General features: G+C 48.1%; 2 protein-coding genes and 1 pseudogene across 2 annotated transcripts in view; all 3 read left to right on the top strand.

Moving 5' to 3' along the window:
* The window catches only part of LOC139237998 (zinc finger protein 79-like), a 48,420-nt gene extending 42,310 nt beyond the window's left edge, over window positions 1–6,110 (top strand). The window contains exon 3 of the mRNA XM_070867392.1: window positions 3,336–6,110. Within this exon, the coding sequence (XP_070723493.1) occupies window positions 3,336–3,408 (73 nt within the window). The 3' untranslated portion in view covers window positions 3,409–6,110. The remainder of the gene's footprint in view (window positions 1–3,335) is intronic.
* Window positions 6,111–77,312: 71,202 nt separating this feature from the next.
* Window positions 77,313–131,388, top strand: LOC139237844 (hepatic lectin-like). The gene is made up of 3 exons (XM_070867069.1): window positions 77,313–77,430; window positions 98,939–99,060; window positions 130,778–131,388. Exons 1-3 carry the CDS (start codon window positions 77,389–77,391, stop codon window positions 130,908–130,910), a joined length of 297 nt encoding a protein of 98 aa, XP_070723170.1. The 5' UTR covers window positions 77,313–77,388; the 3' UTR covers window positions 130,911–131,388.
* Window positions 129,129–129,368, top strand: LOC139238037 (U2 spliceosomal RNA; annotated as a pseudogene).
* Window positions 131,389–144,179: the final 12,791 nt, after the last annotated feature.

The following is a 144,179-nucleotide window of genomic DNA, read 5'->3' as shown; positions in this document are numbered from 1 at the left end:
TTGGTGCTGGTGATCATAACTCAGTTAGATTTAGGGTAGTTATGGAAAAGGACAAAGATAGACCAGGAATAAAAGTTTTTATTTGGGGAAATGCCAATTTTACTAAACTGATTTACCCAAAGTGGACTGGAAACAGCGACTTGAAGGTAAATCAATGTCAGAGGCATTCAAGGAGGAGATCCTGAGGGTTTAGAGCAAGTATGTTCCCTTTAGGAAAAGGATTGGGACTAACAAATCTAGAACCTATGGATGTCAAGGGGCATATAGGGTAGGATATAGAAAAAAAGGGAGGCTTATGATAGATACTGAGGGCTCAATACTGCAGAAACCCTAGGAGTATATAAACGACAGGGGTGAAATCAAAAAGGAAATTAAGAAAAAGAGTGCATGAAAAAAAATATTGGCAAGTAAAATCAGTGAAAACCCAAAGATGTTTTAGTCAGGCCTATTAGAGACCACAAAGGTAATCTGCGTTTGGAGTCGGAAGATGTGAGTGCTGGATCCCTTGCTTTTTGTGGTATATATCAATGATTTAGACTTGAATGTAGGGGGTATGAAGAAGACGTTTGCAGATGATACTGAAATTGGCCATGTGGTTGATAGTGTAGAAGAAAGCTGTAGACTGCCGGTCAGGTGGGCAGAACAGTGGCAAATGGCATTCAATCCGGAGAAGTGTGAAGTAATACATTTTGGTAGGGCTAACAAGGCAAGAGAATACACATTAAAGGTAGGACACTGCGAAGTGGAGAGGAACAGAAGGACCTTGGAGTGCTTGGATAAGAAAGCATACGGGATACTTTATTAGCCGAGGCATAGAATATAAGAGCAGGGAAGTCATGCTTGAACTGTATAAACACGAGTTAGGCCACAGCTAGAGTACTGCGTGCAGTTCTGGTCACCACATTACAAGAAAGATGTGATTGTGTCAGAGACAGTACAGAGGAGATTGATGAGGATGTTGCCTGGACTGGAGAATTTTAGTTATGAGGAAAGAATGGATAGGCTGGGGATGTTTTCTTTGGAGCAGTGGAGTATAAAAATATATACCTTATTGAGGTGTATAAAATTATGAGGGATGTAAATAGAGTGGATACGAAGGACCTATTTCCCTTAGCAGAGGGGTCAACAACCAGGGGGCAGATTTAAAGTAATAGGTTGAAGGCTTTGAGGGGATTTAATGGGACATTTTTTCACCAAGAAGGTGGTGGGGGTCTGGAACTCACTGCCTGAAAGTGTGGTAGAGGCAGAAACCCTGACCATATTTTAAAAGTATTTGGATATGCACTTCAAGTGCTGTAATCTACAAGGCTACAGACCAAGAGCTCGAAAGTAGGATTATGCTGGAAAACTCTTCAGCTGGCACGAACACGATGGGCCGAATGGCCTCCTTCTGTGCTGTAAACTTCTATGATTTCTATCATTCTGCTCCTACACATCCATACTCACACCAACTTGCCTTACACCTCCACCCATCCTTCACTATCTATGTTATCACTTCCCCATCTCACTATCCACACTTCACACGCACCCTCATCCTTGTCCAATCATTCAAACTAACAATACACAAGGACACTTGGGTGCTTTAGTGAATATATGTGTAAAGTTTCTGTTAATTGCTATCAAGTATTGAAATCTTTATTTTCACCACTTTGCCTTCTTGAACAGATTTGTGTGCATTTTTGAATGTGTCTTAGTGAGTTCCAGTGAATGGTAAGGTATAAAGCCCCCAATCCCTCCTCACCTAAAAGGATAGTATGCAGGTACAGCAAGTGATCAGGAAGGCCAATGGTATATTGGCCGTTATTGCAAAGAAGATTGTATAAAAGCAGGGAAGTTTTGCTACAGTTATACAGGGTATTGGTAAGGCCATGCCTGGAATACTGCGTACAGTTTTGGTTTCCATATTTACGAAAGGATATCCTTGCTTTGGAGGCAGTTCAGAGAAGGCTCACGAGGTTGATTCCGGGGATGAGGAAGTTGACTTATGAGGAAAGGTTGAGTAGGTTGGGTCGCTACTCATTGGAATTCAGAAGAATGAGAGGTAATCTTATCGAAACGTATAAGATTATGAGGGGGCTTGACAGGGTGGATGCAGAGAGGATGTTTCCACTGATGGGGGAGACTAGAACGAGAGGGCATGATCTTAAAATAAGGGGCCGCCCATTTAAAACAGAGATAAGGAGAAATTCCTTCTCACTGAGGGTTGTAAATCTGTGGAATTCGCTGCCTCAGAGAGCTGTGGAAACTGGGACATTGAATAAATTTAAGACAGAAATAGACAGTTTTTTAAACGATAAGGGGATAAGGGGTTATGGGGAGCGGGCAGGGAAATGGAGCTGAGTCCATGATCAGATCAGCCATGATCTTATTGAATGGCGGAGCAGTCTCGAGGGGCCGTATAGCCTGCTCCTGTTCCTATTTCTTATGTTCTTATGTACCCCAATCTTGATGAGTGTGAAAGGAATGTCTTGGACATTGTAGGGATTGCTTTATGGTGCCGGTATGGGGTGGTGCCAACCTGGCATGTTATGTGGCAGCCAGGGTGTACAGTGTTAAGTGAAGCAAATCTGAATATACTGCAACCATCGCTGGAGCCCCGGGCAGCAATGTGCATGGGTGATGATGCCCTGTGTCCAGTGCAACATCAGTTGATTGTGGAGAAGGTTGGTGTGGATGTTTGTTCTGCTAGTGTGCCTGGTGATGCTGGTGTTGGGATTCTGAGGACCAAGGTGAGATTTTTACAAGAGCACTGATGCTGATGGAATAAATGGCAGGTGAGGTTGAGATGACAGAAGCGATCTGTCAATGGTGAGAGAGGTTGTATCAATGAGGTGACACTGGATAGAGTTTGCTCCAAACACTTTCTAGCTGCATAAAGGTCAATCTATCTTCTAAATGCAGTAAGCAACTGCTTCTAACTTTTGAAAGTGAAGGCCTATGAAATGGGAGCTTTCATAAACCATTTGCAGCTGTCAGGTTAGTGAATTATTCAATGCTTACACAATACCCGACGTGATAATCTGGGAAATTCGTTAAAAAGCTGGTAAAATGCTAAGTTCATGGTTAAATCCTGCTTAACTATCGTTTAACTATCTTTTAACTATCTAAATTGGCTAACCAGCCACTTGGTGTTGGGTCTGTTCAGGAATGACAGACCCAACACTTGGGAAACTGACAAGGAGGTGGGTTTACAGCGGGACACCGACCTGCTGTCAATCTTTTTGATTTTGACAGCGGACCCGCCTCCAAACCCGCACTCTGAGCGTCGGCAAAATTCCAGCCTTTGTGTCCAACCGTCCATTCATTCTGTTCTATTCATCTCTTTTCTCATTCAGGTTTTGGGCGAGTGGACAGACCAATCAAAACGGAGATGAAGACTGTGCCGTGGCCAAAGAAACTGGAGAATAGCTCGATTGGCCGTGCAGTTCCAGGCATTCCTCCATCTGTGAAAAATCATCATAATGCTATTTTCCTTAACGTTACAGTCAGTGCTAAGTGGAAAGTGAATCTATTTTTAAATGTTCAGTACGTGTACATTGGGCACGCAGCCCTGAGCTAGTATCGGGTGTGTGTGTGACCAGGGCTCTCCTTCCCTCCTCTCCTAACTGCCAAGATCCTAAAGCCCACTGGACACACTCAGTTTTACCACTTTATTTTAATCCAGCAATGCGAAGACCCATATGGTAGAATGTCCCTATTGTCCTGTACTGTGGTGAACCAAATCCAGTTTTCCGGAATGCAGCAAATTGCCAGTGCAGTGTTTGTACACTTATGTCCTGATTCCTCACATGCACAGTGTCAGCTGTGCCTCAGTGGGTAGCATAACTCGCCTGTGAGTCAGACGGTTGTGGGTTACCATCCCTCTACAGGAATTGGAGCACATGAATCTAGGCTGACATTCCAGTGCAGTACTGAGGGAGCACTACAGTGAGACGTTAAACCGAGGCTCCGTCTGCTCTCTCAGAGGGACGTATAACATCCCATGGCACTATTTTGAAGAAGAGCTGGGGAGTTATCCACAGTGTCCTGGCCAATATCTATTCCTCAAACAAAACAAAAACAGATTGTCTGGTCATTATCACGTTGCTGTTAGTGACTACACATTGGCTGTAAATCGCTTTGAGACGTCCGGTGGTCATGAAAAGATGCGATATAAATGCAAATCTTTTATATCTCCAGTTCAGGCCCATTGAAACAAAGCTGCTCTGGGAATCTCAAACTTTGTTTGGAATTGTTGATATGTGTCCTCCTCCTTTGAGAATGTAATGGGTTTTCAACAGTTCCTGCTCTCTTCAGCCCTCAGAGTGTGGACAGAAAAGTCTATGGCCTTGACTTCATTCAAATCAAATCACCCAATCACTCCACCCCACATCCCTGGCAAAAGAACCAGAGGTGACATGTGAAGATATTTTTGTTACACAATGAGTTGTTGTGATCTTGAATGCACTGCCTGAAAGGGTCGTGGAATCAGATTCAGTAGTAACATTGTAAAACGAATTGGATCAATACTTCAAGGGAAAACATTTATAGGGCTATGGGGAAAGAGCAGGGGAGTGGCATTAATTGCATAGCGCTACCAAAGAGTCGGCACAGGCACGATGGGCCGAACAACCTCCTTACGTGCTGTATCATTCTATGATTGTATGATTGCATGAAATCTGATCCTAGACAGGCAAGCTGCCAGCCCAGGTCCATCCCCCTCCGCGTTTGCTGCCGTACTTCCTCTCGCCCCTTCCTGCTCCCCCTCTGCCTCCCACCTTCCTCTCCTCCTCCAACCAACTTTCGACTCACCTCCACCTCTTAGCTCTCCCTCCGCAACTGCCCCTCTGCCCCACCTCCCAATCCTCCTCCCCTGCCGAGGAGCCGTGAGCCGGCCGAGTGTCGGAGGCTGACGGGATTGTTCAGGCCGCGACTGGCGAGCTGACTGACTCCCAGCTCACCGTGTTAGAGCGAGTGAGGCCAGAGTTCCAATTCTGATTGAGCCACAGGACGCCGAGACCAGCTCACAAACCAACCACTTCACCATTTTTTGCCAGTTTCTCAGCCGTGTCTCTCCTTGCAGCTAATGGACACTGCCCATATTAAACCACACGGCTGGTACAATTTGATCCCTTGACCCTCTGACACACAGCAATGCAGTAAATATAAGAACATAAGAAATAGGAGCAAGTGTAGGGCGTACAGCACATCGAGCTGCTCCGTGATTCAAAAAGATCACGGCTGAACTTCTACATTAAATCCACTTTTCCACACTATCCCTATACAGGTATCTCTTGATTCCATTTGTGCCCAAACATCTATCGATCTAAGGCAAGTATATCGTTCCTTAGGTAACGAGACAAAAACTATACACAGTATTCCAGGTGTGGTCTCACCTATATAAGCAGGACCTCCTTACTCTTATAGTGCAAACCCCTTGCACTAAGCGCTAACATACCATTTACTTTCCCAATTGCTGCAGTACCTGCAAATTAACTCGTGATTCGTGTACACGGATCCCTAAATCCCTCTGAATACCAGTATTTACTAGTCTCCCACCTCATAAAAATATTCTGCTTTTCCATTCTTCCCACCAAAGTGAATAATGTCACAGTTCCCCACATGTGACAGGTTAAAGATCTGTCCATTTCCAGATCTTGTGAATCTTCAATGATTCTCTGCCGTGGCTGGTGAGAAGCACCTCCCAGTGAGGGAGTGAGGCAGAGATTTGAGCAGATCCATGTCCCTGGTCAGTACGTTCATGCTGCACTCAAGGGAACTGTCAGACCTCTGTTTATGTGGGTCGATTAACAAATGATAAAGACACAAAGTCCAACCTCATTAAAGAAATGTTCAATATTGAGTGCTGGGCAATACATCACCCATCCTTCTGCTTGTGGCATTTGCAATCGTCTCATCAGGAATCCTGCAGTGAGACTCTCGCAATTTGTGCCTTGAAGGTGTGTGAGCTGCTCCCCTGGTTTCTGGGAGGCCACCTGGTACCTGGGCCACCTAATTAGATTGATGGGCCTGTAACTGCAAGATCATGTTCCAGTACTTTAGGGTATTATAATCTTTGTGATATCTGCTGCTTGCTTTATCTTGTTTCTGATAACCTTAATTCTTAATAAACGTGATTTGCATTTCTGAATTAGTGTGTTACTTATCAGCAGTCAGAGGGATCACGGAGGTATGGTGAGATTCTTGCTTTTGCTAATGTCCATCTTAATCGTACAAGGGATTCATTGTTCACCCTGAGGCCTGCAACCCCAGAATAATTCGTACACCAGGTCATGTTTCAGTCCAGAGGGAGTAAATAATATATTCTGAATTGAGTATGAGAAAAATTGTCTGAAGCGAGATTGAATCTGTTATATATGTAAACTGTACCAATGTGTAAGACTTGCCATCAGGGGGTGCACTTGTGTCACCGGCACACACTGGGCAAGCAGGTATAAAAGGCAGTCTACCATGCTGCTTCCCCACTCTGGAGTTACATTAAAGAGACCAAGTTCACAACAGCTTGAGCTTACAGCATACAGTCTTGTGGAGTTATCCTGAACATAACAATTGGAGACGAGTAACAGATCACGAACTTTCACGCGGTTATGGCTGCTGTTGATATTCTTGAGAGATTTGTTGAGGGTGATGATTGTGAAGCCTTCGTTGAGCGTCTTGAGCAGTACTTCATGGCCAAGGAGCTGGATACGGAAGAGACCGCAGTCAAGAGCAGGGGGATTCTCCTCACTGGTTGCGGGTCCATGATATATGGCCTCATCAAAAATCTGCTAGCACCAACGAAACCAACAGAGAAGACAATTGAAGAGTTGTGCACACTGGTTCGGGAACACCTCAAGCCGAAGGAGAGCATCTTAATGGCCAGGTAACGCTTTTATACACACCATCGTCATCAACCTAAGACGCCTTGCGGGACCGTGCGTATTTGCTGGATTTTTGGGGGAAATGTTGCGGGATTTTATTCTTGCTTGGAAGCGGCAACAAGATCATTCTTCACAAACTGCTGTCTGCTGAATCCCTAGATCTGAGCAAGGCCATCACAATAGCCCAGGCTTTCATGTCCATGAACGATAACTCTAAACAGATATCTTTGCAGCATCGAAGCTCACCGGCAAGTACTGTGCATAAAATAATGCCTTCAGCTGACAGAACTGGACGTGGCAGGGCCCACACGCCTGCAGAGGCCAGACCTAGGATGAATCAGAGTCCGCCGTGGGGCGTGAATGCAAATCCATTGACACCATGTTGGCGCTGCGGGGGTAATCATCGAGCCCATCAATGTCGATTCAAGTACTATGTGTGCAAGGGCTGTGGAACAATGGGGCACCTCCAGCGAATGTGCAGATGCGCTGCGACTCACCACGTGGCAGAATCGGCAGAAGATGACCGATCCGGCGCGGATCACGCTGAACAAGTAAGAGAGGCAACTCAACCCGAGACTGAAGAGGAAGTGTATGGGGTACACACCTTCACCACCAAAAGCTTTCCGATAATGTTAAAAGTCAAATTAAACGGCATTCCAGTTTCCATGGAATTGGACATGGGGGCGAGTCAGTCAATTATGAGCCAGAATTTTGAGAAACTGTGGGCAACAAGGCACAAAGGCCAAAACTAAGCCTGATCCACACCAAGCTGCGCACTTTCACCAAAGAGCTCATACCAGTCATTGGCGGTGTGGCAGTGAAGGTATCGTGCGATGGAGCTGAGCATGATTTACCACAATAGATTGTACCAGGTGATGGCCCAATGCTGTACAGCAGAAGCTGGCTAGGAAAGATCCGATGGAACTGGAACTACATCAAAGCACTGTCTTCTGTGGATGATGCCTCGTACACCCAAGTGCTAAACAAATTCCCGTCGTTATTCGAGCCAGACATCGGCAACATCACAGGTGCCAAAGTGCAGATCCATCTAGTCCCTGATGCACTACACGTTCATCATAAGGCCCGAGCGGTTCCATACATGATGCGAGAGAAAGTCGAGATCGAGCTGGACAGACTTCAACGAGATGTGATCATATCGCCAGTCGAGTTCAACGAGTGGGCCAGTCCAATTGTTCCGGTGTTGAAAAGCGATGAGACGGTCAGAATCTGCGGGGACTACAACGTAATGATCAACCGAGTCTCATTACAGGACCAGTACCCACTACCCAAAGCAGATGACCTGTTCGCAATGATAGCAGGAGGGAAGTCGTTCACCAAGCTGGATCTAACCTCTGCTTACATGACACAGGAGCTGACTGAACCGTCAAAAAAATTGACATGAATCAACACGCACAAAGGACTGTTCATATATCACAGATGCCTCTTTGGGATTCGCTCCGCTGCGGCCATCTTCCAGAGGAACGTGGAGACTCTGCTGAAATCAGTTCCGCGCACTGTGGTGTTACAAGACGACATCCTGATCACTGGTCGCAACACCACCGAACACTTGCACAACCTGGAAGAGGTTCTAAAGCGACTGGACAGAGTGGGACTCAGGTTGTAATACTCCAAGTGCGTTTCCTGGTGCCAGAAGTCAAATTTCTGAGGAGAAAGATTGCGTCAGACGGCATCAGACCCACGGACTCCAAGACGGAGGCCACCAAGAATGCACCCAGGCCACAGAATATGACGGAGCTGCATTCGTTCCTGGGACTCCTCAACTATTTTGGTAACTTTCTACCGGGGTTGAGCACTTTGCTGGAACCTTTGCATTTATTGCTATGCAAGGGTGACAACTGGGTTTGGGGTAAATCAGCTTTTAATAAGGCCAGAAACTTGCTATGTTCTAACAAGTTACTTTTATTATATGACCCGTGTAAACATTTAGTACTAGCTTGTGATGCGTACGGGGTTGGTTGTGTGTTACAGCAAGCCAATGTGTCAGGCAAACTGCAACCGGTTGCATATGCGTTCAGAAGTTTATCTAAGGCTGAAAGAGCCTACTGTATCATTGGGAAAGAAGCATTAGCATGCGTATACGGGGTTAAGAAAATGCACCAATACCTATTTGGACTCCGGTTCGAGCTCGAAACTGACCACAAGCCGCTCATTTTGCTGTTCTCAGAAAGCAAAGGTATTAACACCAATGCTTTGTCCCCATCCAAAGATGGGCACTAATGTTATTTGCGTATGACTATGTATTCCACCACAGACCAGGCACTGAGAACTGTGCCGATGCCCTCAGTTGGCTACCATTGCCCACCACCGGGGTGGAAATAGCGCAAACCGCAGACTTGCTTCTTGTAATGGATGATTTTGAAAGCAAGGGGTCACCCGACACGGCTCGCCAGATCAGGACCTGGAGTAGCCAGGACCCTGTGCTATCACTAGTAAAAAGCTGTTTCTCAATGGGAGCTGGTCGGCGGTTCCCGGGGAAATGCAAGACGAAATTAAGCCGTTCCACCGACGCAAGGATGAAATGTCCATCCTTTTGGATTGTCTCCTATGGGGGAATCGTGTAGTTTTGCCAAAAAAAGGCAGGGAAACGTTTATACGCGACTTTCACAGTACCCACCCAGGCACAGTCATGATGAAGGCCGCAGATTTGGTGGCCCAGCATTGACTCGGAATTGGAGTCATGCGTACACCAATTTAACACTTGCTCACAGTTGAACAATGCACTAAGGGAGGCCCAACTGAGTCTGTGGTCATGGCCCTCCAAACCGTGGTCCAGGATCCACGTAGATTTCGCTGGCCCCTTTCTAGGAAAGATATTCCTAGTAGCAGTGGATGCTTACTCTAAATGGATTGAATGTATAATAATGTCGTCATGTACGTCCACTGTCACCATTGAAAGCCTCCGGGCCATGTTCGCCACCCATGGTTTGCCCAAAGTCCTTGTTAATGACAATGGACCATGTTTCACCAGCTTGGAATTCATTAAGTTCATGACCTCCAATAGCATCAAGCATGTCAGGTCTGCCCTGTTTAAGCCCGCATCCAATGGTCAAGCGGAATGGGCAGTTCAAACTATCAAGTAGAGCTTGAAACGTGTGACGGACGGTTCCCTGCAGACCCAGTTATCTCGGATTCTGCTCAGCTACTGTACGCGACCCCACTCGCTTACTGGGGTTCCCCCTGCAGAATTGCTAATGAAGATAGCACTCAAAACCAGGCTCTCCTTAGTCCACCCGGATCTCAATGATCATGTAGAAACCCGGCGTCACTGGCATAACGTGTACCACGATCGCGTGGCTGTATCGTGTGACATTAAGGTGAATAACCCTGTGTTTGTTCTTAATTACGGTCATGGTCCCAAATGGGTTTCTGGCATTGATTTAGCCAAGGGGGGGTTTGTTGTCAAACTTTTGAATGGACAAACGTGCAGAAAGCACTTGGATCAGACCAAATTGCGATTCACTGACAACCAAGAACAGTTTGAAGAGGACATTACCATCATTGATCCACCAAATCACACCCAACCAGCAATCGACCTCATGGTCAACCACGAGGATGAACCCACCAAGCCCGACAGTCCGTTCAGACCAGCCGCGCCGCAATGCGGCAATGATCCAACCGACTCAACCATGCCAGGACTTCAACTCAGGTGATCAACCCGGGAACGCAGAGCCCCGGATCGCCTCAACTTGTAAATAACTTGTATCTAAGATTTTGGAGGCAGTGGGGGGAGTGATGTTATATACCAATGTGTAAGACTTGCCACCAGGGGGCGCACTTGTGGGAGACCTAAGGGTCACCTGCACACCCCAGGCAAGCAGGTATAAAATGCAGTCTACCATGCTGCTTCCTCACTCTGGAGTTACATTAAAGAGACCACGGTCACAACAGTTTGAGCTTACAGTATACAGTCTTGTGGAATTATTCTGAACATAACAGAATCAGAACAGAAATCACTTCCTGTCCGCTTTTGTGATTATATTTCTTTTAAGGTGCATCATGGGAATTTCAATTAACAGTGCAGTGCATCATGGGAATTGTTATTAGGTGTCTAGTGCATCATGGGAGTTCTTTAGTAAGTCTGGTATCACTGTAGTGTCATCTGTGGCTCAATGGGTAGCATTCTCACCTCCGAGTCAGAAGGTGATGGGTTCCAGCCCCACACCAGGGACTTGGAGCATAAAAATCTAGGCTGACACTCCAGTGCAGTACTGAGGGAGCACCGCACTGTCGGAGGTGCTGTCTTTCGGATGAGACATTAAACCGAGGCCCCGTCTGCTCTCTTGGGTGGATCCCATGGCACTATTTTGAAGAAGAGCAGGGGAGTTATTCCCAGTGTCTGGCCAATATTTATCCCTCAACATAACAAAGACAGATTATCTGGTCATATCACATTGCTGTTTGTGGGAGCTTGCTGTGTGAAAATTGGCTGCTGCGTTTCCCACATTGCAACAGTGACTACACTGTACGTCATTGGCTGTAAAGCACCTTGGGATGTCCGGTGGTTGTGAAAGGTGCTATATAGACAGGCAGAATGATAAAGGAGGCGGGCGGGTGGTGGGGGTAGCCCTGACAATAAAAGATAACATAAGGACAGTAGAGAGAAAGGATCTCGGCTCGGAAGATCAGGAAGCAGAATCAGTGTGGGTGGCGATAAGGAATAACAAGGGGCAGAAAACACTGGTGGGAGTAGTATATAGGCCCCCGAACAGTAGCTATGCCGTTGAACAGAATATTAATCAAGCAATAGTAGGAGCTTGTAACAAAGGTAATGCAATAATCTTGGGGGCTTTAATCTTCAGATGGACTGGACAAAACAAATTGGCAAAGGTAGTCTGGAGGCTGAGTTCATGGAATGCATTCAGGACAGTTTCCTAGAACAATCCTCCTGGAACCAACCAGGGAACAGGCTATTTTAGATCTTGTATTGTGTAATGAGACACGGTTAATTGGCAATCTCATAGTAAAGGATCCTGTCGGGCAGAGTGATCATAATACGTTTAATTTCACAGTACGTTTGAGAGTAACTTGCCTAAGTCCGAAACTAGAGTCTTAAACTTCATTAAGGCCAGTTACAGAGGTATGTAGGGCGAGTTGGCTCAGGTAATTGGAAAAATAGATAACAAGGTATGGCAGTCGATAAGCAGTGGCTAGCGTTTAAAGAAATATTTCATAATTCTCAACAAAAATACATTCCATTGAGAAACAAAAACTAATAAGAAAAAGTGACCATCCATGGCTAAGCTTATCATGTTGCGAAGAATAGCAGTAAGCCCGAGGATTGAGAGGGTTTCAGAAACCAGCAAAGGATGACCAAAAAATTGATAAAAAGGGAAAAAATAGACCATGAGACAAAACTAGCAAGAAATATAAGAATATGTAAAGAGGAAGAGAGCTGAGGCAGGAGAAATTATTCTGGGGAATGAGGAAATGGCAGAAACGTTAAACAAATATTTTGTATTTGTTTTCACAGTACAAGATGCAAAAACCATACCGAAAATGGTGGGGAACCAAAAGTCTAATGAGGGTGAGGGCTTTAATGTAATTCATATAAGTAGAAAAAAAGTACTAGAACAACTAATGGGACTAAAAGCCGACAAATCCCCTGGACCTGACTGCCTACATCCTAGGGTTCTAAAAGAGGTGGCTGCAGAGATAGTGGATGCATTGGTTTTGATCTTTAATAATTCCCTCGATTCTACAATGGTCCCAGCAGATTGGAAGGCAGCAAATGTACACTGCTATTCAAGAAAGGAGGGAGAGAGAAAACAGGCCACTTAGCCTGACATCAGTCATTGGGAAAATGCTGGAATCCATTGTAAATGAAGTGATATCAGGGCTCTTAGAAAATCATAACATGATTAGGCAGAGTCAACATGATTTTATGAAAGCGAAATCGTGCTTGACAAATTGATGAAAGTATTTTGAGGATGTAACTGGCAGGGTAGATAAAGGGGAACCAGTAGTTGTTGTATATTTGGATTTACAAAAGGCATTTGATAAGATGCCATATAAAAGATCATGGGATTGGAGGTTATGTATTAGCATGGATAGAGGATTGGTTAACGGACAGAAAATAGAAAGTAGGGATAAACCAGTCTTTTTCAGGTTAGCAGGCTGCAACTAGTGGGATGCCGCAAAGATCAGTGCTGGGGCCTCAACAATTTACAATCTATATTAATGACCTGGATGAAGGGACCGAGTGTAATGTATCCAAGTTTGCTGACCATACAAAGCCAGGTGAGACAGTAAGTTGTGAGGAGAACACAAAGCGTCTCCAAAGGATGTAGATAGATTTAAGTGAATGGGCAGTAAGGTGGAAGATGAAGTGTAATGTAGAGAAATGTGAGGTTATTTACTTTGGTAGAATAGAAAAAGAGAATATTTTTTAAATCGCGAGAACTTTTAAATGTTAATGTTCAGACAGATTTGGGTGTCCTTGTGCAAGAAACACAGAAAGCTAGCGTGCAGGTACAGCAAGCAGTAAGGAAGGCAAATGGCATGTTGTGCTTTATTGCAAGGGAGTTGGAGTATAAGAATAAGGAAGTCGTCCTTCAATTGTACAGGGCCTTGGTGAGACCATACCTGGAGTACTGTGCACAGTTTTGGTCTCCTTATCTAAGGAAGGATATACTTGCCTTGCAACAAAGGTTCACTAGATTGATTCCTGGGGTGAGAGGGCTGCCTTATGATGAGAAATTGTGTAGAATGGGCCTATACTATCTGGAGTTTAGAAGAATGAGAGGTGATCTCATTGAAACATACAAGATTCTGAAGGGGATTGACAAGATAGATGCTGAGAGGTTGTTTCCCCTGGCTGGAGTGTCGAGAACTAGAGGCCACAGTCTCAGGATAAGGGGTAGGTCATTGAAGACAGAGGTGAGGAGGCATTTCTTCACTCAGAGGGTTGTGAATCTTTGGAATTCTTTGCCCCAGAGGGCTGTGGATGCTGAGTCTCTGAATATATTCAACTCTGAGATAGATAGTGTTGTGTATGCATGCCTGTTCACTGTGTGATGTCTGTAACACTGTTATGCCACATTGAATGTACCCTTGTACTGTACACACCTTACCTGAGGGTGCTGTTGCTGGAGGCCCAGGAGTTGCCTGCACACGGCAGGTAACCCAGTATAAAAGGGAACTCAGCTTGTTGTCGTCACTCAGGAGCTGCTAATAAAGTCTACAGGTCTGCACAGTTTAAGTATCATACCCTGTCTCTTGGTGTCATTACTAAAGATGCCTACATATACTACAACTGGCGACGGGAATACGAGATCACGAACTATACGCTCAACATGTCTAACCTCAGCAACTTTCAGCAATTTACAGAGGGGGAAGATTGGGATGCTTTTGTGGAAAGATTGGAACACTTTTTTTTAGCCAACAACCTGGACGGGGACACACTGGCTACACTACCGAACAAACGCAGGGCCATCCTGCTTAGCAGTTGTGGGCCCACCATCTACAGTCTCATCAGGGACTTACTAGCCCCGGAGAAGACAACCACCAAGAGCTATGAGGAACTTGTAACAATCATTAAGGAACAACTAAAACTGAAAGAAAGCATCCTCACAGCCAGGCACCGGTTCTACACTTACCGGCGACCTGAGGGCCAAGAAATTGACAAGTATGCTGCACACTTCAGAAGACTAGCTGCGCCGTGTGAGTTTGGCGACCACCTTAATGAAGCACTAAGGGACGTATTTGTCATCGGAATCAGCCATGAAGGCCTCCTACACAAATTGCTCAGCTGACATCACGGTCACCCTGCAGAAAGCAATTGAAGTGAGCCAGGCCTACATGGTTTCGGCCAGCGACTCCAGGCGAATACTGACCCAGGACTCTAAACCGGCGAGCGCAGTGATGCTGCCCCGAGTCCCGCAACCCTGAGTCCGCCACATGGGGCAAACAAGATGGCCCCATGCTAGCGCTGTGGAGGAAACCACAGGGCCCACCAGTGCCGCTACAAAGACTATGCATACAAAGGCTGCAAAGAGAAAGGGCACCTTCAGGGAATGTGCAGAAAAGGCTGTACTCGCTGTGTCTCTGCCGAGTTGGCTGATCACCGGAGCTCCGACACAGATGAAGATGAACCTGCTCAAATCCTGGAAGAAGAGTATGGAATCTTTACCTGCTCCACCGGAAGTTCTCCATAGATGATGGAAGTGGACATCGATGGGGTCCCAGTCTCCATGAAGATTGACACAGGGACGAGCCAGTCTGTGATGAGCCAAATAATCTTTGAAAAAACTTGGATGAATCCTGCCACTCGATCAAAACTGTCTCCTGTCCAGGCAAAGCTGCTCACCTATACCAAAGGTAAAATCCAAATCGTTGGCAGTGTAGACGTCCAGGTCTCCCTGGGCGGCGTGTTGCACAAACTCCCCCTGTGGATTGTAGCCGGCGACGGTCCCACGTTGCTGGGCAGGAATTGGATGAACCGGGTCCACATCAGGCGAAGTGGTGCTGTGGAAGAAAAGAGCACCACAGTCTACCTGCAGCAAGACCACAAAATGGCTGCAACACCACAAGCAGCAGAACCTGTAATCAAAATGGCCTCCGCCATGCCACAAGTCAACATGGAGGAGCATCATGTGACATCGAGCGGCCAATCGGATTTGAAAGCTCCCTTAAAGGAGACCGGTGACCAAAAAAATTTAATGGGGAAGTTCCAACTATTTGAGTACACGGACTTTAAAGCTAAAGATGCAATTAAAGGGTGCAAGTATGAAAATGTATGCAATGTAACAATGAATTGTGATGCTGGTTTAACTAATGTGACTAATGAGATGAATGCAGGTGTCAGTAAGGTCAAGAACAAGTTTATTATACTTAACAGTAATGATAGAGATTGTGAAATGCCGAATGTAACCATGTCTGTTGAAACCAGGACACCCAAAAGTGATGCAAATGCTAGAATGTCTAATGCAGGCTCGACTATGTGTGATCAGAGCCAAGGTGCCATGTATACCGGTAGGACACTCCCAAAGGACATTGGGTCCTACAGGGACCATGCTGATGCCAATGGAATCCCCTTGTGGGAGACCCCCCAGGTCCAGCAGGCTACCTGACCATGTAGCTTGGACCTTTGGAACGAATGTGATGTCCATTGCAGGACACACACACAGGCAGTGGGAGCAGACCTACTATAGGGACAGTGGTCAATGGGCAGCCCAGCCACCACCAATGGCAACCTGCACCAGACCAGCCCTACAGCCCCTGGCCACCAGGGCCAACACCAGGAGCATGAAGGCCAATACCCTCCAGCTTCCCTGGCAAACCCTGGGATGACTTGACCCTCATCCCCATTGGTGGACAAGGAGCCCACCCAGTCTTGTGGCTCTGTCCACCAACCCACAATTACCCACATCACAGTGTATACACACCACCCACTGCTGCCGTGGCTACCTCCCCGAGGGATCCCACAACAGTGACACCTACTTGGTTTGTGTGTGAGGGAGGGGAAATGTACGAGGCTAGCCTCAAGCACAGGGCTCACACCTGGCAACCACACAACCCTCACCACAATCTCCCATAGCCTACCACTGATCACCTCCCCCGGTCATGACAACAAGGATATGAAAAATGCTCAGGAGGGAGTGTTGTTGTGCATGCATGCCTGTTCACTGTGTGATGTCTGTAACACTGTTATGCCACATTGAATGTACCCTTGTACTGTACACACCTTACCGATACACCAGAGGGTGCTGTTGCTGGAGGCTCAGGGGTTGCCTGCACACGGCAGGTAACCCAGTATAAAAGGGAACTCACAGCTTGTTGTTGTCACTCAGGAGCTGCTAATAAAGGACTACAGATCTGCACAGTTTAAGTATCATATCCTGCCTCGTGGAGTCATTACTAAAGGTGCCTACATATACTACAGATAGATTTTGGAATCTAGGGGAATCAAGGGATATGGAGATCGGGGAGGAAAGTGGAGTTGAGGTCGATGATCAACCCTGATCTTATTGAATGGCGGAGCAGGCTCAAGGGGCCGAATGGCATAAGAACATAAGAAATAGGGGCAGGAGTTGGCCATTTGGCCCCTTGAGCCTGCTCCGCCATTCAATAACATTATGACTGATCTGATCCTGGCCTCATCTGCGCTTCCTCGCCTGCTCCCTTATCATTCAAAAATCTGTCTATCTCCACCATAAGTATATTCAAAGACCTAGATTTCACAGCTCTCTGGGGTAGAGAATTCCAAAGATTCACAACCCTAAGAGAAGAAATTCATCCTCATTTCTGTTTTAAATGGGCAATCCCTTATTCCGAAATAATGCCCCGAGTTCTAGATTTCCCCCATGAGGGGAAACATCCTCTCTGCATCTACCACTTCATAATCTTACATGTTTCAATAAGATCACCTCATTCTTCGAAACTTGAAGAAGTATAGGCCTAACCTGCTCAACCTTTTTTCATATGACACCCCCTTCATCTCAGGTATCAACCTCATGAACCTACTCTGAACTGCCTCCAGTGCAAGTATATCCTTCCTTAAATAAAGAGATCAAAATTGTACGCGGTACTCCAGGTGTGGTCTTACCAACGCCTTGTACAGTTGGAGCAGGACTTCCTTACTTTTATAATCCATCCCTTTGCAATAAAAGCCAACATTCCATTTGCCTTCCAGATTAGTTGCTGTATCTGCATGCTAACTTTTTGCGTTTCATGCACAAGAACCCACAGATCCCTCTGTACTACAACATTTTGTAATCGCTCCCCATTTAAATAATAATTTGTTTTTTATTTTTCCTACCAAAGTGGATAACCTCACATTTTATCACATTATAGTCCAGATGCCAAATCTATATCACTTTGTAGATTCTTTGAGTCATCCTCACAACTTGCTTTCCCACCTATCTTTGTATCATCAGAAAATTTGGCTATGTTCCACTCAGTCCCTTCATCCAGGTCATTAATATAATTGTAAATAGTTGAGGCCCCAGCACTGATCCCTGTGGCACCCCACTGGTTACAATTGGCTAACCTAAAAATGATCCCTTTATCCCGACTCTGTTTTCTGTTAGTTAGCCAATCCTCTATCTACACTAATATATTACCCCCTATTTCTACTCCGACTCCTATTTCTTATGTTCTTATAAATGCAAGTCTTTCTTTACAAGGACACGAGAATACTTCACAGTTGTGAAAATCCCCACAGCTCACTGACTTTCTGATTTGGTGGTAATTTTAAAAGTTTATTTGTTGATTGAGTTAGGAGTGGACAATTTGGGATATTACAGTGCAGATTAGGTCATGTGCAACAAAGGAATTTGATAACATACTTTTTGCAGAATAATTAATTGAAACAAAAAGTAAAGGACATAATAAGGTGAATACTAGCACAGTATAGATATAATGATAAATTCAGAGATCCTGCAATCTCAGTGAAGGAAGGCGAATGGGGTACAACAGAGTAGCACTGTCTCCTCACTGGCAGAGTAGAATCCTTGAATTTACTATACACGAAACACCGTCTGGTTCAGGCGTTCTCTACAGTTCCAAGTCTCTTGATCACAGTATCACTGAGTGCAAGCTCTTTATTAGCAAAATTGGACTTTTTGAAAGGTGTTGCTTTAGGGTGTGCTGACCAACTCAGCCCGACACCAGAATGAGAGTGCCTTTGGGAATCTCTTCAAATTTGGTTTAGAAGGCAGCAATTATTCTCAGGGAGTTCCCCTTGTTTGCAGACACCCAAAGAATTAAGAACTGCTTCCCAGGAACTGGAGATACTCATTACAGCCCAGGCTCATGACACCTCTGTCCCTCTCTCAAATTGTGACACAGACTAAGCAGTGATGACCAGGCTTCACCACAGCTCGCGTGGAGAATGTCTGAGGAAGCTTTTCCAGGGCCATCTGGCTCTAGATTCAGTTAGTGCCCAGGATCGCTCAATCATAGGCAGTCCCTCGGAATCAAGGAAGACTTGCTTCCACTCTTAAAATGAGTCCTTAGGTGGCTGACAGTCCAATTCGAGAACCACAGTCCCTGTCATAAGTGGGACAGATAGTTGTTGAGGGAAGGGGTGGGTGGGACAGGTTTGCTGCATGTTCTTTATGCTGCTTGCGCTTGATTTCTGCATGCTCTCCGCGATGAGACGCGAGATGCTCAGCACCCTCCCAAATGCACTTCCTCCACTTATGGCAGTCTTTGGCCAGAGACTCCCAGGTATCAGTGGGGATGTTGCACTTTATCAGGGAGGCTTTGAGGGTGTCCTTGTAACATTTCCTCTGCCCACCTTTTGCTCGTTTGCCGTGAAGGAGTTCTGAGTAGAGCGCTTGCTTTGGGAGTCTCGTGTCTGGCGGAGCTGATCAAGTGTGGTCAGTGCTTCAATGCTGAGGATATTGGCCTGGTCGAGGACACTAATGTTGGTGCATCTGTCCTCCCAGAGGATTTGTATGATCTTGCGGAGGCATCATTGGTGGTATTTCTCCATCGACTTGAGGTGTCTACTGTACATAGTCCATGTCTCTGAACCATAAAGGAAGGCGGGTATTACTACAGCCCTGTAGACCATGAACTTGGTGGCAGTTTTGAGGGTCTGGTCTTCAAACACTCTTTTCCTCAGGCAGCCGAAGGCTGCACTGGAGGCAGTGTTGAATCTCGTCGTCAATGTCTGCTCTTGTTGATAAGAGGCTCCCAAGGTATGGGAAATGGACTACATTGTCCAGGATCGCTCGTGTGCTGCGAGCTGCACAATCTAAATACCAACTGAAGCAAAGACCTGGAGGAGCAACAGGAACAGGAGAGACCCGAGAACTGGAAGCAGATCAGGAGGCTCTAACAGAAGACTCATTGAAAGCTGCAAGATGTATTCATCTGACATTAATTAAACGAACGCTCTCCTGATATTCCCTCACAGTCAATTGTGTCAGGAACAAAGCAGGTCATTTCAGTGCCTGCAAACTGTGCACCTGACTGTAGCAGCTGCAATAGCTTCCCACTCAATTCATTGGTCGGAGTTTTCCCATTGCCAAGCGTGCGGTACTGGGGTGGGTCAGCAGTAAAAATCTCGAAAATAGCGAACGCGTCAGGAAACCGCCATCATCCTGCCGCCTCACGCATTTAACTCGGGCGGCGTTGAAGGTACGACAAGGACCCGATCAGCAGAGGCGGGCGACCTTAGTGAAGTCATTAAATGCTTGTTGAGAGACCCTTATGAGTACAATTATAAAATCAAGTACCGCACGTTAAAGCACAATGCAGCGGCAGATGCCCTTTCAAGGTTGCCTCATGAAGATTCTGAAATTGGCCACGAACAGTCAATCTTCACTCTAGATGTCGTTGATAAAGACTTTCCAGTCACCACCTGTGTTATTGCAGAGCACACACAGAAAGATGCCACGTTACAGCGGGCCTATGAGCACACCCTGCGAAGGTGGACTGAGATCAAACGCATTTAGATGAGGAGATAAAGCCCTTTTATCATCGGCACAAATTATCATGTGATGTCTAAAATGGAGCCTGAGAGTAGTCATTCCCAGTGCACTACGGGCCAAAGTTTTGATGGAACTTCATGGTGAGCATACTGGCATGAAAGCGGTGGCCCAAGGTTTTGTTTAATGGCCTGGTTGAATAAAGACTTAGAAATATTAGTAAGTAAGTATACTATCTGTCAAGACTGCAGGACCATGCCAGCGATAAAGGCACTACAAACATAGACTTGGCCAATGAGACTATTCCAAAGGATACATATAGATCTTTGCGAGAGGGGCATCGATAATTTTCTGGTTCTAATCGATAGCCATTCAAAATGGCTGGAGGTACGGCATATGCGGTCATCTCTGACTACAGAGCATACATTGGTTGAATTACAGGACATTTTTGCATGCCATGGCCTGGCCGAAAAAATGCTGTCAGATATTGGGCCGCAATATCGGTTCATGCAATTTGCAAATTTTACCAGATTCAACGGTTTCAAACACACGTTGGTAGCACCATATCATCCTGCTTCAAATGGAGCAGCTGAAAGGTTGGTCAGGATTGTCAAGGAGGCTTTGCAGAAACAAGTTCTACAGACTGGCTCATCAGTTAGCATGAAGCACAGGTTAACGGATTTTCTTTAAAAAATACAGACTACGCTTCATTCTACAACAGGGTACACACCTGCTGAATTATTGATGAAGCATAGGCTGAGGTGACGTATCAGTTTATTGCAACTGAACGTGTCTGATAAGGTAGAGAAGGCACAATCGGTGCAGAAACGTCATTATCATTCTGGTACTAAAGAGCGGTGCTTTCAGGAGGGTGATCAGGTCAGTCCGTCAAAAAGGACAAGTCCATGTAAATAGGACATTGGTACAATTATTGGGTATGTGGCACCAAGCAGTACTTGGTCAACATTGGTGAATGTATCAGGAAGGTTCATGTGGACCAAATGTTGACAACAAGTGATCCAACTTCGCTACCATGAGTAGATAATTATGAGCCTGACTTGGACAACGATCAGAGTCAGTTGGCAGGTCCAAGTACTTCAACGGACACAACGTCCATATCCCCACCAACTCAGATGCAATCAACTGAAGGCGATTCTGTGGGTATGGGACAATCTCGCAGAGACTCTGTATCTTCAGGAGGGCCGGGGAAGGCAGAGTTGGAGTTCAATTGAGAAGATCAATGAGGAAACACAAACCAACTAGAGAGGATATTGTAAACTGGGAATATCAAGACCTTAGGAAGAAAGCCAACACGAGACAGATGTAAATGTTCCTAGAGGACACAGGAAGATAGATGACAGCAATCCTGGGCTGCACGCCCTGAAAACAGAAATTCCCTAAGATGGACTCCGGAGTCAAATAAGAATATAGAAAATGAGCATAGCCAGCCAACTGCAAAGAAATGGAGGTCGGAGCAGGAGGAAGCTAAAAGCTACAACAAGATACTCAAGCTCAGCAGTCGCATTTGTAAAGTTGTAATCAGGAGGAGTAATCTTTTGAAATATTGTATAAATACCTTGCTTTAAAAAAAAAGGGGAAGCATTATAATGTATGCACCTGAGTATGTGCACAGGTTTGTAGAGCTGTTAACCCCCCCAGTCAGGGGGCACGTGTATAATTTGCCTGAAACCCCAGAGTTTTCTTACTGTTCCTACCTGCTAATGTTCTGGTGTGTTTTCCCCTTCCAGGTTTCGTGCATAAGTATTTTGGGAGGTGGGAGGACTGTGTTCTTTTAATCTGTTATATATGTTATGTGTTCTGCCCAAATATAGAGCATTTGAGTTGCCATTTCTCCCTATTTGTACTTAATTACTGTGATGATTAAAAACATGCCTTTTTACTCTGTTTGAACACAATAAAACCAGTTTGCATCCTACCCAACTGACTCTGTCTCAGTTTCTCACACCCCCCAAATCAGGCCACAGTCTAGAATCCAGGGTGTGGGGCGCCTCGAAAACGCCAAGGAGTCAGAGAAACCTGACCAAAGCACCCCCTACAACTGGCACATCATCATCATCAGCATCATAAGCAGTCCCTCGGAATCGAGGAAGACTTGCTTCCACTCCTGAAGTGAGTTCTATGTACGAGAGCCACAGACTTTGTCACAAGTGGGACAGATAGTCGTTGAGGGAAGGGGTGGGTGGGACTGGTTTGCCGCATTCTCTTTCCGCTGCCTGCGCTTGATTTCTGCATGCTCTCGGCGATGAGACTCGAGGTGCTCAGCGCCCTCCCGGATGCACTTCCTCCACTTAGGGCGGTCTTTGACCAGGGATTCCCAGGTGTCACTGGGGATGTCGCATTTTATCAGGGAGGCTTTAAGGGTATCCTTGTAACGTTTCCACTGCCCACCTTTGGCTTATTTGCTGTGAAGGAGCTCCGAATCAGGCAAGTGCTGACTCAGCATGTGTGTGCTTGCTGTTGAATAGCCTGCTGCTGTTCAATGTCTAGGCTTACGTTCAAGAAAGGTATCTTAAGGATCAGAGGTGGGGAAAGACAGAGGAAAGAGAGGGGAAGGAAGGCAAGAAGGGAGGAGAAAGGAGGAGAAAGGGAGGAGGGAATGAAGGGAGGAGAGGAAGAAGGGGGGAGAAAGGAGGGGAAGGTGGGAGGGGGGGGGAACATATTGATGGAAAACCTATTTTAGAAAATAGAAAAGTTGAGATATGCAAATCAGACCTGGAAACTTAAGAAACTAACTGGTACTCCAAACAGATTCAATTGTTAAAATGTCATGTAATAAAATGAGGAGGAAAACAGAGAATCTAAACTTTATTCTTTGGTACTGCAGTGTGTACAGGGCATCAATGGCTCCAAAATATATTCTGTATTCGCTATATCTAAAGTGTACAGCACAGTAACGGGCCACTTGGCCCAAATGTTCCATGCTTGTGTTTATGCTCCACACGAGTCTCCTCCCACCCAATCAGCACATCCTTCTATTCCTTTCATCCTCATGCTTATCCAGCTTCTCCTTAAATCAATTAATAATGCTAATCTGCAACAGTGGAGCAGTTTACGACCATTTACACCCATGAGATGTGTGTTCTGAACCCACTCTCAGGTCATTTATCTAGAAAAACAAGATACCAACAAGTTATACTCAGCAGGTCAGGCAGCAACTGTGGAGAGAGAAATTGAGTTAACCTTTCAGGTCGATGAGCTTTCGTCAGAAGATAGCGAGTAGTTTCCACGGCCAAGTGGTTGTAGACTGAACTCTTGTATGAGTGTCACCTCTCGCTCAATGCTCTCACCCGAGCTAAGCACCCAGAGCCGCAACAAGCAATGCAGAGGACCAGGAGAGCTGGCACAGATACCCGGCAGAGAATTACAGCCACAAAGACCTACCTGAGTCGCTCAAGAGGAGAGTTATAGGAACATTCGGAACAGGAGCAGGCCGTTCAGTCCCTCCAGCCTCTTCTGGTATGAGAAAGTTAAATTTCTATTTATATCTGTGTGCTTCAAGGGGAGTACACAAAAACAAGAACAAAGAGTTAACTTAAAGCAGGGCAACCCTGGCAGGACTGCACTATTAGTGAAATAAGGAGGGAAGTTCTAGATGAACAAGCCCCATATTTAGACAATTGGGGTAGGTTTCAATTTGCCGCCCAGGCGTAAAACGGGTGCTGCAGATTTACCGACTATTAGAAAACATTTATTTGAGATCTATAGTGTCAGCCTGGCCTCAATGAAACTACCTCAGTGCAAGTTAAAGCTAGCTTGCGAAAGAGACAGACAGTTATTGCAGCCTTGCACACACCAACAGCGCATTATTTTAATCTTGTTGCTTGGCTAATCTTTAATTCTCTGTCTCTCTCCATCTTACGCATCATCACCTGTTCTCGACGGATTACATTCAAGGTTGCAGAAAAAAGCAAATGTAGAAATAGCAGAGGCATTGATCACAGTCTTTCAATCCTCACTCGATACAGGAGCGGTGCTGGAGAAATGGAGGGTTATGAATGTTGTACAGGTTGAACCTCCCTTATCCGGGACTCCCTTATCTGGCACCACCCCTCGTCCGGCACCATTCCCCGCCACCGGGTAGCACATGCGCAGAACTCCGACATGAACAAATTGAAGTCCTTCCTCGCTGCTGACTCCTGCAATTGCTGGCCTGACCCTGTGATCCACCCCTGCTATGATCTATCTGCCACACTCCTAGCCCCAAGCCAGCCAGCCCCGATATCCCCTTGCTCAGTACCTGTCCCATTCCATTTAATGTGTCCACCCCTTGTCCGGCAAAATCCCTTATCCGGTACAGGCCGGGTCCCGAGGGTGCTGGATAAGAGAGGTTCAACCTGTACCACTATTCAGGAAAGGGGAGAGGGATAAACCAGGAAACTACAGGCCAGTCAGCCTAACATCGATGTGGGGAAGTTATTGGAAACCATCAGGGAGAAAAGAAACTTTCAATTGGAAAAGCAGCTGTTAATCCATGAGAACCAGCATGGTTTTCCTAAAGGCAAATCATGTCTGAAACAGAGAAGATTGATCAAGGAAGTACAGTAATAGTTGGTACTAGCTAGTGGACAGATAACCAGTAATAGGCAGTGGGGCAGTGTGGAGGTCCCGACCTGAGTGAGAACACCAGCGGCAGGTCGAGGCCATAAAAGGAGCAGCGAGTGGCCTCAGAGGCAGCGTGGGGCCTCGGGGAGCAGTGTGGGGCCTCGGGGAGCAGTGTGGGGCCTCGGGGAGCGGTGTGGGGCCTCGGGGAGCGGTGTGGGGCCTCGGGGAGCGGTGTGGGGCCTTGGGGAGCGGTGTGGAGGCATGTCACTTCACGGAGCATCACGACCTAGTGCAGGAGAGCGACGGCAGTGAAGGGTGACGTCATCAAGGTCCAGGTCGGTGATTGGAGTGTGGGCAGATACAGCAGGAGCGACGAGGTCGGGGCGAAGGAGCAGCGAGAGACTGTGGAGGGACGTGATCGGGGCCCAGTGGAGGCATGAGTTCCGGCCCAGAAGCACAGGTGCAGCACGGGCCAGCCCACACTGTGATATGTGTGCGCACTAGAGCTGGTTTCCAGTCATTTTGGGTAATCCTTGCCACTGGACCAAGACCTAGCTCTGTCAAGCCCGTGTGGTTCCTGGTGTGCAATAGCCACCACACGTTAAAAAAATCCACGCACAGGCATCTTCCACCCTTCAGGATGTAGTTTGGGTCCTTCATTGAAACACCTGTGAACTCATCCTTTTTTGGTGTGGAAGCAAGTCATCCTTGTTTCGAGGGACCACCTTTGATGATGACTAGGCAATAATCCAATAACCAGCAGTAAACAGTAATCAATATTAATAGACAGTAATAGTCACAGATAGCCATAGATTAAACAACTAAAGGGTAAAAGTCTTCAATTAATTTCTGCTCTAAATATATATCAAACAGAAGCTCCCGATATCCAGCACACATTTCAATCCACATTATTGGCCAATGGTTGCAGTCCATTGATGGTGTTGCCATGGTCCCAGCAGCAATGGACCATAATGTTTCACAGTAACTATTTACATCTATAATCATAAATCCTGTCAGTCACCTTCTTCTCCAGATCAATGTTAAAACCATTCATCAACACAGCAGTGGCTACCTTTGGTGAAAGTCTGGTTAGTTTATTGAAGGTTGCTTTCTAGAGGGAAGTATTAGAAATTGTCTGTATTTACCCCAAGAAGAGTGTTCAGGTGTGGAGACACATGGAACCAAAATACTCAACGAGTGTTTCTGATCATCTGCCAAAATGTAAATGAACTGAAAGCGCTGCTGGAGCCTCGGTCTCTCCACACCAGCCAGTTATTGACATTCAGCTCACCACCACACCTGCAGGAGGAGCACACTGGGAAAACCGCCCACTCCTGGACACTGGGAAATCTGCCCGCTCCGGGACACTGGGAAAACCGCCCGCTCCGGGACACTGGGAAACTCGCCCGCTCTGGGACACTGGGAAACCCGTCCGCTCTGGGACACTGGGAAACCCGCCCGCTCTAGGACACTGGGAAACCTGCCCGCTCTGGGTCACCGGGAAAACACCCCGCTCTGGGACACTGGGAAACCCGCCCGCTCTGGGACACTGGGAAACCTGGGCGCTCTGGGTCACCGGGAAAACACCCTGCTCCGGGACACTAGGAAACCCACCCGCTCTGGGACACTGGGAAACCTCGCCCGTTCTGGGACACTGGGAAAATCCCCTGCTCTGGGACACTGGGAAACCCTGCCCGCTCTGGGACACTGGGAAACCCTGCCTGCTCTGGGACACCGGGAAAACCCCTTGCTCTGCGACACTGGGAAACCCTGCCCGCTCTGGGACACCGGGAAAACCCCCTGCTCTGGGACACTGGGAAACCCCACCCGCTCTGGGAAACTGGCCCGCTCTGGGACACTGGGAAACCCGCCCGCTCTGGAACACCGGGAAACCCTGTCCACTCTGGGACACCGGGAAAACCCCCTGCTCTGGGACACTGGGAAACCCCACCCGCTCTGGGAAACTGGCCCGCTCTGGGACACTGAGAAACCCGCCCGCTCTGGGACACTGGGAAACCCCACCCGCTCTGGGAAACTGGCCCGCTCTGGGACACTGAGAAACCCGCCCGCTCTGGGACACTGAGAAACCCGCCCGCTCTGGGACACTGGGGGACGGGCCATCACTATCCCAGGGCTCTGGTGCTCATTGAGCCCCGGGGATCGTTGGGCCTCAGCACCGGGAACATCAAACACACGGGCCCGGGGGTGGGCTTCAGCATCACTTCCATCCGGCCCACGCTCTTCCTTTCCCTTCGAGGACTGGCTGTGGGGAGGTTCCCCGAGTATTCCAGCAAACCCGGCCAGCTGGATTGGGAGCCCGGAGCCTTTCTACAGCTGGCCTTTCCCAGGGCTTCCGCTCTCGACCACGTGCTCTCCGAGCCTCCAATCACAGCCCGGCCTCCTCCCACTCTCCCCGCTCGCGCCCCGGCGGTTGGGTTTACTAAACCCCGCCCCTCTTCTTACCCACATGCTCGCCGAGCCTCCAATCACAGCCCGGCCACCTCCCAATCTTCCCGATCGTGCTCCGGCCGTTGGCTCCGAGGGTCTGCTCGCGCCCGTCCTTCAGCCGCTTCACGCGCTCTGCAGTGGGGCCGCGCCCTCCAAGCGCCGCTCACCTCTAACATTAGGGGGGGGAAGGAGAAAACGGTGCAGCAGGTAAACGGGAAAGCAGAGGGAGGCTGTCGGGGCTTGGCTCAGCGTGAAAACAGCAACACACAGGATGAACAAAGGAAGGACCCAGAAAAGGATCAGCAGTTGGTTGAGAAGCGACTGGGCTGAGGAGGTGGTGACAGTGAGCTTCCTCTGAGACCAAATCCAGGGCCCGCTCACACCCAGAGACCAAATCCAGGGACCGCTCACACCCAGAGACCAACTCCAGCGCCGCTCACACCCAGAGACCAAATCCAGGGCCCGCTCACGCCCAGAGACCAAATCCAGGGCCCGCTCACGCCCAGAGACCAAATCCAGGGCCCGCTCACACCCAGAGACCAAATCTAGGGCCCGCTCACACCCAGAGACCAAATCCACGGCCCGCTCACACCCAGAGACCAAATCCAGGGCCCGCTCACACCCAGAGAGCAAATCCAGGGCCCAATCACACCCAGAGACCAAATCCATGGCCCACTCACACCCAGAGGCCAAATCCAGGGCCCGCTCACACCCAGAGACCAAATCCAGGGCCCACTCACACCCAGAGACCAAATCCAGGGCCTACTCACACCCAGAGACCAAATCCAGGGCCCACTCACACCCAGAGACCAAATCCAGGGCTCGCTCACACCCAGAGACCAAATCCAGGGCCCGCTCACACCAAGAGACCAAATCCAGGGCCCGCTTACACCGTGAGACCACATCCAGGGCCCACATCACCACACAGACTTCAGCGATTCAGGGAGGCGGCTCACCATCACCTTCTCAAGGACAATTAGGGACGGTCAATAAATGCTGGACTTTCTCGCAACGTCCACATCTCAGGAACAAATTTTTTTTTAAATGACCTGAACTTGGGTGTACATGGCATAATTTCAAAGTTTGCAGATGACATGAAACTCAGAAATGTAGTGAACAGTGAGGAGGATAGCAGCAAACTTCAGGAGGGAATAGACAGATTGGAGACATTGGCAGACAATTGGCATGTGAAATTAAACAAAGAGAAGTGTGAAGTGATGCATTTTGGAAGGAAGAGTGAAGAGAGAAAATATAAACTAAATGGTACAAATTTAAAGGGGTACCGGAGCAAAGAGACCTATGGTTGTATGTATACAAATCTTTGAAGGTGGCAGGTCAAGTTGAGAGAGTTGTTACAAAAGCATATGGATCGTGGCATGATCAACAGATGCATAATGTATGAAAGCAAGGAAGTTATACTAATCCACTATAAATCTTTGGTTAAGTTCCAGCTAAAGTATTGTGTCCACTTTTGGGTACCATAGAATGTCAAGGACTTACAGAAGGTGCAGAGGAGGTTTTCTGGAATGGTATCAGGGATGTGGGATTTCAGTTACGTGGAGAGACTAGAAAAGCTGGGGATGCTCTCTCAAGCTAGGAGATTACGGGGAGACTTAATAGTGGTATTTAAAATCATGAACAATTTTGATTGGAGTAAATAAGGAAAACTGTTTCCAGTGGCAGAAGGGTCAGTAACCAGAGGCAAGATGAGAAATCTTTTTACACAGTGAGTTATGATGATCTGGAATTCATTACCTGAAAGGTTTGTGGAAGCAGATACAATAATATCTTTCAATAGGGAATCAGATAGATACATAAAGGGGAAAACGTTGCTACAGGGCAAGGGCAGGGGAATGGGACTAATAGCATAGCTCTTTCAAGGAGCCGGCGCAGGTATAATGAGATGAATTTTCTCCTGTGCTGTACCATTCTATGATTGTATGAAGAGGATAAGGTGTGAAGAAACCCTGTGCAATGTCTCCTCCAGCACTGCCATTTGCCATGGCCAGCACTCTGCCACTGCCTGTGATGGCTACGGTGCTTTCATGGAGGGGTATGCAGGTGGGCTCAGCCTCCTCCGCTGGCACCCTCCTTCCTGCAGTTGAATTCGACCTTCTCCAGCAAGAAAGAAGGGAGTGTGGAGAAGGGGGCGTTTAGAGAATGTGTCTATTATCTGAAAATGTGAGTGGTGGGTCAGTGAGGGTTGCAATAGTGATGATTGTGTGAGTATTGGAAGAAGGAGGTTTGGTGAGGTGTGCTGCAGTGATTGTAGGGGAGTGAAGGAAAGTAGGGAGGGCAGTATTCTGAGGGGACCGTGAAGGTGAGAGCAGAGAGTAAGAGAGCAGTATTCTTACCTTAATAACTCTGGTGCGGACATTGAATTCATCTTTATTTTCACCTACACCTGGGAAACACACAGGAATGGCACAACAGGCGAGAAAATGGCTCCACGGTTCTCCGACGCAGCACTGGAAGTATTAGTGGGGGAGATGGACAGGAGGAGAGATATCCTGTATCCACAGAGGTCCAGGAGGCCCTCCAGATAGATACCACAAAGGCAGAGGGAGCAGATAATAGTGGAGGTAAATGCCAACAATATTGCCCCAAGGTCAGTGAGTGCATCTTCAAATGCCATATCTCACCAACTTCACCACTAGCATCACACACTGCTCAATGCACCACACCCCCTTAGCACACTCAGCTACCAACAATCCCTATCAATTATGACTTAGACCTCACATTCATATGCTCCACCTTACCCTCACGCACTTACCACTTTTGCATGCCTCACACCCACATCTCCCAGCTTGCTGGCACTGCCAGCTATTCAACCATGGCAGCCACATCAACTAAACACATTGCACCACATTCACTGATAGATTTCCTCTCTTGCAGGAGAAGACGGTGCACAACTGCAGGCACCAGCAGCTAACCAGAGGGGGACCGTTGCAGATCTCAGTCCCGATGGAGGAGACGGAGCATTATTGGAGCGGTCGTGACTGAGCATAAGAACATAATAAATAGGAGCTGGAGTAGGCCATACGGCTGATCTGATCTTGGCTTCAACTCCACTTTCCTGCCTGTTCCCCATAACCCTTGACTTGCCTAAAGTTCAAGAATCTGTCGATCTCAGCCTTGAATATATTCAGCGACCCAGCCTCCACAGCTCTCTGGGTAGAGAATTCCAAAGATTTCTGACGCTCTGAGAGAAGAAATTCCTCCTCATCTCCGTCTTAAATGGGCGACCCCTTATTCTGAAACTATGCCCCCTAGTTCTAGATTCCCCCATGAGTGGAAACATCCTCTCTGCATCTGCCCTGTCAAGTCCCCTCAGTATCTTATATGTTTCAATAAAATCACCTCTTATTCTTCGAAACACCAATGAGTACAGGCCCAACCTGCTCAAACTTTCCTCATGAGAAACCCCTTCATCCCAGGAATCAATCTAGTGAAACTTCTCTGAACTGCCTCCAATGCAAGTATATCCCTCCTTAAATATGGAGACAAAAACTGTGCTCGGTGCTCTCGGGTTGGTCTCACCAACGCCCTGTACAGTTGTAGCAAAAATTGCCTACTTTTATACTCCATCCCCTATGCAATAAAGGCCAACATTTGCCTTCCTAATTACTTCCTGTAACTGCATGCTAACTTTTTGTGTTTCATGTACAGGACACCCAGATCCCTCTGTGCCGTAGCATTCTGTAGTCTCTCCCCAGTTAAATAATATTTTGCTTTTCTATTTTTCCTACCAAAGTGGATAACCTCACATTTTTCCACATTATACTCCATCTGCCAAATTTTTGCCCAGTCACTTAACCTATCTATATCCCTTTGAAGACTTTGTGTCCTCCTCACAATTTGCTTTCCCACCTATCTTTGTATCATCAGCAAATTTGGGAACAATATACTCAGTCCCTTCATCCAAGTCATGAATATAGATTGTAAATAGTTGAGGCCCCAGCACCGATCCCTGTGGCACCCCACTAGTTACAGTTTGCCAACCTGAAAATTACCTATTTATCTTGACTCTCTATTTACTGTTCGTTAGCCAATCCTCTATCCATGCTAATATATTACCCCAACACCATGAGCTCTTATCTTGTTGACAAAGCCCGTGGCCAGCAACAAGGCTGAAACCCTTAAAGATGAAGGTAATCTCATACCTAATCTTCCTTCTTACATCCTACAATCTCTTCTGATTTACACGTTGCACCTGTTGTAAGCTTGCATCTCTTGCTTTCCACTCCCCTCCCCTCACCACAACCCTATCCTTGTGCCTTTCTTATTTCAGACACCCAAGAACTCCAAACTGGCCAGGCAGTGGTGGAAGAGGAAGACACTGATGAAGAACAACACCGTCACTCTATCTAACACTCGGAGCCACCAGCTCAGATACTGGCAATGCTCTTACTTTAGAGGTAGCATAGAGGCGGGATCTGCACGTGGTGAATCACCAGGCGAGAGTGACCTGCAGCCAGAGCAGGTGGAAAGGGTAATTTATGTGCTAGCTCCCCAGAGGGCAAGGTCGTACACAAGTTCTGCTGTGCAGGACTCAGTAGGGAACCTTGATGGGGCTATCTACAGAAGAAGACTGATGGGTATGCACAACGAAATGCTTGGTACTTTGGCAGGCCTGCCAGAAAGCCTGAATGCAATGTCAAGGAGCATGGAGGGGGTCGAGCACCAACATTGCACATAGAATTGCGCAAAGCTTGGAGCCCATCCACTCCAGCGTGAAAGAAGTGGGCAGATCCATTAGTGCACTTGTGGATCCAACTGTGATGCAGCATCTGATGGTCGATGTCTCAGCTTCCATTGCATCACAAACAGAAGCCACTCAATGTGCGTGTGCTGCAGTGGAAGCTCAGATTGAAGACATGCAGCCTCAGCTTGTTGCCATGCAAGCACAGACTGCTGCCATCATGGCTGTGGTTACCAGTGTTCAAAGGTGCTTGCAGTGTGTCACAGCAGTCCAGCAATCTGTCCTTCGAGGGAGAGTGGCAGTGGCTCCGTGGAGCACCAACCCCGCTGTCCTCTCTCAGGTTGATAGACAACAGCAAGGCCACAGGCGGATGCTGTCAGCTAGCCAGTCCAGACTGCTGTCACCCATGGCGAGGTGGTGCAGTCTAGGCCCAGAGCTGCTCAAGGTCACCCTGCAAGGCCATCTGTAGTCTCCCCCACTGAAAGTCAGCAGCCTTCCACCAGCCATGTGGCAGCCACTGGGGAAGCACATCATAGGAGCACGAGGACAGGCAAAGGCAGATGCAAGACAGGCAGTAAGGGAATGCACTCAGGTGATTAGTTGTCTTTGTTATGTAATATTGGATGAATTAATGGATAAAGTTGGTTTGGAATGTTTGTTTTGTGGTGGCTTTTACTGTAGCATTTTGATGGTCCGTAACAGAGGGAAGCAAAGCTGTGGGACTGTGGGTGAATGGGGAATTGGGGCTGCACTCACTGGTATCGCAGTCGGATCAGTTGATGGGCAGCCCAGCCAGAAAGGGGCTGTCTTGGTTGCGTCCTCCTTTCCTCTTCCTCCTCCTCTTCCTCCTTCTCTTCCTCCTCAGCTCTTTGCTGTATGTCTTGTGGCAATGGCTGTGCCCTCATGATGGTGAGATTGTGCAGCATGCAGCAGACCATGACGAATCTTGAGTCGCACTCTGGCAAGTACTGCAGAGCTCCTCTCGAGCAGTCCAGGCAGCAGACGCATTGTTTAAGCACCCCAGTGATCTGCTCAATCACATTCCGTTTGGCGGCATGACTTTCATTATATGTATGCTGCTCATGCGTGCTTGAGCCAGGTGGTTAGCAGGTAGCCCTTGTCACCCAGTAGCCATCCTTTGATTTGTCGTGGTGGCTCAAATGCGAATGGTACAGCGGACTGCCGCAGAATGAAGGTATCATGACTGCTACCAAGAAGTGGAATTCCTTCCGGTTGCATCTGCGAGTTTACATGAGATGCCAACAGAGCAACATGTGTGCAGTCAATGGCACCTTGGGGAAGCCTGCTAGCCTGGTGAAACCATGTGCTCACTCCATCTGCATCTCTCTGGCAAGAGAGAATGAAATGTATTGCCCTCTCTTTGCATACAGGTCTTCAGTGACCTCTCTTATGCAACAGGGAATGGTGAATGGTTTCGCCTGCTCTAGCCTGGAAGGAGCCCAAGGCATAAAGATTGATATCCATGCTGACCTTCACAGCCACGGGCAATGTCGTCCTTGCCCTGCTCTGAGGCTGCAGGTCTGCCTGCAATAGGTGGCAGATTTCACTGAGGACCTCCTTTAGTGAAGCAGAGAAGTCGCATGGACTGTTCCGTGCTGAAGTTGAGGTTGAAGAATTACTGGATGGATATGGTCTCCTGCTGAGAGCCCTTCTCCCCACCTCATCCTCCCACTTGTCCTGCTCTGCGACGATATCTGCTTTGTAAAAGCGATATCTCGAGATAATGATGCCTTCTTTAGGTTCGAGATGGTCCCGAATCAGAGCACACAATTCCTCATAGGTCTTTTCTGTTGGACGTGCAGGTGAGAGCAAATTCTTTATGAGGCCATACATTTTTGGACCACAAACCGTGAGGAAATCTGCCTTGCGCCTAACTGCGTCAGCGTCTTCATCCATCTTGTTGGCCACAAAATACTGGTCGAGGCGATCTGTAAAATCCTCGCCTCTGCTCATTCTCCCTATCATGCTGCAGGCCAAGCGGGATACAATCTACAGCTCCCATGTCTTGGAACAACTGGTCTGAGCAGAAACCCCTTGAAGTAACTTGCCACACCACTCCCCTGAGACTTCACCAACTTTAAATAAGCCACCAAACCATGAAACACTTCCACGAACTCACCAAGATCCAGTAGAAATCAATCAGCAACTAACTTGAAAGTAGGTAATGATCCCTTTAAATAGTACTGGTGGGGGGTTCTTCCTGCTACTGAACGCATGTTCAGCTGTGGGAGGTCAGCTCTAAAATTGAAGACGAAAATTATGGCATTGACATCAAATCAGCTGATTGATGTCATGGTCTGCATAATCTGCATATTTCCAGCGTATGATCTTTGCACCAACATAAACAACCTCACCAAAATGGAATCAGGCACAGCCTGCATCAGAAGTGTGTAGGGACATGGTGCAGATGTCATTTTCAACGCAAAACGGCACTTGTAGCGCTGAAAAATTGAGAGCTACGGAGACGAATTTCTAGGCCAATAAAATTAACATAATCAGTGCCCCATTCAATATTGGGGTAGTTAAAGTCTCCCATTATCACTGCTCTATAGTTCTTGCAACTCGTAGTAATTTCTTTGCAAAACTGCTCCTCTATCTCCTTCCCACTATTTAGTGGCCTATAAAATAGACCAAGTAGATTCTGTCTTTGATTCTTGAAAGACGCTCTCCCTTTCTAGCACTAATATTTTCCTTAATCAAAACTGCTACTCCTCCTCCTGTTTTTCCTTCCCTATCTTTCCTGAATATCGTAACCAGGAATATTATTGAGCCAGGTCACAGTTATTGCCCTACATCCATCATATTCCCACGTGGCTATTTGCACCTGCAGCTCACCAACTTTATTACCGCTCTTTGTGCCTTTACATACATGCACTCCAAAACTAGCTTAGACATCTGTATTTTCCTTGATCCCACCTAATTTTGTATTATTTCTAATTATAATGTGGGATATTAATATATATGATTGTAATATCATAATAAATATGTCAGGAGAATTTTCTTGATAAGTATATTTCCTGCCCAATGAGGAAGGAGGGATTGATGGATATAGTCCTGGGTCAAGTGGAGAATATCACAGTTGGATGTCATCTCGGGATTAGTGATCATAGTATCTAAGGTTTAGATTAGTTATGGAGAAGGACAAGAAGCAATCAAAACTAATAAATACTTAACTGAAGGAGGGCTAATTTTAGCGGATTAAGGAGGGATCTGGGTAAATTATAGTTAAAAACTGGCAGTCAGAAATGTAATGGCGCAATGGGCGGCATTTAAAGAGGAGATGGTTCAGGTACAGTCGAGCTACAAGGGGGAAATGAAGGGGAACCAAAGCCAGAGCTCCCTGGATAATGAAGGAGTTAAAGTAGGATGAAGCAGAAAAAGGGGCGTATGGCAGATATTCTGTACATGTACAGCACACAGCGGGTAACAAACGCGCTACCTTCGTCGACCCTCCTTATTATCTCCTCAAAAAATTCAATCAAGTTAGTCAGACACAACCTTCCCTTAACAAATCCATGCTGCCTGTCCTGGATTAATCCGTGCCTTTCTAAATGGTGATTCAGAAATTTTTCCAATAAATTTCCCACCTCCGAGGTTAGGCTAACTGGTCTATCCCTATCTCCCTTTTTAAACAACGGTACAAGTCAACAGTCTTCCAGTCCTCTGTCGCCACATCTGTAATCAGAGAAGATTTAAAATGCTGGTCAGAGCCTCTGCTATTTCCTCTCTTTCTTCTAACAGCCTGGGAAACATTTCATCCTGGTGTTTTATCTACTTTCAAAGATGCTAAACCCCTTAATATTTCTTCTCTCACTATATTTATCTCATATTATATTTCACTACCCTCATCCTTAACTATAATTTCTGCATCGTTCCTCTCTTTTGTGAAGTCAGATGCAAAATATTTATTAAGTCTTCTGCATCAACGCACAGGTTAACTTTTTAGACTCTAAAAGGTCCCACTCTTTCTTTAGTTATCCTCTTGCTCTTAATGTATTTATAAAACATCCTTGTGTTTTCCTTGAATGTACTTGCCAATATTTTATCATATCTTCTCTTTGCTTTCCTAATTTCCTTTTTAATTTCTCCCCTGCACTTTTTAATACTCCTCCAGGCTTTCTGCAGTATTTAGCTCTCGGTATTTGACATAGGATTCCCTCTTTTTCCCTTATCCTATCCTGTATCCTCCTTGACATCCAGGCGTTCTAGATTTTGGAGTCCTATCTTTTTCCTTTGTGGGAACACTTTTGCTCTGAACCCTTGCTATCTCCCTCCTTGAATGCCTCCCACTGCTCTGATACTGATTTACCTTCAAGTAGCTGTTTCCAGTCCACTTTGGCTAAATCACACCTCAGTGAGATTGACCGTTCCTCAATTGAGAACTTTTATTCCTGGTCTACCTTTGTCCTTTTCCATTACGCCAAATCCAACTGAATTATGATCACAACCACCAACATGCTCCCACTGAAACACCTTCCACTGGCCCAGCTTCCACTGGTCCAGCTTCATTCCCTTAAAACAAATCGAGAACCATCCCCTCCCTTGTTGGACTTGATATGGAATGACTAAAACAGTTCACCTGAATGCATTTTTAAAATTCTGAACGTTCCATACCTTTTACACTGATTCTACCCCAGTTAATACTGGGGTAGTTGAAACCCCCTACTATTACTGCCCTATTGTTTATGCATCTCAGAAATTTGCCTTCATAATTGCTCTTCTATCTCCCTGTGACTGCTTAGCGGTCTATAGTACACTCCCAACAGTGTGAATGACCCTTTTTTATTCTTCAGTTCAACCCATTTGATGATCCTTCTAACATATCATCTTTTCTCACAGTTGTAATTGTTTATTTAACCAGTATTGTGACCCCACTCATTTTTATCCCCTCTCTTCATCATAGGCAGCCCCTTGAATTGAGGATGACCTGTTTCCACATCAAGAAGTTCACAGGTGTTTCAATGAAGGACCTAAAATTCCAAGTCCCAAATTAAATCTTGAAGGGTGGAAGATGCCTGTGCGTGGAATTTTTAATGTGTGGTGGCCATTATCCCCCTCTCTATCTCATTTGAAAACCCCGTAATCAGGAATGTTGAGCTGCACATTCTGTCCTTTCAGCCATGTTTCAGTAATAGCTCTGATATCATCTTTCCACATGTTTATCTGTGCCCTCAGCTCATCTGCCTGATTCACTAGACTCCTTGTATATCATTAAGCTCTGCCATACTCCTTTGTTGTCTATTTTCTAGCTTTGTTTCTTCTGCCTTCCAAGTTCATTAATTTTCTGCCTTTTATTTCCAACTTTGCTTCTCCCTTCTGAATCTACATTCAGGTTCCCATCCCCCTGCCAAATTTGTAGAAACCATCCCCCACGTCACTAGCCACCCCTCTCTCCCCCCCATCTCCCCACCCTACTAGGATATTGGTCCAGGCACTTTTGCGATGCAATCCATCTGTCTTGTACAGGTCCTACCTCCCCTGGAACTGTTCCCAATGCCTCAGGAATCTAAAGCCCTCCATCCTGCACCATCTCTGCAGCCACACAATCATCTGCTCTATCCTCCTATTTCTGTACTCACTAGCACGTGAAACTGGGAGTAATCCGGAGGTTACTACCTGTGAGGTCCTATTTATTCATCTCTTTCCTAGTTCTCTAAAATCAGCCTGCAGGACCTCATCCTTCTTTCTACGTATGTCATTGGTACTGATATGGACCACAACATCTAGTTGTTCCCCCCTTTGAATGTCCTTCAGCTGCTCAGCAACACCCTTGATGCTGGCATCAGGGAGGCAACATACCATCCTGAAGTCACATCTGCGGCCTGCGGTCTGTTCACACAACTATTAAAATCCCTATCACTATTGCTTTTCTGGCCTTCCTGCTTCTTCTTCCCTGTACAGCTGAGCCAGCCATGATGCCGTGACGTTGGCTCTGACTGGACACCGCAGAGGAACCATCGCCCTCACCAGTATTCAGAACTGATGCGAGATGTTAGAGAGCGAGATGCACGCAGGGGACTCCTGTATTACCAGCCTGGTCCTACTTGTCCGTATGGCGGTCACCCATCCCCTCTCTGCCTACAAACTCTGAAGCTGTGGGGTGACCACTTCCTGAAAAGTGCTAACCATGTAGCTCTCAGCCTTGCAGATGTACAGTAGTGACACCAGCCGCTGCTCAAGCTCCGAAAGCGGAACTTGAGCTCCTCCAGCTGGTGCGTTTGTCCAGGACATGAGAAACATCCTGAACTTCCCATTTGGAACAGGATGTGCATCGACAGGACTAAAGTGCCCTGTCATGCCTCCTCTAATAGACAACCAACTAAACTTCTTAGTTTAAGCTAAATTAAAGAGAAAAAAGAAAATGATTTACTCAAGTTTAACAAGAACTACTGACATGCTAAATAGAAAGGGGTGGAAATTCGATCGCGCCTCAGTTGGGCGGAGTCCTGGGCCAAGCGGAAAATTTTACGCCGGCAAAAATTCATCAGCTGGGCCCAGAGTTTGGAGCGGGGCACTAAGGGAGGGATTGCTCTTTTGGGGCTGCAGGCCGGCTGAGCAAGGGAAAATCCCAAGTTAAAGAGCCGGCCTCGGAGCGCCATAACAGAGGCATGGGGGCGGGGGGGTGCGGGAATCCTGAAAAAACCCCTCCAAAAACATTCCTAATATATAGCTCACGCCACCACAACATAAATCGCAAAAAACAATCACACTGACTGAGCTCGGCATTACTTACCTCACTGCGGCCGCTCCAGCTTGGAATGCCTGCTCTCACAGGCGGTCCCAGCAGGGGGCGCTACAGGTCGGGCGCAGTCCAAATATCAAGTCAGTGTCGCAACCAGAGGCGTTGCACACCGGCTCGCCTCTCCCGGGCGGTACTGCTCCGCCCCCCCTGTCAATACCGGCATCGAATGTCCCGGAGAGGCGTTGGAAGCTGGCCGCCAGGGCGCAACTGTGCTCCACTGCCATTGCTGCCCCTCCGAGGCACTAAGGGGACCAGCAGAAAACCGAATTTCCACCCCAAAGAACCTAAATATTTGATATCTAGATACTTAACTGAGAGTCCTCGGGTTCTATGGCTCCACTGCTCCTTTTGCGACTCCACTGAAGTTTGTGGAGTCTGTAACTGGTGAGACTGCACTGGGGAACTAAACAGCACCAGCACTTATTGTACCCAATAGCATTCCAGGGAGCTGAAGGCCACTTTCACTCATGGGCTCCTACCGACAGTAAATATCTACAAACCCAAAGAGATCTGTATAAAAGCACCCGGTCGGAGAGCAGTTTAGGGCAGGAATACCTGGCGGACCCCTAAAGGGCATCAGTTCAGGGTATTGCCATTTAAACCCATCATCTAAAAGCAGAAGTGCTAAAATATCTTGGTGTCCAGCAGAAAATATTTATAGTTGTGTTTTTTCAGAGAAATACTGAAAGTACAGCAAGAGGAACTGTGTGGGACAAAAGGTCCCATTTCTCGAACTGCCTCTCACAAGTTCTTCAAAGATCAGAAGTTCTCCCAGCTGATAACATGGAGCTCGATGATTATCAAACTCTCAACAATCTTGATCCTAGTCAACTAATAGGTGACAGAGGAAAACAGGAAGAGTTGAAGCCAGGTACACATCAGTGATCTGATCATTATTGTATAATTTATTCAGTTTGAGTTAATTAGCTCGAATTTACTAACACCGTAAGATTAATTAACAACAGTGAAAAGGTCATTTCTCATTGGTTGAGAGAGCATGTTGTCAGGAAATTCCATTTCTTCAGAAAAACTGATGGATTTTAGAGCTGAACAGTGAAATAAAGGAGTGGGGTCAGAAACCCCTGTGACCATCCCTTTAACTGATGGTGTTAACACACAGTGAATAAAGCAGTGGGGTCATAAACCCCAGTGACTGTCCCTTTAACTGATGGTGTTAACACACAGTGAATAAAGCAGTGGGGTCATAAACCCCAGTGACTGTCCCTTTAACTGATGGTGTTGGCTCACACTGAAATCTGTGAGAAAGGTTTTGAAGTAAAGATGCTGCATGAGGGATGGTGAAATGTTGAAGAAATGATGAGGATAGAGGTGTGAGATGAACGAATGCTCTTTGTTCCTTGTACCTGGCAAATTTTATCTGCCTCTTCTCCAGGTCCAAATGAGAAAAGATTTGGAGCCTTTTCCACAAGACAGTTCCCTCTAATCCGAGGAAAACAGTCATCTCTGGTCATCTACATTCTCCTGGGTCTCTCCATCCTGCTGTCTGTAGTGATTCTTGGCACTACAGTTACACTGTGTAAGTTTAGTAAAATTTTAAACTATGGAACTTATTGTTGTGAATTCTGCAATGTTAGTTAACAAAACTAATTCAGCGATGTGCATGAATTAGCATGTATTAATAATGTAGGTACTGGGTCGGAATTTGCTGAAACAGTAACCGTGTGAATTATTAAGTAACGTACAAATCAACCAATAACTTGTGGCAAGGAAGAGATACCCTGTGAATTGCAAATTGCCAAAAATTTCTGGATGATTTGTGTCACTCTGCTGTCAACTTCGCAAAAACTATATCTCATCCTTAATCTCCTCATGAGTTTCCTGAGGTTTATGAATCGGTACCCTTTTAACAATGTGGCATTTGTTAATGAGTGCCAGACAAGCACCCTGGCCCAGAAAGTGAACAATTAAACCTGTGGAATCTCATTCCTTCAGGTGCATTGTTGTTGGAGAATTTAAAAATGCCACATTTAACAAGTAAGTATTTGGCTACTTTTTCTTGCTGTCTCCTTTATCTGTCTCTCTTAATCCAATCTTTTGTTGGCATTGAATTCGCCCTCTTCTCAGTAATTCCTAGATCATTTCAATTTCCTTAAATCTCTTAGTTAAGGAATTAGATTGTTGGTCCTGTCCAAATGCCCCATTGCCCTTGCCACGCCGCTATGAGCTCAAACTTCCATCACATTACGGTGCAAAAAACCTTTGAGCTGAAGAGGGCAGGAAAAGTCTAATTCATGCCGCACGGTGCGATATGCCCCACTCCAGCAAGATTTGACCCAATATTAATTCAGTAGTGTGACTGGGGACCTGTAACAGTAAAGGTGACCCTACTCGACTGGGCGGAGCCTGCACTCTACAGCTGTGAAGGTAAGAAGCAGTGGCCTTTACAGGTAAGTGTGAAAATTGAGCCACGTCAGCCACCTGGTCTAATCCCATTGCTGCTCACTCCCCGCACTCTTTAATCTTCTTCCTTTTCAAGCAACTGTCTCATTCCCTTTTGAAAGGATTTCTGAAGGCAGACTCTGATCTGTGGGGATGTGAAGAACTGCAATGTGACTGGTGGCAGCTATTAGTGTGGAACCCAGATCCGCAGAATTTCCACCCATTTCAACTTCCCTGGGCAACTGTGCTCAATGGAGGGGCTGTCCCATTCCTACCCGCCCTGTTACATTGGACCGACTGGGGGCATGTCTGGGGATTTCCAGGACACGCCAGGAATTCTGCCCATCGTGTTCCTGATAGACCCAGTGATGGGCGCGCTGCTGAGAGCGGGCACGGGTCCAGTTGTGTCCTGAAGAAGTCCCATGAATAATGAACACAGAGGTGATTGATCCTGAAGGGACTGATTACCTTCACAGAGTTTACCCTCTGTTCCCTGAGGGGCAGGTCAACATTTTCAATGGGTCACAGCATGGAGTTTTAGGGAGCCGCTCCTCAGTCCACCTCCATTGGGGAACGGCAGCTGTCCGAATTCTGCATATCCCAATGACCCCATCCATAGGATTTGGGAAAGGATCAAGGGAACAGAAAAAGAGCAGCGAGAAGTTCCGCCCCGTTGCACTTCTGTCCCCTCAAAGGGTCAACGGATGCTTTGGGCTACGGACTCTATTTCCATTCCCTTTGCATGTCGCTCCAAACCCAAGAACATTACTTCTATCTCCAGTTTTGTCTCTCGGCTCCTCTCTGCTCTCCTTTCTACTCCCCTTCCTATCACCCAGTCATGTCATCTTTCATTTTTCAAATCTCATTTGACCCCTCAATTCCTACTCCAACCCAGCCTACTGTCCTGGCACTGTGTCAAGTTTGAACCTCCATTGGATAAGCCCACAGCTTTCCCCTGTGTCTCTGTCGAAGGATCTATTGAGGAACCCGTCACTGCTTCCTTACAAGTAGCAGCCCTCGCTGCCTCATCCTTCTCTTCCTTCCCACCCAGGGCATACCTCCCATCCCGAGCACAACTACAACAACAAAAACTTGTATTTATAAAACACCTTTAACGTAGTAAAATGCCCCAAGGCCCTTTACAGGATTGTCATGAACCAAAATTTGACATAGAGCCACATAAAGAGAAATTAGGGCAGATGACCAAAAGCTTGGTCAAAGAGCTAGGTTTTAAGGAAGAATGAGAGGTGGCGAGGCAGAGAGGTTTAGGAAGGGAATTCCAGAACTTAGGGTCCAGGCAGCTGAAGGCATGGCCATTGATGGTTGAACTATTAAACCCAGGGATGTTCAAGAAACCAGAAATAGATGAGTGCAAATATCTCAGGGGTTTGTGGGGCTGGAGGAGATTATAGAGCTCGGGAGGGGCGTGGCCATGGAGGGATTTGGAAACAATTATGAGAATTTTTAAATCGAGGCATTGCTTAACCAGGAGCCCATGTCGGTTAGTTAGCACAGGGGTGATGAACGGGACTGAGTACGAGTTAGAACAAGCGCAGCCAAGTAAGCGATGTCCTCAAGTTTACATATAGTAGAATGTGGGAGGCCAGCCAGGAATGGATAAGTCTAGAGGTAAGGCATGGATGAGGGTTTCAGCAGCAAATGAGCTGAGGCAGTCGGAGGGGGGGAGACGGGTGATGTTACAGAGGTGGAAATAGACGGTGTTAGTTATGGCACGAATATATGGTCGGAAGCTCATTTCAGGGTCAAATATGACACCAACGTTGCGAACAGTCTAGTTCAGCCTCAGCCAGATGCTAGGGAGAGTGTTGGAGTCGGTCGCTGGGGAACGGAGTTTGTGGTGGAGACCAAAGACAATGGCTTTGGTTTTCCCAATATTTAATTGGAGGAAATTTTTGCCCAACCAGTAACAAATGTCAGATAAGCAGTCTGACAATTTAAAGACTGTAGGTGAGTTGAGGGAATTAGTGGTGAGGTACAGATGGGTGTCCTCATCGCACATGTGGAAACTGACACTATGTTTCCGGATGATGTCTCCGAGGGTCAGCATGTGGATGAGATATAGGAGGGGGCCAAGGATAGAGATAACGATGCGGGAGTTAGAAGAGAAGCCATTGCAGGTGATTCTCTGGCTACGATTAGATAGATAAGAATGGAACCAGGCGAAGGCAGTCCCACCCAGATGGATGATGGTGGAGAGGCGTTGGAAAAAGATGAAGTGGTCAGACAGGTTGAGAAGAACAAGGAGGGATAGTTTACCTTTGTCACAGTTACATAGGATGGCATTTGTGACTTCGATGAGAGCCATTTCGGTACTGTGGCAGGAAACCTGATTGAAGTGATTCAAACATGGAGTTGCGTGAAAGATGGACATGGATTTGGGAGGTGACAACACACTGAAGGACTTTAGAGTGGAAAAGGAGGTTGGAGAAGGCGCGGTAGTTTGCAAGGATGAAGGGGTCAAGTTTTGTTTTATTTGAGGAGAGGGGGTCAGTACCTGAGGAGAGAGAACTGTTAACAATATCAGCTAACATGGGAGCCAGAAAAGGAAGTTGGGTGCTCAACAGTTTAGTGGGAATAGGGTCGAGAGAGCAGGAAGTAGGTTTCATGGATAAGATGAGTATGGAGGTCATGAGGGGAGATATGAGAGAAACTGGAGAAAGATGCGTGTTCAGGGCTAGGGTGGGCGGAACCTTAGAGGAAGTACCTTTTCTCCTTCAAATCCAAGGGACACAGATTGAGCATATCTGGTTCACAACTAGTTTACCCATCCATCACCAGATCTGGCAGGACCATATCAAGTGCCAAAGCCAGCTACTACTCCAGGATCATCCTGAACGGTAAAGACAACCGGGCAACTTTTCTCCACTATCAACCATCTCCTGGAGCCCCTCTCATCTGCCTCCTATACCCTTCCCTGCAACAACGAGTGCGAAGCCCTCATGGATTTCTTTGTCACTAAGATACCAGTTGTTCAGCTGCCTCTGCTGCTTCCACACCTTCCCCGAGCTGACCAAACCAAACCTGCCCCCAGTCACTTCCCTACCCGAGTCCTGATTCTGTGCCTTTGTCTAGTTTCTCTCCTATCTTCCCTCCTGCACTCTCTGATCTCATCGTATCCATGAGACTCACCTCCTGCTCTTATGACCCACCTCCCACCAAACTTCCCTTCCTGGCCCCATGCTAATTGACATTGTAAATTGTTCCCTGTCCTCATGTACTGACCTGCTATCAAAACTGCTCTTGAGAGAACTGCAGCTGGGCAGCAGAGAGGGGAGGAGCAGAGAGGGAAGCAGCTCCCAGGGGGTACTACCCACGACTCAGGGTGCATTACCCACGACACAGGGTGCGCTACCCATGACACAGGGTGCAATACTCACGACTCAGGGTGCATTACCCACGACACAGGGTGCACTACCCATGACACAGGGTGCAATACTCACGACACAGGGTGCACTACCCATGACACAGGGGGTACTACCCACGACTCAGGGTGCACTACCCATGACACAGGGTGCGCTACCCATGACACAGGGTGCAATACTCACGACACAGGGTGCACTACCCACGACACAGGTTGCATTACCCACGACACAGGGTGCGCTACCCATGACACAGGGTGCAATACTCACGACACAGGGTGCACTACCCACGACACAGGTTGCACTACCCATGACACAGGTTGCACTACCCATGACACAGGTTGCACTACCCATGACACAGGGTGCAATACTCACGACACAGGGTGCACTACCCACGACACAGGGTGCACTACCCACGACACAGGTTGCACTACCCATGACACAGGGTGCACGACCCATGACACAGGGGTTACTACCCACGACACAGGGTGCACTACCCATGACACAGGGGTTACTACCCACGACACAGGGTGCACTACCCATGACACAGGGTGTACTACCCACGACACAGGGTGCACTACCCATGACACAGGGTGCAATACTCACGACACAGGGTGCACTACCCACGACACAGGTTGCACTACCCATGACACAGGGTGCACTACCCATGACACAGGGGGTACTACCCACGACACAGGGTGCACTACCCATGACACAGGGTGCACTACCCACGACACAGGGTGCACTACCCATGACACAGGGTGCACTACCCACGACACAGGGTGCACTACCCATGACACAGGGGGTACTACCCATGACACAGGGTGCACTACCCATGACACAGGGTGCACAGGCAGAGGCTGAGTTTCCTTGACATGTCCAAACAGCAGTATTTCAGGAGACTGAGGTTGTTGCGTCAGGTGCTGGCAGACACCTGCAGCCTCTGAGAAGACAACCTGCTCCCTGCATCACCAGTGGTTGTAAACATGACCATAGTCCTCAACTTTTTTGCCTCCGGGTCCTTCCAGGACACTACCAGAGACATATCCAGGATCTCCCAGTCGGTAGCCCACAAATGTTTGAGACAGGTGAGTGATGGCTTATTTGCCAAGGCTGGCAATTATGTTAATTTTGTCTGCGATGACATTAGTCAGAACATTAGTGGACACTTGGGTTTGTGTCTCTGGCTGGCTTCCCACAGGTGCAGGGCATCACCGACTGCGCACATGAGGCAATCCGCGCACCTCAAATCAACCTGGAGTTTTCATCAACCGCAAGGGCTTCCATTCCATCAATGTGTAGCTGTTGTGCAATCTCAAGAAAATGGGAGCTGCCATGAAGCTTTCAGCCTGCCTTAGTCCAAGCTCTCGGACATCTTTAGATCTGCAAGCAGATTTAAGATGTGGCTGCTAGGAGTCAAAGGACACCCCCTTCAAATTTGGCTGATGATACCTGTGAGAAACCCACCAATGAAGCCCAAGAGCAATACAACAAAAGTCAATGATAACCAGTTGTGTCACTTAGCAAGCAATCGGCATGCTCAAGATACACTTCAGTTGCCTGGACTGATCTGGAAGCGCCCTTCAGTACGCACCAGCCAGAGTGTCCAGAATGATCATGGTGTGCTGCGCTCTGCACATCCTTGAATAGCAGCGAGGATTGGAGCTGCAGGAGCAACAAGATGCTGAGCCCACACTGTCTGCGGGCTAATTCGAGAAGGAAGAAGAATATAGCAACCCCAATGCAGCACCAACCACTCACATTGCTGCCCAGAATACCAGCGATTCCCTTCGTCCAAGCTCTCTGACATCTTTAGACCTGCAAGCAGACTTAAGATGTAGCTGCTAGGAGACAAAGGACACCCCCTTCAAACTTGGCTGATGAGCCCCCTGCATGTCTAGGGACTTACGGGGAGAATAAAGAAAGAACGGGACGCTTATGTCATATACCAACGGCTAAATACTATAGAATCTTTAGAGGAATATAGAAAGATAAGAGACAACATTAAAAAGGATATTAGGAATACTAAGAGAGAGCACGAAAAATTCTTGGCTAGTAAAATTAAGGAAAACCCTAAGATGTTCTATAAATATATTAAGAGAGTAAAGAGAGGGTAAGGCCTATTAGAGACCGTGAGGGTAATCTTTGTGTGGAGGCGGCAGATGTTGGTAAGGTTCTTAATGAATACTTTGCATCTGTTTTCACAAAGGAAAGGGGCAATGCAGATACTGCTATCGAGGAGGAGTGTGATATTCTGGATGAAATAAATATAGTAAAAGAGGAAGCAGCTTTGAAAGTAGATAAGTCCCCAGGCCTGGATGAAATGCATCCCAGGCTGTTGAGCGAAGTAAAAGAGGAACTAGCAGAGGCCTTGACCATCATTTTCCAGTCCTCTTTGGGTCTGGGCATGGTGCCGGAGGATTGGAGGACTGCTAATGTAGTTTAAGAAGGGAGAAAGGGATAGGCCGAGTAATTACAGGCCTGTCAGCCTAAACTCAGTGGTGGGAAAATTATTGGAAAAAATTCTGAAAGACAGGATAAGTCTACATTTGGAAAGGCAAGGATTAATTAGGGACAGTCAGCACGGATTTGTTAAGGGAAGATCGTGTCTGCCTAACTTGATTGAAATTTTTGAGGAGGTAGCCAAGAGGGTCGATGAGGGTACGATGTAGTATATATGGACTTTAGCAAAGCTTTTGAGAAGGTCCCACATGGTAGACTGGTCACAAAGGTTAAAGCCCATGGGATCCAGGGCAAAGAGGCAAAATTGGTTTGGAGGTAGGAAGCAAAGGGTGATGGTTGATGGATGGTTTGTGACTGGAAGGATGTTTCCAGTGGGGTTCCACAGGACTCAGTACTGGGTCCCTTGCTTTTTGAGGTATATATCAACGAGTTAGATTTGAATATAGGGAGTATGATTAAGAAGTTTGCAGACGACACTAAAATTGGCTGTGTGGTTGATGATTAAGAGGAAAGTCATAGGCTGCTGGAGAATATCAATCTACTGGTCAGGTGGGCAGAGCAGTGGCAAATGGAATTTAAGTCAGAAAAGTGTGAGGTGATGCACTTTGGGAGGGCTAATAAGAAAAGAGTATACACATTAAGCGATAGGCCACTTAATAGTGTAGACGAACAAAGGGACCTTGGAGTGCTTGTCCACAGATCCCTGAAAGTAGCAGGCCAGATGGATAAGATGGTTAAGAAGACATACGGAATGCTTGCCTTTATTGGCCAAGGCATAGAATATAAGAGCAGAGAGGTTATGCTTAAATTGTATAATACTTTGGTTAGGCCACAGCTGGAGTACTGCATGCAGTTCTGGTATTATAGGAAGGATGCGATTTCACTAGAGAGGGTACAGAGGAGATTTACTAGGATGCTGCCTGGAATAGAGAATCTTAGTTATGAGGACAGATTGGATAGGCTGTGTTTGTTCTCATTGGAACAGAGGAAGTTGAGAGGAGACTTCATTGAGGTGTACAAAATATTGAGGGTCTTGGATAGAGTGAATAGTAAGGGCCTATTTCCATTGGTAGAGGGGGCATAGTTTTATGAGGGGGCATAGTTTTAAGTGGTTGGTGAAGGGTTAGAGGGGATTTGAGGGGGGGGCTTCTTTACACAGAGGGTTGTGGGGATCTGGAACTCGCTGCCTGAAAGAATGGTGGAAGCAGAAACCCTCACCACTTTTAAGAGATAGTTGGATGGGCACTTAAAGTGTAGTAACCTGCAGGGTTACGGACCTAGAGCTGGTAATTGGGATTAAACTGGATGACCTTTTGTTGGACAGCGCAGATATAATGGTAAGTACTGTAGGAAATAGAATACGGCCAGGGTGATCTGGACTAGTTTCAATCGCATGGATGGATGGGAGAGGAATTTTCCCAGATTTTTTCTCCCTAAATTGGCCTGGGTTTTTATCTGGTTTTTGCCTCTCCCAGGAAATCACATGGTTCCGGTTGGAGTGGAGTGCAGTGTAAGGGGTGTCGCAATTGTGTGAGGCGGACTGGTTGGACTGGGTGCTCTTTGCCTTTCCGCCATTATTCATTGTTCATAGGTTTATATGTAACCTTCAGGGCTGCTGACCGAGGGCCGTGTGGCTCTTTGTCGGCCGGCACGGACACGATGAGCCGAAATGGCCTCCTTCTGCGCTGTAAATTTCTGTTTCTATGTTTCTATGACACCTGTGAGAAACCCACCATTGAAGACCAAGAGCAGTACAACAAAAGCCAACGATAAACAGATGTGTCACTTAGCAAGCAATCGGCATGCTCAAGATACACTTCAGATGCCTGGACAGATCTGGAGGCGCCGTTCAGTACACACCAGCCAGAGTATCCAGAATAATCATGGTGTGCTGCGCTCTGCATGATTAGCAGCGAGGATTGGAGCTGCAGGAGCAACAAGGTGCTGAGCACATACTATCTGCGGGCTAATTCGAGGAGGAAGAGGAATATGGCAACCCCAATGCAGCACCAGCCATTCACATTGCTGCCCAAGATATCAGGGATTCCCTTATAACTGTATGATTTAGTTAGATGCCACCACTAGACCAATGTAGCAATCACACCCAACAGCCACTCTCCTCGCCCCCCTCTGCATTCCCATTAAAACAAAACAACCCTATAACCAACCACCCATTGCACATCGATTGATTCCCGTCAGTTCATTTTTTCCCATTGATCAACTGGCAAATGAAAAGGCGATTTGCCACCCAGCAACCAAGAATAGGTAACATGAGAAAGTGGTGCAAAGTAATACATTTTATGTGATTGCACTAAACAACGGAAACTTAACAACATCCCATGTGGATAATCTTGGTGAGCTTTACTCTTCCTTTTCCTACCACTCCCACATGGTGCAACTCGTGTGGTTTAAGCAGAGGTAGAGGCAGGCTTCTCAGGTACCTACTTTGACTGCTGAGGTGCTGTTGCTCGATGTCCTCTGGGTTTTAGAGCCCGTGAGGGCCTCACCAAAAACAACTCCACCTGCACCTGTTATGGAGCAGACTCGGTCAGCAGGAGAGGAGGCAGCATGTGGACTACTGACTGAGGCGGCTGGGGCAGAGGGTCGTGGGGGCTGGTGGGAGGCAAGGTTCTGAGAAGTGGAGTTCAGGCCCAGCTGCTTTTCACTGCTACCACTGCGCTAGAGACCACTTTGATGCAGATTTGTGCGGCACTGGAAAGCCAAGGCTAAGGTATCTGTCATCCTATTTAAGGTATCCAGACATATTGGCATCCAGTCTGTACAATTGTGGTCAAGGGCTACATGGACTCATGTGATTGGAGCATTTGATGTTCCATGGAGTTAGTCGCTCTATCCATGGAAGAAGATTTCATAGCAATGGCCTCCGACATCAACCCACTAATGCTGGAGTTGGACTCCTCCATTCTCTTTGCAATGGCGGACAGTGTGCTTGGAAGGCCTGTTTGTACATCGCACATTGCTGCTGCTGAATGATTCGCCTTTTCATTGACAGACCCCGGGGTACAGCATCTGTGTTCAGCTGAGCAGAGCTTGGAGAGGGCTGCAGCCTCCAACACAAACTCTCCACTGCTGTCCCTGCCACCACTGTCTGGCCTTCTTCACTTGTGAACTGTGAGTCACCTGGTGAAAACCCAACACCCTGTCTAACTGGTCCCACCGAAGTGCAAGTACATGCGCTGGTGCATGGTATGCATGAGTCCTTGATGGTGCAGTCTCTGAAGGAATTAGGTCACCTGAGGATTCGGCATCCGGGATTGGTTTGCCACCACTGGGGAGGAGGGAAATTTATTCCTCCTGTAGCCTTTAAGAAGCTGCAGCTAGTTAAAGGATGACATCACTTTTTAAGCAGGAAGCACGGTGTCTACAGGAGGAGGAGCCTCAGAGGGTCAGGAGCAGGAAGTGCTCCCAGAATGACAGATACATCCATGGAGAAATGGATGAATTTAGGGTTAGGAGGACTTGTCTGTTTGGCACTGGAGTCCCGTAAGAGGGTGAATCAGGTTATAGGGAGGGAGGTGGCAAGGGCAGTCAATGCAATCTCCACCAGCCCAAGAATTGCCACCCAGTGCGCAAGGGAGTTCAATGACCTCACAAGCCTAGACAAGGTAAGTCAATGCATTGCTATCAGTCTACATCCTGTACCACAGATGAAGCCTTCACTCACCTCCTTACTGCTCATTCTCTTTCTCTGTCACCAGCTGGGTGTCAGGGAAATTCATTTATGCGAAGGGAGTACACTCAAGCACTTATTGAACTGACAACCATTCTGTCAACTCACATAGCTTGCCACAAAAGGTTCTGCTCAGTCGTGAAGGGCAGTTTATTTCAAGAGACAATGTGCATCCAGGTCTTATCATCATGGCATGCATGTACTCACATGGGGAAACAAATGCCCATACCCCTGACATTCCTTTATCAATGTCTCTCCCCACAAAGGAGAAAATTGCACACAGCCACTGACACACAACTGCACCTGAGAGAGAGAGAGATTGATACTGAATTCCTTGAGCCCACACAAAGAGGAAACTGTGCAGATAGTAGCAGACAGACAAGAGAAGTAATGGGAGATGGGGGCAAGGTGGCAGCAGAGGTTGATAAAGGCTGGGCAAGGCTCTGCATCAATAATGCCCGTTTCCTGTGCTTTCTCAAAGTGACGCTTACACCCATTGCATTACCAACATCCCAGTGATGCCTGGTAGCTCCATGTGCTCACTGTTGTAGAGGGTGGTGGGTTTGTCAGCCTTTTCTGACCTTGACCGTTCGAATCATCCCACTCCCTGGTTCTTGGGCTTGGAATTATTTAAGGGATGTGATAGATTGGTGCAAGAACAAATATTTTGTTTAGAAAATAGCACACCACACTAATTAACTTAATAGCACATAATAAAACATTTTATTAACTTAATAGCATATAACAAAATGGGATTGCTACCAGTGCCACGTGCAAATCAGAGTAGGAATTGCAGGATAGCGCAGATGAATATGTGGCTTGAGCAGTGGTGCAGCAGGGAGGGTTTCAAATTCTTGGGGTATTGGAACCGGTTCTGGGGGAGGTGGGACCAGTACAAACAGGACGGTCTGCATCTGGGCAGGACCGGAACGAATGTCCTAGGGGGAGTGTTTGCTAGTGCTGTTGGGGAGGAGTTAAACTAATATGTCGGGAAATGGGAACCAATGCAGGGAGACAGAGGGAAACAAAAAGGAGACAAAAGCAAAAGACAGAAAGGAGATGAGGAAAAGTGGAGGGCAGAGAAACCCAAGGCAAAGAACAAAAAGGGCCACTGCACAGCAAAATTCTAAAAGGACAAAGGGTGTTAAAAAAACAAGCCTGAAGGCTTTGTGTCTTAATGCAAGGAGTATCCGCAATAAGGTGGATGAATTAACTGTGCAAATAGATGTTAACAAATATGATGTGATTGGGATTACGGAGACGTAGCTCCAGGATGATCAGGGCTGGGAACTCAACATCCAGGGGTATTCAACATTCAGGAAGGATAGAATAAAAGGAAAAGGAGGTGGGGTAGCATTGCTGGTTAAAAAGGAGATTAATGCAATAGTTAGGAAAGACACTAGCTTGGATGATGTGGAATCTATATGGGTAGAGCTGCAGAACACAAAAGGACAAAAAACGTTAGTGGGAGTTGTGTACAGACCTCCAAACAGTAGTAGTGATGTTGGGGAGGGCATCAAACAGGAAATTAGGGGTGCATGCAATAAAGGTGCAGCAGTTATAATGGGTGACTTTAATATGCACATAGATTGGACTAGCCAAACTTGAAGCAATACGGTGGAGGAGGATTTTCTGGAGTGCATAAGGGATGGTTTTCTAGACCAATATGTCGAGGAACCAACTAGGGGGGAGGCCATCTTAGACTGGGTGTTGTGTAATGAGAGAGGATTAATTAGCAATCTCATTGTGCGAGGCCCCTTGGGGAAGAGTGACCATAATATGGTGGAATTCTGCATTAGGATGGAGAAGGAAACAGTTAATTCAGAGACCATGGTCCAGAACTTAAAGAAGGCTAACTTTGAAGGTATGAGGCGTGAGTTGGCTAGGATAGATTGGCGAATGATACTTAAGAGGTTGACTGTGGATGGGCAATGGCAGACATTTTAGAGACTGCATGGATGAACTACAACAATTGTACATTCCTGTCTGGCGTAAAAATAAAAAAGGGAAGGTGGCTCAACCATGGCTATCAAGGGAAATCAGGGATAGTATGAAAGCCAAGGAAGTGGCATACAAATTGGCCAGAAACAGCAGCGAACCCAGGGACTGGGAGAAATTTAGAACTCAGCAGAGGAGGACAAAGGGTTTGATTAGGGCAGGGAAAATGGAGTACGAGAAGAAGCTTGCAGGGAACATTAAGGCGGATTGCAAAAGTTTCTATAGATATGTAAAGAGAAAAAGGTTAGTAAAGACAAACGTAGGTCCCCTGCAGTCAGAATCAGGGGAAGTCATAACGGGGAACAAAGAAATGGCAGACCAATTGAACAAGTACTTTGGTTCGGTATTCACTAAGGTGGACACAAACAACCTTCCGGATATAAAAAGAGTCAGAGGGTCTAGTAAGGAGGAGGAACTGAGGGAAATCCTTATTAGTCGGGAAATTGTGTTGGGGAAATTGATGGGATTGAAGGCCGATAAATCCCCAGGGCCTGATGGACTGCATCCCAGAGTACTTAAGGAGGTGGCCTTGGAAATAGCGGATGCATTGACAGTCATTTTCCAACATTCCATTGACTCTGGATCAGTTCCTATGGAGTGGAGGGTAGCCAATGTAACCCCACTTTTTAAAAAAGGAGGGAGAGAGAAAACAGGGAATTATAGACCGGTCAGCCTGACCTCAGTAGTGGGTAAAATGATGGAATCAATTATTAAGGATGTCATAGCAGTGCATTTGGAAAAAGGTGACATGATAGGTCCAAGTCAGCATGGATTTGTGAAAGGGAAATCATGCTTGACAAATCTTCTGGAATTTTTTGAGGATGTTTCCAGTAAAGTGGACAAGGGAAAACCAGTTGGTATGGTATATTTGGACTTTCAGAAGGCTTTCGACAAGGTCCCACACAAGAGATTAATGTGCAAAGTTAAAGCACATGGGATTGGGGGTAGTGTGCTGACGTGGATTGAGAACTGGTTGTCAGACAGGAAGCAAAGAGTAGGAGTAAATGGATACTTTTCAGAATGGCAGGCAGTGACTAGTGGGGTACCGCAAGGTTCTGTGCTGGGGCCCCAGCTGTTTACATTGTACATTAATGATTTAGACGAGGGGATTAAATGTAGTATCTCCAAATTTGCGGATGACACTAAGTTGGGTGGCAGTGTGAGCTGCGAGGAGGATGCTATGAGGCTGCAGAGTGACTTGGATAGGTTAGGTGAGTGGGCAAATGCATGGCAGATGAAGTATAATGTGGATAAATGTGAAGTTATCCACTTTGGTGGTAAAGACAGAGAGACAGACTATTATCTGAAAGGTGACAGATTAGGAAAAGGGAAGGTGCAACGAGACCTGGGTGTCATGGTACATCAGTCATTGAAGGTTGGCATGCAGGTACAGCAGGTGGTGAAGAAAGCAAATGGCATGTTGGCCTTCATAGCGAGGGGATTTGAGTACAGGGGCAGGGAGGTGTTGCTACAGTTGTACAGGGCCTTGGTGAGGCCACACCTGGAGTATTGTGTACAGTTTTGGTCTCCTAACTTGAGGAAGGACATTCTTGCTATTGAGTGAGTGCAGCGAAGATTCACCAGACTGATTCCCGGGATGGTGGGACTGACCTATCAAGAAAGACTGGATCAACTGGGCTTGTATTCACTGGCGTTCAGAAGAATGAGAGGGGACCTCATAGAAACGTTTAAAATTCTGACGGGTTTAGACAGGTTAGATGCAGGAAGAATGTTCCCAATGTTGGGGAAGTCCAGAACCAGGGGTCACAGTCTAAGGATAAGGGGTAAGCCATTTAGGACCGAGATGAGGAGAAACTTCTTCACCCAGAGAGTGGTGAACCTGTGGAATTCTCTACCACAGAAAGTAGTTGAGGCCAATTCACTAAATATATTCAAAAGGGAGTTCGATGAAGTCCTTGCTACTCGGGGGATCAAGGTGTATGGCAAGAAAGCAGGAAGGGGATACTGAAGTTGCATGTTCAGCCATGAACTCATTGAATGGCAGTGCAGGCTAGAATGGCTGAATGGCCTACTCCTGCACCTATTTTCGATGTTTCTAATAACAGAAAAAGGGGGAAAACGTATAAGCAACGGGTACAGAGGTTATGCAGTGAAAAAATACCACCTCCCAACACGACACTAGGCTCTAAAATTGCAGGGACTTTGCTCACCAAAGGATTTCTCCACAGTTTAGACCAGTTGCATCTGCTTTCTCCTCAATCTTGTGGATTCTTTGGCTGGTTCCGGTGTCTTCGGTATTAGCACTGGTCGACGTTTTGATGGTAAATAAGTTTTTCTTCCTTGAGTCAGTGCTGAATGATTGTTGGTGTTTCAGTGACTCCGAGGCTTCTTGTTAGGTTCTTTCTTGTTGCGATGCTGTAACCTCGTGAAGCAAGTTAGATGTTTCAAAGCCAGAGTCAAAGAGCCCAGAGTCCAAGTGCTTTTCCAGAGTGTTCTCGGATACGTTTCTTCAAAAGTGTTTCCTTGGCCCAAAAGTCACCACAGCCCCAAAGGTTACCACCAAGCCCCCCCCCAGTTATAGCTGAGTGCACAATTGATTTTTGATGACTACTTTTGTGCGATTTTGGCAGGCTGATCAACTCTAATGTGATCTTTTTGTGAGAATTTTGGTGGGCTGATTGAGCATTAGCATGATACAAGATTCCCAAAGGTGTTGATGGGTTTTTCAAATGGTGCCGTTAGAATGTAATCAGGTCTTGATACTGTCCATTGTGTGTGTTGCTGATGTCAGGGTTTTTCTGTATAGCCATTTTAAGAACTATTAAAATATGGGTATCTGGATCCCTGGTGTCATGTATGTAACCTTCATGTAACTGTCACCTTCATAACAACACTGCATACTGTACACACCTAAGAAATGCACACCTTGACCACAGAGGGTGAACTTGCGGGAGACACTCCTCACCTGGTCATCCAGTTATATAAAGGGAGGTCCCACGCAGGGTCATCACTTCTTGGTCCTGTGAATAAAGGTTCTGGTCACAGAGTGACGTTGTCTGCAGAAAGTGGGCTTTTGTTAGACTGCTAATGTCTCCCTGGGGCCTGCCTCCCAGGTTGGTTAGCAGCCCTATGCAGACCCAGCATGCAATTTAAAATGCCCAAACTCAATCGAAAAGGCCCTAGTTTAGTCCAAAGGCGCCTAATAGTGAGACATTTCTGTCCACATTTCTCCTCCAAAAGTCGAACACAGTTCCCTTTTAAATTCCAGACACATGTCCATTGAGTAGGGGGTCCCAGAATTTTGTGAATCCTACACTGTAATGCTCCTCTTCTGCTGTTCGGGGCAATCCAATTGGGTCATCATCTAAGGTTACCATTTCATGCTTTGGTAACCTTTACTTTAATGGGAGGATCTTAACTTAATCCAGATGTGCGTCAATCATTGTGCAGCAGTTGGCGCAACATGGCAGTGTGAAGTGACGTGTAGAGAACAAAGACAGCTCTCCTCTGACATATCCAGGTTCAGGAGAAGCTTCTATAAACCCAGGATCTGAGATAGTGCTGTGTGTGGCCAAAATGCCTGATATGTCAACAAATCTTATTTGTTGGCTCCTCATGGATTATTTGCCCTCCCCAATTGTGTTGTGTTTGGAACTCTCAAATGAATACAGATCTTCACCTAGTGTAAGAAGCAACATCAAAGTCAACAGCAGGCAAGAACAATGATGGTAAATCGGACCATTAGTCTATTTAAGACATCATTAAATCCATTCTGGCACCAGAACAGCCTCTTAGCTGCCATTTGTGAACAAACTATTCTAACCGGAGTTTTTCTGGGTTGAGAACTAAAGCTTTTCCTCCATTTCAGTTCCACAGATTTTTGGTGAACTGAAAGCGTCGGTGGCCGATTTCAAGATGGAACATTCCCAGATAAAGAGTAACAGTAAGTGTTAAATACCAATCAGGATCTGCAAGATGGTCTGCTCATTCTTCAAAGGTTGAGCTCCAGTGTGTTTGACACTGAAGTGTGTTTTGATTGTTTCAAAATTTGAACCAATCAGATATAAGTAGTTGGAGCTGATTATAAAAACACTACAGATTTTTATGCTGTGAACACATTGAGGGAATTCCCAGAAAAGAAAATTAAATAAATAATAAACACGTGTCCATGTACTGTACAATGAAAAATAATAGCATTTTACAGCACAGGATGAGGCCATTCAGCCCACCACTTGTGCTGGCTCTCAGAGAGAGCTGTCCATTCTGTCTCTTTCCCTTCTCTGTACCCTTCAAAATTTTCTTTTTGGAATATCTAACCAAGAACCTTTAAAAACTGAATTCTGATCTGGTTTCAGCTTCCATCACTATTTCTGGTCAGGCATTCCATGTCTTTAGAACCGGTTGCATAAAACAATTCCTAACCTCTCCCTTCACTGTGTCAGTGATCATCTTTATTTGATGCCCTCTACTCACCAACCAGTGGAAATAGTTTTGTCTTCTTTCCCCTGTGAAAATCTCTCATGTTCAAAAGTAAAATTGATCTTGCTCTATAACAGTGCCACACGATCTAAAGTGTTGTTGCTCTTTCAGTTGCAGGAATGTCTGAGGAGACAAGAAGCTCATTCGCTGAACTTCAGTTTGAAATTTCACAGCTGATGAAGAGTAAGTTTAATAACCAATAGAGCGACCTTTGATTTCCAATTATTCATACTGGAAATTATCTGAATGGTGACACTGGGACTAGGTGGATTGATAACACTGCACAGCTACTTATCACTGGTTCTGGTTACTAAATACATTTGTATCAGGTGTGATAAACAATTGATTCTGAACAGCGATAAGGAGATGTAGATTCTAATCTGTAGATATTTACAGTTTTACATATCGGTACAGTTGCTGTACTATTTGCTTCGAAGGTACGAGATGGGCTGACAGTGATGCAGGGAGTGTGTCGGTATGGCTGTACATTCTGGTATTGTAGTGCTACTGCTACACATATCAGCACTGGGGGTTTGGGTGATAGAGGGCACAGACAGGCTATGTAGGGGGCCCGAGGGCTCCCTACCTTGTCCCGACTTATTCCTGTGACACTTGTGGCTCATCCGACTGTGGGCCTTTACATTGTTCAGATGGAAGGATCAGCTGCACTCCCTATCGGATAAGATATAAGTAGCAGAGTTTTCGATGAACTGAATGTCATGCAGGGTGGAAGGCCGGCCAGGAAAGCATTGGGATAATGGATGGTGGAGGTGACAAAATCATGGATGAGGGGTTCAGTAGCAGGTGGGCTGAGGTGGGGATGGAGGTGGCAATGTTGAATTCGGCAGTCTGTGTGATGGAGAGGACACGGGGTCAGAGACTCAGCTCAGGGTTGGATTGGACGTTGAGGGTGCGCACACTTCAGTTGAGCCTGAGACAAGGGCTGGAGAGGGAGATAGAGTCGGTGGTGAGGGAGTGGAGTTTGTAATGGGGACCAAAGACACACATAAAATCTTCAGTTATTTGTTGGAGTAAGTTAACAATCATCCAAGACTGGATGTCGGACCAGCAATCTATCAATACAGAGGCGGTGGAGGGGCCAAGAGAAGTGACAGAGTTGAGAGATTTTTGAGCAATAGAGCTGGGTATCAATTGGGTGCAACTATGTTCCAATATCTGCTGGAACACTCCCAGTTCTTGACTATGTAATGGGAGCAAAGCCTGGCCTTGTAAACATGTCCCACCGAGTTGCTGCAGTCTGCAGCCGGTCCCTCTTGGGATGCAGCTCCGGGAGTATTGCGTCCTTACACACCACAGCAAATCAACACGAGGCATATACTGGAGACAAGGTCACTCTGTGACCTGTACCTTTATTCACAGGACCAAGAAGTGATGACCCTGCATGGGACCTCCCTTTATATCCCTGGATGACCAGGTGAGGAGTGTCTCCCACAAGTTCACCCCCTGTGGTCAAGGTATGCATTTCTCAGGTGTATACAGTGTACAGTGTTGTTACATGAAGGTTACAGTTATGTGAGGTTACAACCATGACATCACCTCCCCACAACGTCTTTGGGTCAAAGACTGAGTCTTTCAGGCGGTCGACGCTCTCTCGTGGAGCACCGCAGTTGGGGCTCTGGTTGTTGAGCCTTGGCATGAGTCTCTGTCACCTGTGGTGATTCCGGTTTGTCCGGGCTGACCGCAGGGACTGTGCATGCTGCTGACGGTTCTTGTTGCTCGTTCACTGGCGGTGGTGTGGGCAGCATCTCATGATCTTCCTCAGGTTCCTCAGTGTCCATGCTGAACCTTTTTTTTACTTGGTCCAGATGCTTGCGGCATATCTGCCCATTGTTGAGTCTGACCACTATGACCCTATTTCCCTCTTTACCAATTACAATATCCTCAAGCCACTTGGGCCCCACAGCGTGATTAAGAACAAATACAGGGTCATCGATTCCTATCCATCTCCTCTTTGAGTTACGGTCATGGCACTCATTTTGGGACTGGCGCTTGCCATCAACAATGTCTGAAAGGACTGGGTGAATGAGGGACAGCCGAGTTTTTAGTGTACGTTTCATGAGTAGTTCCGCGTGCGGGACTCCCGTGAGCGAGTGCAGTCGGGACCTTAGGCCAGCAGGAGGCGCGATAGATGGTATTGAAGGGAGGGTCCTTGAATCCGGAGCATGCCTTGCTTTATCATTTGGATCGCATATTCTGCCTGGCCATTGGAAGCCGGCTTGAACGGCGCTGTCCTGACATGTTTGATGCCATTACCCGACATGGACTCCCGGAATTCATAGCTAGTGAAACACGGGCCGTTGTCGCTAACCAGGATGTCCAGCAAGCTGTGGGTCACAAAGGCCGCACGCAGACTCTCTACTATAGTGGATGTCATGCACGAATTCAATATGATGCACTCGATCCATTTCGAGTACGCATCAACAATAATGAGGAACACTTTTCCCATGAACGGGCCCGCGTAGTCTACGTGAATACGTGACCATGGCTTGGTGGGCCAGGGCCACGGGCTGAGTGGGGCCTCCCTGGGGGCATTGCCCAGCTGGGCACATGTCGTGCACCTGCGAACACAGTGTTCCAGGTCTGCATCAATTCCCAGCCACATGTGACCGGGCAATGGCCTTCATAAGCACGATGCCTGGGTGCTCGCTGTGGAGTTCCCTGATGAATGCTTCCCTACCCCTCATGGGCATGACTACCCGGCTGCCCCATAGTAGGCAGTCGACTTGGATGGAGAGTTCATCCATCCGTCTGTGAAATGGTCTGACCTCTTCAGGGCATGCTCCCTGTGTGGGCGCCCAATCCCCAGTCAGGACACATTTCTTAATCAGAGATAGGAGGGGATCTCTGTTTGTCCAGGTTTTGATCTGGTGGGCTGTGATGGGGGAGCCTGTGCTATCAAAGGCATCGACAGCCATGACCATCTCTGCGCTTTGCTCCGCTGCCCCTTCAGTGGTGGCCAGTGGCAGCCTGCTGAGCGCGTCAGCGCAATTTTTGGTGCCTGGCCGGTGCCGTATGGTGTAGTCATACGCAGCCAGCGTGAGAGTCCATCGCTGTATGCGAGCTGACGCATTGGCATTGACAGCCTTGCTGTCGGACAACAGGGATGTTAACGGCTTGTGGTCCATTTCTAACTTGAACCTTCTGCCAAAAAGGTACTGGTGCATCTTATTCACCCTGTAGACACATGCAATTGCTTCCTTTTCAACCATCACATATCCCCTTTCTGCTTGGGAGAGCGACCTGGAGGCATAAGCCACAGATTGGAGTTGGCCCTCATCATTACTCTGCTGCAACACGCACCCAACCCCATAGGATGATGCATCGCATGTCAAAACCAATTTCTTACAGGGGTCGAACAGGGTCAATAACTTATTAGAACAAAGCAGGTTCCGCATCCGATTGAAAGCCCGTTTCTGACAGTGCCCCCAAAAACAATTGCAACCCTTACGCAGGAGCATGTGTAGCGGCTCCAGCAATGTACTTAAGTTCGGTAGAAAGTTCCCGATCTAGTTCAATAGTCCCAGAAATGAACGCAACTCTGATGTGTTGCCGGGCCTGGGCGCGCGACAGATTGCCTCCGTTTTGGATTCGGTGGGCCGGATCCCGTCTGCGGCAACCCTCCTGCCCAAAAACTCGACCTCTGGGGCCAAAAACACACACTTAGGCTTCTTGAGTCGCAGGCCTACCCGGTCCAGTCAGCGTAGCACCTCCTCCAGGTTGTGGAGGTGTTCCTCGGTGTCTCGACCCATGATAAGGATGTCGTCCTGAAATACGATTGTTCCTGGGATGGATTTGAGCAGGCTTTCCATGTTCCTCTGAAAGATAGCGGCTGCTGAACGAATGTCAAACGGACACCTGTTGTAGACCCTTGTGCGTGGTGATGGTGGTCAGTAGCTTGGATTCTTCGGCCAGTTCCTGGGTCATGTAAGCCGAGGTGAGGTCCAACTTGGTGAACAGCCTGCCAGCGTGGCAAAATGATCCTCCACTCTCGGAAGTGGGTATTAGTCCTGAAAGAACACTCGGTTGATGGTGGCCTTGTAGTCGCCACAGATCCTGACCGAGCCGTCCGTTTTTAGGACAGGGACGATGGGGCTTGCCCAGTAGCTAAATTCAACGGACGAAATTATGCCCTCTCTTAGCAACCTGTCCAACTTACTCTCAATTTTCACCCGCATCACATACGGCACAGCTCTGGCTTTGTGGTGCACTGGTGTGGCGTCTGGGGTGATGCGTATCCTTACTTTGGTGCCTTTGAAAGTCCCGACGCCAGGTTGAAAAAATGACTCGAACTTTAGTAGGACCTGTGAGCATGAACTTCGCTCCACGGATGAAATGGCGTGCACATCCCCCCATTTCCAGTTCATCTCGGCTCGCCAGCTGTTCCCCAAAAGCGCGGGACCATTTCCCAGGACAATCCGGAGTGGCAGCCGGTTCTGAGATCCATTATGTGTGGCCACCAACATTGCACTGCCTAGCACTGGGATGATCTCTTTGGTGTACGTCCGTAATTGCGTGTCAATGCGTTCTAGTTTGGGCCTGCTAGCTCTGAGTGGCCACAGTTTCTCGAATTGTTGGACACTCATAAGTGACTGGCTGGCTCCTGTGTCGAGCTCCATGCGTACCAGGATGCCGTTTAACAGTACTCTCATCATCATAGGTGGCATCTTTGTGTATGAGCTGTGGATGTTTGCCACCTGAACCCGCTGAACTTCAGCGTCCATTGCTGTGTCCCAGGCATACCCCTGCCTTGCAGACCCCTCTTGTGGTTCATCCACTTTGTAAACCAGCCTCGCTGCGGGCTTCCTGCACATCCTGCCTGAATGTCCACTCAAGTTACAATATCTGCAGATGAATTGTTGAAACCGGCAGGTCTTCGCAGCATGTTTGCCCCCGCACCTCCAGCATGAGCTGAGATTGTTGTGAACAAAAGAGCTGTTACCAGGCATTCCTCTCTGATTGTCTCTTTGATTACTCTTGAGCACTCTGTTTGTCGGTGTCAATGGTCCCATCCCGGGACGTATTGTCCCTTGTGATGGTGTAAATGTCCGTTCAACCTGCCATTGTCTCTGTTGCGGGCCCACCCTAGAGTCTTGTTACTACCTGGGTGGTGTCGAATTGCCCTTGCCTGCCTGCGGGGTTCTGAGTCGCATTTACCATGTTAACTCCCTGCTCCATCGCCGCGTTGGGAGCAGAGTCGCGCGCGTATATGATCTTGGTTTCCTCCTCCACAGCGATGAAGGTTTGAGCCATCAACGCCGCTGCTTCCAAGGTCAAGTACTTGGTCTCAATTAGCTTCCTAAAAATCCCGGCATGACCAATGCTCTCAATGAAGAAATCCCGTAACATCTCCCCCCTGCAGGCGTCTGTGCACTTACAGAGGCTGGCCAAGCGCCGAAGGTCCGCAAAGAACTTCGGTATGCGCTGCCCTTCCCTACGTCGGTGCTTATAGAATCGGTGTTGGGCCAAGTGTATACTACTTGCCGGTTTGAGGTGCTCACCGATCAGTTTGCTGAACTCTTCGAAGGTCTTGTCTGCCGGTTTCTCGGGTGCGAGCAGCTCTTTCATCAGTGCGTACGTCTTAGGTCCACAGCTGGTCAATAGATGCACCCTTCGCTTGTCAGCTGCTGCTTCTCCCAGCCAGTCCTTCATGACAAAGCTCTGCTGGAGCCTCTCAACAAAATCGTCCCAGTCCTCACCAACACAGTACCGTTCCTCCGTGCTACCAGCGGCCATTCTCTTGACTCGTTGATTCGTTACTTGTCGCCAAATGTTGTGTCCTTACACACCACAGCAAATCAACACGAGGCACATACTGGAGGCAAGGTCACTCTGTGACCTGTACCTTTATTCACAGGACCAAGAAGTGATGACCCTGCGTGGGACATCTCTTTATATACCTGGATGACCAGGTGAGGAGTGTCTCCCACAAGTTCAGCCCCTGTGGTCAAGGTGTGCATTTCTCAGGTGTATACAGTGTACAGTGTTGTTACATGAAGGTTACAGTTATGTGAGGTTACAAACATGACAGAGAGATCACCAACCACGTGCTTGGAAATACTGGTCTTCCTTTTGCCATTCGATTTACACATATCTAGACCTGCGTCTCACTGATTCTTACAGGGTCGGACGACAGGAGCATCAGAGCGCAGCTCAGCAGTGATGTCCTCTCTTCTGTATAAAAAGACCAGTGAGACCAGGAGCAGCGCGGGTTTGGCGAGAGGCGGGAGTTCCGGGGATCGGAGAGGCCTACAAAAGGCCAGTGAGACCAGGAGCAGCGCGAGTTCGGCGAGAGTTCCGGGGATCGGAGAGGCCTACAACAGTGAGACCGGGACCAGCGTGAGTTTGGTGAGTGGCGGGAGTTCCGGGGATCAGAGAGGCCTACAACAGTGAGACCGGGACCAGCGTGAGTTCGGTGAGTGGCGGGAGTTCCGGGGATCGGAGAGGCCTACAACAGTGAGACCGGGACCAGCGTGAGTTCGGTGAGTGGCGGGAGTTCCGGGGATCGGAGAGGCCTACAAAAGGCCAGTGAGACCAGGAGCAGCGCGGGTTCGGCGAGAGTTCCGGGGATTGGAGAGGCCTACAAAAGGCCAGTGAGACCAGGAGCAGCGTGAGTTCGGTGAGTGGCGAGAGTTCCGGGGATCGGAGAGGCTTACAAAAGGCCAGTGAGACCGGGAGCAGCGCGGGTTCGGTGAGAGGCTTGTGCAGCTACAGGGGGAAGGCAAAAAAGAAGTAGAAATAAATAGAAAGGTGACGTCACAGCCAAGGGGGTAAGTGATTGGTGAGTAGTTTTTCTTTTTTCTCTTCTATAACAGTGAGTAAACTTTAGCATTGTTGTTGCCAATTTAAGTGTATCTAAAGGTTAAGTCATGGCCGGAGAGCTCGGTCACATGATATGCTCCTCCTGTACCATGTGGGAACTTCCGGTGTCCCTGACGACTACGTGTGCGGGAAGTGTATGCGCCTCCAGCTCCTGACCATCCGCATTGTGGAATTGGAGCTGAGGGTGGATTCACTCTGGAGCATCCACGATGCTGAGAATGACGTGAGTAGCACATGTAGCGAATTGGTCTTACGGCAGGTGAAGGGTCCACAGCCAGCTAGGGAATGGAAGACCAGCAGAAAGAGCAGTGCAAGGAAAGTAGTGCAGGAGTCCCCTACGGTCATCCCCTTGCAAAACAGATACACCGCTTTGAGTACTGTTGAGGGGGATGACTCATCAGGGGAGGGCAGCAGCAGCCAAGTTCATGGCACCGTGGCTGGCTCTGCTGCACAGGAGGGCAGGAAAAAGAGTGGGAGAGCGATAGTGATAGGGGATTCAATTGTAAGGGGAATAGATAGGCGTTTCTGCAGCCGCAACCGTGACTCTAGGATGGTATGTTGCCTCCGTGGTGCAAGGGTCAAGGATGTCTTGGAGCGGGTGCAGGACATTCTGAAAAGGGAGGGTGAACAGCCAGTTGTCGTGGTGCACATTGGTACCAACGATATAGGTAAAAAAAGGGATGAGGTCGTACGAGACGAATTTAAGGAGATAGGAGCTAAATTAAAACATAGGACTTTGAAAGTAGTAATCTCTGGATTGCTACCAGTGCCACGTGCTAATCAGAGTAGGAATCGCAGGAAAGCTCAGATGAATACGTGGCTTGAGCAGTGGTGCAGCAGGGAGGGATTCAAATTCCTGGGGCATTGGAACCGGTTCTGGGGGAGGTGGGACCAGTACAAACCGGACGGTCTGCACCTGGGCAGGACCGGAACCAATGTCCGAGGGGGAGTCTTTGCTAGTGCTGTTGGGGAGGAGTTAAACTAATATGGCAGGGGGATGGGAACCAATGCAGGGAGACAGAGGGAAACAAAATGGAGACAGTGCAAAAGACAGAAAGGAGATGAGTAAAAGTGGAGGGCAGAGAAACCCAAGGCAAAAACCAAAAAGGGCCATTGTACAGCAAAATTCGAAAGGGTTAATAAAAAGGCAAGCCTGAAAGCTCGGTGCCTCAATGCGAGGAGTATTCGGAACCCAGGAGAGGGCTCTGAGCTAGTTAGAGTGGGTGAGAGCTCAGATGAACAGGACCCCAAGAAAGAATGCAAAAGGCAGGAGGCAACAGAGCAGAGTAGCACTGGGGTAAGTGTAAACCACAAGGTGATAGGAAGGGACAATATGTATGAATATAAAGGGGCTGCAGGAGGGGTCAAAACTAAAAATCATGGTTTAAAAACTAGTATTAAAACACTCTACCTAAACGCACGCAGCATTCAAAATAAAATAAATGAGTTGACGGCACAAATCATTACAAATGGGTATGATTTGGTGGCCATTACAGAAACGTGGTTGCAGGGTGGCCAAGACTGGGAATTAAACATACAGGGGTATCTGGCAATTCAGAAAGATAGACAAGAAGGGAAAGGAGGTGGGGTAGCTCTGTTAATAAAGGATGATATCAGGGCAGTTGTGAGAGACGATATTGGCTCTAATGAACAAAATGTTGAATCATTGTGGATGGAGATTAGAGATAGCAAGGGGAAAAAGTCACTGGTGGGCACAGTTTATAGGCCCCAAATAATAACTTCACGGTGGGGTGGGCAATAATCAAGGGAATAATGGAGCATGTGTAAAAGGAACGGCAGTAATCATGGGGGATTTTAACCTACATATCGATTGGTCAAATCAAATCGCACGGGGTAGCCTTGAGGAGGACTTCATAGAATGCATACGGGATTGTTTCTTAGAACAGTATGTTACAGAACCTACAAGGGAGCAAGCTATCTTAGATCTGGTCCTCTGTAATGAGACAGGAATAATAAACGATCTCCTAGTAAAAGATCCTCTCGGAATGAGTGATCACAGTATGGTTGAATTTGTAATACAGATTGAGGGTGAGGAAGTAGTGTCTCAAACGAGCGTACTCTGCTTAAACAAAGGGGACTACAGTGGGATGAGGGCAGAGATGGCTAAAGTAGATTGGGAACACAGACTAAACGGTGGCACAATTGAGGAACAGTGGAGGACTTTTAAGGAGCTCTTTCATAGTGCTCATCAAAAATATATTCCACTGAAAAAAAAGGGTGCTAAGAGAAGGGATAACCAGCCGTGGATAACCAAGGAAATAAAGGAGAGCATCACATTAAAAACCAATGCGTATAAGGTGGCCAAGGTTAGTGGGAAACTAGAAGATTGGGAAAATTTTAAACGACAACAAAGAATGACGAAGAAAGTGATAAAGAAAGAAAAGATAGATTACGAGGGTAAACTTGCACAAAACATAAAAACAGATAGTAAAAGCTTTTACAGATATATAAAACGGAAGAGAGTGACTAAAGTAAATGTTGGTCCCTTAGAAGATGAGAAGGGGGATTTAATAATGAGAAATGTGGAAGTGGCTGAGACCTTAAACAATTATTTTGCTTCAGTCTTCACAGTGGAAGACACAAAAACCATGCCAAAAATTGCTGGTCACGGGAATGTGGGAAGGGAGGACCTTGAGACAATCACTATCACTAGGTGGGTAGTGCTGGACTCAAGGTAGACAAGTTTCCTGGTCCTGATGAAATGCATCCCAGGGTATTAAAAGAGATGGCAGAAGTTACAGCAGATGCATTCGTTATAATCTACCAAAATTCTCTGGACTCTGGGGAGGTACCAGCGGATTGAAAAGCAGCTAATGTAACGCCTCTGTTTAAAAAAGGGGGCAGACAAAAGGCATGTAACTATAGGCCGGTTAATTTAACATCTGTAGTGGGGAAAATGTTTGAAGCTATTATTAAGGAAGAAATAGCGGGACATCTAGATAGGAATAGTGCAATCAAGCAGACGCAACATGGATTCATGAAGGGGAAATCATGTTTAACTAATTTACTGGAATTCTTTGAGGATATAACATGCATGGTGGATAGAAGTGTACTGATGGATGTGGTGTATTTAGATTTCCAAAAGGCATTCGATAAGGTGCCACACAAAAGGTTACTGCAGAAGATAAAGGTACGCGGAGTCAGAGGAAATGTATTAGCATGGATCGAGAATTGTCTGGCTAACAGAAAGCAGAGAGTCGGGATAAATGGGTCCTTTTTGGGTTGGAAATCGGTGGTTAGTGGTGTGCCACAGGGATCGGTGCTGGGACCACAACTTTTTACAATATACATAGATGACCTGGAAGAGGGGACAGAGTGTACTGTAACAAATTTTGCAGATGACACAAAGATTAGTGGGTAAGTGGGTTGTGTAGAGGACACGGAGAGGCTGCAAAGAGATTTAGATAGGTTAAGCGAATGGGCTAAGGTTTGGCAGATGGAATACAATGTCAGAAAATGTGAGGTCATCCACCTTGGAAAAAAAAACAGTAAAAGGGAATATTATTTGAATGGGGAGAAATTACAACATGCTGCAGTGCAGAGGGACCTTGTGCATGAATCCCAAAAAGTTAGTTTGCAGGTCCAGCAGATAATCAGGAAGGCAAATGGAATGTTGGCCTTCATTGCGAGAGGGATGGAATACAAAAGCAGGGAGGTTCTGCTGCAACTGTACAGGGTATTGGTGAGGCCGCACCTGGAGTACTGCATGCAGTTTTGGTCACCTTACTTAAGGAAGGATATGTTAGCCTTAGAGGGGGTACAGAGACGATTCACGAGGCTGATTCCGGAGATGAGGGGGTGACCTTATGATGATAGGTTGAGTAGACTGGGTCTTTACTCGTTGGAGTTCAGAAGGATGAGGGGTGATCTTATAGAAACATTTAAAATAATGAAAGGGATAGACAAGATAGAGGCAGAGAGGTTGTTTCCACTGGTCGGGGAGACTAGAACTAGGGGGCACAGACTCAAAATACGGGGGAGCCAATTTAAAACCGAGTTGAGAAGGAATTTCTTCTCCCAGAGGGTTGTGAATCTGTGGAATTCTCTGCCCAAGGAAGCAGTTGAGGCTAGCTCATTGAATGTATTCAAATCACAGATAGATAGATTTTTAACCAATAAGGGAATTAAGGGTTATGGGGAGCGGGCGGGTAAGTGGAGCTGAGTCCACGGTCAGATCAGCCATGATCTTGTTGAATGGCGGAGCAGGCTCGAGGGGCTAGATGGCCGACTCCTGTTCCTAATTCTTATGTACCAATGAGACCAGAGCCTGACCTCCTTCTCCCACACTTTCAGATTAAGGAACATTCCCTCAATGCACGACACATCTACGACATGACAACACATTTTTACTCTTGGCCCCTATATCAGCATGCCAAGACTCATCACACGAGTGAATGTCGGCACCAAATGAGTGTAAGCAGAGGGCCAGTATTGGAAGAGGTGATTGGTTGCTCCTGCTCTACTGAAGGATCATGGGACTGAGGTGACCCTCCTGTTGTGGCAGCTTGTTCCTGGAATGGAGTCACTGCTGGCTGTATCTCTGGAGCTTGTTCCTGGAATGGAGTCACTGCTGGCTGTATCTCTGGAGCTTGTTCCTGGAATGGAGGCTGGACTCACCTCCCATGCCAGGTCTGGTGATCTGAGGGGGAAGGCTAGAGGCCTGGCATGTGCTGCTGTCCTGAGAGACAATAGGATCAGACAGGTGGGTTCCAGCTGTCCCATTCCACATGGACCTGGGTCTGTCACCCCATTGATCAGCGGAATGACTGGTGTAATGGTAGCTCTCAGATCCTGAAAGCCCTGAGACAGCAGCCTGTATCACAGACTCCATGGTCTGGAAGCTGCTTTGTGGGATGATGTCTATTCTCTCTCGTACTGCCGCCAGAGCTGCAGTCTCTGCCTCTGTAGAGGAGGAGGCACTGATTGGTCCCTGACTGCTTCTTAGCTGGGGATCTACTGCAGGATCCAGTGATGCTGCCACTCACTCCACTGGTGCCTGCAAGGAAGATAAAGGGACGATTTTGATCAAGGCCTCCACCCACCCAAGTGCCGCCGATGGCCTCCGAGGTACCGGACGGTACTTTGGGCGGGATATTCATCGCCGAGGTCCCTCGAAGGTCGGCGGGAGACAAATGGACGGCGCGCGCCGCCAATCTGGGCGGCAGCGGGTGGGAGGTCTAATTCTCGGCGGCAGAGGCATTTGCCGCCCAGGTACTGCCGAGGATGGAGTCGGGCCCACGGAGGGTCGAAGAGCTGAAGAAAAAATCAGTACAAAATAAATAAACTATCGGAAGACCTTCAGGGGACCCCATCCAGGTAATCGCTTGGAAAAATGTTTTAAAATGTTCACTAACCTTTTTTTGAGGTTCTTCATACTTACCGTCGGGGACAGACCAGCCTCCCCGCAGCGGTCCAACCCCGTTCTGGTGCTGACTCCCCGCCGACACCCGCCCGCATCAATAATGGAGCTCAGTGGGCGGGAGGTCAGTTGCACCACTCGGCCGTCCGCTAACGCAGCGGGCGGTTCCCGACGGCTCTCCCCTCCCGCCTGCTCCAGGCCACCCCGAAAGTGGCACTGGGCGGATCTGCAAGAGCAATATTGGCGGCCGTAGGCGGCTGCGGGCGGTGAGTTGATGAATTTCGAACTCAAAGCTTCCTTCCTGTTGTCGTAAAGCAGAGACTAGGAACTGTGGAGGAACAAAGGGCTTTGGGTGTCCATGGACATAAATCACTGAAAGCTAGTGCACAGATACAAAAGCCAAACATAAAGGCTAATGGAACATTGGCCTTTGTCTCAAGGGGGTGGAATACAAATTGAAGAAGTTATGCCTCAGTTGTACAGAGCTTTGGCCAGACTCCATCTGGAGCACTGCATTCAGTCCTGGGCACCACAGCTCAGGAAGGCATTATTGTCCTTGGACAGGGTGCAGGGCAGATTAAACAGAATGATACCGGGGCTTAAAAGCTTAAATTATGCGGACAGGTTGCATAAACTTGGTTTGTATACTCTTGAGTTTAGACGGTTGAGGGATGATCTAATGTAGGTGTTTAAGATGATAAAGGGATTCGATAGGGTAGATACAGATAAACTTGGTCCCAAAACGGATCCCTGGGGAACACCACTTGTCACATCCTGCCAAGCAAAGTAACTACCCATTATCCCATTCTCTGCCCCGACCTCCCGACCGATTTACAACCCAAGTCTAAAGGCCAACTCCAATTCTGTCCACTCTCATTTTTGCTGATAACCTCTTGTGTTGCACCTTATCGAATTCCTTCTGGGACTCCATATAAACAGCATTCAAAGGCACTCCGTTATCTACCTTATTAATGGCTTCATCAAAATATGTAACTAGGTCAGTCAGACAGTGACTTACCGTAACAAAGCCCTGCTGCCTCTCTCTGTTCAGGTGTTCAGTCACTCTATTCTGAATGACAGACTCTAGTAGCTTCCCCACAACTGATGGGGCTAGAAATTCGCTGACTTTGCGATCGGGTTTTTGGCGCTATTTCACCCTCCGCGGCGAAAACCCGGCCGGCGGGATCTTCGGTGACCTTTTGGCGGCGGTGCTTCCATGTACCGTCGGGGAAAGGAACGCCGACATGCAACACTCGAAATAGCATTTACTATCGATTTTTGGCTCTCTCGGGACCCGTATTCTGCGCCCAGATTATCGACAGGGTCTAATCTGCGGTGCAGCCCTACCAGCATCGGTAAATACGAAGACCTGCAAAAAAGATAAGTTAAAGTTTTTATTTTTTAATTCTTTTCCAGCGATTTAGTGGGTAAGGGTTTTCTGAATGTTTTTTTTTGGGTTTCAGCAATTTTTTTGTTGTTTTTATTCCTCCCAACGTCCCTCTAGCAGCGCTATCAACCCCGAACTAAAGTTGCCGAAATTCGTTGTTCGCGCCGCGAATCCTCGTGCAACGCCAATTTTCACCGCTGCGCAAATTAAAGGCTGGAAAGCAGGCCTGGAAATGGTAGCGAGGCGAAAATGGCAATTTTGGCGAAAAAATACTGTTTTTGCCAACAAACGAAATTTTAGCCCATGGTCTTCATTCCCTGACTTGTGAATCAGAAGCTGTGACTGACTAATGATAGGAGACCTTTCAAGTAATCAGTGCGTCTAAAGACAGGACAATCTCGCCAACCTGAAGCTGCCTCCCTGGTGTGTCTGCCGAGGAATTGCAGGGCTTCATCCCATGGCTGTTGAGGGGTCCGAGGAATGCTGGCCGTTCCTCCCTCTCTGATGTTTCTATGCAAAGGAGAAACACATGCACACAACCCATAGGCAAAGAACACAAAGATTTCAACATGCTACAGACCAATTCACAGTGGCCCCGATATTAACAGGGAAGCAGGGCAAGTGTGGGGGAGCTCAGTAGTGTGGGTAGGATATTGAGAAGTGTAGAGGAACAGAGGCACCTTGAAATGCACGTCCACAGATCTCTGAAGGTAGCAGGATAGGTAGATAAGATAGTTAACCCACCTGCAACAAGTGCGAGGAGCTCATGGAAGACTTCTTCTCAAAGATTGAGACCATCCGATCAGCTGCCTCTGCCAATTCCCTTCCTTCCCCTCGCCAACCGGGCCAAACTTCCTCTGAGCTTACCTCCATGCCCTAGCCCTGAGCTCTCATCTCTCTCCAGTTTCTCTCTGATCTCCCTCTTGACCTCTCCATGCTCATCTTATCCATGAGACCCACTTCCAACTGCCTTGACCCTAATCCCACTAAACTGCAGACCACCCAACTTCTTTTTCTGGCTCCCATGTTAGCTGACATTGTTAACGGTTCTCTCTCCTCAGGTACTGTTCCCCCCCCCTCCTTCAAATCTGGTGTCATCACCCCTCTCCTCAAAAAAACAACTCTTGACCCCACGGTGTTTGCAAGCTATCACCCCATCTCCAACCTCCCTTTGCTCTCCAAAGTCCTTGAATGTGTTGTTGTCTCCCAAATCCATGCCCGGAACTCCATGTTTGAATCCCTTCAATCTGGTTTTCACCCTGCCACAGTACCAAAATGGCTCTCATCAAAAGTCACAAATGACATCCTTTGTGAATATGACAAAGGCAAACTATCGCTCCTCGTCCTTCTCGACCTGTCTGCAGCCTTTGACACGGTTGACCACTCTATCCTCCTCCAATGCCTCTCCACCATCGCCAACCTGGGTGGGACTGCACTCGCCTGGTTCCATTCTTATCTATCTAATCGTAGCCAGAGAATCAGCTGCAATGGCTTCTCTTCCTACTCCCACATCGTTATCTCTATCCTTGGCGCCCCCCCCCCCTATATCTCATCTACATGCTGCCCCTCGGAGACATCATCTGAAAACAGTGTCAGTTTCCACATGTACGCTGATGACACCCAGCTCTACCTCACCACCACTTCTCTCGACCCCTCCATGGTCTCTAAATTGTCAGACTGCTTGTCCAACCGCCAGTTCTGGATGAGCAGAAATTTTCTCCAATTAAATATTGGGAAGACCAAAGCCATTGACCTTGAAATGAGCTGCCAGCCACATATCTGCGGCATAACTAAAACCGCCTAGTTCCACCTCCGTAACATTGCCTGTCTCTGCCCCTGCCTCAGCTCATCTGCTGCTGAACTCCATTGTTACCACTAGACTTGACTACTCCAGCACTCCTGGCTGGCCTCCCACATTCTACCCTACGTAAACTTGAGGTCATTCAAAACTCAGCTGCCCAGTGTCCTAACTCGCACCAAGCCCCACTCACCCACCACCCCTGTGCTCGCTGACCTACATTGGCTCCCGATTAAGCAACGCCTCAATTTCAAAATTCTCATCCTTGTTTACAAATCCCTCCATGGCCTCACCCCTCCCATTCTCTGTAGTCTCCTTCAGCCTCCCAACTCCCCGAGATGTTTGCGCTCTTCAAATTCTGCCCCCATGAGCAGCCCTGATTATAACTGTTCAACTGCCGTGCCCTCGGCTGCCTGGGCTCTAAGCTCTTGAACTCCCTCCCTAAACCTCTCTGCCTCCCCACCTCTCTTTCCTCCTTTAAGAAGCTCTTTAGAAACCTACCTCTTTGACAAAGCTTTTGGTCCTCTGCCCTAATTTCTTATGTGGCTCAATGTCATCTTTATTTGTTTTATCCTAAAACACTCCTGTGAAATGCCTTGGGATGTTTTACTCCGTTAAAGGCGCTATATAAATACAAGTTTTTTTGTTGTTACGACGGCATACGGGCTACTTTTCTTTATTGACTGAGGCATGGAGTATAAGAGCAGGGAAGTTATGCTGGAACTGTATAAAACACTGTTGGCCACAACTAGAGAATTGCATACAGTTCTGGTCACCACATTACAGGAAAGATGTGATTGCACTAGAGAGGATACAGAGGAGATTTACGAGGATGTTACCAGGGCTGGAGAATTTTATCTATGAGGAAAGATAGGAGATGCTAGGTCTGTTTTCTTTGGAACAGAGGAGGCTGAGGGGAGACTTAATGGAGGTGTATAAAATTATTAGGAGCCTAGATAGAGTTGATCGGAAAGAACCTGTTTCCCTTAGCAGAGGAGTCAACAACCAGGGGGCATAGATTTAAAGTAATTGGTAGGAGGTTTAGAGGAGATTTAAGGGGAAATTTCTTTACCCAGGTGGTGGTGGAGGTCTGGAACTCACTGCCTGAAAGGGTTGTAGAGACAGAAACCCTCATCATATTTTTAAAAATACTTGGTTGTGCACTTGTGCCGTAACCTACAGGGCAATAGACCAAGAGCTGGAAAGTGGAATTAGGCTGGATAGCTCTTTTTTGGCCAGCACATGGACCCAATGGCTTCCTTCTGTTCTGTAAATTTCTATGATTCTATGAAAACCCAGCAAGGCCTTATTTAAATGAAAGTATGCAGACGCCCACCTGACAGACAGCCAAATTGACAGCCTGGCCAGCAGTGTAGGAGCAGGAATTTGCAGATGGCCTGAAGGGGTACTCAGGAGCAGGAGCAAGGCTAGGGTTTATGGCTATCTGGGCGATAGCATACGTGGCCCCTTTATGTTCTGGGAATTTACACACATCCGCGGTGGCTCATGCAGGCATTGCCATGATCAGGAGGCGAGGAACTGGATGTAATTGAGAAGTGGGGGACTAGCCACGATCAGAGGGAGATGGGAGCCACGCGCAATGAATGCCGACATTTCCTTGTGAGTCCCAGAAAAGCAATCCAGCCCCATAAGGAAACCTGAAAAATGAATTTAAAAGTTAGTTTCTGAGCCTCTTCTTGCCCAGGCACCTTTTGTTCAGGATCCGGCTCCAGGTTTGTCCCAGGATCCAGCTGTAGGTGTTTTCAAAGATCCGGCTCCAGGTTTGGCCCAGGATGCGGCTCCAGATTTTTCCTAGGATCCGGCTGCAGATTTGACCCAGGACCCGGCTCCAGGTTTTGCCACGGAACCGGCTCCAGGTTTTGCCCAGGACCGGCTCCAGGTTTTGCCCAGGACCGGCTCCAGGGTTTGCCCAGGACGCGGCTCCAGGTTTTGCCCAGGACCGGCTCCAGGTTTTGCCCAGGACCGGCTCCAGGGTTTGCCCAGAACGCGGCTCCAGGTTTTGCCCAGGACCGGCTCCAGGTTTTACCCAGGACGCGGCTCCAGGTTTTGCCCAGGACCGGCTCCAGGTTTTGCCCAGGACGTGGCTCCAGGTTTTGCCCAGGACGTGGCTCCAGGTTTTGCCCAGGACGCGGCTCCAGGATTTGCCCAGGACCGGCTCCAGGTTTTGCCCAGGACGCGGCTCCAGGTTTTGCCCAGGACCGGCTCCAGGTTTTACCCAGGACGCGGCTCCAGGTTTTACCCAGGACGCGGCTCCAGGTTTTGCCCAGGACCGGCTCCAGGTTTTGCCCAGGACGCGGCTCCAGGTTTTGCCCAGGACCGGCTCCAGGTTTTGCCCAGGACGCGGCTCAAGGATTTGCCCAGGACCGGCTCCAGGTTTTGCCCAGGATGCGGCTCCAGGTTTTGCCTGGTGGGGGAGCTGACACTGCTCCCCTTTCGCCACTCAGGCCTCACTTGATATTGTTAATCCAATGATCATTACCCATCCTGACTAATAGGAACATAAGAAATAGGAGCAGGAGTAGGCCATTTGCCCCTCGAGCCTGCTCCGCCATTCAATAAGGTCATGGCTGATCTGATCATGGACTCAGCTCCACTTCCCTGCCCACTCCCCATAACTCTTTTGCTTCTCCGAGTGCTACGGAGCCCCAGTGTTTACTATCCCCTCCTTGCCTACTGAATGTTTTTTCTTCAGGTATATATCCAATTCCCTTTTGAAAATTAGTATTGAATCTGCTTCCACCACCCTTTCAGGCAGTGCTTTCCGGATCATAACCACGGCACAAAAAAGATTTTTCCTCATGTCATCTCTGGTTCTTATCAAATTCGCCTTAAATCTGTGTCCTCTGGTTTTCAACCCTTTTGCCACTTATTTACTCTATCTAAACCCTTCATGGTTTTGAACACCTCTGCCAAATCTCTTAACCTTCTCTGCTTTCAGGAGAACCCCAGCTTCTCCAGTCTTTCCACAAAACTGAAATCCCTCATTCCGGTATCATTGTAGTAAATCACCTCTGCTCCCTCTCCAAGGACTTGACATCCTTCCGAAAGCGCGGTGCCTAAAATTGGAAACAATACTCCAGCTGCGGCCTAACCAGTGATTTAGAAAGGTTTAGTATAACTTCCTTGCTTTTGTACTCAATGCCTCGGTTTAAAAAGCCCAGGATCTCCTATGGTTTTTAACTTCTCAACATGTCTTGTCACCTTCAAAGATTTGTGTACGTGATGTGTAAAACAATTCTCCTCCTCGAATCATAGAATGGTTACAACACAGAAGGAGGCCATTCAGTCCTGTCGAGCCTGTGCTGGCTCTCTACAACAAGAGCACTTCAGCGTGTCCCACTCCCCCGCCCTTTCCCCGTAGCCCTGCAATGTAATTCCCTTCAGGTACTAATCCAATTCCCTTTTGAAAGCCACAACTGAATCTGCCTCCACCGCCCTTTCAGGCCGTGAATTCCAGATCCTAACCACTCGCTGCATGAAAAGGTTTTTCCTCGTCGCCTTTGGTTCTCCTGCCAATCACCTTAACTCTGTGTCCTCTGGTTCTCCACCCTTCCACCAATGGGAACAGTTTCTCTCTATCTACTCTGTCTAGACCCCTCATGATTTTGAACACCTCTATTAAATCTCCTCTCAACCTTCGCTGCTTTAAGGAGAACAACGCCAAGTAACTGAAGTTCCTCATCCCAAAATCAGTCCCAATTCTTGTAAATCTTTTCTGCACCCTGTCGAAGGCCTTCAAATCCTCCCTAAAGTACACCGCCCAGATTTGGATACAATATTCCAGTTGGGATTGAACCAGTGTATTTAAAGGTTCATCATATCTTCCTTGTTTTTGTACTTTATGACTCTATTTATGAAGTCCAGCATCCCAAATGATTTTTTAACCCTTTTCTCAAGCTGCCCTGCTACCTTCAATGATTTGTGCACATATATCCCCAGGTCTTTCTGTTCCTGCACCCCCTTTAGAATTGTACCCTTTAGTTTATATTGCCTCTCTTTGTTCTTCCGACCAAAATGTATCACTTTTCACTTTTCTGCATTAAATTTCATCTGCCACGTTACTGCCCATTCCACCAGTCTGTCTATGTCTTCTTGGAGTCTATCACTATACTATACTCACACTTCACTGTACTTCCAAGTTTTGTGTTATCTGCAAATTTTTAAATTTTGCCCAGTACAGCCAAATCCAGGTCATGAATATACACCAAGAAAAGCAGTGGTCCCAGTACCGACCCCTGGGGAAAAACGACCATTCACCACTACTCTCTTTCCTGTCACTTTGCCAATTTTGTATCCATGCTGCTACTGTCCCTTTTATTCCATGGGCTTCAACTTTGCTGGCAAGCCTATTGTATGGCACTTCATCAAACACCTTTTGGAAGTTCATGTACACAACATCAACTGCATTACCCTCATCAATCCTCTCTGTAACCTCTTAAAAAAACCCTCAGAAAACTCAAGCAAGTTAGTGCCTACCCTGGATATCTTGCATTCTCTCCCTTCCAAATTTATGCTCGGGTTCCCATCCCCCTGCTTAGCTAGCTTAAACGCTCCCCAATAGCACAAGCAAACTTCCCCACAAGGATATTGGTCCCAGCCCGGTTGAGGTGCAACCCGTCTGGTTTGCACAGGTCTCAGCTCTCCTAGAGCCAGTCCCAATTCCACAGGAATCTAAAGCCCTTCCTCCTGCACCATCTCTCCAGCCAGGCATTAATCTGTTCTATCCTCCTATTTCTGCACTTCTCAGATCGGCCTTATTTGCTGCGCCCTGACCAATGGATCCCGTTCCAGCAAAAACTTTATTACTTTGCATCAAGTAAAAAAACTTGGGATGAAGCTCAGGAATCCTGTAAATCAATGGATGCCAATCTTGTTGTCATTAACAGCGCTGAGGAGCAGGTAGGAGCTATCTGTTTATTATATTCACTGGCTGTCAAATTTCAGTCTCATTTACAGCGGATCATTTGTTACAGTTTTTACTCCTACATTATCAATAAGGGGCTGAAATTGCTGGGGCCCGCATTAATAATGATGCATTCATGGCGAGCGCTATTATTTCAACGTAAAGAATCCAGTAAATAATAGCACAACTGAGATTTGCCATCAGGGGCAACCCTACATAATTTGCTGGATCACGTGTGCCACACCGTTGACAGATTCGCCTCAGCCGTTAAAGGTTTGTTGACCTCACTCAGGCCACCGTTGAAGGCCTTGGCGGTCACCAATTTGTTGGATTTATACCTGGATTTGTGTTCTGGTCCAATACTTCAAATACATTCCCATTTATCCCATAATCTACATCAACCAATGCCACTTAGCTAAATCTTACCGTATATTTCCGTGCATTAAACTGCATCTGTCATTTCTCCGCCCTCTGATCGAGCTTGTCAAGATATTTTTGAATTTGTGCGCATTGATATTCATAATTTTCCTCTCGTAATTTGGCATTGTCTGCAAATTTGGACACTTTGAACACAATTCCTTCCTCAAAATTGTTTAGAAAATTACAAACAAGGTGGCCCCAACACTGAACCTGGTGCCACTGGTAACTGGCTGCCGACCAGATACTTGCTAATCCTCCAATACTCATTGTTGTCGACCCACCATTTGCCAATCCATTTTAATACATTCCCATCCATCCCATGGACTTGGACCTTATGTCATAGCCTATTATGTGTCAAAGGCCTTTATCACATCTAAGTAGATAATATCTATGGGCCCAGAAATTCAGTATCACCCCGTTTGGGGACTGTAACACCCGGGAGGTGTGAGACATTGCGCCAGTTGTAGAAGTCTCGCCCCTTGTGATAAATTAGGGTTACCGCCCCAAGTAGAGAGTGGCGTGCTAAAGGGCTCCTCTTCCTTCCTGGACCGGTAACAGGATGCATGCCCCAGCAGCGCCATGCACTGAGCCGCGTCCGAGGGGCTCTTCCCTCAATTAAAGGGAAGGGCCCAAGCTGCAAACTCTGCCAAAGAAGAAGCCACCTACCCGGACCACCGGGGAACAGGGATGCCGCACAATCAGCCAAATGCTGGGCTGAGCGATCGCGTCACTGACCCCGTGAAGATACCACGACCGGAGTGGCAATGAAAGGGACAGATTTTTTGCTCAGCAGCCGGCAACCTCCTGTTTAATTTTTGCCCCGGTCGCGGCCGGCCGCCTGGTACGCGTCCCTTGAAGCTGCCGCCGTCATCGCTCGGCACAGCTGCTGAGGCAAAATCCAATTTAGAATCCGGGGCACTAACTGGGCGATGCGCATGGCGATGACATCAAGATCTCTGGGTGTAGGAAATTGGGGCGCAACGTCATAGCATCGCCGCTAAATCCCCACCGAATATGGCAGGAGTCGTTGCCAACATCGCGCATGGGTAGTATGGCACTTGCGCCCCATTACCGCCCCCCGGGGGTGCTAACAGGAAGCACAAATCCACCGAATTTCTCCCCCATGGTCTCTCCTATCTACTCGGTCTGCCACCTGCCAAATGGCAATAAATGAGAGAAGTTTAACATTCCACTCCTAAAACCATGCTGACCATCTTGGATTGTGTCCTGCCCCTCAAGATGCTCGCTTATATTATCACTCATCATACTTTCAGACACTTTCCCAACAATGGAAGTAGGACTTACACTTAGGGGTCACACTTCAGCCCATTGTTTGGAAATGGAAGCCAGGTTTGCCATTTCCCAGTCCTCTGGGATTTAATCTGAATCCAGCAAACTCTGAAAAATATTTATAGAAGACTCAGAAATGTGTGACCAATTTCCGTGAGCGAGACATATTGGTCCTGATATTAGCTTGGAGGTGGGGAGGGAACTCCGAAGTGGTGTTTTGTTTTAGGGAAACCAGGAAGAACGAGTGGCTCCTCCCCAGGCTTTGCCGAATTTAATGGCAAGGCTTGATTAGCATTTTCTGCCTCCGTTTCCTGGCCCCAGCAAGCAAGATTGAAAGGCTGGCTGCCAATGGGAAGGCCTGCCAGGGAATGGAGGAGGGAGGGAGAGATCGTGGGTTGGTGGCCGTGGATCGATTGGAGAGTTGGAGTCATGGGTGGCATAGATCGTGACTGTGTGGGGATGTTCAATCGCGGAGGGTAGGTGTGGGGGAAGGTTGGTGAGCTGGATCCAGCAGGTAAATAGAAAGGCACTTGTAAGACATTTACCTGCTGGATCCAACAGTCCTGGCCTCCCTTTAGCTGCCACATTAAATTTTAAATGGAGATTAAATCTAAGGCACGCAGCCTCATTATAATATCTAAATATCCAACCCACCTCCCGGGAGGCTCTGTTCAACCTGGGAGCGGGCCGGTTTGAGATGTGTTTGGTTCGAGTTTGAGATTTGTAACATTTTAACATTCCACCTGACCCAAACCCACTTGTTTTTTGAGGCTGAAATTCCAAGAGATTCATAGGACACTCAGAGATATGACTATAATGATAACGATTTCCGGGCCACCGCATGCTGCTCCCTCCAATGGCCCTGGTCTACTGATGGTCTTGCAGGCCAGGCCGGACAACAAGACCATCAGCAGGCCAGAGCCATTGGTGGGAGCAGTGTGCGGCGGCATACCACTGCAGGGAGCAGCACGTGTTGCTGCAGGAGGGCGATGGCTACGAAGCCAGGTCGCTGATTGCAGCGCGGGCAGGCACAGCAGGAGGGGCGAAGGAGCGGCAAGAGTCCACAGAGGGAAGCGGTCGGGGCCCAGGAGAGGCGTGAATCTGGGGCCCAGAAGAGGCGAGGGCCCAAGGGCAGCACGGGCCAGCCCACACTGCCATATCTGTGCGCACTAGGTCCGTGCAGCAGAGCTGGTCTCCAGTTAGTCTTGGGTAATCCTTGCCACTGGACCAAGACCTAGCTCTGTCGAGCCCGTGTGGTGGCTGGTGTGCAACGGCCACCACATGTTAAAAAAAATCCACCCACAGGCATCTTCCACCCTTCACGATGTAGTTCGGGATCTGGAATATTAGGTCCTTCATTGAAACACTTGTGAACTCATCCCTTTTTGGCGTGGAAGCAAGTCATCTCGCTTCGAGGGACTGCCTATGATGATGATATAATGATAATAAAGGGTGGGATGAAGAGAGGAGAGAGAAAGGATCTCAGCTCAGAAAATCAAAATGTGGAATCACTGTGAGTGGAGCTAAGAAACAACTAGAGACAGAAAATACTGGTGGGAGCAGTTTATAGGCCCCTCAAACAGTAGGGGGCCAAAATTAAGGCTTCGGATAAGGCTCATTACCGCTATTTTGTGGTGGCCATGCGGTGGAATCGAGTGGCTGCCACGTTGCAGTCCATTGGCCGCTGCGACCCAAATTCAGCTTGGGGTTTTTCGGGCGGTCCCCATTGCCACCCCGCTGCTACCGACCCTTCCAGCACACTCCGTTCCAAATTTATCTCAGAAAATCTTTGATGCGCCGTGCGGCGCCCCCGACAGCTTTTTCTGTTGGTGCATCTTGTTCTGTCTGTGTGCGGCACGCCAGCATGGCCCACTGCCGCGGTTACCATGTTTTTATTTTTATTGTTGCCCACAGGTTCGGCCGGGCCACGAACAGGCAGCTTGGCACCACCTTTTACTGGCCTGGCTGAAATTCTCCCTGGTGGCTCAGTGGACCGAAGTTTAAAAATGCCCAACACTCTCCTCTTTAAGTGAAGGGGAGAGATGTAGTGACATACATGCGTCGTACCGTCATCTCCGCCCCGCTGCTGAGTGACAGCGACGGAGACTCGGTCCCGCCCCTCACCAGGATTTACCGCTACACTTCTACCTCCATTATGACCGACATCCGGTCCAACAAGAAAAAAAGTTTAAAGTGGAGAAAATCGCTCGGAAGGTCATTTCACCACACCCCGCGGTAAATACAGATAAAAAAATCGTGGGTACACCAGCTTTCTGGCATGCCTGAATTTCGGCCCCTAAGTGTAGTGTCGGGAAGAGTATAAATCAAGAAATTAGAGGTTCATGCAACAAGGGCAATCCAGTAGTCATGGGGGACTTTAATTTTCATATCGACTGAGAAAAACACATTTGTAGTAATACTGCAGAGGATGAGTTCATGGAATGCATTCAAGTTAGTTTTCTATATCAGTATGTCGAGGAACCAACTCGGGAACAAATTATTTTAGATCTAGTATTGTGCCATGACACAGGGTTAATTGATAACCTTGTAGCAAAGAAGCCTCTGGGGAAGAATGATCATAATATGACAGAGTTTTATATTAAGTTTAAGTTTAAGAGTGATTTGGTTAAGGCCGAAACTAGGATCTTAAATCTGAACAAAGCAAACCATGTAGGGACGAATTGGCTAAGATAGATTAGGAAATTAAATTAAAATATTTGACCGTACATAAGCAATGGCAAACATTTAAAGAAACAATTCATTAAGGAATAAAAACCCAACAGGAAAATTGTTTTAACCGTGGCTAACAAGAGAAGTTAAAGATGATATTAAATTAAAGGAAGAGGCTTTTAATATTGCCGAAAGGAGCAGTAAGCCTGAGGATTAGGATAATTTTAGAATTCAGCAAAGGAATGACCAAGAAGTTAATAAAGAGAGAGAGAGAAGAGAAGATGAGAGTAAACTAGCAAGAGACATAAAAACAGATTGTAAAAACCTTCCACAGGTATGTAAAAAGGAAGCGATTAGTGAAAGTAAATGTGGGTCCCTTACAGGTAGCGGCAGGAGAAATTATAACAGGGAATAAGGAAATGGTAGTGATATTAAATAAATACTTTGCATCTGTATTCACGGAAGAAGGCACAAAAAACATTCCAGAAATAATGGGGAACCAAGGGTCTAGTGAGAGTGAGGAACTTAAAGAAATTAATATAAGTAAAAAAATAGTACTGGAGAAATTAAAGGGACTAAAAGCCATCAAATCCCCTAGAACTCATGGCCTATGCCCTAGGGTTGTAGAAGAGATGGTTACAGAGATAGTAGATTCATTGATTGTGATCTTCCAAAATTCCCTAGATTCAGAAATGGTCTCTGTTATGTCTTGAATAAAGAGTCAGACTAGATACTGCAAGCTCAAAGTAAAGTGTGACCATAGTCCTTTATTACAGATCTCAGAGTGCCTCTTCAGCCTGTGAGGCCTCCTTATATACAGCTGCTCCCTTGGGACTCCAGGGGATAAGTCCTCTGGTGGCTAGACATGGTATTTACAAGTTTACATATATAACAACACTCCCACCCAAAGTCAATAGTGTAACTATTTACAATGTGAGTCGATCTGGGGCCTTCCTTTCCCTGGTTGATCGTCTCGGTGCAAATGCTGGTTTTGGTGAGTTGTTCGTTGGGCCCTCGCTGGGCTGCTGTGCAGCTGGCCTTGCTGGGATGCTGGGGGGTGGTGAGTCTTGCTGGGCTGCTGCGGGTGATGGGTTCTGCTTCGTGGTCAACCTCTGGGTCAGTTGCCACTTGTGTATATGTTGGAGGGTCAAAAAAAGTGCAGTCTATTGTGGGTTGTTCTGGATAGTCCGTAAATCTGAGTTTGGTTTGGTCCAAGTGTTTCCTGCAGGTGAGTCCATTTGAGAGTTTGACCACAAACACCCTACTACTCTCTTTGGCCAAAACAGTACCAGGAAGCCACTTGGGACCTTGTCCATAGTTCAACACAAATGCAGGATCATTTATCTCAATTTCACGTGACACATTTGCGCGATCATGATATGTATTCTGTTGAAGCCGCCTGCTCTCTACCTGTTCGTGTAGATAAGGGTGTACTAACGAGAGCCTTGTCTTAAGTGCCTTTTTCATGAGTAGTTCAGCAGAAGGGATCCCAGTGAGCGAGTGGGATCTTGTGCGGTAACTAAGCAGGCCTCTGGATAAGCGAGTCTGCAGTGAGCCTTCAGTTACCTTTTTCAAGCTCTCCTTGATTGTTTGAACTGCTCGTTCTGCCTGACCATTGGATGCTGGTTTACATGGGGCAGATGTGACATGTTTGATCCCATTGCAAGTCATGAACTCCTTAAACTCGGCACTGGTAAAGCACGGCCCATTGTCACTTACAAGGACATCAGGCAGGTTGTGCGTGGCAAACATGACCCGGAGGCTTTCAATGGTGGTAGCGGACGTGCTTGCCGACATTATCACACAATCAATCCATTTGGAGTACGCATCTACAAACACTAAGAACATTTTTCCCAAGAATGGGCCTGCATAGTTGACAATGACCCGAGACCACGGTTTGGAGGGCCAGGACCATAAACTTAGAGGCGCTTCCCTGGGTGCATTGCTTAACTGTGAACATGTATCACATTTGTGCACACAGGACTCTAAGTCTGCATCGATACCGGGCCACCACACGCGGGATCTGGCTATCGCTTTCATCATTACGATGCCTGGGTGGGTACTGTGGAGATCACTGATGAAAGTGCCCCTGCCCTTTTTTGGCACCACTACCCAATTGCCCCATAGGAGGCAGTCTGCCTGTATAGACATTTCATCTTTGCGCCGCTGGTATGGCTTTATTTCTTCCTGCATCTCTAACGGGACACTAGACTAACTCCCGTGGAGCACACAGTTTTTTTTACTAAGGGCAGTAAGGGGTCCTGGCTCTTCCAGGTTCGAATCTGTCAGGCGGTAAGTGATTGCTCACTCTCGAATGCTTCCATTACCATGACTAAATCTGCGGGCTGTGCCATCTCCACCCCTGTGGTGGGCAATAGCAGCCGACTGAGAGCATCGACACATTTTTCCGTGCCTGGCCTGTGGCGAATGGCGTAGTTGTATGCAGACAATGTGAGCGCACATCTCTCAATGCGGGCCGACACATTCATATATATCCCCTTGCTTTCAGAGAAGAGAGATGTAAGCGGCTTATGGTCAAATTTGAGCCCGAACAGATATTGATGTATTTTCTTTACCCCGTAAACACACGCTAACGCTTCTTTTTCGATCATACTGTAGGCCCTCTCGGCCTTAGACAGACTTCTGGGTGCATAAGCAACCGGTTGCAATTTCCCAAATTCATTAGCTTGTTGCAATATACACCCGACCCCGTACGACGACGCATCACATGCTAGTACCAAATGTTTACATGGATCGTACAACACAAGCAATTTGTTTGAACATATCAGCTTCCTAGCTTTCTCAAAGGCATTTTTTTGGCTTTTATCCCATACCCATTCATCTCCTTTACGCAGTAAAGAGTGCAATGGTTCTAACAATGTGCTAAGACACGGTGAGAAGTTACCAAAATAGTTCAGGCGTCCTAGAAACGACCGCAGCTCCGTCACGTTCTGTGGTCTCGGTGCGTTCTCGATTGCCTCTGTCTTTTAATTGGTGGGCCTGATGCCGTCCGCCGTGATTCTTCTCCCCAGGAACTCCACTTCAGGCGCCTGGAAAATGCACTTCGAGCGTTTTAGCCTGAGCCCCACATGATTAAGCTGACTAAGAACCTCCTCCAGGTTCTGCAGGTGCTCGACAGTGTCCCGACCTGTAACCAAGATGTCGTCCTGGAAGACCACGGTGCGTGGGACCGACTTCAGCAAGCTTTCCATGTTCCTCTGGAATATCGCCGCAGCCGATCAAATCCCAAACGGGCATCTGTTATAAATGAAGAGACCTTTGTGCGTGTTGATGCAGGTGAGGCCTTTCGATGATTCCTCCAGCTCCTGCGTCATGTAGGCCGAGGTCAAGTCCAGCTTTGTGAAATTTTCCCTCCCGCCAGCATCGCAAATAGGTCGCCTGCCAACGGTAACAGGTATTGATCCTGCAGTGAGAAAAGATTGATAGTTACTTTGCAATCACCACAGTTTCTGACGGTGCTGTCTCCCTTGAGGACTGGAACAATCAGACTGGCCCTGAATTCGATCGGCGAAATGATGCCCTCTCGGTGCAGCCTGTCCAGTTCGATCTCCACCCTCTCTCTTATCATGTATGGTACCGCTCTCGCCTTGTGATGGTTGGGTCGCGCCCCCGGAATCAAATGGATCTGCACTTTTGCTCCTTGGAACTTCCCGATGCCTGGTTCGAACAGCGAGGGGAACTTGTTTAGGACCTGGGCACTTGAGGTGTCATCGACAGACGAAAGCGCTCGGACGTCATCCCAGTTCCAGCGTATCTTTCCCAGCCAGCTCCTGCTGAACAGCGTGGGGCCATCGCCCGGTACCACCCAGAGTGGTAACTCGTGCACCGCTCCATCGTAGGAGACCTTTAAGGTAACACTGCCGATTATGGAATCAGTTCCTTTGTGTACGTTCTCAGTTTAGTACGAATGGGAGTCAGGACTGTCTTTGAGGCCTTGCTGCACCACAATTTATCGAAAGTCTTTTTGCTCATTATGGACTGGCTTGCGTCCGTGTCCAGCTCCATGGACACCGGGAGTCCATTTAATTCAACCTTCAGCATTATCAGGGGACACTTTGTGGTAAATGTGTGGACCCCATATACCTCTGCCTCCTCGGTCTGAGGCTCTGGTTCGTCATGATCCACTGTGGATCTGTCCTCCTCTGCAACATGGTGGCTTGCAGGATTAGCAGGGTTTGCAGCTCGCCTGCCAATGCGTTGGAGGTGTCCCATTGTTCCACAGCCCTTGCAAACATATCCTTTGAAGCATCATGAATGGAAGCGATGATCACCCCCGCAGTGCCAACAAGGTGTTAATGGCTTTGCATTCATCACCTTTGATGGTGGACTCTGAGTCATCTGCGGACGTGCAGCTGCAGGCATGGTAAGTCTTGCCATGTACATTTCAATTCGAAAACAATGTTACTTTGTTCACAGTACTTGCAGCAGCACTCGTGTGCTGAGAAATTTGTTTGGTATTGTCATTAATAGCGATAAACGCCTGGGCTATCGCTATGGCTTTATTCAAGGTTGGGGTTTCTACAGTCAAAAGTTTGAGAAGTATTACTTCATGGCGAATGCCAAGTACAAAGAAATGCCTGATCATGTGCTCCAAGTGCTCTTCAAATTCGCAATGTCCTGCAAGGCGCCTTAGCTCAGCGGCGTGGCTCACCACTTCCTGGCCTTCATACCTCTTGTACATGTAGAACCAGTACCTCGCCATCAGAACGCTTTCCTTCGGATTTAGATGCTCCCGGACCAGTGTGGACAACTCATCATATGCCTTGTCTGTGGGTTTCACTGGAGCGAGCAGATTTTTCATGAGGCCATACGTTGGTGCCCTGCAAACGGTGAGGAGGACCCCCTTCGTTTAGCAGCGTTCGCTTCTCCTTTCAGCTCGTTGGCCACAAAGTATTGGTCGAGTCGCTCCACGAAGGGTTCCCAATCATCTCCCTCTGAAAATTTCTCCAGGATGCCCATGGTTCTCTGCATTGTTGCGGTAGGTTCGTCATTTGTATCTCATCGCCAGTTGTTATGTCTTCAATAAAGAATCAGACTAGATACTGCAAGCTCAAAGTAAGGTGTGACCATAGTCCTTTATTACAGATCTCAGAGTGCCTCTCCGGCCTGTGAGGCCTCCTTATATACAGGTGCTCCCAAGGGATTGTGGGATCTCTTGGAACTCCAGGGATAAGCCCTCTGGTTGTTAGACATGGTATTTACAAGTTTACATACATAACAGTCTCCATGGATTGGAAGGTAGCAAATGTAACCTCGCTACTCAAGAAAGGAGGGAGAGTGAAAATAGGAAACTTTAGACCAGTTAGCCTGACATCAGTAGTAGGGAAAATGCTAGGATCTATTATTAGAGACGTGGTAACAGGACACTTAGAAAATCATAATCAACACGGATTTATGAAAGGGAAATCATGTTCGACAAATCTGTTAGAGTTTTTTGAGGTTGTAACTAGTAGGTTAGCTAAGGGGGAACCAGTGGATGTAGTGTATTTGGATTTTCAAAAAGCATTCTATAAGGTGCCACACAAGAGGATGTTACACAAAATTAGGGCTCATGGGGTTGGGGGGTAATATATTAACTTGGATTGAGGATTGGTTAATAGACAGAAAACAAGAGTGTAGGAATAAACGAGCCATTTTTTGGGATGACAGGCTGTAACTAGCGGGGTGCGGCAAAGATCAATGCTTGGGTGTCAGCTATTTACAATCTATATTAATGACTTAGATTAGGACCGAGTGTAATGTATTTAAATTTGCTCACAATACAAAGTTAAGTGGGAAAGTAAGTTGTGAGGAGGACACAAAGGCTGCAAAAGTACATAGACAGTTTAAGTGAGTGGGCCAGAACATAACAAATGGAATATAATGTGGAGAAATATGAAGTTATCCACTTTTGTAGGAACAACTAAAATGCAGAGTATTTTTCAGATGGTGAGAGATTGGGAAATGCTGGTATTCAGAGGGAATTTGATGTCCTTGTACACAAATCACAGAAAGTTAACATGTGGGTACAGCAAGCAATAAGGAAAGCCAATGGTATGTTAGCATTTATTACAAAAGGATTGGAGTATAAGAGTAAAGAAGTCTTACTGCAATTATATAAGGCCTTGCTGAGACTAGATCTGGAGTACCGTGTACAGTTTTGGTCTCCTTACTTAGGAAAGAATATACTTGCCAGAGAAAATAGGTGCAGGAGTAGGCCATTCGGCCCTTCAAGCCTGCACCACCATTCAATATGATCATGGCTTATCATTCCCTCAGTAACCCTTTCCCGCTTTCTCTCCATGCCCTTTGATCCCCTTAGCCGTAAGGGCCATATCTAACTCCCTCTTGAATATACCCAATGAACTGGCATCAACAATTCTCTGCGGCAGGGAATTCCACAGGTTAACAACTCTGAGTGAATAAGTTTCTCCTCATCTCAGTCCTAAATGGTCTCCCCCTTATCCTAAGACTGTGTCCCCTGGTTCTGGACTTCCCCAACATCGGGAACATTCTTCCCACATCTAACCTGTCCCGTCCCGTCAGAATCTTATACGTTTCTACGAGATCCCCTCTCATCCTTCTAAACTCCAGTGTATAAAGGCCCAGTCGATCCAGTCTCTCCTCATATGTCAGTCCAGCCATCCCTGGAATCAGTCTGGTGAACCTTCGCTGCACTCCCTCAATAGCAAGAATGTCCTTCCTCAGATTAGGAGACCAAAACGGAACACAATATTCCAGGTGAGGCCTTACTGCAATTGTACAGGGCCTTGGTAAGACCTCCCTGCTCCTATACTCAAATCCCCTAGCTATGAAGGCCAACATGCCATTTGCCTTCTTCACCACCTACTGTACCTGCATGCCAACTTTCAATGACTGATGAACCATGACACCCAGGTCTCGTTGCACCTCCTCTGTTCCTAATCTGCCACCATTCAGATAACATTCTGCCTTCGTGTTTTTGCCACAAAAGTGGATAACCTCACATTTATCCACATTATACTGCATCTGCCATGCATTTGTCCACTCACCTAACCTGTCCAAATCACCCTGCAGCCTCTTAGCATCCTCCTCACAGCTCACACCGCCACCCAGTTTAGTGTCATCTGCAAACTTGGAGATATTACACTCAATTCCATCATCTAAATCATTAATGTATATTGTAAAGAGCTGGGATCCCAGCACTGAGCCCTGCGGCACTTCACTAGTCACTGCCTCCCATTCCGAAAAGGACCCGTTTATCCCGACTCTCTGCTTCCTGTTTGCCAACCAATTCTCTATCCACGCCAGTACATTACACCCAATGCAATGTGCTTTGATTTTGCACAGCAATCTCTTATGTGGGACCTTGTCAAAGGCCTTTTGAAAGTCCAAATACACCACATCCACTGGTTCTCCCTTGTCCACCCTACTAGTTACATCCTCAAAAAATTCCAGAAGATTTGTCAAGCATGATTTCCCTTTCACAAATCTATGCTGACTTGGACAGATCCTGTCACTGCTTTCTAAATGCGTTGCTATTTCATCCTTAATAATTGATTCCAACATTTTCTCCACTACTAATGTCAGACTAACTGGTCTATAACGACCCGTTTTCTCTCTCCCCCCTGTTTTAAAAAGTGGTGTTATATTTGCTATCCTCCAGTCCATAGGAACTGATCCAGAGTCGATAGACTGTTGGAAAATGATCACCAATGCATCCACTATTTCTCGGGCCACCCCCTTAAGTACTCTGGGATGCAGACAATCAGGCCCTGGGGATTTATCGGCCTTCAATTCCATCAATTTCCCCAACACCATTTCCCGCCTAATAAGGATATCCTTCAGTTCCTCCTTCTCTCTCGACCCTCGGTCCCCTAGTACATCCGGAAGGTCATTTGTGTCTTCCTTCGTGAAGACAGAAGCAAAGTATTTGTTCAATTGGTCTGCCATTTCTTTGTTCCCCATTATTAATTCACCTGAGTCCGACTGCAAGGGACCTACGTTTGTCTTCACTAATCTTTTTCTATTCACATATTTATAGAAGCTTTTGCAGTCAGTTTTTATGTTCCTGGCATGCTTCCTCTTGTACTCGATTTTCCCCCTCCTAATTGAACCCTTTGTCCTCCTCTGCTGAATTCTAAATTTCTCCCAGTCCTCAGGTTTGCTGCTTTTTCTGGCCAATTTATATGCCTCTTCCTTGGATCTAACACTATTCTTAATTTCCCTTGTTAGCCACGGTTGAGCCATCTTCCCTGTTTTATTTTTACTCCAGACAGGGATGTACAACTGTTGAAGTTCATCCATGTGATCTATAAATGTTTGCCATTGCCTATCCACCGTCAACCCTTTAAGTATCATTTGCCAGTCTATTCTAGCCAATTCATGCCTCATGCCATCGAAGTTAGCTTTCCTTAAGTTTAGGACCCTAGTTTCTGAATTAACTGTGTCACTCTCCATTTTAATAAAAAATTCTACCATATTATGGTCACTCTTCCCCAAGGGGCCTCGCACAACAAGATTGCTAATTAGTCCCTTCTCATTACACATCACCCAGTCTAGGATGGCCAGCTCTCTAGTTGGTACCTCGACATATTGGTCAAGAAAACCATCCCTAATACACTCCAAGAAATCCTCCTCCACCGCATTGCTACCAGTCTGGTTAGCCCAATCTATATGTAAATTAAAATCGCCCATGATAACTGCTGTACCTTTATTGCACACATCCCTTATTTCTTGTTTGATGCTGTCCCCAACCTCACTACTACTGTTTTGCCGCGATTGAGGCTGATTGCACAGCTGCGTATGCTCATAAAAGCTGTGCACTTACTTGAACCTGCCTGTTGGACAGGGGTCAGTTTTAGAGAGAGAGATAGAAATTGATCATCAGCCATCCATCAAGGAAAGTAATAATGAGTGGAAAAAAAGCTTCCAAGAAGTCTGATGGAGCCAAAGCCAGATCTCCTTGGTTTAATGATGACGAGCTGGAGGAGCTTGTATCTGAGGTGGAGCCTCACCCGGGATGGTCGTGGCAAGCCCCACCACCTCAATACAGATGCATTTGAAGGGAGATTGGTAAGGCCGTGTCCTCGGTGGGCAACATTCGCAGGATGGAGACCAGTGTCGGAAACGATGGAACGATGTGGTGATGTCAGCAAGAGTGAGGAAACATTTAGTGGACCACTCATGTGCAACTCCAAAAGGTTCTGTGCCAGTTGTGTCTGTGTGTGTGTCTGTGTGGGAGTGTGTGTGTGAGTGTGTCTGTGTGGGAGTGTGTCTGTGTGAGTGTGTGTGTGTGAGTGTGTCTGTGTGGGAGTGTGTCTGTGTGGGAGTGTGTCTGTGTGGGAGTGTGTCTGTGTGGGAGTGTGTGTGTGAGTGTGTCTGTGTGGGAGTGTGTCTGTGTGGGAGTGTGTGTGTGAGTGTGTCTGTGTGGGAGTGTGTCTGTATGGGAGTGTGTGTGTGAGTGTGTCTGTGTGGGAGTGTGTCTGTGTGGGAGTGTGTCTGTGTGGGAGTGTGTGTGTGAGTGTGTCTAGGTGGGAGTGTGTGCATGAGTGTGTGTGTGTGTGTGTGTGTGTGTGTGAGCGTGTGTGTGAGTGTGTGTGTGTGTGTCTGTGTGGGAGTGTGTGCATGAGTGTGTGTGTGTGTGAGCGTGTGTCTGAGTGCGTGCGTGCGAGTGCGTGCGTGCGAGTGTGTGCGTGCGAGTGTGTGTGGGGCATGAGCAAAGGGGGCAAAGGCTACAACATTTCTTTCTGCAGAAGAAAAGAACATCCAAGGCATCAAGCCTGAGTGCCACAGGAGGGGGTCAGCAGATGTCATTGAGTTGAGCAGCCGAGAGGAGCGTGCCTTGGCATTAATACATGACTACCGCCGTGCCACCACAAAGGGTGATCCCATGCGAGAGAATGGTAAGTTTATACTAAACTCCGGTCTGTGTCACGCTCGTGTCATGAAAGCTTATGCTATGTTAAGTCAAATGCCGTTTAACGCACATTGTGTCGGCCATTAATGGTGTGCTCATATAGTAAGATAATGGGACTTTGGGCGGATAAATCCCCTGGACCTGATGGCTTGCATCCTAGTATCCTAAGAGAAGTAACGACAGGGATAATGGATTCATTGGTTGTAATTTACCACATAAAAGGTTACTGCACAAGATGAAAGTTCATGGGGTTGGGAGTAATATATTAGCATGGATAGAGGATTGGCTAACTAACAGAAAACAGAGAGTCAGGGATAAATGGTTCATTCTCGGGTTGGCAATCAATAACTAGTGGGTTGCCGCAGGGATCAGTGCTGGGTCCCCAACTATTTACAATCTATTTTAACACCTTGGATGAAGAGACCGAGTGTAACGTAGCCAAATTTGTTGACGCTGCAAAGATGGGAGGAAAAGCAACGTTTGAGAAGAACATACAAAAACCTGCAAAAGGACATAGACAGGCTAAGTGAGTGGGCAAAAATTTGGCAGATGAAGTATAATGTTGGAAAGTGTGAGGTTATGCACTTTGGCAGAAAAAAAATCAAAGAGCAAGTTGTTATTTAACTGGAGAAAGATTGCAACGTGCTGCAGTACAGCGGGAACTGGGGGTACTTGTGCATGAAACACAAAAGTTTAGTATGTAGGTACAGCAAGTGATCAAGAATGCCAATGCAATGTTGGCCTTTATTGCAAAGGGGATGGAGTACAAAAGCAGGGAAGCCTTACTACAGTTATACAGGATATTGATGAGGCCACACCTAGAATATTGCGTACAGTTTTGGTTTCCATATTTAAGAAAGGATATACTTACTTTGGAGGCATTTCAGAGAAGGTTCACTGGGTTGATTCCGTGATGAGGGGGTTGACTTAATAAGAACATAAGAAATAGGAGCAGGAGTAGGCCATACGGCCCCTCGAGCCTGCTCCGCCATTTAACACGATCAGGGCTGATCTGATCATGGACTCAGGTCCACTTCCCTGCCCGCTCCCCATAACCCCTTATTCCCTTATCGGTTAAGAAATTGTCTATCTCTGTCTTAAATTTATTCAATGAGACTACTCTTGGAATTCAGAAGAATGAGAGGTGAACTTATCGAAACATAAGATTATGAGGGGGCTTGACAAGGTGGATGCAGAGAGGATGTTTCCACTGATAGGGGACACTAGAACTAGGGGGCATAATTTTAGAATAAGGGGCCACCCATTTAAAACTGAGATGAGGAGGAATTTCTTCTCTCAGGGGGTAGTAAATCAATGGAATTCGCTGCCTCAGAGAGTAGTCGAAGCTGGGTCATTGAATAAATTGAGTCCATGATCGGATCAGCCATGATCATATTAAATGGCGGAGGAGGCTCAAGGGGCGGTATGTCCTACTCCTGCTCCTATTTCTTATGTTCTTATATAGCAATGGAACTCCTTGAAGTAAGAATGTAAAATGTGACGGCTCACATGTCAGCTTGACCATCCCCACCCCCAGCTATACACTGAAATATTATATCTATTTGCAAATGTTGAATCGGACAACACCGAGCAATGCACCCCATCCACCTCTGGCACACAAAGGCCGAGTGTGACACCGACGTCTCCCACCCCGATGTTGTCACCAGCCCAACACACCAGCTCTTTCCTCCACCCGCCCCCCCCCCCCAAGATCACCCAGATCCACCGCACCCACCTCCGCCACCCAGAGTCACGAAGACCAGAAGGGAGAGGAGGGAGAAATGCCAGTCTTCGAACCACTTAAGGTTGAGGAGGTGGAAGAGGAGGACTCCAGCCTCCTGACATGTGTATCACCTGTCCGGCCAACATCAGTGTCAGGGTCCGACTTCTTAGGATTGAAGTCGGATGAGGCAGGAACAAGTGTTGGGAGGAGCAGAGGCCGTGCCGGAAAAATCCACCAAGCCGCAAGCACCCAGGGTGATGCAACAATCCCATGAGGATGGAGGACAGCTCACAGCAGTTCAGGAAATGGTCCAGCTGTTGAGGACGAGTGTCGACCTAGTTTGAGATGTGCTGCAGACCAATGGCTGGGATAGCTGCCAGCATCGCCACCTTTGCTCAGCAGCATACTGCCAGTATGGAGCGGCTCGTTAATGTGGTGGAGCACAACACCGACTCAGTTGAGGCGATGAGGCAAGCGACAGCTTCTGGCCATGTCATGCAACCCCCCGAGCCCACACCATCGAGGTCGACAGATCCCGAGGAGCCGGAGATGCCAGCGCCTTCAATCATGCCCCCTACCTTCTCTCCAAGACGAACATGTCAGCAGCGCTCCGGCTGCCCTCCTGCACAATGTGATGGAGTAGAGGTGGTGAGGGGCAGGGGTGCGGCTTGCCATGGTGATGGTGAACCCATGAAGAGGACGATGGGCGTTACATCGGGGGGCGGGGGGTAAGAGGTAGTGAGTAGAGGGATGGGTGTTGGTGGTGGATATGTTCTTTACTCCTCATTAAGTTGTGGCTGTTGTTTCACATGGGTCGTTGTCAGTGTCACTTGACTGGTCTCAGAACAACTGTATATATGTTGGGTTCAATTGGTTGCATGGTCTGTCACCTTTGCATGCTGCACTATTCAATACAGTCACATTATTCACCCACTCTTGGTCAGTGTCTCATTTTTAAAATTATCTGGGGTGTGTCCTGAGAAAGACAAATCTTCTTCAGGTGTACTGCTGTATGAGGAATCTCTTGCCCTCCACATATGATGCAAACGATTAATGGGTCCTGTCATCAGGCGATTGGGTCCGACATTGAAGGGTCATCAATGCCGGAAGGCTGTCACTCAATGAGAGACAGTCACGCTACTTGCAGAGCACACATTAAGGCTTGAACTTCGGTCCACTTTTTCTTAGGTCCACCATCGCGGAGTCCCACCCCTGATATGACATGTTCCTCAGTGACCCTGCAGTCCATTATATATGTTTTCCGTCTTCTATACTTGAGGTGATGCTGTTCTCACCATCACATGCTGCGACCTGCCAGAGCATTACATCTTCTCATTTTCACTTATTTACTCTGACATAAGCTCTTTCCATTTGTGCACTCACATTCTGTCAATAACTCTGTTCTGCCTGCAATGGTCTAAAATCTCTTGTAGGGCATCTCCTTTGAGCCTTTACCATCTCCCGCTACTTATTGCTGCTTCCTCCACCACACCTTCTGTAGAATTTACCAATATCTCGCAAAGATTCCTGGTACCTTTCCCCTGCAGAGGAGAAGAATCCCTTTCTGGACTTTTAAAATGAGTTTAAAGGGGCAGACGAAGCCTGCAGGGGACAAAAGGGGATGCATTCATGGAGACCCCCCACCCCCATCCCCACCCCCTCAGTGTTTGGACTCATAGGAAAGGGAATTAGAAATGGACCTAAATTACAGAAGCCTGAGATCCCCATAACATCTATGGGAAGGAGCAGATCAATTTTAAGATTCTACAACATTTTGGCTGCGAAAAAGAGTTACCGAAGACAGGAGATGGGGCTAACCTCTGTGAAGCAAATTCGTGTATTAAGGATCCCAGACTGTCTGGGGGGAACTATGCAACACCAATTCACTCCCTAAGAGATAATCAAATTACCCAATCAAGCACAATGGAAATCATGGGCCCAACTAGATGGTCAGGAAACTGGACAATCCTAAAACAATGCAAAACCAGTGAGAGCACATTATCACACCCTAATCAAGTTACTGCTGATTAGCCCACCAAAAACACTGATAAAGGAGACATTTTAAAATCAATGGACAGAACAGTTTAAACAAAGCCCAAGAACTGATGTGGCGCAAAGATAAGGAAGCCTGTTTTAGTATCATTGAAGGCCTGTTCTGGCAGTTAGATGTGCTTCTAGAGACACTATTAAGTTAGCAGTCTCGCTGCATAAGTTCTACACCAGCCTCAAAGTGTGACCCCGAAACACCGGGGAAAGGAATCTCTAAAACCCAGAAGGACAGCACCACGACAGCAAACAGGCTTTCAAAACGACTATCGGAAGGTTGCGGGCCATTGCAACCTACCAAACAGTCAACCGGAACCAACCCGACAAAACCGAAGAAAAAACCGAAGATTTTACCACTCTACAAGCTGGTCCTACGCTACCAAGGGGTACAGACTACAGAACGTGGACAACTAAGGCGAACCCCGGAGTTGGAACTGTCAAAAGGGGATTGGTGAGCATGACCCCTGAAACCCCAGAGCTATAACTTAGTTAGTTAGGGGAATTGGGAGGTGGGGGGGGGGGGGGAGGGGTGGAGGCTGGGATAACTTGTGTAAATGTATCTGCATTCTCCTCTTTACCCCATTTAGAGTTTAAGCTGTATTCTTTTCCCCACAGGCTGCAATTTGACATTTTATTCAATGTGTTGTACCCCTCAGTGTGTATTGGTATTAATATTCCGTGTGTGTTTTTAAAGTCGTGCCTTTACTTCTTTTTAAACACAATAAAGCCATACTTGCTTCCTACCTTGAAACCGATTGTCTGTCCAAGTCTGTCACAGTCCCTTCATAATTCCAGTGTCTAGAACCAAGAGTGTGGGAGCGATTCGTAACCGCTCATATACGGTCAGAAGGGAAAGCTGACCCCCTGAAAACCACACCTTACACTTCCCTTCAACAGAGAACTTTTCATTTTGATGTCTTAATTCATTCTGTGCAGCTTCTGGTCGATCAGACAACTAATTCTGAGCCTCTGATAATGGTGCAGCATATGGAAGCAACCCGGAATGTGCAGCGCTGGAGCACTCAGAACGATTCTCCCTGCCGCCCGATTTACAGCCAGCTCAGACCATCATTTTGCCAGCGGTCCTTCTGGCGGGTGGGAGCACGATCCTACAGGATCGTGTGCGAAGAATATCCCTGTTTTTGAGCCTCCGGCATGGGCGGGCGGCAGGAAGTTGCGCCGGTGGTACTTCACCAAGGAATCTCCTGCCAGGCAGGACCTGGGGGTGGCAGATGAGTGGGACCGGAGTACTCTGGGGGAAAAATACATTTGGGTGGAACCTCGGCGGCTGCTCACACCAAGTTCGGGCCCACAGTCGCAGAATAAGTGGTCATCTATTTAGGACTGAGATGAGGAGAAATGTCTTCATTCAGAGGGTTGTGAATCTTTGGAAGTCTCTGCCACAGAGAGCTGTGAATGCTCAGTCATTGCGTATATTCAAAAAGAGAGATCGATACATTTTTGGATACTAAGGGAACCAAGGGATATGTGGGAAGGTGGAGTTGAGGTAGAAGATCAGTCATGAATGCTGCCTGGACTGGAGAATTTTGGCTATGAGGAAAGATTGGAGATGCTGGGTCTGTTTCCTTTGCAACACAGGAGGCTGAGGAGAGACCTAATTGAGGTGTATAAAATTATGAGGGGCCTGGATAGAGTGAATAGGAAGGACCTGTTACCCTTGGCAGAGGGGTCAACAACCAGGGGACATAGATTTAAAGTAATTGGGGGGAGGTATAGAGGAGATATGAGGGGCAAGTTCTTCACCTGGAGGGTGGTGGGGGTCTGGAACTCAGTGCCTGAAAGGGTGGTAGAGGCAGAAACCCTCACTACATTTAAAAAATACTTGGATGTGCGCTTAAAGTACTGTAACCTACAGGGCTACGGACCAAGTGCTGGAAAGGGGGATTAGGCTCTCGGTCAGCCGGAGTGGACATGATGGGCCGAAATGGCCTCTTTCTGTGCTGTAAATTTCTATGATTCTATGGTGGTATTGAATGGTGGAACAGGCTCGAAGGGCCGAAGGGCTTACTCATGCTCCTATTTCTTGGTGCAGAAATCCCAGTTTCTTCTTCCCATGGGCGTTCGACTAAAAATAGGAGAAAAGGCGCGCACTTACCTTTTGGTCGATCCTGGTCCTGAGGCCTCCTCTTCTTGACAATGGAGCGCGTTCACGTTGGAATGTCGGCAGGAGTCACGTGGGCCTGGACACCCAATCACAATAAAGTATTTTCTCATTCATAGTAATGAGTTTTGTAAGACCAAAATTCCTATTACTATGAATGAGAAACACCCCCAAAAACTACATGAAACATTAAAAAAACACCTCACATAAATACATTATATAAATTAAAGTTGATAGAAATGTTTCTATAAAAAAAAGTTTTAATTATGGTTTAAAATAAAATTATCTGAGTGGGCAGGATTTTAACATAAATATGTATTTTTAAATGTTATTTTTAAATGTTTTTGATATGTTTTGAAACAGGCGCAAGAGTTTTAAGGACATTTGCAGGGCAAGAGACGGGCAAATACTGCAGTCTCTGCCGTGTGACTGTCCTTCTGCCCGAGATGCATGTGATCTGTCAAGCTAGAAACTTGACAGATCGGAAAAGCCGTTTTTGCACGCATGCACATTGTGTGCTGAAAACCGGCTTCTCCGTTGCCTTTCCGGGTCCGTAAACACTCCGTACGGACCCAAGGAGGCCGGAATTTCAATGGCTGTTTACACCTTTTCTTCAAGAGTTTCATCAATCTTCGACCATAGCTCCAGCAGGACGTCTGAGGAAGTCGCAAAAATTATCCTTTTTATTCTTGTCACAATATGCAGTGAGAAAAATGTGCTTCAGCTACCTCCTTCACCTACTGCAATGTGATATAGATGTGCTTAAAATTAACTTTGGTTACAGATTTTTTGATCTAGATCGCTGGAATGTTTTAAGATAATTTTAAAAGTTAATCTATTTCAGCTTTTCTTTCATTTGACCTAAGCACTTACTGTGTTATAAACAAAACTGGTAGCACAAAGGCGAAGGCTGAAAGAGATAAGGTGGGTCAACAACTAAAAATGCGGCCTGAGCTAAACCTGCACATTGGTACCTACATATTACTTCGGCACAAGCCAAGGTTGCATTATAGTATAATAGAACCAGGTTCCCTTTAACTACAGAGTGTTCTCGAGAGTCAGGAGTCAGGACCTGGTGGGCGGGAGCTGGTCGCTCCAGGACTTGTGTTGTTCTCTAGGGTCGGAGCGTGCTCTTGAGGTGGTCGGAGCCTGGGAACCAGGTTGTATTACTTGCGTGTTATTTAATATAAATGGAAAGATCAAATCAATCAGTGTAATAAAGCTCATTATAAAAAATCCTCCTGCGTGAATCATAAGCAGATATTGTCGCCGGACTAACAACCCTTTCTTGTGACGAAATCTGCTAACACAGCTACATTGTTATTTACCTGACAGGCATATGTACAACGGAATGTACAACGGAATGTACAACATGATTATTGGATTGGACTCGATGACCGTGTTGAAGAAGGGAAGTGGCGCTGGGTGGATGGTACAGATTATGTTTCATCTGTCAAGTGAGTATGGGTTTGTATCACACAGTAAGGTCATTTTCACTTTCACTGCCTGGACGTAATCTGACAGAGTGCATCGCCCACCATATTGAACGTGTTCAAATTTTGTCCCGTGGATTTCTTGTAATCAGAGCTCACACTGTTTATTCCCTCCCTCACACGCGGATGTGCCACTTCATGCTGATGCTTCACAACGTCCCTACTCTTCTTTTAAAATTGTGACTCCTGGCCCTTTATTTTAAAAAAGAGGCAGACAGAAAGCAGGAAACTATAGACCAGTTAGCCTAACATCTGTCATTGGGAAAATGCTGGAGTCCATTTTTAAGGAAGTAGTAGCAGGACAGTTGGAAAAGCATAATTCAGTCAAGCAGAGTTTGCATGATTTTATGGAAGAGAAATCATATTTGACAAATTTGCTGGAGTTCTTTGAGGATGTAACAAGTAGGGTGGATAAGGGGCAATCAGTGGATGTGGTGTATTTGGATTTCCAGAAGGCATTCGATAAGGTGCCACATAAAAGGTTACTGCACGATAAAAGTTCACGGGGTTGGGGTAATATATTAGCATGGAAAGAGGATTGGTTAACTAACAGAAAACAGAGAGTCGGGATAAATGGGTCATTTTCCGGTTGGCAAAAAGTAACTAGTGGGGTACCACAGGGATTGGTGCTGGGGCCTCAACTATTTACAATTAATATTAATGATTTGGATGAAGGGACCGAGTGTATTGTAGCCAAGTTTGCTCATGACACAAAGATGGGTGGAAAAACAAGTTGTGAGGAGGATGCATTGACAGTCATTTTCCAACATTCCATTGACTCTGGATCAGTTCCTATGGAGTGGAGGGTAGCCAATGTAACCCCACTTTTTAAAAAAGGAGGGAGAGAGAAAACAGGGAATTATAGACCGGTCAGCCTGACCTCAGTAGTGGGTAAAATGATGGAATCAATTATTAAGGATGTCATAGCAGTGCATCTGGAAAATGGTGACATGATAGGTCCAAGTCAGCATGGATTTGTGAAAGGGAAATCATGCTTGACAAATCTTCTGGAATTTTTTGAGGATGTTTCCAGTAAAGTGGACAAAGGAGAACCAGTTGATGTGGTATATTTGGACTTTCAGAAGGCTTTCGACAAGGTCCCACACAAGAGATTAATGTGCAAAGTTAAAGCACATGGGATTGGGGGTAGTGTGCTGACGTGGATTGAGAACTGGTTGTCAGACAGGAAGCAAAGAGTAGGAGTAAACGGGTACTTTTCAGAATGGCAGGCAGTGACTAGTGGAGTGCCGCAAGGTTCTGTGCTGGGGCCCCAGCTGTTTACATTGTACATTAATGATTTAGACGAGGGGATTAAATGCAGTATCTCCAAATTTGCGGATGATACTAAGTTGGGTGGCAGTGTGAGCTGCGAGGAGGATGCTATTAGGCTGCAGAGTGACTTGGATAGGTTAGGTGAGTGGGCAAATGCATGGCAGATGAAGTATAATGTGGATAAATGTGAGGTTATCCACTTTGGTGGTAAAAACAGAGAGACAGACTATTATCTGAATGGTGACAGATTAGGAAAAGGGAAGGTGCAACGAGACCTGGGTGTCATGGTACATCAGTCATTGAAGGTTGGCATGCAGGTACAGCAGGCGGTTAAGAAAGCAAATGGCATGTTGGCCTTCATAGCGAGGGGATTTGAATACAGGGGCAGGGAGGTGTTGCTACAGTTGTACAGGGCCTTGGTGAGGCCACACCTGGAGTATTGTGTACAGTTTTGGTCTCCTAACTTGAGGAAGGACATTCTTGCTATTGAGGGAGTGCAGCGAAGGTTCACCAGACTGATTCCCGGGATGGCGGGACTGACCTATCAAGAAAGATTGGATCAATTGGGCTTGTATTCACTGGAGTTCAGAAGAATGAGAGGGGACCTCATAGAAACGTTTAAAATTCTGACGGGTTTAGACAGGTTAGATGCAGAAAGAATGTTCCCAATGTTGGGGAAGTCCAGAACCAGGGGTCACAGTCTGAGGATAAGGGGTAAGCCATTTAGGACCGAGATGAGGAGAAACTTCTTCACCCAGAGAGTGGTGAACCTGTGGAATTCTCTACCACAGAAAGTAGTTGAGGCCAATTCACTAAATATATTCAAAAGGGAGTTAGATGAAGTCCTTACTACTCGGGGGATCAAGGGTTATGGCGAGAAAGCAGGAAGGGGGTACTGAAGTTTCATGTTCAGCCATGAACTCATTGAATGGCGGTGCAGGCTAGAAGGGCTGAATGGCCTGCTCCTGCACCTATTTTCTATGTTTCTATGACACAAACAATCTGCAAAGGGATATAGACAGGCTAAGTGAGTGGGCAAAAATTGGGCAGATAGAGAGTATAATGTGGGAAAATGTAAGGTTATTCACTTTGGCAGAAAAAATAGAAAAGCAAATGATAATTTAAATGGAGAAAAATTGCAAAGTACAGAGGGATATAGAAAGGCTAAGTGAGTGTCAAAAATTTGGCAGATGGAATATAATGCGGGAAAGTGTGAGGTTATCCACTTTGGCAGAAAAAATTAAAAACATTATTTAAATTGAGAAAAATTACAAAATGCTGCAGTACAGAGGGACCTGGGGGGTCTTTCTGCATGAAACAGAAAAAGTTAGTATGCAGGTACAGCAAGCAATCAGGAAAGCAGATGGAATGTTGGCTTTTATTGCAAGGGGGATAGAGTATAAAAGCAGAGAAGTCCTGCTACAACTGTACAGGATATTGGTGAGGCCACACCTGGAGTACTGCGTACAGTTTTGGTCTCTGTATTTAAGGAGGGATATACTTGCATTGGAGGCAGTTCAGAGAAGGTTCACTAGGTTGATTCCTGAGATGAGGGGGTTGACTTAGGAAGAAAAGTTGAGTAGGTTGGGCCTATACACATTGGAGTTCAGAAGAATGAGAGGTGATCTTATTGAAACATAAGATAATGAGGGAGCTTGACAAGGTAGATGCAGAGAGGATGTTTCCTCTCGTGGGGGAATCTAGACTTCGGGGGTATCGTTTTAGAATAAGGGGTCGCTCATTTAAAACTATGAGGAGGAATTTCTTCTTTGAGGGTTGTAAATCTGTGAAATTCTCTGCCCCATAGAGCTGTGGAGGCTGGGTCATTGAATATATTTAAGATGGATATAGAAAGATTATTGAGCGATAAGGGAGTAAAGGATTATGGGGAGCAGGCAGGGAAGTGGAGCTGAGTCCATGATCAGATCAGCTATGATCTTATTAAATGGTGGAGCAGGCTCGAGGGGCCGTATGGCCTACTCCTGCTCCTATTTCTTATGTTCTTATTTTCTCCCTAACCTATTTAATTGGCACAAACTGTCAACTGGAACACAAATGTATTCCCTTCATCATCTTATAAACCTCAATCAGATCACCTCTAAGGCTATGCTTCGCTAAGGGGTAGAGTCCCAACTCTTTTAGCCTATCTTAATAACTTTATACTGGGAATTAGTCTGGTGGCATCCACTGCACCCGTTCCAAAGCCTCAATACCACCCATCATGTGAGGAGACCAAAAGTGAATCCCAAGTGTGGCCTGATCAAGGTCTTGTGCAAGCACAAAATACGAGACCCGTCTCATACTGAATTGTTGTATGAATGCACCCCAACACCCTATTCACTCTAGCTATCGCTTCACGGCATTGCTCATGTACTTTTAGAGCTGTATGCACTAGAATGCCCAGATCTCTTTCTTTCTCCACCTGCTTTCGTGCATTTCGCTAAAGGGTTGATCTATGTGGAGCATTCGCCCTGCCCACAGGCATAACACTGGACTTTTCCAAATTAAACATCATTTGTCAGTCATGATCCCCAATCTCCCAACACATCAAGATCCGCCTGACGCCCTCAAGCATCATCTACAATCCTAACGCTCGCACACATCCTGGTATCATCTGAAAAATTGTAGATCGTGCCACAACACTTCGTCCAGACCATTAATGAAAGAGCAACGGACCCAACACCGATTCTATTGTGTTCCTAACACAGATAAGGCTGCACACGGGGAGGTTAAAGTAACAGTGACCTCAGTCTTTATTAAGACACTCCAGAGTGAGGAATAGGCCTTAGGGGCCGGTTTATATACAGTGCTCCCAAGGAATGCTGGGATCCCTTGGGACTTCAGGGGATGCGCTCCCTGGTGGCGGAACATGGGAGTGCATGCTTTGCAGATACACAACATCAATCCCCCGCCCCACCCCCCCACCAAAGTCAAAGTGAAAACTATTTACAAGGTGAGGCGGTCAGGAGCCTTTCTTTCCCTGGTGGACTGCCTCGGTACAAATGTCTGTTCTGGTGTGTTGGCTGTGCCCTCGCTGGGCTGGCGTGTTGTTGGCCCTGCAGAGCTGGGTGAGCCTGGCCTTGCTGGGATGTTGGGCATGGTGAGTTCAATTTCCTGGTCCGGGGTGGTGTCGTTGATCCTTTGGCTGTGTGTTGTGGGCTCGAAAAGGTGGTGTCTGCTGTGGGTTGTTCAGGGCAGTCTGTGAACTGCAGCCTCGTTTCGTCCAGGTGCTTTCTGCAAATTTGTCCACTGTCCAGTTTGACTACAAACAACCTACTCCCTTCTTTAGCTATCACCGTGCCCGCGATCCACTTGGGACCATGTCCATAGTTTAGCACATACACAAAGTCATTCAGATCAATTTCCCGTGACACAGTGGCGCGACCATCGTTTACATTTTGTTGCTGCCGCCTGCTCTCTACCTGATCATGCAGGTTGGGGTGAACCAGCGAGAGTCTGGTTTTAAGTGTCCTTTTCATGAGTAGCTCAGCCGGGGGCACCCCTGTGAGCGAGTGGGGTCTAGTACGGTAGCTGAGCAGTACTCGGGACAGGCGGGTTTGGAGTGAGCCTTCTGTGACTCGTTTAAGGTTCTGTTTGATTGTTTGTACTGCCCACTCTGCCTGCCCATTGCAGGCTGGTTTAAACGGGGCCGAGGTGACATGTTTGATCCCATTGCGGGTCATGAATTCTTTAAATTCGGCACTGGTGAAACATGGCCTGTTGTCACTGACTAGTATGTCAGGCAGGCCGTGGGTGTCAAACATGGCCCTCAGGCTTTCAATGGTGGCAGTGGCGGTGCTTCCCGACATTATTTCACATTCAATCCATTTTGAAAAAGCATCCACCACCACCAGGAACGTTTTACCGAGAAACGGGCCCACATAGTCGACATGGATCCTCGACCATGTTCTGGAGGGCCAGGACCACAAACTTAGTGGTGCCTCTCTGGGCGCGTTGCTCAACTGGGCACACGCGCTGCATTGCCGTACACAGGACTCTAAATCAGAGTCGATACAGGGCCACCACACGTGGGATCTGGCTATCGCTTTCATCATTACTATACCCGTGTGTGTGCTGTGGAGATCCGAGATGAACGTCTCCCTGCCCTTTTTTTGGCAGCACTACGCGGTTACCCCACAGCAGGCAGTCTGCCTGAATGGACAGCTCGTCCTTTTAGTACTGGAACAGCTTGATTAGCTCTTGGATTTCAACGGGGATGCTGGTCCAGCTCCCATGCAGTACACAGTTTTTTTACTAGGAACAGCAGAGGATCTTGGCTGATCCATGTCCTAATCTGGCGGGCCGTGACAGGTGATTTATCATTTTCAAACGCTTCCATGACCATCAACAAGTCTGCGGGCTGCGCCACCATCAACAAGTTTGCAGGCTGCGCCATTTGCACCCCTGTGGTAGGCAATGGTAGCCAACTGAGAACATCCGCACAGTTCTCGGTGCCTGGCCTGTGGCGGATGGTATAGTTATATGCTGATAGTGCGAGTGCCCACCTTTGTGTGCGGGCTGAGGCATTAGTATTTATCCCCTTGTTTTCAGCGAACAGGGATATGAGGGGCTTGTGATCGGTTTCCAGCACAAATTTGAGGCCAAACAGGTACTGATGCATTTTCTTTACCCCGAACACACACACTAATGCCTCTTTCTCAATCATGCTCGAGGCCCTCTCAGCCTTAGACAAGCTCCTGGAAGCATAGGCGACAGGTTGCAACTTCCCCGCAACGTTAGCTTGTTGTAATACACACCCGACTCCGTACGACGACGCATCACATGCTAGCACAAGTGTTTTACACGGGTTATACAATACAAGCAGCTTGTTGGAGCATAAAATGTTTCTGGCTTTCTCAAAAGCAATTACTTGGTTTTTTTCCCCATACCCAGTTCTCACCTTTACGCAATAACACATGTAGGGGCTCTAAGAGGGTGCTTAACCCCAGTAGGAAGTTACCAAAATAGTTGAGGAGTCCCAGGACGTTCTATGGCCACGGTGCGTTCCTGATAGCCTCTGTCTTGGCATCTGTGGGCCGAATGCCATCCGCCACGATCTTTCTCCCCAAAAGCTCCACTTCTGTTGCTATGAAGACACATTTCGACCTCTTCAGCCGCAGCCCTAAGCGATCCAGTCGCTGGAGGACCTCCTCCAGGTTTTGTAGGTGCTCAACGGTGTTCCGACCCGTGACCAATATGTCGTCCTGAAAAACCACCGTGCGTGGTACCAACTTGAGTAGGCTTTCCATGTTTCTCTGGAAGATCGCTGCAGCCGACCGAATTCCAAACTGGCATCTGTTGTAGCTGAGCAGTCCCTTGTGCGTGTTGATGCAGGTGAGGCCCTTTGAAGACTCCTCCAGCTTCTGCGTCATGTAGGCCGAAGTCAGGTCGAGCTAAGTGAACGTCTTGCCTCCTGCCAGCGTCGCAAATAGGTCGTCTGCCTTAGGTAGCAGGTATTGGTCCTGTAGCAAGAAACGATTAATAGTTACCTTACAATCGCTGCAAATCCTGACCGTGTCATCACTTTTGAGTACTGGAACAATCGGGCTGGCCCACTCACTTAATTCCACTGGGGAGATGATGCCCTCGCATTGCAGCCCGTCCAGCTCGATTTCCACTCTCTCCCTCACCATGTGAGGGACCGCTCGCGCCTTGTGGTGAATGGATCGTGCCTCTGGGACCAAGTGGATCCGCACCTTTGCCCCGGAAAAGTTTCCAATGCCTGGCTCAAAAAGGGAAGAAAATTTGTTCAGAACCTGGGTGCATAAGGCCTCGTCAACAAGTGACAGCGCTCGGATGTCATCCTAGTTCCAGCGGATTTTGCCCAGCCAGCTCCTTCCAACAAGTGTGGGGCCATCGCCCGGGATAATCCAGAGTGGCAGTTTGTGTACCTTGCCCTCGTAGATGACCTTGACCATGGCGCTGTCCAGGACAGTGATGAGCTCTTTGATATACGTTCTCAGTTTCGTATGGATAGGGCTCAGGGCTGGTCTGAGTGCCTTGTTACACCACAGTCTCTCAAATACCTTTTTACTCATGATGAATTTTCTAGCGCCAGTGACCAGTTCCATGGCTATGGGTAAGCCATTCAATTTTACATCTAGCATTATAGGTGGACATTTCGTCTCAAATGTGTGCACCCCATGTACTTTAGTATCTGCCTCCTCTCTCTGAGGCGCGAAATTGCTTTGATCCACCATGGACCGATCTTCCTCTGCCACGTGGTGGATAGCAGGTTTTGCAGAGCTTGCAGCTCGTCTTCAAGCTCGTTGGAGGTGCCCCATTGTTCCACAGCTCTTGCAAACATACCCTTTGAAGCGGCATGAATAGGCTGAATGGAAGCCTCCACAACGCCAACAACGCCTTGCATTCATCCTTTGTTGAGACTCTGAGTCATCTGGGTCACCTGAGGCCTACTGGCAGTTGCAGACTCGTGGTTTCTGCCCTGTACATTTTTGCTCGCAAACACAGTTCAATTCATTTATGAACATTGCTAGCACTTGTGTGCTGAGAGATTTGTTTGGTGTTATCACTGGTGGACATAAACGCCTGTGTTATCGCAATGTCCTTACTGAGGATCGGTGTCTCTACAATCAAAAGTTTTCATAGGCTGGTCTCGTGGCCAATGCCCAGGACAAAAAAGTCTCTGAGCATTTGCTCCAGGCAGCCATCAAACTCACATTGTCCTGCAAGTCGCCTTAGCTCGGCAACTTCCTGACCTTCAGATCGCTGGCACGTGTAGAGCCGATACCTCGCCATCAGCACGCTCTCCCTCGGGTTGAGATGCTCCCGAACCAGTGTACACAGCTCCTCATACGACTTATCTGTCAATTTCACTGGAGCCAGAAGATTCTTCATGAGGCTGTAGGTCGGTGCCCCGGAGACCGTGAGGAGGACTGCTCTCCTTTTTGCAGCGCTTCCTTCTCCGTCCAGCTCGTTGGCTACAAAGTACTGGTCTAGCCGTTCGACATAGGCTTCCCAGTCCTCACCCTCCGAGAACTTCTCCAGGATGCCCACAGTTTGCTGCATCTTTGTGTGGATTCGTATACTCATCGCCAGTTATTGTGTTCCTAACACAGATGAGACTGCACACAGGGAGGTTAAAGTAACAGTGACCTCAGTCTTTATTAAGACACTCCAGAGTCTGGAACACGCCTTAGGGGCCGGCTTATATACAGTGCTCCCAAGGGATGCTGCGATCCCTTGGGACTTCAGGGGATGCGCTCCCTGGTGGAGGAACATGGGAGTGCATGCTTTACATATACACAACAGATTCCACCGGAACACCACTGGTGACTGGTCTCCAAACAAATCCATATCCATCTATAGCTACTTTCTGTCCAGTCCTGGGAGCCAGTTCTCAATCCAGCTCAACATATTACCATTAATACCAGTCGCATCAATCTTGTAGAGAAGCCTCCTGGACGGCAGTTGGTGAGTCGGAGGGGCAGTGTGGGGAGGTTTATAAATAGGCCCAGAGACAGTCGGTGAGTCGGAGGGGCAGTGTGGGGAGACCTATAAATAGGCCCAGAGACAGTCGGTGAGTCGGAGGGGCAGCGTGGGGAGGCCTATAAATAGGCCCAGAGACAGTCGGTGAGTCAGAGAGGCAGTGTGCGGAGGCCTATAAATAGGCCCAGAGACAGTCGGTGAGTCGGAGGGGCAGTGTGGGGAGACCTATAAATAGGCCCAGAGACAGTCGGTGAGTCAGAGGGGCAGTGTGGGGAGGCCTATAAATAGGACCAGAGACAGTCGGTGAGTCAGAGAGGCAGTGTGGGGAGGTCTATAAATAGGCCCAGAGACAGTCGGTGAGTCAGAGGGGCAGTGTGGGGAGGTCTATAAATAGGCCCAGAGACAGTCGGTGAGTCGGAGGGGCAGTGTGGGGAGGTCTATAAATAGGCCCAGAGACAGTCGGTGAGTCGGAGGGGCAGTGTGGGGAGGTCTGTAAATAGGCCCAGAGACAGTCGGTGAGTCAGAGGGGCAGTGTGGGGAGGCCTATAAATAGGCCCAGAGACAGTCGGTGAGTCAGAGGGGCAGTGTGGGGAGGTCTATAAATAGGCCCAGAGACAGTCGGTGAGTCGGAGGGGCAGTGTGGGGTGGTTTATAAATAGGCCCAGAGACAGTCGGTGAGTCGGAGGGGCAGTGTGGGAAGGTTTATAAATAGGCCCAGAGACAGTGGGTGAGTCGGAGGAGCAGTGTGGGAAGACCTATAAATAGGCCCAGAGACAGTCGGTGAGTCGGAGGGGCAGTGTGGGGAGGTCTATAAATAGGCCCAGAGACAGTCGGTGTGTCGGAGGGGCAGTGTGGGGAGGTTTATAAATAGGCCCAGAGACAGTCGGTGAGTCGGAGGGGCAGTGTGGGGGGAACTATAAATAGGCCCAGAGACAGTCGGTGAGTCGGAGGGGCAGTGTGGGGAGTTCTATAAATAGGCCCAGAGACAGTCGGTGAGTCGGACGGGCAGTGTGGGGAGACCTATAAATAGGCCCAGAGACAGTCGGTGAGTCGGAGGGGCAGTGTGGGGAGGTCTATAAATAGGCCCAGAGACAGTCGGTGAGTCGGAGGGGCAGTGTGGGGAGGTCTGTAAATAGGCCCAGAGACAGTCGGTGAGTCAGAGGGGCAGTGTGGGGAGGCCTATAAATAGGCCCAGAGACAGTCGGTGAGTCAGAGGGGCAGTGTGGGGAGGTCTATAAATAGGCCCAGAGACAGTCGGTGAGTCGGAGGGGCAGTGTGGGGTGGTTTATAAATAGGCCCAGAGACAGTCGGTGAGTCGGAGGGGCAGTGTGGGAAGGTTTATAAATAGGCCCAGAGACAGTGGGTGAGTCGGAGGAGCAGTGTGGGAAGACCTATAAATAGGCCCAGAGACAGTCGGTGAGTCGGAGGGGCAGTGTGGGGAGGTCTATAAATAGGCCCAGAGACAGTCGGTGTGTCGGAGGGGCAGTGTGGGGAGGTTTATAAATAGGCCCAGAGACAGTCGGTGAGTCGGAGGGGCAGTGTGGGGGGAACTATAAATAGGCCCAGAGACAGTCGGTGAGTCAGAGGGGCAGTGTGGGGAGTTCTATAAATAGGCCCAGAGACAGTCGGTGAGTCGGACGGGCAGTGTGGGGAGACCTATAAATAGGCCCAGAGACAGTCGGTGAGTCGGAGGGGCAGTGTGGGGAATTCTATAAATAGGCCCAGAGACAGTCGGTGAGTCAGAGGGGCAGTGTGGGGAGGTCTGTAAATAGGCCCAGAGACAGTCGGTGAGTCAGACGGGCAGTGTGGGGAGGTCTATAAATAGGCCCAGAGACAGTCGGTGAGTCGGAGGGGCAGTGTGGGGAGGTTTATAAATTGGCCCAGAGACAGTCGGTGAGTCGGAGGGGCAGTGTGGGGAGGTCTATAAATAGGCCCAGAGACAGTCGGTGAGTCGGAGGGGCAGTGTGGGGAGGTCTATAAATTGGCCCAGAGACAGTCGGTGAGTCGGAGGGGCAGTGTGGGGAGGTTTATAAATTGGCCCAGAGACAGTCGGTGAGTCGGAGGGGCAGTGTGGGGAGGTCTATAAATAGGCCCAGAGACAGTCGGTGAGTCGGAGGGGCATTGTGGGGAGGCCTATAAATAGACCCAGAGACAGTCGGTGAGTCGGAGGGGCAGTGTGGGGAGGTCTATAAATAGGCCCAGAGACAGTCGGTGAGTCGGAGGGGCAGTGTGGGGAGGTTTATAAATTGGCCCAGAGACAGTCGGTGAGTCGGAGGGGCAGTGTGGGGAGGTCTATAAATAGGCCCAGAGACAGTCGGTGAGTCGGAGGGGCATTGTGGGGAGGCCTATAAATAGGCCCAGAGACAGTCGGTGAGTCAGAGGGGCAGTGTGGGGAGGTCTATAAATAGGCCCAGAGACAGTCGGTGAGTCGGAGGGGCAGTGTGGGGAGGTTTATAAATTGGCCCAGAGACAGTCGGTGAGTCGGAGGGGCAGTGTGGGGAGGTCTATAAATAGGCCCAGAGACAGTCGGTGAGTCGGAGGGGCATTGTGGGGAGGCCTATAAATAGACCCAGAGACAGTCGGTGAGTCGGAGGGGCAGTGTGGGGAGGTCTATAAATAGGCCCAGAGACAGTCGGTGAGTCAGAGGGGCAGTGTGGGGAGACCTATAAATAGGCCCAGAGATAGTCGGTGAGTCGGAGGGGCAGTGTGGGGAGGCCTATAAATAGACCCAGAGACAGTCGGCGAGTCGGAGGGGCAGTGTGGGGAGACCTATAAATAGGCCCAGAGACAGTCGGCGAGTCAGAGGGGCAGTGTGGGGAGACGTATAAATAGGCCCAGAGACAGTCGGTGAGTCAGAGGGGCAGTGTGGGGAGACCTATAAATAGGCCCAGAGACAGTCGGTGAGTCGGAGGGGCAGTGTGGGGAGACCTATAAATAGGCCCAGAGACAGTCGGTGAGTCGGAGGGGCAGTGTGGGGAGGTCTATAAATAGGCCCAGAGACAGTCGGTGAGTCGGAGGGGCAGTGTGGGAGGTCTATAAATAGGCCCAGAGACAGTCGGTGAGTCGGAGGGGCAGTGTGGGGAGGTCTGTAAATAGGCCCAGAGACAGTCGGTGAGTCAGAGGGGCAGTGTGGGGAGGTCTCTAAATAGGCCCAGAGACAGTCGGTGAGTCGGAGGGGCAGTGTGGGGAGGTCTATAAATAGGCCCAGAGACAGTCGGTGAGTCGGAGGGGCAGTGTGGGGAGGTTTATTAATAGGCCCAGAGACAGTCGGTGAGTCGGAGGGGCAGTGTGGGGAGTTCTATAAATAGGCCCAGAGACAGTCGGTGAGTCAGAGGGGCAGTGTGGGGAGGTCTATAAATAGTCCCAGAGACAGTCGGTGAGTCGGAGGGGCAGTGTGGGGAGACCTATAAATAGGCCCAGAGACAGTCAGTGAGTCGGAGGGGCAGTGTGGGGAGGCCTATAAATAGTCCCAGAGACAGTCGGTGAGTCGGAGGGGCAGTGTGGGGAGACCTATAAATAGGCCCAGAGACAGTCGGTGAGTCGGAGGGGCAGTGTGGGGAGGTCTATAAATAGGCCCAGAGACAGTCGATGAGTTGGAGGGGCAGTGTGGGGAGGTCTATAAATAGGCCCAGAGACAGTCGGTGAGTCGGAGGGGCAGTGTGGGGAGGTCTATAAATAGGCCCAGAGACAGTCGGTGAGTCGGAGGGGCAGTGTGGGGAGGCCTATAAATAGGCCCAGAGACAGTCGGTGAGTCGGAGGGGCAGTGTGGGGAGGTCTATAAATAGGCCCAGAGACAGTCGGTGAGTCGGAGGGGCAGTGTGGGGAGGTCTATAAATAGGCCCAGAGACAGTCGGTGAGTCGGAGGGGCAGTGTGGGAGGTCTATAAATAGGCCCAGAGACAGTCGGTGAGTCGGAGGGGCAGTGTGGGGAGGTCTATAAATAGGCCCAGAGACAGTCGGTGAGTCGGAGGGGCAGTGTGGGGAGGTCTATAAATAGGCCCAGAGACAGTCGGTGAGTCGGAGGGGCAGTGTGGGGAGGTCTGTAAATAGGACCAGAGAGAGTCAGTGATTTGGAGGGGCAGTGTGGGGAGGTCTATAAATAGGCCCAGAGACAGTCGGTGAGTTGGAGGTGCAGTGTGGGGAGGTTTATAAATAGGCCCAGAGACAGTCGGTGAGTCGGAGGGGCAGTGTGGGGAGGTTTATAAATGGGCCCAGAGACAGTCGGTGAGTCGGAGGGGCAGTGTGGGGAGGTCTATAAATAGGCCTAGAGAGAGTCGGTGAGTCGGAGGGGCAGTGTGGGGAGGCCTATAAATAGGCCCAGAGACAGTCGGTGAGTCGGAGGGGCAGTGTGGGGAGACCTATAAATAGGCCCAGAGACAGTCGGTGAGTCAGAGGGGCAGTGTGGGGAGGTCTATAAATAGGCCCAGAGACAGTCGGTGAGTCGGAGGGGCAGTGTGGGGAGGTCTATAAATAGGCCCAGAGACAGTCGGTGAGTCAGAGGGGCAGTGTGGGGAGGTCTGTAAATAGGCCCAGAGACAGTCGGTGAGTCAGAGGGGCAGTGTGGGGAGGACTGTAAATAGGCCCAGAGACAGTCGGTGAGTCAGAGGGGCAGTGTGGGGAGGACTGTAAATAGGCCCAGAGACAGTCGGTGAGTCGGAGGGGCAGTGTAGGGAGGTCTATAAATAGGCCCAGAGACAGTCGGTGAGTCAGAGGGGCAGTGTGGGGAGACCTATAAATAGGCCCAGAGACAGTCGGTGAGTCGGAGGGGCAGTGTGGGGAGGTTTATAAATAGGCCCAGAGACAGTCGGTGAGTCGGAGGGGCAGTGTGGGGAGGTCTTTAAATAGGCTAAGAGACAGTCGGTGAGTCGGAGGGGCAGTGTGGGGAGACCTATAAGTAGGCCCAGAGACAGTCGGTGAGTCGGAGGGGCAGTGTGGGGAGACCTATAAATAGGCCCAGAGACAGTCGGCGAGTCAGAGGGGCAGTGTGGGGAGACCTATAAATAGGCCCAGAGACAGTCGGTGAGTCGGAGGGGCAGTGTGGGGAGACCTATAAATAGGCCCAGAGACAGTCGGTGAGTCGGAGGGGCAGTGTGGGGAGACCTATAAATAGGCCCAGAGACAGTCGGTGAGTTGGAGGGGCAGTGTGGGGAGGTTTATAAATAGGCCCAGAGACAGTCGGTGAGTCGGAGGGGCAGTGTGGGGAGGTCTATAAATAAGCCCAGAGACAATCGGTGAGTCGGAGGGGCAGTGTGGGGAGATCTATAAATAGGCCCAGAGACAGTCGGTGAGTCGGAGGGGCAGTGTGGGGAGACGTATAAATAGGCCCAGAGACAGTCGGTGAGTCGGAGGGGCAGTGTGGGGAGGTCTATAAATAGGCCTAGAGAGAGTCGGTGAGTCGGAGGGGCAGTGTGGGGAGGCCTATAAATAGGCCCAGAGACAGTCGGTGAGTCGGAGGGGCAGTGTGGGGAGACCTATAAATAGGCCCAGAGACAGTCGGTGAGTCAGAGGGGCAGTGTGGGGAGGTCTATAAATAGGCCCAGAGACAGTCGGTGAGTCGGAGGGGCAGTGTGGGGAGGTCTATAAATAGGCCCAGAGACAGTCGGTGAGTCAGAGGGGCAGTGTGGGGAGGACTGTAAATAGGCCCAGAGACAGTCGGTGAGTCGGAGGGGCAGTGTGGGGAGGTCTGTAAATAGGCCCAGAGACAGTCGGTGAGTCAGAGGGGCAGTGTGGGGAGGACTGTAAATAGGCCCAGAGACAGTCGGTGAGTCAGAGGGGCAGTGTGGGGAGGACTGTAAATAGGCCCAGAGACAGTCGGTGAGTCGGAGGGGCAGTGTGGGGAGGTCTATAAATAGGCCCAGAGACAGTCGGTGAGTCAGAGGGGCAGTGTGGGGAGGTTTATAAATAGGCCCAGAGACAGTCGGTGAGTCGGAGGGGCAGTGTGGGGAGGTCTTTCAATAGGCTAAGAGACAGTCGGTGAGTCGGAGGGGCAGTGTGGGGAGACCTATAAGTAGGCCCAGAGACAGTCGGTGAGTCGGAGGGGCAGTGTGGGGAGATCTATAAATAGGCCCAGAGACAGTCGGCGAGTCAGAGGGGCAGTGTGGGGAGACCTATAAATAGGCCCAGAGACAGTCGGTGAGTCGGAGGGGCAGTGTGGGGAGACCTATAAATAGGCCCAGAGACAGTCGGTGAGTCGGAGGGGCAGTGTGGGGAGACCTATAAATAGGCCCAGAGACAGTCGGTGAGTTGGAGGGGCAGTGTGGGGAGGTTTATAAATAGGCCCAGAGACAGTCGGTGAGTCGGAGGGGCAGTGTGGGGAGGTCTATAAATAAGCCCAGAGACAATCGGTGAGTCGGAGGGGCAGTGTGGGGAGATCTATAAATAGGCCCAGAGACAGTCGGTGAGTCGGAGGGGCAGTGTGGGGAGACGTATAAATAGGCCCAGTGACAGTCGGTGAGTCGGAGGGGCAGTGTGGGGAGGTCTATAAATAGGCCCAGAGACAGTCGGTGAGTCGGAGGGGCAGTGTGGGGAGGTCTATAAATAAGCCCAGAGACAATCGGTGAGTCGGAGGGGCAGTGTGGGGAGATCTATAAATAGGCCCAGAGACAGTCGGTGAGTCGGAGGGGCAGTGTGGGGAGACGTATAAATAGGCCCAGAGACAGTCGGTGAGTCGGAGGGGCAGTGTGGGGAGGTCTATAAATAGGCCCAGAGACAGTCGGTGAGTCGGAGGGGCAGTGTGGGGTGGTCTATAAATAGGCCCAGAGACAGTCGGTGAGTCGGAGGTGCAGTGTGGGGAGGTTTATAAATAGGCCCAGAGACAGTCGGTGAGTCGGAGGGGCAGTGTGGGAGGTCTATAAATAGGCCCAGAGACAGTCGGTGAAACGGAGGGGCAGTGTGGGGAGGTCTATAAATAGGCCCAGAGACAGTCGGTGAGTCGGAGGGGCAGTGTGGGGAGGTCTATAAATAGGCCCAGAGACAGTCGGTGAGTCGGAGGGGCAGTGTGGGGAGGTCTATAAATAGGCCCAGAGACAGTCGGTGAGTCGGAGGGGCAGTGTGGGGAGGTCTATAAATAGGCCCAGAGACAGTCCGTGAGTCGGAGGGGCAGTGTGGGGAGGTTTATAAATAGGCCCAGAGACAGTCGGTGAGTCGGAGGGGCATTGTGGGGAGGCCTATAAATAGGCCCAGAGACAGTCGGTGAGTCGGAGGGGCAGTGTGGGGAGGTCTATAAATAGGCCCAGAGACAGTCGATGAGTCAGAGGGGCAGTGTGGGGAGGTCTATAAATAGGCCCAGAGACAGTCGGTGAGTCAGAGGGGCAGTGTGGGGAGGCCTATAAATAGGCCCAGAGACAGTCGGTGAGTCGGAGGGGCAGTGTGGGGTGGTCTATAAATAGGCCCAGAGACAGTCGGTGAGTCGGAGGTGCAGTGTGGGGAGGTCTATAAATAGGCCCAGAGACAGTCGGTGAGTCGGAGGGGCAGTGTGGGGAGATCTATAAATAGGCCCAGAGACAGTCGGTGAGTCGGAGGGGCAGTGTGGGGAGGTCTATAAATAGGCCCAGAGACAGTCGGTGAGTCGGAGGGGCAGTGTGGGGAGGTCTATAAATAGGCCCAGAGACAGTCGGTGAGTCGGAGGGCCAGTGTGGGGAGGTTTATAAATAGGCCCAGAGACAGTCGGTGAGTCGGAGGGGCAGTGTGGGGAGGTCTATAAATAGGCCCAGAGACAGTCGATGAGTCAGAGGGGCAGTGTGGGGAGACCTATAAATAGGCCCAGAGACAGTCGGTGAGTCAGAGGGGCAGTGTGGGGAGGCCTATAAATAGGCCCAGAGACAGTCGGTGAGTCGGAGGGGCAGTGTGGGGAGGTCTGTAAATAGGCCCAGAGAGAGTCAGTGATTTGGAGGGGCAGTGTGGGGAGGTCTATAAATAGGCTCAGAGACAGTCGGTGAGTCGGAGGTGCAGTGTGGGGAGGTTTATAAATAGGCCCAGAGACAGTCGGTGAGTCGGAGGGGCAGTGTGGGGAGGTTTATAAATGGGCCCAGAGACAGTCGGTGAGTCGGAGGGGCAGTGTGGGGAGGTCAATAAATAGGCCCAGAGACAGTCGGTGAGTCGGAGGGGCAGTGTGGGGAGACCTATAATTAGGCCCAGAGACAGTCGGTGAGTCGGAGGGGCAGTGTGGGGAGATCTATAAATAGGCCCAGAGACAGTCGGTGAGTCAGAGGGGCAGTGTGGGGAGGTCTATAAATAGGCCCAGAGACAGTCGGAGTGTCGGAGGGGCAGTGTGGGGAGACCTATAAATAGGCCCAGAGACAGTCGGTGAGTCGGAGGGGCAGTGTGGGGAGACGTATAAATAGGCCCAGAGACAGTCGGTGAGTCGGAGGGGCAGTGTGGGGAGGTCTATAAATAGGCCTAGAGAGAGTCGGTGAGTCGGAGGGGCAGTGTGGGGAGGCCTATAAATAGGCCCAGAGACAGTCGGTGAGTCGGAGGGGCAGTGTGGGGAGACCTATAAATAGGCCCAGAGACAGTCGGTGAGTCAGAGGGGCAGTGTGGGGAGGTCTATAAATAGGCCCAGAGACAGTCGGTGAGTCGGAGGGGCAGTGTGGGGAGGTCTATAAATAGGCCCAGAGACAGTCGGTGAGTCAGAGGGGCAGTGTGGGGAGGACTGTAAATAGGCCCAGAGACAGTCGGTGAGTCGGAGGGGCAGTGTGGGGAGGTCTGTAAATAGGCCCAGAGACAGTCGGTGAGTCAGAGGGGCAGTGTGGGGAGGACTGTAAATAGGCCCAGAGACAGTCGGTGAGTCAGAGGGGCAGTGTGGGGAGGACTGTAAATAGGCCCAGAGACAGTCGGTGAGTCGGAGGGGCAGTGTGGGGAGGTCTATAAATAGGCCCAGAGACAGTCGGTGAGTCAGAGGGGCAGTGTGGGGAGGTTTATAAATAGGCCCAGAGACAGTCGGTGAGTCGGAGGGGCAGTGTGGGGAGGTCTTTCAATAGGCTAAGAGACAGTCGGTGAGTCGGAGGGGCAGTGTGGGGAGACCTATAAGTAGGCCCAGAGACAGTCGGTGAGTCGGAGGGGCAGTGTGGGGAGATCTATAAATAGGCCCAGAGACAGTCGGCGAGTCAGAGGGGCAGTGTGGGGAGACCTATAAATAGGCCCAGAGACAGTCGGTGAGTCGGAGGGGCAGTGTGGGGAGACCTATAAATAGGCCCAGAGACAGTCGGTGAGTCGGAGGGGCAGTGTGGGGAGACCTATAAATAGGCCCAGAGACAGTCGGTGAGTTGGAGGGGCAGTGTGGGGAGGTTTATAAATAGGCCCAGAGACAGTCGGTGAGTCGGAGGGGCAGTGTGGGGAGGTCTATAAATAAGCCCAGAGACAATCGGTGAGTCGGAGGGGCAGTGTGGGGAGATCTATAAATAGGCCCAGAGACAGTCGGTGAGTCGGAGGGGCAGTGTGGGGAGACGTATAAATAGGCCCAGAGACAGTCGGTGAGTCGGAGGGGCAGTGTGGGGAGGTCTATAAATAGGCCCAGAGACAGTCGGTGAGTCGGAGGGGCAGTGTGGGGAGGTCTATAAATAAGCCCAGAGACAATCGGTGAGTCGGAGGGGCAGTGTGGGGAGATCTATAAATAGGCCCAGAGACAGTCGGTGAGTCGGAGGGGCAGTGTGGGGAGACGTATAAATAGGCCCAGAGACAGTCGGTGAGTCGGAGGGGCAGTGTGGGGAGGTCTATAAATAGGCCCAGAGACAGTCGGTGAGTCGGAGGGGCAGTGTGGGGTGGTCTATAAATAGGCCCAGAGACAGTCGGTGAGTCGGAGGTGCAGTGTGGGGAGGTTTATAAATAGGCCCAGAGACAGTCGGTGAGTCGGAGGGGCAGTGTGGGAGGTCTATAAATAGGCCCAGAGACAGTCGGTGAAACGGAGGGGCAGTGTGGGGAGGTCTATAAATAGGCCCAGAGACAGTCGGTGAGTCGGAGGGGCAGTGTGGGGAGGTCTATAAATAGGCCCAGAGACAGTCGGTGAGTCGGAGGGGCAGTGTGGGGAGGTCTATAAATAGGCCCAGAGACAGTCGGTGAGTCGGAGGGGCAGTGTGGGGAGGTCTATAAATAGGCCCAGAGACAGTCCGTGAGTCGGAGGGGCAGTGTGGGGAGGTTTATAAATAGGCCCAGAGACAGTCGGTGAGTCGGAGGGGCATTGTGGGGAGGCCTATAAATAGGCCCAGAGACAGTCGGTGAGTCGGAGGGGCAGTGTGGGGAGGTCTATAAATAGGCCCAGAGACAGTCGATGAGTCAGAGGGGCAGTGTGGGGAGGTCTATAAATAGGCCCAGAGACAGTCGGTGAGTCAGAGGGGCAGTGTGGGGAGGCCTATAAATAGGCCCAGAGACAGTCGGTGAGTCGGAGGGGCAGTGTGGGGTGGTCTATAAATAGGCCCAGAGACAGTCGGTGAGTCGGAGGTGCAGTGTGGGGAGGTCTATAAATAGGCCCAGAGACAGTCGGTGAGTCGGAGGGGCAGTGTGGGGAGATCTATAAATAGGCCCAGAGACAGTCGGTGAGTCGGAGGGGCAGTGTGGGGAGGTCTATAAATAGGCCCAGAGACAGTCGGTGAGTCGGAGGGGCAGTGTGGGGAGGTCTATAAATAGGCCCAGAGACAGTCGGTGAGTCGGAGGGCCAGTGTGGGGAGGTTTATAAATAGGCCCAGAGACAGTCGGTGAGTCGGAGGGGCAGTGTGGGGAGGTCTATAAATAGGCCCAGAGACAGTCGATGAGTCAGAGGGGCAGTGTGGGGAGACCTATAAATAGGCCCAGAGACAGTCGGTGAGTCAGAGGGGCAGTGTGGGGAGGCCTATAAATAGGCCCAGAGACAGTCGGTGAGTCGGAGGGGCAGTGTGGGGAGGTCTGTAAATAGGCCCAGAGAGAGTCAGTGATTTGGAGGGGCAGTGTGGGGAGGTCTATAAATAGGCTCAGAGACAGTCGGTGAGTCGGAGGTGCAGTTTGGGGAGGTTTATAAATAGGCCCAGAGACAGTCGGTGAGTCGGAGGGGCAGTGTGGGGAGGTTTATAAATGGGCCCAGAGACAGTCGGTGAGTCGGAGGGGCAGTGTGGGGAGGTCAATAAATAGGCCCAGAGACAGTCGGTGAGTCGGAGGGGCAGTGTGGGGAGACCTATAATTAGGCCCAGAGACAGTCGGTGAGTCGGAGGGGCAGTGTGGGGAGATCTATAAATAGGCCCAGAGACAGTCGGTGAGTCAGAGGGGCAGTGTGGGGAGGTCTATAAATAGGCCCAGAGACAGTCGGAGTGTCGGAGGGGCAGTGTGGGGAGACCTATAAATAGGCCCAGAGACAGTCGGTGAGTCAGAGGGACAGTGTGGGGAGACCTATAAATAGGCCCAGAGACAGTCGGTGAGTCAGAGGGACAGTGTGGGGAGGTCTATAAATAGGCCCAGAGACAGTCGGTGAGTCGGAGGGGCAGTGTGGGGAGGTCTATAAATAGGCCCAGAGACAGTCGGTGAGTCGGAGGGGCAGTGTGGGGAGGTCTATAAATCGGCCCAGAGACAGTCGGTGAGTCGGAGGGGCAGTGTGCTGAGGTCTATAAATAGGCCCAGAGACAGTCGGTGAGTCGGAGGGGCAGTGTGGGAGGTCTATAAATAGGCCCAGAGACAGTCGGTGAGTCGGAGGGGCAGTGTGGGGAGGTCTATAAATAGGCCCAGAGACAGTCGATGAGTCAGAGGGGCAGTGTGGGGAGGTCTATAAATAGGCCCAGAGACAGTCGATGAGTCAGAGGGGCAGTGTGGGGAGGTCTATAAATTGGCCCAGAGACAGTCGGTGAGTCAGAGGGGCAGTGTGGGGAGGTCTATAAATAGGCCCAGAGACAGTCGGTGAGTCGGAGGGGCAGTGTGGGGAGACCTATAAATAGGCCCAGAGACAGTCGGTGAGTCAGAGGGACAGTGTGGGGAGACCTATAAATAGGCCCAGAGACAGTCGGTGAGTCAGAGGGACAGTGTGGGGAGGTCTATAAATAGGCCCAGATACAGTCGGTGAGTCGGAGGGGCAGTGTGGGGAGGCCTATAAATAGGCCCAGAGACAGTCGGTGAGTCGGAGGGGCAGTGTGGGGAGGTCTATAAATAGGCCCAGAGACAGTCGGTGAGTCGGAGGGGCAGTGTGGGGAGGTCTATAAATAGGCCCAGAGACAGTCGGTGAGTCGGAGGGGCAGTGTGGGGAGGTCTATAAATAGGCCCAGAGACAGTCGGTGAGTCGGAGGGGCAGTGTGGGGAGGTTTATAAATAGGCCCAGAGACAGTCAGTGAGTCGGAGGGGCAGTGGGAGGAGACCTATAAATAGGCCCAGAGACAGTCGGTGAGTCGGAGGGGCAGGGTGGGGAGGTATATAAATAGGCCCAGAGACAGTCGGTGAGTCGGAGGGGCAGTGTGGGGAGGTCTATAAATAGGCCCAGAGACAGTCGGTGAGTCGGAGGGGCAGTGTGGGGAGGTCTATAAATAGGCCCAGAGACAGTCGGTGAGTCGGAGGGGCAGTGTGGGGAGGTCTATAAATAGGCCCAGAGACAGTCGGTGAGTCGGAGGGGCGTGGCTTGTGCAGCTGCAGGAGGGGCAGAAGGCAAAAAAGAAGTAGAAAGAAATTGAAAGGTGACGTCACAGCCAAGGGGGTACGTGATTGGCTGGTGATTGGTAAGGAGTTTTTCGATTTCTTTCTTTATCAGTAAGTAACCTTTTAACATTGTTGTTGCCCGATTAAGTTAATCGAAAGGTTAAGTCATGGCAGGAGAGCTCGGTCACATGTTATGCTCCTCCTGTACTATGTGGGAACTCAGGGACGCTTCCGGTGTCGCTGACGACTACGTGTGCGGGATGTGCATCCGCCTGCAGATCCTGATGGACCATATTGCGGAACTGGAGCTGTGGGTGGATTCACTCTGGAGCATCCACGATGCTGAGAATGACGTGAATAGCACGTTTAGCGAGTTGGTCTCACCGCAGGTAGACGGTACACAGCCAGATAGTAAAGGGGTGACCAACAGGAAGAGCAGTGCAAGGAAGGTAGTGCAGGGGTCCCCTGTGGTCATCCCCCTGCAAAACAGATACACCACTTTGGGTACTGTTGCGGGGGATGACTCTTCAGGGGAAGACAGCAGCAGCCAAGTTCATGGCACCGTGGGTGGCTCTGCTGCACAGGAGGGCAGGAAAAAGAGTGGGAGAGCGATAGTGATAGGGGATTCAATTGTTTGGGGAATAGATAGTTGTTTCTGCGGCCGCAACCGAGACTCCAGGATGGTATGTTGCCTCCCTGGTGCAAGGGTCAAGGATCTCTCGGAGCGGGTGCAGGACATTTTGAATAGATTACGAAGGTAAACTTGCGCAAAACATAAAAACAGATTGTAAAAGCTTTTACAGACATATAAAACGGAAAAGAGTGACTAAAGTAAATGTTGGTCCCTCAGCAGATGAAAAGGGGGATTTAATAATGGGAAATGTGGAAATGGCTGAGACCTTAAACAATTATTTTGCTTCCGTCTTCACAGTGGAAGACACAAAAACAATGCCAAAACTTGCAGGCCACAGGAATGTGGGAAGGGAGGACCTTGAGACAATCACTATCACTCGGTGGGTAGTGCTGGACAGGCTAATGGGACTGAAGGTAGACAAGTCCCCTGGTCCTGATGAAATGCATCCCAGGGTATTAAAAGAGATGGCGAAAGTTATAGCAGATGCATTCGTTATAATCTACCAAAATTCTCTGGACTCTGGGGAGGTACCAGCGGATTGGAAAGCAGCTAATGTAACGCCTCTGTTTAAAAAAGGGGGCAGGCAAAAGGCAGGTTACTATAGGCCGGTTCGTTTAACATCTGTAGTGGGGAAAATGCTTGAAACTATCATTAAGGAAGAAATAGCGGGACATCTAGATAGGAATAGTGCAATCAAGCAGAGACAGCATGGATTCATGAAAGGGAAATCATGTTTAACTAACTTACTGGAATTCTTTGAGGATATAACGAGCATGGTGGATAGAGGTGTACCGATGGATGTGGTGTATTTAGATTTCCAAAAGGCATTCGATAAGGTGCCACACAAAAGGTTACTGCAGAAGATAAAGGTACGCGGAGTCAGAGGAAATGTATTAGCATGGATCGAGAATTGGCTGGCGAACAGAAAGCAGAGAGTCGGGATAAATGGGTACTTTTCCGGTTGGAAATCAGTGGTTAGTGGTGTGCCACAGGGATCAGTGCTGGGACCACAACTGTTTACAATATACATAGATAACCTAGAAGAGGGGACAGAGTGTAGTGCAACAAAATTTGCAGATGACACTAAAATTAGTGGGAAAGCAGGTTGTGTGGAGGACACAGAGAGGCTGCAAGGAGATTTGGATAGGTTAAGCGAATGGGCTAAGGTTTGGCAGATGGAATACAATGTCGGAAAGTGTGAGGTCATCCACCTTGGGAAAAAAAACAGTAAAAGGGAATATTATTTGAATGGGGAGAAATTACAACATGCTGTGGTGCAGAGGGACCTGGGGGTCCTTGTCCATGAATCACAAAAGGTTAGTTTGCAGATGCAGCAGGTAATCAGGAAGGCGAATGGAATGTTGGCCTTCATTGCGAGAGTACAAAAGCAGGGAGGTCTTGCTGCAACTGTATAAGGTATTGGTAAGGCTGCACCTGGAGTACTGCGTGCAGTTTTGGTCACCTTACTTAAGGAAGGATATACTAGCTTTGGAAGGGGTACAGAGACGATTCACTAGGCTGATTCGAGAAATGAGGGGGTTACCTTATGATGATAGATTGAGTAGACTGGGTCTTTACTCGTTGGAGTTCAGAAGGATGAGGGGTGATCTTATAGAAACATTTAAAATAATGAAAGGGATAGACAAGATAGAGGCAGAGAGGTTGTTTCCACTGGTCGAGGAGTCTAGAACTAGGGGACACAGCCTCAAAATACGGAGGAGCCAATTTAAAACCGAGTTGAGAAAGAATTTCTTCTCCCAGAGGGTTGTGAATCTGTGGAATTCTCTGCCCAAGCTCATTGAATGTTTTCAAGTCAAAGATAGATAGATTTTTAACCAATAAGGGAATTAAGGGTTACGGGGAGAGGGCGGGTAAGTGGAGCTGAGTCCACGACCAGATCAGCCATGATCTTATTGAATGGCGGAGCAGGCTCGAGGGGCTAGATGGCCTACTCCTGTTCCTAATTCTTATGTTCTTATGTTCTAAAAGGGAGTGTGAACAGCCAGTTGTCGTGGTGCATATAGGTACCGACGATACAAGTAAAAAATGGGATGAGGTCCTACGAGAAGAATTTAGGGAGCTTGGAGCCAAATTAAAAAGTAGGACCTCAAAAGTAGCAATCTCAGGATTTCTGCCAGTGCCACATGCTAGTCAGAGTAGGAATCACAGGATAGCTCAGATGAATGCGTGGCTTGAGGAGTGGTGCAGAAGGGAGGGATTCAAATTCCTGGGGCATTGGAACTGGTTCTGGGGTAGGTGGGACCAGTACAAACCGGACGGTCTGCACCTGGGCAGGACTGGAACCAATGTCCTCGGAGGAGTGTTTGCTAGTGCTGTGGGAGGAGTTAAACTAATATGGCAGGGGGATGGGAACCTATGCAGGGAGGCAGAGGGAAATAAAAGGGAGACAGAGGCAAAAGATAGAAAGGAGTATTATCAAAGTGGAGGGCAGAGAAACCCAAGGCAAAAAATAAAAAGGGCCACATTACAGCAAAATTCTAAAGGGGCAAAGTGTGTTAAAAAGACAAGCCTGAAGGCTCTGTGCCTCAATGCGAGGAGTATTCAGAATAAAGTGGACGAATTAACTGAACAGATAGCAGTTAATGGATATGATGTAATTAGCATCACAGAGACATGGCTCCAGGATGACCAAGGCTGGGAACTCAATATCCAGGGGTATTCAGCATTTAGGAAGGAAAGACAGAAAGGAAAAGGAGGCGGGATGGCGTTACTGGTTAAAGAGGAAATTAATGCAATAGTAAGGAAGGACATTAGCCTGGATGATGTGGAATCGGTATGGGTGGAGCTGCGGATATCCAAAGGGCAGAAAACGCTAGTGGGAGTTGTGTACAGACCACCAAACAGGAGTAGTGAGGTTGGGGACAGCATCAAACAAGAAATAAGGGATGTGTGCAATAAAGGTACAGCAGTTATCATGGGCGACTTTAATTTAAATGAGAAGGGACTAATTAGCAATCTTGTTGTGCGAGGCCCCTTGGGGAAGAGTGACCATAATATGGTAGAATTCTTTATTAAGATGGAGAGTGACACAGTTAATTCAGAAACTAGGGTCCTGAACTTAAGGAAAACTAACTTCGATGGCATGAGGCGTGAATTGGCTAGAATAGACTGGCAAATGATACTTAAAGAGTTGACGGTGGATAGGCAATGGCAAACATTTATAGATCATATGGATGAACTTCAACAATTGTACATCCCTGTCTGGAGTAAAAATAATACAGGGAAGGTGGCTCAACCGTGGCTAACAAGGGAAATTAAGGATAGTGTTAGATCCAAGAAAGAGGCATATAAATTGGCCAAAGAAAGCAGCAAACCTGAGGACTGGGAGAAATTTAGAATTCAACAGAGGAGGACAAAGGGTTTCATTAGGAGGGGGAAAATAGAGTACGAGAGGAAGCTTGCCGGGCACATAAAAACTGACTCCAAAAGCTTCTGTAGATATGTGAAGAGAAAAAGATTAGTGAAGACAAACGTAAGTCCCTTGCAGTCAGACTCAGGTGAATTTATAATGGGGAACAAAGAAATGGCAGACCAATTGAACAAATACTTTGGTTCTGTCTTCACAAAGTAAGACACAAATAATCTTCCGGATGTACTAGGGGACCGAGTATCTCGAGAGAAGGAGGAACTGAAGGATATCCTTATACGGCGGCAAATGGTGTTGGGGAAATTGATGAGATTGAAGGCCGATAAATCCCCGGGGCCTGATGTCTGCATCCCAGAGTACTTAAGGAAGTGGCCCTGGAAATAGTAGATGCATTGGTGATCATTTTCCAACAGTCTATCAACTCGGGATCAGTTTCTATGGACTGGCGGGTAGCTAAAGTAACACCACTTTTTTAAAAAAGAGGGAGAGAGAAAACGGGTAATTATAGACCCGTTAGCCTGACATCAGTAGTGGGGAAAATCAATTATTAAGGATGAAATAGCAGCGCATTTGGAAAACAGTGACAGGATCGGTCCAAGTCAGCATGGATTTATGAAGGGGAAATCGTGCTTGACAAATCTTCTGGAATTTTTTGAGGATGTAACTAGTAGAGTGGACAAGGGAGAACCAGTGGATGTGGTGTATTTGGACTTTCAAAAGGCCTTTGACAAGGTCCCACATAAGAGATTGGTGTGCAAAATCAAAGCACATTGTATTGGGGGTAATGTACTGGCGTGGATAGAGAATTAGTTGGCAGACAGGAAGCAGAGAGTCGGGATAAATGGGTCCTTTTCGGAATGGGAGGCAGTGACTAGTGGAGTGCCACAAGGCTTAGTGCTGGGACCCCAGCTCTTTAATGATTTAGATGAAGGAATTGAGTGTAATTTCTCCAAGTTGCAGATGACACTAAACTGGGGTGGTGTGAGCTGTGAGGAGGATGCTAAGAGGCTGCAGGGTAATTTGGACAGGTTAGATGAGTAGGCAAATGCATGGCAGATGCAGTATAATGTGGATAAATGTGAGGTTATCCACTTTGGAGGCAATAACACGAAGGCAGAATATTATCTGAATGACGGCAGATTAGGAAAAGGGGAGGTGCAACGAGAACTGGGTGTCATGGTTCATCAGTCATTGAAAGTTGACATGCAGGTATAGCAGGCGGTGAAGAAGGCAAATGGCATGTTGGCCTTCATAGCTAGGGGATTTGAGTATAGGAGCAGGGAGGTCTTACTGCAGTTGTACAGGGCCTTGGTGAGGCCTCACCTGGAATATTGTGTTCAGTTTTGGTCTCCTAATCTGAGGAAGGACGTTCTTGCTATTGAGGGAGTGCAGCGAAGGTTCACCAGACTGATTCCAGGGATGGCTGGACTGACGTGTGAGGAGAGACTGGGTCAACTGGGCCTTTATACACTGGAGTTTAGAAGGATGAGAGGGGAATCTCATAGAAACGTGTAAGATTCTGACGGGACGGGACAGGTTAAATGCGGGATAAATGTTCCCGATGTTGGGGAAGTCCAGAACCAGGGGACACAATCTTAGGATAAGGGGTAGGCCATTTAGGACTGAGATGAGGAGAAACTTCTTCACTCGGAGAGTTGTTAACCTGTGGAATTCCATGCCGCAGAGTTGTTGATGCCAGTTCATTGGATATATTCAAGAGGGAGTTAGATATGGCCGTTACGGCTAAAAGGATCTAGGGGTATGGAGAGAAAGCAGGGAAGGGGTACTGAGGTGAAAGCTCAGCCATGATCTTATTGAATGGTGGTGCAGGCTCGAAGGGCCGAATAGCCTACTCCTGCAACTATTTTCTATGTTTCTATGGAACCTTACCTAATGATTTTTGGAAAGTCTAAGTAGGCAATGTCTGCTGGGCATCTCTCATCCACCATCTACATGACGTCTTCAAAAAATACAATCAGATTTGTAAGACATGGCCTCCTTTTTATGAAATCATGTTGGGTGCCCCTAATATGTCCCTCCCTATCCAAGCAATCATATATTCATCGTCATCATAGGCAGTTCCTCGGAATCGAGGAAGACTTGCTTCCACTCTTAAAATGAGTTCTTAGATGACTGAACAGTCCAATACGAGAACCACAGTCCCTGTCACAGGTGGGACAGATAGTCGTTGAGAAAAGGGTGGGTGGGACTGGTTTTCCGCACGCTCTTTCTGCTGCCTGCACTTGATTTCTGCATCCTCCTGAGGTGCTCAGCGCCCTCCCGGATGCACTTTCTCCACTTAGGGCGGTCTTTGGCCAGGGACTCCCAGGTGTCGGTGGGGATGTTGCATTTTATCAGGGAGGCTTTGAGGGTATCCTTGAAACATTTCCTCTGCCCACCTTTGGCTCGTCATATATTGCATCCCTTATGATTCCTTCAAGCATCTTTCCTATGACTGATGTCAAACTAATAGGCCTATAGTTACCCATGTCCATCTTGTCACCTGTTGTAAAGATGGGGACTATATTAGCCTCCTTCCAGTCTGCGCGAACCATACTAGAGTACAGTGAGCTATTAAAAATACATGCTAGGGGCTCACATAGTATGTGTCCCACCTCCGTGTGGACCCTTGGGTACATATCATCCGGCTCGGCTGCTCGATCTATTTTCAAGTTCTTAAATCTATCGAAAATAGTTTGTTCATCTATTTTAATATTATTAGTTTTATTATTAAAATCATTCAATTCTAGTCGTCGAGTATCGTCTTCAAGAGAGAAGACCGATGCAAAGTACTCATTTAATATTTATGCCATACCCAGTCCTTAGTAACCTGCCCCTGAACGACCTTCAATGGCCCAACAGTCTTTGACAGATCTCTAAGCCTTCACATAATTGAAAAAGCTTTCCCCATTTTTTCCACAGATGTCTGCGATCCTTTTTGCCATTAGTCTTCCAGCTGATCTAATAGCAGCTTTTGTTTTATTTAGCTTTTCCTTATACTCAACTCTATTTAGTTCAGTATTAGATGCCGTTAATTTATAGAAGTAGAAGCTCATTGCCCACCTGACCAGTTCATTAATATCCTCCGGCTGTCTGCCGCTTTCTTCAACATTATCAACCACACAGCCGATTCTTGTATCATCTGCAAACTTCTGAATTATACCGCCTACATTCAAGTCCAAATCATTGATATATACCACAAAAAGCAAGGGACCCAGCACTGAGCCTTGTGGAACCCCACTGGAAACAGCCTTCCAGTCACAAAAACACCCATCGATCATTACCCTTTGCTTCCTACCTCTAAGCCAATTTTGTATCCAACTTGCCGTTTTGTCCTGGATCCCATGGGCTTTTACTTTTGTAACCAGTCAGCCTTGTGGGACCTTATCAAAAGCCTTGCTAAAATCCATATGCACATCAAATGCACTACCTTCATTGAATTTTTTGAAGTGGCAACACAGAAGGTCAATCAAGTTAGTCAGACACGATCTTCTACCTATCCTTGATTAATACATGTCTTTCTAAATGAATGTCTCAGAAATTTTTCCAATAATTTTCCCACCACCGATGTTAGGCTGACTGGCCTGTAATTAAAGTTGGCACCTTTAAATACTGCCCCTGCAGCTGATTCCTGACTGAAACTCAACAGCTGAAGCTGTCGTCAACGGCAGTCGGTAAGACAGGGGCACCAACCGAATTTAGCTTCCGGGGCACTAACGGGGTGCTGAACACGGTGATTACATCATCATCGTCGGATGCAGTAGAGTGAGGTACTGTTAGTGCCACCGCAAAACCCCCGCCCAAATTAGCAGGAACACTAACGAGAGGTGCTAAGTACCCGAATTTCGCCCCCCAGGTCTAATATATGATTATTTCTGGTTACTCCATTAACATGTTGAGTCAGGAAATAGTCGTGTTTATTTTCAATAAAAATTTCAGCTTCCCTCTTCCTGGAATATACTTGATTTGGATCCTTCCCATCGCCTATTCAAATATTTATCATTGTTGATCTAAGGGGGGATATTAACTCCCTCCGCTCAGCGGAAACTGGATGATAAGGGAATTAAAATCAAAGCGGTATATTTGCCCCTGGTTTTCGCCCCACCATTATGTTTCCACCACTGGTTTAATAAATGACTGAGGTGGCTGCGCGACTCGGGCAGAGGCTCATGAATGCGTTGATATCGGGCCGAGTTACGTCAATAAGATCCAAAGCCATTTTTACATTTTAACTTGGGTACAGGATGAACAATCTTAAAAGTTTCTCACGATACTAAAGTAGAAGGTTTTGAAAACAGTGACAGAGAAAGACATAGACAGGTTAGCAAAATAGGCTGTCCTTGAAGCTGTGCCTGTCTATTTGAGGTCACTTTGTTCCTTTTCCCATTGCTTCCACACTTCAACAAACATCATTCCTGCAGAGTTGCAATGAAGCCAAGTCTGAGTAATTCTGTATAAATCCAGTTAATTGTTGATTAAGAAGCTTGGCTCTGTGTGTTAATATGTCCAACCGTTTGGCCATCAGTAGAACTTCATGCGTGAGAGGAAAAAAGTCAAATTATATTTGTGCTGGTGCACAAAATGGCATCAACTTAATAAGTGAATGCTGCACCAGTGAAAGACACAGTACCATGCCCATGTGTTGAATCATCATTGTACTGTTATAGAGGTTACAATGACTGTAAATGTTGAGCCATCAGTTTATTGTGGAATCGCTTCTCGGCCTTTTGGCTAAGATCATGCGTAACTGACCTGACAGGGGAGTAACCACCATAACCCCAAGGTGGTTCTCCCTGGATCAGGAAGGTGGTTCTCCTATGCTTTTTGGAAATAGGAGGTGGGTGGGGGGCCTGACCCATCCACCTCCACGGAGGTGTGTGGGGGGCCTGACCCGTCCACCTCCATGGCACGAACCTGGTATTGCAGTACTTCCAGGAACGGTGCAGTGGCTCTAGGCCTTTTGGCTAAGAGCATTGGCGCAGAGTGATCCTTGAATGGGCCCAAGGTGACCTCTGGCGTTTGTGATTTGACAAAGAATTGGAAAGATTGGCTACGAATTAAAAAAAAAAAAATCAGTTTATTGTGGAATCTCTTGTGAACATTAGATAGGGTGGCCATATTTTCTAAACTAAATCCATAAATCCAGGGACATACAGGGTGGCACAACAGCAAAGTAGCCAGGACAGAAAAGTTAGGTTGCGCAGCGCAGCGAGACAAAACCTTGTGTTATTGTGATATAAACTGAATCAGCAAAAAGCAGCAGCAGAACTTCCTGCCTGAATAATGCAGCCGCTGTTCACAGCATCTGCCGGCTACAATCACCGGCTCCTCTCGCTCCTCACAGCCCGACACTCACCGCACTGTCCAAGGCCGCCCAGCGCTCTGATCCCGCTCCCGGCTCCTCCACACCTCCCGGCTCCGGGGCCGCTCATTGCCCCGGTTACCAGCAGCGCCGCGACCCACACGTTCTGGTTCCGGGGCTGATTTCCCCTCAGTCGGATTTCACGGGACGACGCGGGCATTCGGTAGCAGGGGAAGGAGCACGGGTCATGCTGGGGGGCACAGTGCAATCTCTGCATACACATTACAAAGGGTCCGTGTAAGAAACCTAGCGGTTGAAATTTGATTACGTCCCGTTTGGGGCTGGTAACCGAGGCGCAGCGGGATTTCCAGCAACCGGCGCGAAAGTCCTGGCCCGGCCGCAAAACTCCAGTTATCGCCTCTCACAGGAAGTGCAGCGTAATGTCGTGCGCTCTACTCCCTTTCGGGGCGGATTCAGGAGCGCTATGCAGCCTCGCCGCGTCTCAACGCCTCTGCCGTTCCGCTAAAGTGGAGGGACGCTGCGAACTCTGCAGGCCATTTGGAGGCCTCCTCAAGACCACGAGGGCTAAGGGCCACAGCCTGGCACCGAGATGGAGTGCCGGGCCGCACGATTGCGGCCCAGATCCCGCGAAAGGAGCGGCAAATGGCCCGACCGGTAACGGAGGGGAAAATAAAAGAAGGCGGCGCACGGCGCAGTGCACATCCCCTTTTAAGGTTTGCCCCACGATGGGTGATTGGCCCAGTCTGCGACCTGCGAGGCAGGCGTGGGCATCGGCCAAGGCGGCCTCATGGGGCGCTGGCCAATTTCAACTGCGGGGTGAAAAGGGGGTTTGCCGTGGACAGCAATGGCATCATCAGCGGAGGCGCAGCGGACCAGGCACTAACGGCAGGGTGTTCGTGCTTCTGCTAACTCCCGCGCTATTCCGCGAGAGCCGCTAGCGCACCCCCCACCCCGCACTAACGGGAGGTGCAGAACATGGGACTTTCACCCCCTCAGTGTCCAACAGACCATTCATTCTGATCTCTTTTCTCATTCAGGTTTTGGGCGAGTGGGCAGCCCCATAGTACTGAGAATGAAGATGAAGACTGTGCCGTGGCCTCTAACACTGGCGAATGGCACGATTGGCCGTGCAGTTCCATACATTTCTCCATCTGTGAAAAATCAGCATAATGCTATTTTCCTTAACGTTACAGTCAGTGCTAAGTGGAAAGTGAATCTATTTTTAAATGTTCAGTACGTGTACATTGGGCACGCAACCCTGAGCGAGTATTGGGTGTGTGTGTGACCAGGGCTCTCTCCCTCCCTCCTCTCCTGACTGCCAAGATCCTAAAGCCCACTGGATACACTCAGTTTTACCACTTTATTTTAATCCAGCAATGCGAAGACCCACATGGTAGAATGTCCCTATTGTCCTGTACTGTGGTGAACCAAATCCAGTTTTCCGGAATGCAGTAAATTGCCAGTGCAGTGTTTGTACACTTGTGTCCTGATTCCTCACATGCACAGTGTCAGCTGTGCCTCAGTGGGTAGCATAACTCGCCTGTGAGTCAGACGGTTGTGGGTTACCATCCCTCGACAGGAATTGGAGCACATGAATCTAGGCTGACATTCCAGTGCATTACTGAGGGAGCACTTCAGTGAGACGTTAAACCGAGGCTCCGTCTGCTCTCTCAGACATCCCATGACACTATTTTGAAGAAGAGCTGGGGAGTTATCCCCAGTGTCCTGGCCAATATCGATTCCTCAAACAACATAACAAAAACAGATTGTCACGTTGCTGTTAGTGACTACACATTGGCTGTAAATTGCTTTGAGACGTCCAGTGATCATGAAAGACACTATATAAATGCAAGTCTTTTATCCCTCCAGCTCAGACCCATTGAAACAAAGCTGCTCTGGGAATCTCAAACTTTGTATGGAATTGTTGATATGTGTCCTCCTCCTTTGAGGATGTAATGGTGTTACAACAGTTCCTGCTCTCTTTAGCCCTCAGAGTGTGGACAGAAAAGCCCATGGCCTTGACTTCATTCAAATCAAATCACCCAATCACTCCACCCCACATCCCTGGCAAAAGAACCAGAGGTGACATGTGAAGATATTTTTGTTACACAATGAGTTGTTGTGATCTGGAATGCACTGCCTGAAAGGGTCGTGGAATCATATTCAGTAGTAACATTGTAAAACGAATTGGATAAATACTTCAAGGGAAAATACTTACAGGGCGATGGGGAAAGAGCAGGGGAGTGGGATTAATTGCATAGCGCTACCAAAGAGTCGGCACAGGCACGATGGGCCGAACGACCTCCTTATGTGCTGGATCATTCTATGATTGTATGATTGCATGAAATCTGATCCTAGACAGGCAAGCTGCCAGCCCAGGTCCATCCCCCTCCGCATCTGCCTCTGCCTCTGCATCACCCCTTCCTCCCCTCGCCCCTCCCCTTCTGCCCCCCACCTTCCTCTCCTCCTCCAACCAACTTCCGACTCACCTCCACCTCGCAGCTCTCCCTCCGAAACCCCTCTCCACTCCGCAACTGCCCCTCTGCCCCACCTCCCACTCCTCCTCCTCCTCCTCCCCTGTCGAGGAGCCGTGAGCCGGCCGAGTGTCGGAGGCTGACGGGATTGGTCAGGCCGCGACTGGCGAGCTGACTGACTCCCAGCTCACCGTGTTAGAGCGAGTGAGGCCAGAGTTCCAATTCTGATTGAGCCACAGGACGCCGAGACCAGCTCACAAACCAACCACTTCACCATTTCTGGCCACTTTCTCAGCCGTGTCTCTCCTTGCAGCTAATGGACACTGTCCATATTAAAGGACACGGCTGGTACAATTTGATCCCTTAACCCTCTGACACAGCAATGCAGTAAATATAAGAACATAAGAAATAGGAGCAAATGTAGCGCATACCGCACATCGAGCTGCTCCGCCATTCAAAAAGATCACGGCTGAACTTCTACATTAAATCCACTTTTCCACACTATCCCTATACACTTTTCTGCAGTATTCCTATACAGGTATCTCTTGATTCCCCTAGTGCCCAAAAATCCATCGAATATACTGATTGACTAAGCATCCACAGCCCTCTGAGGTGGAGAATTCCAAAGATTCATAACCCTCTGAGTGAAGAAAATTCCCCTCATCTCAGTCCTAAGTGGCCGACCCCTTATCCTGAGACTGTGCCCTCTCGTTCTAGACTCTCCAGTCAGGGGAAACAGCCACTTAGCATCTATCTTGTCAAGCCCTCTAAGAATTTTATACGTTTGAATGAGATCACCTTTCATTCTTCCAAATTCCAGAGAATATAGGCCCACTATCCGATCTCTCCTCATAGGACAGCCCTCTCATCCCAGGGATCAATTTAGTAAACCTTCGTTGCACCGTCTCCAAGGCAAATATATCGTTGCTTAGGTAACGAGACAAAAGCTATACACAGTATTCCAGGTGTGGTCTCACCAATGCCTATATAATTGCAGCAAGACCTCCTGACTCTTATAGTGCAACCCCCTTGCAATAATTGCTAACATATCATTTACCTTCCTAATTGCTGCTGTACCTGCAAATTAACTTTGTGTTTCATGTACAAGGACCCCTAAATCCCTCTGAATACCAACATTTACTCGTCTCCCACCTTATAAAAAAATTCTGCTTTTCCATTCTTCCCACCAAAGTGGATAATGTCACAGTTCCCCACATGTGACAGATTAAAGACCTGTCCATTTCCAGATCTTGCGAATCTACAATGATTCTCTGCCATGGCTGGTGAGAAGCACCTGCCCAGTGAGGGCGTGACGTAGAGATTTGAGCAGATCCATGTCCCTGCTCAGTATGTTCATGCTACATTCAAGGGAACTGTCAGATCTCTGTTTACGTGGGTCGATTAACAAATGATAAAGACACAAAGTCCAACCTCATTAAAGAAATGTTCAATATTGAGCGCTGGGCAAAACATCACCCATCCTTCTGCTTGTGGCATTTGCAATCGTCTCATCAGAAATTCTGCAGTGAGACTCTCGCAGTTTGTCTGTGCCTTGAAGGTGTGTGAGCTGCTCGCCTGGTTTCTGGGAGACCACTTGGTACCTGGGCCACCTAATTAGATTGATGGGCCTGTAACTGCAAGATCATGTTCCAGTACTTTAGGGTATTGTAACCTTTGTGAAATCTGCTGCTTGCTTCAATTTTATTTCTGGTAACCTCAATTTTTAATAAACATTGTCTGTATTTCTAAGTCTGATGGTCAGTCAGTGTGTTTATCAGCAGTCAGAGGGATCACGAAGGTATGGTGAGATTCTTGCTATTTCTAATGTCCAGCTTCACGGTACAGGGGGTTCATTGTTCACCCTGAGGCCGGCAACCTCAGAATAATTTATACACCAGGTCAAGCGCTCACTAGGAAAATAGATGTGAATTGAGTGTGAGAAAAATTATCTGAAGCGAGATTGAATCAGAACAGAAATCACTTCCTGTCCACTTTTGTGATTATATTTATTTTAAGGTGCATCATGGGAATTCTCATTTAACAGTGCAGTGCATCATGGGAATTGTTATTAGGTGTCTAGTGCATCATGGGAATTCTTTAGTAAGTCTGGTATCACTGTTGTGTCATCTGTGGCTCAGTGGGTCGTGGGTTCCAGCCCCACACCAGGGACTTAAGCACAAAAATCTAGGCTGACACTCCAATGCGGTACTAAGGGAGCACTGCACTTCCTGTCGGAGGTGCGTTCTTTCGGATGAGACGTTAAACTGAGGCCCCATCTGCTCTCTCAGGTGGATGTCAAAGATCACATGGCACTATTTCAAATACGCGCAGGGGAGTTATCCCCAGTGTCCTGATCAATATTTATCCCTCAACATAACAAAGACAGATTATCTGTTCATTATCACATTGGTGTTTGTGAGAGCTAGCTGTGTGCAAATTGGCTGCTGCATTTCCCACATTGCAACAGTGACTACACTGTATGTCATTGGCTGTAAAGTGCTTTGGGATGTCTGGGTGGTCGTGAAAGGTGCTATATAGACAGGCAGAATGATAAAGGAGTGGGTGGGGGTCGGGGGGGTAGCCCTAATAATAAAGGATGACATATGGACAGTGGAGAAAAAGGATCTCGGCTCAGGACCGAGTGTAATGTAACCAAGTTTGCTGATGATACAAAGATGGGTGGGAAAGCGAATTGTGAGGAGAACACAACAAATCTGTGTGAGTGGGCAGTAAGGTGGCAGATGGAGTATAATGTGGGAAAATGTGAGGTTATCCACTTTGGAAGAAAAAATAGATAAGCAAATTATAATTTAAATGGAGAAAAATTGCAAAGTGCTGCAGTACAGAGAGACCTGGGGGTCCTTGTGCATGAAACAGAAAAAGTTAGTATGCAGGTACAGCAAGTAATCAGGAAGGAAGGCAAATGGAATGTTGGCCAAATTGCAACGGAGATAGAGTATAAAAGCAGAGAAGTCCTGCTACAACTGTACAGGGTATTGGTGAGGCCACACCTAGAGTACTACGTACAGTTTTAGTCTCCGTATTTAAGGATGTACTTGCATTGGAGGCAGTTCAGAGAAGGTTCACTAGGTTGATTCCGGAGATGTGGTTGAGTTGGTTGGGCCTATACACATTGGAGTTTAGAAGAATGAGAGGTGATCTTATTGAAACTTATAAGATAATGAGGGGGCTCAACAAGGTGGATGCAGAGAGGATATTTCCACTCATGGGGAAACTAAAACTAGTGGGGGTGGGGGCGGGGGGACATAGTCTCAGAATAAGGGGCTGGCCATTTAAAACTGAGATGAGGAGGAATTTCTTCTCTCAGAGGGTTGCAAATCTGTGGAATTCTCTGCCCCAAAGAGCAGTGGAGGCTGGGTCATTGAATATATTTAAGGTAGATATAGAAAGATTTTTGAGCGATAAGGGAATAAAGGGTTATGAGGAGTGGGCAGGGAAATGGAGCTGAGTCCATGATCAGATCAGCCATCATCATCATAGGCAGTCCCTCGGAATCGAGGAAGACTTGCTTCCACTCTTAAAATGAGTCCTTAGGTGGCTATACAGTCTAATACGGGAACCATAGTCCCTGTCACAGGTGGGGCAGATAGTCGTTGAGGGAAGGGGTGGATGGGACTGGTTTGCCGCACGCTCTTTCCGCAGCCTGTACTTGATTTCTGCATGCTCTCGGCGATGAGACTCGAGGAGCTCAGCGCCCTCCCGGATGCACTTCCTCCACTTAGAGCGGTCTTTGGCCAGGGACTCCCGGGTGTCAGTGGGGATGTCGCACTTTATCAGGGAGGCTTTGAGCTTGTCCTTGTAACGTTTCCTCTGCTCGCCTTTGGCTCGTTTGCTGTGGACAAATTCTGAGTAGAGCGCTTGCTTTGGGAGTCTCGTGTCTGGAATGCGAACTTTGTGGCCTTCCCAGCGGAGCTGATCAAGTGTGGTCAGTGCTTCGATGCTGGGGATGTTGGCCTGGTCGAGGACGCTAATGTTGGTGCGTCTATCCTCCCAGGGGAATTGTAGGATCTTGCGGAGACATCGTTGGTGGTATTTCTCCAGTGACTTGCGGTGTCTACTGTACATGGTCCATGTTTCTGAGGCATACAGGAAGGCGGGTATTACTACAGCCCTGTAGACCATGAGCTTGGTGACAGTTTTGAGGGCCTGGTCTTCAAACACTATTTTCCTCAGGCGGCTTAAGGCTGCACTGGCGCACTGGAGATGGATCAGATCAGCCATGATCTTATTAAATGGCGAAGCAGGCTCGAAGGGCCGAATGGCCTACTCCTGCTCCTATTTCTTATGTAGATCAGGAAGTAGAATCATTTTAGGTGGAGATAAGGAATAACAAGGGGCAGAAAACACTGGGAGTAGTATATAGGCCCCCTAACGGTAGCTATACTGTTGGACTGAACATTAATCAAGAAATAGCAAGAGCTTGTAACAAAGGCAATGCAATAATCTTGGGGGACTTTAATCTTCATATAGACCGGACAAAACAAATTGGCAAAAGTAGTCTGGAGGACGACTTTCCTAGATCAATCCTTCATGGAACCGACCAGGGAACAGGCTATTTTGTATTGTGTAATGAGACACAGTTAATTAGCAATCTCATGGTAAAGGATCCTCTGGGGCAGGGTGATCATAATATGATAAAATTTCACATTAAATTTGAGAGTGACTTGCCCCAGGCTGAGACTAGATTCTTAAACTTAAATAAGGCCAATTACAGAGGTGTTGAGCTTCCGGCCGTATATTTGGAGCATAATTAAAACCACTTATTTCCACCTCCGTAACATTGCCTGCCTCCGCCCCTGTCTCAGCTCTTCCGCTGCTGAAACCCTCATCCGTGCCTTTATTACCTCTTGACTTGACTATTTCAACGCACTCCTGGCTGGCCTCCCACATTCTCTACCCTGCGTAAACTTGAAGTTATCCAAAACTCTGCAGCCCAGTGTCCTAACTCGCACCAAGTCCAGTTCACCCATCACCCCTGTGCTCGCTGACCTACATTGGCTCCTGGTTAAACAATGCCTTGATTTCAAAATTCTCAACCTTGTTTACAAATCCCTCCATGGCCTCGCCCCTCCCTATCTCTAATCTCCTCCAGCCTCACAACCCCCCGAGATGTCTGCGCTCCTCAAATTCTGCCCTCCTGAGCATCCCTGATTATAATCGCTTAACCATCGGTGGCCGTACCTTCAGCCACTTGGGCCCAGAGCTCTGGAATTCCCTGCCTAAACCTCACCGCTCTCTATCTCTCTTTCCTCCATTGAGACACTCCTTAGAAACCTATCTCTTTAACCAAGCTTTTGGTCATCTGCCATAATTTCTTATTATGTGGCTCGGTGTCAAATTTATCTGCTTTGTCTTATAACACCGCTGTGAAGCACCTTGGGATGTTTCACTATGTTAAAGGTGCTATATAAATAAATGTTGTTGTTGTATGAAGGACGAGTTGGCTAAGGTAGATTGGAAAAATAGATCGCAAGGTATGGCAGTATAGCAATGGCTAGCATTTATATAAATATTTCATAATTCTCAACAAAAATACATTCCATTGAGAAACAAAAACTACACAGGAAAAGTGATCCATCCATGGCTAACTAAAGAAGTTTAAGGATAGCATTAGATTGAAAGAAGAAGCTTATAATGTTGCGAAGAACAGTAGTAAGCCCGAGGATTGGGCGACTTTCAGAACCCAGTAAAGGATGTCCGAAAAATTGATAAAAAGGGAAAAAATAGACTATGAGAGAACACTAGCAAGAAATAGAAAAACAGATTGTAAGAGTTTCTGGAAGTATGTAAAAAGGAAGAGAATAACAAAAGTAAACATTGGCCCCTTAGCGGCTGAGGCAGGAGAAATTATTATGGGAATGAGGAAATGGCAGAAACGATAAACAAATATTTTGTATCTTTTTTCACAGTAGAAGACACAAAAAGCCTACCTAAAATGGTGGGTGTTATGTATGGAGAAAGAGTCAGACTGAACACTGTGAGCTCAAAGTAAAGTGTGACCTTAGTCTTTTATTGCATGTCTCCAGAGTCCCTCTCCAACCTGTGAGGCCTTCTTGAATACCTGTGCTCTCAAGGGATTGTGGGATCCCTTGGGACTCCAGGGGATGAGCCCTCTGGTGGCTGTACAGAGTAAATACAAGTTTACATATATAACACTCCCCCAACCCCCAAAGTCAATAGTGTAACTATTTACAATGTGAGTTGATCTGGGGCCCTTCTCGGTGTGAAAGCTGGTATTGTTGGATCATTTGTTGGGCCCTCGCTGAGCTGCCATGCAGCTGGCCTTGCTGGGCTGCCTGGTGTGTTGGGTCCTGCTGGACTGCTGTGGATGATGGGTTCTGCTTCGTGGTCAACCGTGGTACCAGTTGCCACTGGTGTGCATGTTGGGGGATCAAAGAAGGTAGGGTCCAAGGTGGGTTGCTCAGGATTTCGGTGAATGAGTACATTTGAAAGTTTGACCCGAAAGACCCTGCGCCCCTCTTTCGCCAAGACAGTGCCAGGAAGCCACTTGGGACTTGGTCCATAATTTAATACAAATGCAGGATCATTGATTTCAATCTCGCGTGACACATTTGCGCTATCATGGTATGTACTTTATTGAAGCCGCCTGCTCTCTACATGTTCATGTAGATCAGGGTGAACTAACGAGAGCCTTGTCTTAAGTGCTCTTTTCATGAGCAGTTCAGCAGGTGGGATCCCAGTGAGTGAGTGGGGTCTCGTGCGGTAGCTAAGCAGGACTCGGGATAGGCGAGTCTGCAGTGAGCCTTCAGTTACCCTCTTTAAGCCTTGCTTGATGGTTTGCACTGCTCTCTCTGCCTGACCATTGGACGCTGGTTTAAACGGGGCAGATGTGACGTGTTTGATCTTGCTATGGGTCATGAATTCTTTGAACTCAGCATTGGCCCGTTGTCGCTCACCAGGACATCGGGTAAGCCGTGTGTGGCAAACATGGCCCCCAGGCTTTCAGTGGTGGCAGCGGACATGCTAGCCAACATTATCTCACATTCAATCCACTTGGAGTACGCGTTTACATCGACAAGGAACATTTTACCCAAGAACGGGCCTGCATAGTCGATGTGTACCCTAGACCATGGTTTGGGGGGCCAAGACCATAAACCTAGCGGCGCCTCCCTGGGTACATTGCTTAACTGCGAGCACGTATTATATCTGTGAAAGCAGGACTTAAGTCCGCATCGATTTCGGGCCACCACACGTGGGATCTGGCTATCGCTTTCATCATTACAATGCCTGGGTGGGTACTGTGGAGGTCATTGATGAAGGTGTCTCTGCCCTTCTTGGGAACCACTACACGATTGCCCCACAGAAGGCAGTCTGCCTGTATAGACATTTCATCTTTGCGTCGCTGGAACGGCTTTATCTCTTCCTGCATTTCCACTGGGACACTGGACCAGCTCCCATGAAGCACACAGCTTTTGATTAGGGATAATAAGTGTCCTGGCTCATCCGACCTGTAACCAAGATGTCGTCCTGGAAGACCACATGTGCGGGACCGATTTCAATAAGCTTTCCATGTTTCTTTGGAATATCACCGCTGCTGATAGATGCCCGTTTGGAATTCAGTTATAATTAAAAAGACCTTTGTGCGTGTTGATGCACGTGAGGCCCTTCGATTAATCCTCCAGTTCCTGCGTCATGTAGGCTGAAGTCAGATCCAGCTTTGTGAATGTTTTTCCTCCTGCCAGCATTGCAAAGAGGTCGTCGGTCTTTGGTAGTGGGTATTGGTCCTGCAGGGAGAAATGATTGATAGTTACTTTGTAATCGCCACAGATTCTGACGGTGCCGTCTCCCTTGAGGACAGGAACGATCGGGCTGGCCCACTCGTTGAACTCAATCGGTGAAATGATGCCCTCTCTTTGCAGCCGGTCTAGCTCGATCTCTACCTTTTTTCTCATCACGTACGGTTCTGCTCTCGCCTTGTGATGGATGGGTCGCGCCCCCGGAATTAGGTGGATCTGCACTTTTGCTCCTTGGAATTTCCCGATGCCTGGTTCGAGCAGCGAAGGAAATTTGTTTAAGACCTGGGCACACGAAGTGTCGTCAGCGGGCGTTAGTGCTCGGACGTCGTCCAAGTTCCAGCGTATCTTTCCCAGCCAGCTCCTGCCGAAGCGTGGGACCATCACCCGGTACCACCCAGAGTGGTAGCTTGTGCACCACTTCATCGTAGGAGACTTTTACAGTAGCACTGCCGATTACGGGAATCAGTTCTTTCGTGTAAGTTCGTAGTTTCGTATGAATTGGAGTTAAGACTGTCCTTGTGGCCTTATTGCACCACAACCTTTCGAAAGTCTTTTTGCCCATGATGGACTGGTTCGCGCCCGTGTCCAGTTCCATTGACACCGGGAGTTCATTGAGTTCAACATTCAGCATTATTGGGGGACAATTCGTGGTGAATGTGTGCACCCCATGTACCTCTGCCTCCTCGGTCTGAGGCTCTGGTTCGTTGTGATCCTCCGTGGATCTGTCCTTCTCTGCAACATGGTGGGTTTGCAGGTTTAATAGGATTAGCAGCTCACCTGCACATACGCTGGAGGTGAACCATTGTTCCACAGCCCTCACAAACATACCCTTTGAATCAGCATGAATAGAAATGATGATCACCCCCGCAGCGCCAACAAGGTGTTAATGGCCTTGCATTCATCACCCTTGATGGTGGACTCTGAGACATCTGCGGACGTGTAGCTGCAGGTATGTGTGACCTGCCCTGTGCGTTACGATTCGAAAACATCACTTTGTTCACAGTACTTGTAGCAGCACTTGTGTGCTGAGAGATTTGCTTAGTATTGTCACTGGTGGCAATGAACGCCTGGGCTATCGCTATGGCCTTACTCAAGGTTGGGGTCTCTACAGTCAAAAATTTGCAAAGTATGGTTTTGTGGCCAATACCAAGTACGAAAAAGTCTCTGAGCATGTGCTCCAAATGTCCTACAAATTTGCAATGTCCTGCAAGGCGTCTTAGCTCGGCGACATAACTCGCACTTCCTGGCCTTCAGACCTTTTGTAGGTGTAGAACCGGTATCTTGCCATCAGAACGCTTTCCTTCGGGTTCAAATGCTCTCAGACCAGTGTGCACAAATGATCGTATGATTTCTCCGTGGGTTTTGCTGGAGAGAGCGGATTCTTCATGAGGCCATATGTTGGTGCCCCACAGACGGTGAGGAGAATCGCCCTTCGTTTGGCAGCGTTCTCTTCCCCATCTAGCTCATTGGCCACAAAGTATTGGTTGAGTCACTCCACAAAAGTTTCCCAATCATCTCCCTCTGAGAATTTCTCCAAGATGCCCACTGTTCTCTGCATCTTTGGGTTCACAATCTGTATCTCGTCGCCAGTTGTTATGTATGGAGAAAGAGTCAGACTGAACACGGTGAGCTCAAAGTAACTTGTGACCTTAGTCTTTTATTGCAGTCTCCAGAATGCCTCTCCCAACCTGTGAGGCCTCCGTAAATAGCTGTGCTCCCAAGGGATTGTGGGATCCCTTGGAACTCCAGGGGATGAGCCCTCTGGTGGCTGTACAGAGTAAATACAAGTTTGCATATATAACAGAGGGGAACCAAGAGTCTAATGAGGGTGAGGAACTTAATGTTATTCATATAAGTAGAAAAGAAATACTAGAGAAATTAATGGGACTAAAAGCTGACAAATCCACTGGACCTGACTGCCCACAGCTAAAAGAGATAGTGGCTGCAGAGATAGTGGATGCATTGGTTTTGATCTTTAATAAGTCCCCAGATTCTACAACGTTCCCAGCAGATTGGAAGGCAGCAAATGTAACACCACTATTCAAGAAAGGAGGGAGAGAGAAAAAACAGAGAACTACAGGCCAGTTAGCCTGACATCAATTTTCGGGAAATGTTGAATCCATTGTTAAGGAAGTGGTATCAGGGCACTCAGAAAATCATAACATGATTAGGCAGAGTCAACATGGTTTTATGAAAGGGAAATCGTGTTTGACAAGTTTATTAGAGTATTTTGAGGATGTAACTGGCAGGGTAGATAAAGGGGAACAAGTGGATGTAGTATATTTGGATTTCCAAAAGGCATTCGATAAGGTGCCGCATAAAAGGTTATTACTACACAAGATAAGTGATCATGGGATTGGAGGTTATGTATTAGCATGGATAGAGGATTGGTTAATGGACAGAACACACAGAGTAGGGATAAACGGATCTTTTTCAGGTTGGCAAGGCTGTAACAAGTGGGGCGCCGCAAGGATCAGTGCTGGGGCTTCAGCTATTTACAATCTATATTAATGACCTAGATGAAGGGACCGAGTGTAATGTATCCAAATTTGCTGATGATACAAAGTAAGGTGGGACAGTAAGCTGTGAGGAGAATACAAAACGTCTCCAAAGGGATATAGACAGGCTAAATGAGTGGGCAGTAAGGTGGCGGATGTAGTGTAATGTAGGGAAACGTGAGGTTATTCATTTTGGTAGGAAGAATAGAAAAACAGAATATTTTTTAAATAATTAGAAACTTTTAAATGTTGGTGTCCTTGTGCAGGAAACACAGAAAGCTAGCATGCAGGTATAACAAGCAATCAGGAAGGCAAATGGCATGTTGTCCTTTATTGCAAGGGGGTTGGAGTATAAGAGTAAGGAAGTTTTTCTGCAATTGTACCGGGGCTTGGTGAGACCATACCTGGGGCCCGAAATTCATAGAATCATAGACGTTTACAGCACGGAAGGAGGCCATTTTGGCCCATTGTGTCCGCGCCAGCCAACAAGAGATTATCCAGTCTAATCCCACTTACTAGCTCTTGATCCATAACCTTGCAGGTTATGGCAATTCAAGTGCACATCCAAGTATCTTGAATTCAGCATTGGTAAAGCACGGCCCATTATCACTTACAAGGACATCAGGCAGGCCGTGCATGGCAAACATGGCCCGTAGGCTTTCAATGGTGGCAGCGGACGTGCTTGCCGACATTATCACACATTCATAGAAACATAGAAACATAGAAAATAGGTGCAGGAGCAGGCCATTCAGCCCTTCTAGCCTGCACCGCCATTCAATGAGTTCATGGCTGAACATGAAACTTCAGTACCCCCTTCCTGCTTTCTTGCCATACCCCTTGATCCCCCGAGTAGTAAGGACTTCATCTAACTCCCTTTTGAATATATTTAGTGAATTGGCCTCAACTACTTTCTGTGGTAGAGAATTCCACAGGTTCACCACTCTCTGGGTGAAGAAGTTTCTCCTCATCTCGGTCCTAAATGGCTTACCCCTTATCCTCAGACTGTGACCTCTGGTTCTGGACTTCCCCAACATTGGGAACATTCTTCTTGCATCTAACCTGTCTAAACCCGTCAGAATTTTAAACGTTTCTATGAGGTCCCCTCTCATTCTTCTGAACTCCAGTGAATACAAGCCCAGTTGATCCAGTCTTTCTTGATAGGTCAGTCCCACCATCCCGGGAATCAGTCTGCTGAATCTTTGCTGCACTCCCTCAATAGCAAGAATGTCCTTCCTCAAGTTAGGAGACCAAAACTGTACACAATACTCCAGGTGTGGCCTCACCAAGGCCCTGTACAACTGTAGCAACACCTCCCTGCCCCTGTACTCAAATCCCCTCGCTATGAAGGCCAACATGCCATTTGCTTTCTTAACCGCCTGCTGTACCTGCATGCCAACCTTCAATGACTGATGGACCATGACACCCAGGTCTCGTTGCACCTTCCCTTTTCCTAATCTGTCACCATTCAGATAATAGTCTGTCTCTCTGTTTTTACCACCGAAGTGGATAACCTCACATTTATCCACATTATACTTCATCTGCCATGCATTTGCCCACTCACCTAACCTATCCAAGTCACTCTGCAGCCTCATAGCATCCTCCTCGCAGCTCACACTACCACCCAACTTAGTGCCATCCACAAATTTGGAGATACTACATTTAATCCCCTCGTCTAAATCATTAATGTAC

Source organism: Pristiophorus japonicus, chromosome 24, assembly GCF_044704955.1.
Source record: "Pristiophorus japonicus isolate sPriJap1 chromosome 24, sPriJap1.hap1, whole genome shotgun sequence".
Lineage (NCBI taxonomy): Eukaryota > Metazoa > Chordata > Chondrichthyes > Pristiophoridae > Pristiophorus > Pristiophorus japonicus.
This window is presented reverse-complemented; position numbering and strand designations above follow the sequence as displayed.

Excerpts from the sequence above, each read along its gene's own strand:
- LOC139237844 (XM_070867069.1), top strand. The coding sequence starts at position 77,389 with ATGGATGCCAATCTTGTTGTCATTAACAGCGCTGAGGAGCAG. Across the intron at positions 77,431-98,938 it reads TTAACAGCGCTGAGGAGCAG|GCATATGTACAACGGAATGT; the intron begins GTAGGAGCTATC and ends TTTACCTGACAG. Across the intron at positions 99,061-130,777 it reads GATTATGTTTCATCTGTCAA|GTTTTGGGCGAGTGGGCAGC; the intron begins GTGAGTATGGGT and ends TTTCTCATTCAG.